This window comes from Diplotaxodon limnothrissa, linkage group LG14, assembly GCF_057381915.1.
Source record: "Diplotaxodon limnothrissa isolate DT_005_m linkage group LG14, D_limnothrissa_male_GT1.1, whole genome shotgun sequence".
Classification (NCBI taxonomy): Eukaryota; Metazoa; Chordata; class Actinopteri; order Cichliformes; family Cichlidae; genus Diplotaxodon; species Diplotaxodon limnothrissa.
The window spans coordinates 263236-374132 of record NC_140609.1 but is presented as its reverse complement, the minus strand read 5'-3'; the positions used below and the strand labels follow the sequence as shown (position 1 = coordinate 374132).

The following is a 110897-nucleotide window of genomic DNA, read 5'->3' as shown; positions in this document are numbered from 1 at the left end:
TCACTCCAGCTGTTACTACAGGGTAGAAAGAGGGCAGACGGCAAAGACGAGCAGCTGCAGAAATCCTGATGAAAATGTAGAGACAGAAAGAACTCTTAAACAAAACAGAGGTTTGTTAAAATGTCATGCATTTATTCACTGTTGATTGACAACACAATGTCTGATTTTGGTGTAAAGGTGAGATAGGTCAGGATATTGTTCGACTCGGTCTGGTTGGGTGAGGGTTAAACTCCACACAAAAAGAAGCAATTTTTACCCTCAGTAAATATGAAGCAACTATTTTGAGTCATGAAACTGAAAAATATCACATCAAATTTTTTTTAGTTCAAATCCTTCATCTTTAATGAAATTGTAACAGTTAAGCCTTAATCTGAACATACTACATAGTACGTGGAAAATTCACATGTGGTTAAAGTTTTAGTACGAGTGGAATGTGGTCAAACTGACTCCCCGCGCCCCTGCTCTCCTTTGGGAAAACCTCACTTATCATACTCACACTCTCTGCTTATTCCTGGTGATAACGAAGAGGAGGCACTTGTGAAATGAGCATTTGGACAACAATCCAGGTGTGTTTCTATGCCTGTGAGAGCTGTGGCGACAGGATGAAATTAGCTACAGGTGCCTCCATCACTGGCAGGGAGCACGTCTGCTTGCACAGGTTCAGCTCTCAGCCTGACTATTAAGACATAACCAATAATATATGACAATTAACACCTGACTATTAGGTATGTCAGTGAAGAAGAAAGGAATGAGAGTGGAAACAGGAAAACACAAAAGCTGAGGCATCTGCCCCCCTAATGTACAGACCTATACACATTGCACTGTCTGTATTTGATTTTTGCACGTGTAGCTTTGGGAGATTAAAGACTTGAGCACTTTGACATTTCCTCCTTCTCCTCCCGAGACTTGCCGTTGGTCACGTCAGCAGACGTGCTTTGGTGCATCGGTGACGTGCTCTTCTGGTGGCCTCACAGCTTGGAGATAGGTGGTCTCATTCTGGCTGCTGCTCAAGCTGCTGTTCCTGAAGGTGGCCATAGGGGGGGCTACCTTCACACCTTTCAGAGTCATTGAGCCATCTATGGCTTTACGGAGCTAGATGAAGAAAGAAGGCAGGAATTGTTCAATTCCAGGTGAGTAACATCCCAATAAAGTTGTTTGAGCCATGCAAACACAAACATAACTCAAGGCTTTAAGCTCATAACAAATTTCCCACGTGTGGGACTAATAAAGGTTATCTTATCTTATTATTTTGGATTGCAGTTTAATTTATATGGTGCCAGATCACCACCATAGTCATATAGCATTAAAGGGAGAAAGAGGTGGTGACAGTAGAGAGAAAGAAACAACGTAGTAGTAGTGCCAGTTGCACGACCTGCTTTTTAAGGCTCAGAGTTTCTCATGCCTGAAGACTTTATATGTACAGCACATAAAAATTCATATCTAATAAAAGCAATGATGTATACATTTTATGTGCATATTAATCTATTATCCCCGCATTAAAGGAACATATGTAATGTGTTGTTCTGTCAGTACATAATAAGAATGCTTTTTTTTCAGCTGTATAATTTCTTTATTAAAAAGGGTGTACCTCAATGTTTTGGTCTTTCAGAGCTTTTCCTTTAATTGGCTTCTTTTAAATATGGGATGTTTTGGCTGTTGTGAGTAAAAGTGCTGCAGATCCTGTCAATGTGCTCTGAGAGTTTAGCCGTCCGTCGATCAGAGATGTGACAGTGTCTGTGTGAGAGACGGGCAGACTGGGAGAGGATGTGTTTATCTGCCCTGACTGGGTTTGTGTTTTTTCTTGCTGTTGGACAGAGGTGGGACATAATTCTCTCACCCCAACCGGTCGCAGCAGATGGCCCCGCCCCTCCCTGAGCCTGTTCTGCCGGAGGTTTCTTCCTGTTAAAAGGGCGTTTTTCCTTCCCACTGTAGCCAAAGTTCTTCCTCATAGGGGGTCATATGATTGTTTTTCTCTGTATCTACTGTACAATATAAAGCGCATTGAGGTGACTTTTGTTGTGATTTGGCGCTGTATAAATAAAATTGAATTGAATTGAATTGAACAAAGTACAAATACTTTGTTACTATACTTTAGTACAATTTTTAGGTATCTGTACTTTACCAGAGGACTTAATTTTCTGACTTCTTTTTACTTTTACTCCCTACATATTTAAACACAAATCTGTTCTTCTTACATTTTCAAAACAGGCTCATTGCTTTTGCTGTAACAGATATGAGTTATTATTTCACATCACTGCAAGCCTCCAAACACCAAACTGGTGTGAGTCTAAACAGAAACACATGAAAGGATGTCTGTTTGTTTATTAATCACAAGGAAATGTCATAGAGAAGTCAGGGCTTAAAAGTGGGACGGTGGTGAGTTTTTGGTTTGTTTTTTCCTTTCAACATCGGAACGACTGCAGGTCCATAATTTGCGGTTGTGATACTTTGGCATCTAGCTAGCCCTACAGAAGAGGAGTGAGCATAAGCTTTTTTTTTAAATTGTGAAGTTATTGTGACTTTTCAACTCAGCAAACACACAAACTGTGTGCTGTTTGTCTCACAGTGTGTTTCAGCTAAAGTGCAGCTGCTGGATTTCACAGGGAGAGAAAAGAAAGAGCGCTAGCTTCACTCAGAGATGGAGAAAGATGAGAACGACGGGCAGACTAACTGCTGTCACTCACAGGTCAGTGCAGGATAAACAGGTTAGTTTGCTGCACTGTGATTGGTTTAAAGTAAAGAACAGTGACTGCTGCACAGTGGCTGTGTTTCGTGGTCACAGTTAGCTCACAGTGTAGCACAGATTCATTCACTGAATTCCACCTTCACACCAACTTCATCCAGTCTAACGTAAAGGCGGCATAAACAGTGTAGAGTCAGTGCAGGAAACATCTGGTTGAATCCAGGTGTGTTAGCAGCTCCGCTGATCACAGCCTGTACACTAAGAAAATCTACTGGAAATGAATGTGAGTTTGATTCTTTTCCCCACACTGAACCATTACAACCAGTTTAGTTTAGTTTAGTTTCCCCCACTTTAACCTCTGACGGTGCACATTTCCCTGTTTACAGTCCCCAACTATAATGTAGGCATAAGAAAATAGAGCTGCTTTCTATTTACTTCTGATTCAAGATGAGAATATTTAGAGTTTAATAAAGTTTGTATTAAAATCTACTGATATTATTTTAATATTATGCTAATATAGCACAAGGTTCAGTTAGCTTTGCACAGAAACAGAAACATCCTCCAAAGAGCTTTTCAGAGCCTGTACGTTTTTACTTTTACTGGAGTAAAGAAGTTGATTCTGTACTTCAACTTTTACAGTAATATTTTTTAATAGTAGTATTTGTACTTCTGCTTGAGTACAGAATGTCTGTACTTTTACCAACTCTGCTGGTGGAGCGCAGCTGATTAAGTGATCAAACCCATACACCCCAAAAGTCCTGTAAAGAGAGACTATTACTTCTTTGATGGAAACCACCCCGATGAGGCGTCCGATCCTGGTGACGTAGGCGTGGTCGAGGCCCAGCAGAGAGAAGATGGTGTAGGTCTGTAGGAAAACAGCAGAGGTCTGTAGGTAAAAACTTTCTTCTTACCTAAAGTCCAGTTTGGAAAATGCACCACTGATCTTAATTATCCAAACTTCACCAATATCTAATCACATTTGAGTCATTCAACCTGTCACATTTTCAGCTAAATGGGATTTTTTTTTTCCACTGTGGGAAATTTGCGAGGGGGAACCGACATGCTTAACAAAGCCGTGTACACCTGTGGACAGAAGACTCTCTATTAACTCGACTTGATGGCTTTAAGAAATGTTTGAAGCTAATCAAAACACATTTGTTTAATCTGCACATGTGACCTGCACACAGGATTTTATTGGGTGTATTATGTGTGTTACGGAAGTAATATAGGCTACTATTTTGTTAAGTTTAGTGAGGCAGTAATATGGGCTGCGGTTAGCATACATACAACTGTGGTCAGTAGTTTACAACACTCATCATGAGCATGAATATCATGGGGGCTTTTAATGGTTTCTTTGAACTGTTGAATGATTGAGCAGCATCTTTAAAAAGCAGGAACTGGGTGCACAAGTTCAGATCTGTTTAGGATTTTCTCCACACGTGTTCAAAAGTATACACCGACTTAAATCTTTAAATAAGTGGTGCTGAAAGTTGGATGATGTCTTTCAACTTTAAAAGGCAGAATCTGTTGACTTCTCAGTCGTGGTCACGTTTGTCTATAACCGAGGGCTGTTAGCAGACAGTTAAAGTGGCAGCTCGATGAGGACCATTAGCACACATCTGTGAAGGCACTAATATTGGTTAATGACACATGCTGGTTTTGGAGTTAGTAGTTTTCATAAGGACCTTCCTTTTTCAGCAAAACAATAGTTATTCTTTTTCCTTTTCTTTGCAGTTGATCTGTATCTGAGATGTATTTGTTTTTCCTTTGTTTTTTCACTTTGCTCTTATAACATCAAATCTTTGTTTTTCTCTAATTGATCATTGTTAGGACAACGTTGAGCCATCACGCAGTCGGCAAAAAACATTTGCCACAATTGCTTTGTTATGGAATACACTTATTTTGAAAGTAACAGAAATGGTGCAGTTTGAAATTGCAGTGTGTATATGTAGACATGATGTAATATTATATATGTATTATAATATTATATATAGGATGTAATATATACATTTTGTTCTGCCAAACTGTTTGTGGATCTTTTCATTTTAGGTCACCTTGCATTAATTTATCATTTTAAATCATACGTACGTTCTTTAAAGGATCAAATACAAGTCAACCGTTGTCCCCTAACCCTAAAACACTGGAAAATACTGCTGTCACTGTGACAGACACATACAGACTGACTGTCGCAGTATTCAGAATTCAAACCTTATGCAGTGATGTACACTCCAGCAGCTGGATCAGGGCAGGGTTAATCTTGCAGTTGTTGAAGTTGACCCTCTCATCAAGTTGCCTTGCCTCCCAGTCTGTAATCTGCAAGTCAACAAGAGTGAAACTCCTTTTCAGCATCCCGTGTTGGATTGATCACTTCATAGCAGTTAGTGATCTACATTATTTTCCCTTAAGATGACTTTAGTTTGTAATAAATGATTCGCTTACAGTAATACAACCTGTCATTCTTGGCCTAAAGTGTATTTTTTGAATAATTAGGCCTCATCTTATCTTAAACACCAACAGAGCAATTTGCTGTCACACTGCTGGCTAAGACTCGCCTCTGTCAGTGCGCCCCAGGGTGGCTGTGGCTACAATGTAGCTGCCATCACCAGTGTGTGAATGTGTGGATGACTGGATGTGTAAAGCGCTTTGGGGTCCTTAGAGACTAGAAAAGCGCTATACAAATACAGGCCATTTACCATTTAAGACAATCTGAAAACAGTTCCATCACCTTCTTTTCAAACTCTTGTTTTTGAAGATGTTTCGCCTCTTATCCAAGAGAATTCCTCATTTCTAAATCTGAACAGGGGGCTGGGTGGAAACCTTTGTAGTCCCCCCATTTTCTCATGTCCCAGAGCAACGAACACTCTACTGCGACCGCTTGTGATCTGCTCATTGGTTGCTCTGTCTGTGTGGATTGTCTGAACATCTTACCTCACTAGTGGGATCTTGAACATCTCGATCATCTTGTACCTGAGAAGCAACAGAAAGCAACGATAGTCAGCGTGTACACTGAACCCAATAACACAACTCAGTGTGAATGCCACAAACACAGGTAAAGGCAAACAACAGCCCTCAGCAGGTTGTTACCTCCATAAACATTTAGCACTATGTCTGTGCACAGAAGATGGACAAAATGACATGAGTCACTGAATGAGTGACTACAAGGACATCAACATTGCAACTTAAAGCTGATGCTGTTTGATGATGACGTCCAGTGTCAAACTACCAACGCCGTGCTTTGCAGCAATCTGCCAAAATACTCCAGAGGTCTGAGTGAGACGGGCTATGTTAGGACACCTTTCTGCAGGGTGGAAGTGTGGGTGTGTGGGTGGGATGTCACTCTCTTACCTCTTCTGCATCTGAACTAGCACAGAAAATGCTTCTCAGTGTGACTCCTGATTCATCTCGTGAGCCTGCATCAGAGACAGAGACACAGACACACAGACCGCAACATAGTCAGGAGGTCCAGCTTAGTGAGCTCAGGGAGTGAAATTAGCTGGTTTGTCTTGTATTTTTAATCAGTGGCCACAAAGCAAACATTTAAAGTGTGAGCTAGAAAAACCAGTGTGTTTATACCTATTTAATTCAAACAGTTTCAGGAGCTGCTCGTCACATAAGGAACAGAGAGAGCAAAACCCACACTTCTATTGAATTTCTATTTCCTTTTGTTTCGAGCCACATCAATCTGGTCTTCTGAAACTCTGCTGTGTGCATGTATTTGCACAGGTAAGTGTAGTTCTTACTGTTGGAAAGCTCAGTGGGTCGCTCCACCACAGGCGGCGGGTTCAGCTCCTCATTAGTGACCTACACACACACACACAGACTGATTAAACAAAATCACAATCACGTGCACTACTGTGGGCTGATGCAACAGAAACACGAGCACACGAATGAAGAGAGCAAACCTGCAGCACCAGAGCTACACTAAGAATTCTCATATTAGTCTGGCCTCAAATGTATGACCTCAGTCAGTCCCCCTGCTGACTTTCCTTTCCCTGACAACATCTTCTCTACGTATACTGAGGATTTTTGAAAAGGCCAGAAAAAAAAATCATGTTTTGCCAAGAAAATATGCTTATCAACATATCAGACAATATCAAATCAAAAGCAGACAGTATCACAGCAGACTGCTCGACTTCCACATCCATGCCTGAGGACGTTCTGCTTAGCCACTCACTCATGTTAAGCAATGCAGTGCAGCAGCTGCAACAAAACATCTTTCATCTATAGACATCTATCTGCAACCTGTCTGCCAATTTCAGTTTATTTCCTCTGCAAACACAGAAATGACCTCGTGCATTCATTCAATTCAACACTTTGATACACAACAATTGCTATGAGCAAGCAATGGACCAGACGGGGTGTGGAGCGAGAGTGAGAACTGAGGAAAAAAACAATGAAGCATGAGCAGGTGAATGGGTGAACATAACAAACATGCAGATAAGTCTAAAGTTTCAGGTGAAAGAAAATGTTGAATCTGTCACTCATATTAGAGCTCCTTTCACAAAGCATGCGTCCTCCTGTGACCTCTCACCTGGATGTGGCCTTCCTCCGGGCCTGTCTGCAGGCTGCTGTTGTTATTGCTGGGTGGGTTCGACTCAGTGGAGAGGAGCTTCTTCGCCTCAGCGCCTCGTTCTTTGATGCACTGCAGACGTCTGGCACAGCTGAGCTGCTGCGAGAGCAGCGACTGGAGCTGGGTACGCTCAATGGAACCCAACAGGATCATTGACTCTGGGAGAGGAGGATAAAAAGGGGCGAAGGAGCAGGTTTTTATGTGAGATAAGGGAAGAGTGTGTAAACTTGTTTTAGAAATAAGGAGTGAGCTAACTGTGGCGATCCCAACCATGTCCTTGAGGCATGTCCTCTTTCTTAAGGTCACATATATATATTTTTTAGGCCTGCTTCTTTTTCTTTCGTCCTCCACTTGTACAGTTGCCTCTTACACTCAACAAAAATATAAACGCAACACCTTTGTTACTGCTCCCATTCCCCATGGGATGGACGTAGAGACCTAAAATTCATTCCAGATACACAATATAACCATCCCTCCCAAACAGTGGTCACAAATCAGTCCAAATGTGTGGTAGTGGGCACATCTGCTATATTGAGATAATCCATCCCACCTCACAGGTGTGCCACATCAGGATGCTGGTCTGACATCATGAGTAGTGCACAGGTGTACCTCAGACTGCCCACAACAAAAGGCCACCCTGGAATGTGCAGTTTTTTGCGCTATTGGGGGTCTGGGGACCCAGAACCGGTCAGTATCTGGTGTGACCACCATTTGCCTCATGCAGTGCAACACATCGTCGATTCTAATAGATAAAGTCATGTTAAAAACAGACGTATCTATTGTTCATGTATGTGTTTATTCATGGGGGTAGTGAGTTATTATATGAACATCACAGTGTGTAGCAGTGACTTACCAGCTGATTTGAGCAGGGGTAGAGCCTTTAGTCGACTTTTCATTAGGATGTTTAGCAAGTCTCTGTAGCTGCAGCTGAGTGTGATGTACTGCACGTCGCGCACCATAATGTCCTCCACACGAATGTTATACACCCTGAAATGAGAACGGAGAGGATTATTAATCTGCTGTAGATAGGAAGGACTCGCGAGAGTAGGAAAAACATGAGCATGCTTTTAGGGAAATAAATGGCAGCAACAAAGTTCTGTAGGAAGATTTTTTTTTTATAGATTCTTGTTTAATTCCATGCAGCTCCATTTTAATGGGAGGAGAATCGGGCCCAATGAGGAGCAGCCAACCGCTGTGACTGACCAGCTTCGACTTGAACATCGAAGAAGACAACTTTATGAAATTTGTATCATTTCAGTCACCAAATACCTGATCAGATATTAACTTAGTATTGTTTATGTACATTGATTTCAAGCATTTCCAAATGTTCTTAATTACCTACGTAATACGTTAGTTTTTTGTTTGTTTGTTTTTTTGGGGGGCAGTTATTATTAGCTTTTAATAATTAAACAGTTAAAATTATTCTTGTTTGATGTTTCCCACTTCTAGTTTTTCAAAAGGCCAAAACCTATTTATCATGACAGTTGTGTGCTTGTGTTTCTCCAGTGTATACATACTCGTGCTGACCCCAGCCCAGCTCTGGGAGATAGGGAAGCTTCTTTATCTTGATGATGGAGTCATAGATGGAGGGCTGCAGGGACTGGGCCACAAGGTTGGCCAGGACCACTGCTATCAGGGCCGGCAGAAGGTGGGAGATCTGTCCAGTCAACTCAAGCACCATGACCACGGTGGAAAATGAGTGGCTGACTGCTCCGGACAAAGCTGCAGCACCTTTTGTTGGGAAGAGGAACAGCGAGAGAAATTACTGCTTAAATGTTTGTGTGCTACAGTTGTGCCAAAAACCCAGTTGCAGCATGGCAGACCAACAACTAGCCTAGCCAGTTGAGGCACTAGTTCAAATGGTGACCATACAGCGTGACTTTCGTGGCCTTCTGCAGGACTAGTCCAAGTGCCAGATGGATGTGGTGGAGAGCCTAGCTGTAGGGTTGGCTCCTTGCTGGCACCACCACTACTCCCAATGTGGAGGTGACTCTATACCACATGGGAGAGGGTGCACTTAAGGAAGATTGGACACTGTGGCTGCTGCCTCTGCTGATGAGGAAGCTCAGCTGGCGGCTCTCAGCTCACCTGTGATGGCAAGGGGTTGTTTTGCAGATGGCCAATGGGAAAATGTTGACCAGCTGGAGCTCACACTGAAGGACCACCTCCAACGATTCACAGGAGACTTGACGGGGCATGAGGACCGGCCGTACTCTTATGCCAGACGCCTTGTTTGGCGCAGTTGCCAGGTGACTACCGCCCTATAGTTGTGGCCCGGCCCTGGCTCTGGTGGAGACGGGGGTACTCGAACACTTTGTGGAGGGGCTCCCCGTAGGGTTGGGCGATATATCGAGTTTTTTTAAAAATATCGATATATTTTCATACGAGATATAAGATGTGACAATATCGTTTATATTGATATAGTCTATGTTACGTTATAATTATACTTGTGGAGCTGCAGGTTTGCCTGTCTTTCGTCCACTTTTGTCTCTACGCAACGTTATTCGGCCTCGCCTCTCCTTCACTGAACACAACTCCCCCTCCCCCATAGCTTCACCTGCAGGCAATGACAAGATTCTCCAGCTGCCTCCCTCTTCCCGCTCCACCACAACCACCCACACATGCAGGGCCTTGGAGTAGGGGTATGTCACCAGGGTGCAGAGGAGGCTACCCCCCCCCCCCCCCCCCGCCCCCGTCCCCTTCTGGCTGCCTCTGCCTCAATTTTATCTCACAACTTAGACATTCACATTACTCACACTCTCATTACACATACATATAGAATCTTGGGGGTGGGCACGATACACGGAGTCCAAATTACCATCAGGGTGTACACCCCACCCCTGGCGTCGTTGCCCACCTCTCAAGGTTAAATACACGTAGACATTGAGGGCCAGCAGGAGGGACTATGCGCTTACCTGCTGCTCTCTGGCAGGTAGCTCCATGCCCTCCTGGGTTTTAAATGCACCTTAGAACACACATGCATCAACACTACAATGAGCGGGTGGAGGGAGGTTTGGAGTCTTCTCTCACCCCCATTCTCTGCGACCTGCTGGAGCGGGGGGGCCAGGAGGAGGAGTTGGCCGTCCGACTGCGGTCTGGAGTGTGGGGCCTCCCTGCTGCTGCGGAGTCGGGGCGGTCTGCCTCCCCCCACCGCAGGGAAAAGGATAACACCACCTGGGTCTGGGTGCAGTTCCCCCCTCCAGGGGCAAGGGTACCTATACCCGGGGCTTAGAGTACGCTTGGGGAGTGTGATCGTGTGTACAGCGTCTCTTTATGTCTGTCTCCACGTTGGTTGAGTGTGGAGTAAGTGCATATGAGAGCATGAGGGTGGGAATGGATGTTTGTATCTGTGTGTGCCTGTATGTCTGTGTCTATATGTCAGGTTGGGTGTCAGGTGCCACCTCTCTGGGGACATCTCAGGCCCTCCAAGGTTTGGAGGCCTATCTCCACCCACCACCACTTCCCCTGCCAGTGGCGGACTCCCTCAGACATCGGTGCGTTGGTGGTTCTTTGTGTCCGGGGATGGGCGTCCAGGTACACACCGGCTCACTCCTTGGCGGCCGCTTATTGGGGCCTGGAGCCTGGGGCTCGCTCGGGCCACTTCGGAGGTGGGGTGCCCTCGGCCTCTCAGCCTGGGGCTCGGTCACTCAGGCACAGCTGGCTGCCGGCGGAGCTCACGGGCGCGTCACTGCAACTCCCCCTGGCTTCTGCTCCGCGGCTGCTGAGTGAGCCCTCATCTGGGACTCTCCTCAGCTCTTTCTGGGACAGTGGCGCGGCTGCCCCTCTGTTGGTCTTCCTTGGTCTCTTGTGTTCTGGGGGCCTCTGGATGTCTGGAGTTTTGATCTCCTCCATACCTGCTTCATCATTGTGATGTTGTTTATTCTATGACTCTTGTTGTCTTCTGCTTGTTTTCTTTTTTCTTTCTCAACAGGTGATCCAGGTGATCGATATATTTTTTTTTCTGCCCGTTCTGTTGGTTTTTGGTTTTTGCCCTTCTCCCCCGTCCCTCTTCTCAGCTGTTTCTCTTTCCCTCTTTCTTTCTCCCCTTCTTTCCCCCAGTCAAGTCTGTCCCGTATTCAGCAAGTGAAAATAAAATTAACAATAAAAGGTGAATCAAATGGACCATTACGGCAAGGCTGGGATGGTCAATTTGGTAAAGTAAATCTGTTGGGCATCTTTCTTTGCCTTTAGACAACAATTCTGATGGCAAAAGAGCCAAACGGGACAGGCAAAAAAAAAGAAAAAAAAGACAAGATGAAAGCGGAAAATCAGTGCGCCTTATGTATGAATTCTGGTTGTGCTTACTGACCGCGAACCGATTTTATGTGGAACACAGCGCTCAGCAATCTGTCAAAAAATGTTTTAATATGACTTTGCTAAGCTACGGAGCTGCACCGCTTGATGGATTGTCGGAGGATTACGGCTACCGGGGAGGAGCCTCGCGGAGTGATACGTACTGTGTGTGTATAAGGACCACAAATGGCACCTGTTCAGAGACGTGGTGCAGCTGTGAAATCTGTCTTTGTTATTATGCTCAGCGTCTATCAGTTTACATTTTGACTGCACAATTGTGAGCTTTTTGTTATGCACAAAAACAACATTGTTTTCTTTTATTTATGGACCATGATTATTTAATAAATGCTGATAATTTATTTTTGAGTAATTTCTTCATGTACATCTACGCTGTATGTAAATAAAAGTGCCCGTGTGACAGCTGGGACACAGTGTGACTAAGAACTCTCTTTTTGTTCTTAACTTAAAACTTAAAACTTAAAAAAAAAAAATCGAGATATATATCTTATATCGCCATCCAGCTAAAAAATATCGAGATATGAATTTTGGGTCACATCGCCCAGCCCTAGCTCCCCGCTCGAACGTTGGAGTGGGCCTGAAGCCAATATTTCCATTTGGACAGCTACAGACCAGATCAGTTTTCGGCGGAGCATATGCAATGGAAGTCCATGGTCCTGGAGTGCCTGAGGCAGGTGGGGCTCTTAGCCAACCCAAAGAAGTGTACAGTTGGACAGAGGTACAGTATCTATCTGCAGGCAACCTTCAGATAGAGAAAACGACAGCCATCGTATCTTGCCCATGTTGCACGACCAGAGAGGAGGTGAGGTGGTGCTTGGGAGATGGAAGCATGTAAATATAAAAATAACCACTGCAGCCAAAAAGAGTGCCTGACGAGCCCAGTAAGCTATTAAGACTCGACTGTACACTGTGTTCGTGTTTTCCTCCGAAACAATAAAGTTCTGCTGGAGCAGCCTTTCAACGCTTCTTTCTCTCGCTAGCAAAGTAAAGCTAGTTACTGGCCTGGCCGAGGTAACAAGAGAGTGCAAACATGTTGAGGGCTGTGTTAGTTCAGTGAGAGATTTATTTGGAAGGAAAATTTTCACTTGTAGTCGAAAACTAATGTGTATGCTTATGCCTGCATTTTTATTTTGTTAAATACAAACAAAATAGCAAAAGTGCTGCCACGTGTCTGGCCAGAAAGAGCTGTTTATTTGAAACTACTGTACTATACTGTGCTATACTGCTGGGTGACTGTCTTCTACTCGTCAAATACATTTCATTGCAATGCTGACCCTGTGCTAACTTGCATATGACAAATGAAACTGAAAGGATTCAGATAGTTAAGAGTGAGAAAAAAATTGTTTTCATGTTTGCAATTTTGTCTTGTTACACAATATTTGGAATTAAATAAAACAAACAACACACTACATTTTAGGAAATATTAGTGGGTGTTTTTGTTTTTTTGTACTACTTGGACACTTAAGTGGCCCTCCAATGAGATGACGGTGCCAGAAGTGGCCCGCGGCTCATTTGAGTTTGAGACCCCTGCCTGTTTAAGGCCTTCCAAGTTGGGGCAGCTTTGTCCCAGCAGGTGAGGGGGTTTGACTGTCTGGTCATTTATATAAGCCAGAAGCTATCTGAGCGGGAAGGTAGATACAGCTCTGTGGACGAGCAGTATCTGGCAATACAGTGGTTGGTTGACCTTCTTCATTACTACCTCCTGGGCGACTCTTTTATCCTCTGTTCAGATCATGCGCCACTACAGTGTCTCCACTGGAAAGCAAAAGTGCTGAAACATTCACGAAACTCCCGAGGTGTGTGCATAGGGTTCTTTGTGAGCTACAAGGGTCTCCAAAATGTTAAGAATGTTATTTTATTTACTTTGTACCAAAGAAAGTATTTGTCATTTTAAGTAGAATGTAGTCAGGAGAGAGTCGCTAACTTACCCACCACAGCGTAGCCTCCTGGCACTATGGGATAGATAGCATGACCTGCATGAATGCCTTCCGGGAACCAGTATGCCATGCATTCTCCAACCAGACGCCCCAAGCCGGCCCCTGAAATGTGGAAGGAGATAGAGATTCACAATCAGTATGTGGCTGTTTATCAAAATCAGCAGTTCTTAGACTTGCAAGAATTTTCAAACATGTGCACAGAAAACTGAAATCGCTGTGGCTTGAGCACCATCAGCCTGACAAAAATAAATTGCTAAGTCAAAATATAAAATTTATCTAAAACAAAAAAAGTATTGAGTTTTGAAATCATTATTGAATCAGTCACTACAGTAATCTAAAATAGGGTTGTCAAACTTTGGTTCAGGGGCCAAAATGAACCTTGCAAAGACTCCAATGTGGTCCACTGGAGAACTCTGGAAAATGAAGGAGTTCACAGATTTTAGTCTTGGAAAAGGCCGACTGGGGAACCAAGAACTTAGTCTCTACAGGACTGGAAACAGTGCGTTAAGTGTCACCGGGCTGGTGAACAGAAAACCCAGTGATATATTCTGCTGACTCAAAGACCTAAACGTCACCTTGAACATTGTCCAATTCTGAGACAATAATTTCACTTACTTTGCTGTCAGCTTCACAAACACCAAAATCATTGAAATAATCTCAGCTCAAAAACATTCTTGCACCCATTTCTGTTATTCAGGCGGGGACAGCTGACGCCCAGCTGTTGCCAGTGCTTGTCCTGTCTTCCAATGTGAGGGCAGCCTACTCCTGCACCCGCACCTACTCGGGTGGGATTGCCATTCAGTCTGCTCCAGTACCCATGCTGGTCCCCAGGGTGAGGCCAGCCAAGACACGGTTGCCTATGGCTTGCCCATCAGCTTGAAATGACGAAATGCAATATCCCAGAATCCATTTCGCCCAAAACTCAAACGAGGCAGTGGCGGAGGAACACAGAGTGGCAGAGTTTGAAAGATTACTCTGTCTGGGTCACAAAATAAACTTTTAAGATATTTTCATGCGAGAATGGTGCTGTGTAAACTTCAAATATCTGCTCGATTTATCAAGACATCACATATTTGCAAAAGTGCTCTAACGTTCTCGGAGATGCCTGTTGAAGGAGTATTGAAGGTCTCTGTTTTGAGGTTTCTTACCACTCTACAGTTTCAGTGCTCCTCGATGGGTAGTTGGCAAATGTTTGTAGGCAAGTCAATTTCTTCTTGACTATCATTACTGCAAACTACTGTCAACCCCAGCAATCTGCTAGTAACCAAATCATTCACAATGTTTTCTGTAGTATTGGCGTAAAAACCTCTCTGTTACCATTTTTGCATAATGACAGCAAGCAAGCAACTTCACACAACCACTAGCTAAACCCTTCAAGAATACTTCTTTTGTCCACTGGTGATTACTCACAGCTAGGCATGCATGACATTACTTGAACTTCCAGTAACACAGTGAGGAATCTGACTCAATGCACATGTTAAACAAAATATAGGTCTGCCTTTATTCACTTTTTAAACATGCTACACAAATATTTTGTCTGAGTGATGTTGAAAAACAAATTCATGGATGTGTTACTTCTAGGCTGGAATGCTGTCAGTCGTTATTATCTGGATGTCCTAAAAACTCCCTGATAAGCATTCAGTTAGTCATCTCTACTTTCAAGATTAGGCTTCAAACTTTCCTTTTTGCCAAAGCATATCATTAGGGCTGGTGACCCTGAATCCTTCCTTAGTTATGCTGCCTTAGGTCTAGCCTGCTGGGGGAGTCTTTCCTTTTTCCCATTTCTTTTCATTCTGTGTGTATATATACAACTACAATTTTTATTTATTAATCTCTGGCTGTCTTCAACTGTGCCTTTATCCTGTTTCTCTCCCCTCACAGTCATGGCAAATGACTGTTCACCCCTGAGCCTTGTGTTAACGCCTTCAAATGTGTTTCATCTGTTCTTCTTCACAGAAAAACACACATCTTACCAATGACAAGTACTGGCATGAAGGCTCCATAGGGCACTGGCATGGTGATGGCCAAGGCACACATCCAGAACTAAAAGAAGAAGAAGACATCAACAGAAAGAATAGGGTGACATTCCAGGAGCTGCATGGTATTATCTGGTGTGTTTCTAGATTCCAGCTCACCACAAGGCAGACCGCAGTCTAAACCCAGATGCTACTTTATACAGACCTTGACCTATTTGGTTTCAATGCGCGATTTCTGTTTTACTCTGCTCAAAGTTTTTTAGATTTACTGTAGGGTTATTTTAATTTGCACAGCTCTTTTCTATAGGCTTATTGTAGCCAGTGTGTGCACACAGGATAGGGCTGGGCGATATGACCCAAAATTCATATCTCGATATTTTTTACCTGGATGGCGATATAAGATATATATCTTGATTTTTTTTTAAAGCCATAAGTTAAGAACAAAAAGAGAGTTCTTAGTCACACTGTGTCCCAGCTGTCACACGGGCACTTTTATTTACATACAGCGTAGATGTACATGAAGAAATTACTCAAAAATAAATTATCAGTATTTATTAAATAATCATGGTCCATAAATAAAAGAAAACAATGTTGTTTTTGTGCATAACAAAAAGCTCACAATTATGCAGTCAAAATGTAAACTAATAGACGCTGAGCATAATAACAAAGAGACAGATTTCACAGCTGCACCACATCTCTGAACAGGTGCCATTTGTGGTCCTTATACACACACAGTACGTATCACTCCGCGAGGCTCCTCCCCGGTAGCCGTAATCCTCCGACAATCCATCAAGCGGTGCAGCTCCGTAGCTTAGCAAAGTCATATTAAAACATTTTTTGACAGATTGCTGAGCGCTGTGTTCCACATAAAATCGGTTCGCGGTCAGTAAGCACAACCAGAATTCATACATAAGGCGCGCTGTCGATTTTTGAGAAAATGAAAGGATTTTAGGCCGTGCAGCCCCTGTGGGCTGCATGTCGTTAGCGCGGTTAGCTCGTTAGCGCGGTTAGCTCGCTAACACGTTGACGCCGTCCAGCCCAATGCACGGGGCGATCCGCGGTAACTCGCTAACGGAGATTTTCCACTTTCATCTTGTCATTGCCTGCAGGTGAAGCTATGGGGGAGGGGGAGTTGTGTTTAGTGAAGGAGAGGCGAGGCCGAGTAACGCAGCGTAGAGACAAAAGTGGACGAAAGAGGCAAACCTGCGGCTCCACAAGTATAATTATAACGTAACATAGACTATATCGATATAAACGATATTGTCACATCTTATATCTCGCATGAAAATAAATCGATATTTTTAAAAAACTCGATATATCGCCCAGCCCTAACACAGGAGATGCACAAATTGGTCACATGCATTGTAGCTTGCATAGTAAATTGACTGAGGAAGTTTTCTCTGACCAGACATCCTTAAATTTCAGTTGAATACCCTTGGTCTAAATCACGGGTCGGCAACCGTTCTGATAATGCTACTCATTATCAGAACGTTTCCTCAGAAGTCAATGTGCCATATCAACCATTGCATTAGCAATCATGCTCAACAGTTCCACGCTATATAGAATAATTTTAAAGAACTATATTTGTTCGCCGATGTTGGCAAAGTGCAGATCAGCTGTTTTAAACAAAAAGCAAATAAAAAAAAACACTTTTTATCCAAAACAAGAACTCTATAACAGCAAAGGAACTGTACGACAGAAAATACAAATGCTATTTATGGTCTACTCACAAAAGTGATAAGGAAAAATACTAAGGCATGTTTGTTAATACATGTTATTGTGGTCTATGGTCTCCCACTCAGAGACACAGGTCTCCAAGTGTCCGGCAGTCAGACGGCTATGGGAGGTGCTGAGAACATTATTTGTGTGATAGAAAGTCTGCTCACACAGATATGTGGAGCCAAACACTGTCAATAAGGCCTGTGCAATGCTCTGAAGACAGTTACACTTGTCAGGTAGTGATGTCCAGCAGGTGAAAATGCACGAGACAAATCCAGCTGCCCATTAAAGCTTTCTGGTTTAATCAGAAAAGAAAGCATTGGTCCAAACACCTGCATTGTGAATTCGTGGTGCTGATGCTGCGCTGAGCAGACAGCTCTTGAACGTTTGAAGTGTTGGAATGTGGAAGTGGCACAACTAATGTAAGCTAATTAGTGATGTGCACCAGTGGCCCGTCCATAGATTATTATTTTTTAATGCACCTTCTCAGATTAATTCACTGTGTGCCGTGCCATCATTTAACCCTTTGCGTGCCAGCTGTGGCACGCATGCCCAGGGTTGCCGACCCCTTTAGAGTCAAAATGATAGCCTAGCTGGATCATCTTCTTATGTTAAGATGTTTGGAACCATTAACCATAAAATAATCATTCAAAGTTTCTTATTCAAAGACAAGAATGCAGCTTATACGTTTAACATTGACATCAGCTCACTAGCAAGATCGGTGTGACAGAGCCAATATCAGTGTGCACCTGACACTCCTACACCATGATAGAAAATCATGTCCTACCGTCAGTGTTCTTTAAATGCATGTGTGCTGCACACGCAGCTTTCAGACCAACCTAGTATCAAAGCAAAGCATGTAATACATAGAGTAGTCCACTGTTTCCATTTCACACTTTGCCTCTCCAAAGCATGAAATGGACATGCATGCACTAGTTGCACTCGCAGTAAGCTGCAGCACCAGCAGAGGGACATATTTTCTTTCCAGCAAATAAAATTAACATGGGAAAGCTTTTTAAAAGACATTAATAACACATTCACATGTAAGTAAATGTGGACCTCTGGATTAAAAAGGGGGGATAGCACCCTGTGTATGTATAATAAATCCTGTCAGGAATTGTGCATGAATTTAACATACTTTACATAGAATGACAAATTCATTTTATACATTATGAAAACTTGCAGACAGACACATTTACTAGCATAAATCAAACCTACAGCTTTGTACACATATTTTCACCTTACTCTCATTATGGTGAAAAGGGCCAGTGTGCCGAAGACGGTGACTTGTGGGTGCATCCAGACTCGTGCGTTTCCAATGTAGTCAAACTCTTCAGCGATGCCGTCTTTAGTCCATGTGCGGTTGTCCAGTAATGTGACCAAAGCCTCGTTCTGTGTCAGCTGGAAAATTTGGAAAATTAAACAAATAAAAAAAATACAATTACTACGACTGTGACTGAGTCGGAGCTCTTTCACAGATAATAGAAACAGAAACACATGACAGATAGTTGGTGTCCATGTAGAGGAATGCTCAGACCTCTACATCGGAGAGACCAAACAGCCACTTCACAAGCGCATGGCACAACACAGAAGAGCCACCTCCACAGGACAAGACTCAGCAGTCCATCTGCATCTTAAGGATAAAGGTCACTCTTTGAGGATGCCAACGTTCACATTTTGGACAGAGAGGACAGATGGTTTGAAAGAGGAGTGAAAGAAGCCATCTATGTCCACTGTGAGCGACCATCTTTGAACAGAGGCGGGGTTTACGACACCAACTCTCTGCCATTTATAATCCAGTTTTGAGATCCTTCCCAGACGCCTTAACGCCCACTCACATCCTGGGCCATCTGACCTCAGGAATTCGCATGATAAGGTGGGGCCAGGTTTCACAATGAGCTCACCCGAAACTCTGGCTGATTGGGACCCACACCCAGTTTCACACCTTGGCTCAGGCGATTAGAGGATCATCAGGGGGTCCTTTTGTCCCTCTGTGGGGGGAAACTCCCACTAGGTTTATATCTGGGACTCTCCACCATTTGACCTTAGAACTGAAGAAGCTTCTTGGGTGAGAGGTGAAACGTCTTCAAGCAACTTAAAGAAGTCCAGACGCTTTTCTATGCAAGCTCCTTTGACTACGATGACCTGGATGACTGAGAACCTTCACAGACATATTTCATTCAAAATTCAGTGTTTGGCTTGAAACCCTAGAAGATAATTTCTAATGGTTTCAATATTATCCTTTTATTTAACATTAGCATTTCCATGATGTGTAATCCACAGAAAATTTTTTCATTTTTTTGAGTTAGTTGATGATGTATTTTATTATATAATGAATGACTTCAATTTAACAAGAACAGGCTGAATTTTAAGTCTTATTGATATATCAATAATTTGGTATATCAATAATTAAATGATTTAAGATGGATAAAGACTGTTTTCAAACCATACAACATGTATGATATGTAAACCATCTTTAGATACATTTCAAAATTAGCTTAATTAGAATAAAGAGAAAAAGCCCTGCATATTTTTTTTAAAGAATTCTTTGATGTCTACTGTAATAACTGTAGAGTGATGAGTATATGTAATAAAAATAATATATGGTTCATGGGCTTTGTGAACCTACCTCTCCAGCCATAAACTGTCCAAAACCAGAAGGAAACAATAGTGACGAAATGAGGAAAGAGACCATCACTGGATACACAAGACATCTAAGAACATAGATATATAACAGAAAGAACAAGTAAGCAAGGGTAAAACAATGAAATGCTTTAAAACAATAACATAAAACAATAAACAGGGAATAATGCATGTCTAACAGTTACTGAGAAAACCATAGTTATTCACGCATGGGTGAAAAAGCAACGTGAAGCCAATCACTATATTATATTTATTTTTATAGGTACATTTTTTCCTTTATTTACTCAAGTTTGTTTAACTTAAAATAATACACTTACAGGCCACCTTGCTGGGTATACCTATGAAAATTATTTTTAAGGCAAATCTCAAATTATCCAATCACATGTCAGCAGCTCAATGTATTTATGCATGTGGAGTTTAGAGCTTTACCATATCATTCTGTCAATCTATGATTTGTCATTTATTCCTTTTAAATGAATATAAGAAACTGGAATTTTGTGCACAGGTTTGAATGTGTTTGGGGTTTTCTCTAATACACATAGGATCGAAAGTATGCAGAGACACAAATATACATATGCCCCTATTAATATTTGGTCGAATGTGTTTTAACAGTTGAACTTCGACTAGACTCTTGGTAGCTTAACTGAAATCTATAGCTTGACCACATGGACAAGCCAAAAGCCTTATGGAGAAAAGTATTAATTTCTGATGACCAAACATCGAACTGGCTGGCTATAATGACGAGCGGTATGTTTGAAGGAGTTAATGTGAACTGCACCAACTGTCAAACATGCCCTGGGTCTGTTTTGTACGGAGCCCCTCTGATGACATGGTCCAAAAAGTAAATAAATTGTGGCCACAAAATACTACTTTATGCCCTCGAAATAGTATAACGTGCCCGCGAAATACTTATTTGTGGCCACGCAATACTATTTCGAGGGCACGAAGTAGTATTATAGGTATTTAGTAGTAGTATTATAGGCATAACGTGCGCACGAAATGCTAATTTGTGGGCATGAATTGGGTATAACGTGGCAACGAATTACGCATTTGTGGCAACGAAATAGATAACGTGCGCACATCATATTGATACAATTCCTGGACAGCTGCGTAGAGACATAAGCATAAGAGTAGGCTAAACCTATGCACTGTGGACAGTATGATTGAGTTTTATTTTAGGCTGGGGATGAGCTACAAATGCATTTTGAAAAGCCTGGCAATGCAAGGAACCATTATTATGGAGAGACATTTAAACAGGATATTGAAGGCCCAGTTGCTTTACATAGATTTTATTGTCAACCAACTGCAAGGGCCTGGGAAGGATCACGGTTATCAGTCACGTGTTTCGTGGCCACAAATAAGTATTTCGTGGGCATGTTATACCCATTTCGTGCCCACGAAGTAGTATTTTGCGGCCACAAGATATTTATTTTTTGGACCATGTCATCAGAGGGGCTCTGTACAGTAGTTTTGCTGCCAGTGGTACTGGTACATTATACAAAGTGAGTGGAATAATGAAGGAGGAGGACTACCTCCATATTCTTGAACTTCTTGAAATCAATAGCCAGATGTATGAAGTTATGAATGACATTCTTGTTGCTACTGATCGTGGTAAATATGCTGTGCTTGTGTTATTGGATATGACAGCTGCATTTGACACAGTGGACCACGACCTGCTGATCTCCCGCTTACATCACTGTGTGGGAATTTGTGATCTGGCATTGTCATGGATAAAATCATATCTTTCCGAAAGGAGTTTTTGTGTCAAGCTGGGGCTGGCCGCTTCCTCTGTGGCCCCTCTGCTTTGGGGTGTGCCCCAGGGATCTATCCTTGGGCCATTACTTTTCTCGCTGTATTTACTCCCCCTTGGTGCGATTTTTCGTAAACACGGAGTGTCATTTCATTTGTATGCCGATGACTGTCAGCTTTACTTACCTTTTAGTCATTTGGATACCTCCCCATGTCAATCACTGCTTGACTGTCTTAGCGATATTAAATTATGGATGGCAAATAATTTTTTGAATTTTAATGGTCGCAAAACGGAAGTAATTTTATATGGCCCGCATCGTTCTACTGATTCTCCAGATGTTGATTTTGATGATTTGACCTCTCATCTGAAAAGTTCAATCACTAATCTTGGTGTTAAACTTGATTCTGCGCTTACTTTTGAAGGTCATGTAAGTGGGGTGGTGAAATCAGCTTTTTATCACCTCAGACGCCTGTCGAAGGTCAAGCCTTTCCTTTCCAAACCCAATTTGGAAACTCTTATTCATGCTTTTATCACCTCACGTCTGGACTATTGTAATTCCCTTTTAATAGGGGTTGGGTCGGGCACCTTGTCACGCCTGCAGTTAGTTCAAAATGCGGCGGCGCGATTTTTAACCGGTAGTAGGAAATTCGATCACATCACTCCGGTTCTGGCTTCCTTGCATTGGCTTCCTATTGAATTTAGGGTTCGTTTTAAAGTCCTTTTATTGGCTTTTAAATCTTTAAATGGTCTGGCTCCTGTCTATTTATCTGATTTGCTGAAGCCACATGTTCCTCCCCGCTCGCTCCGTTCAGCTGAGCAGCTGCTGCTGTCGGTCCCTAAGTCGCGGCTGAAATGCAGAGGAGACCGAGCCTTTTCAATTGCGGCTCCGATGCTCTGGAATAACCTTCCCCTCCAAATTAGACAAGCGTCATCAGTGCAGGGCCCTATTTCAGGAAGCCGGTTTAGAAAACTCAGAGTGAAAAACGATACTCAGGGTTGAGTAACCCCGAACTGTCCAACTCGGAATATTCGGTTTCAGAAAGGCTGATAAGAATTAGTTCAATCAACGCGGAGTTGCTTTAACCCCAAGTTAAGCGCGCACACGAGGATACATAAAGCCCTGATTAGTGGAGTACAGATTAAGCGAGTCACCATGGAGATGGAGGGAAAGAAGGCGCGGTCACTGTATTTTACAGCGCTTGAGGCCGAAATTCTGATGGCAGTATAGGGCTTTGGAGCGTGATGTCACGGGGGTGGGCGATAACATGCAAATTTTGCGGAAAAAAAGTAACACAGCCTCAGCTGCAAAAGAAAGGGAGCATGCATGGCAAAACATGGCCGACAGAGTCAATGCGTGAGTGTTAATTTAAACATTGATCTAGGGATTTCCACCCATTTAACACGTTATTTTATTTTATTTTATTTTATTTTTTATTTCATACATTTGATTTTGTGATGTGATGTGAGCGCAGGTGCAACCCAACAGGCCCCAAACGTTCCTGGCAGCAAGTAAAAATGAAATATAAAAATATAGTCCAAACAGGTGGTGTAATTGTATTATGAGCCATAGTGCTTGGTCTGTTTGTCCCATGTAAATCAATTGCAGTTAGAGGCTACATTAATTTCCCCTCTGTAAGCACTTATTGAAATTATCTGAGCACATTACAAGTACATATTTGCTTACTCTGTATGCTCAAATGTGACCCGTTATAGCCAACAGAAAAAAAGCGGAGGCCTGAAAAACAGGTGGGGGTCCTCCACCACCACCACTCACAGAGGCTGAGCAGTTGGCTTCCACATTTGTGATAATGTTGGCAGCATCACATATGATCTTCACAGTGCAGAGAACACAAATTAGCATCCATTACTATGATGAAATAATTTGTTAGTTTGAAATGCTACAGGGAACTATGTACCTGTACATTAATGCTGTGGAAAGACTTCCTGTTCACATAGTCTCCTTCATTTACTGAAGGAGCAATGATTGGAATGTGAGTGCCATCTATACAGCCAATCACGCCTGGGAACCGTGAGAATAAATGTAAAATTTAAGTAGTAGTTCAAGTATCACCACATCATACATTAAGTTTTGGTCATCCTGCTACCTGCAATTTTGTGGCATCCCTCTTTGATAAATCTTGTGGGTCTGTGACCGGGGAACACCACAGACGAGTACAGGAGACGTTTCAGTGCAACTGTAACATTCCTGACTGCCCGACAGACGGTAGCCTTGGAAACGTGCTCAGCGTCACCAATATTATACAGAAAGCTCCCGTTTGCAAAAAACTGAAGTGCAATACAAATAATATGTACAGAACTGAGAGGATGTCCGCGATGTGTCACATGAGCAATATTAGGCCTGAGGATGTTATTCAAATCAATTATAGATTGTGCTGAAAAACGGTAACGTTCACACAGGAAATCATCAGGAAATGATAAAATGTCCAAATGCGCTCTAATCACTCTCTCCCGGCGGAGAGCTCTGCGGAGAATTTGGGCTTCAACATCTACTGGCTCTTCAAGGAAGGGGCACGCCATGTCTGACACTTCCTACAGTCAGGTTTCTGACAAAGAGGCGGAGAAGGTCAGGGTTAGTTGAAGTAAACCTGCTAGGGGGCAGGTTAGCTTCACGGAGTGTGTCGTCATAGTAACTCACTCAGAATTAATCTAAACTCGCTTTGTGAAACCGAAAACCCAGAGTTTTCGTTAACTCAGGGTATACTTACTCAGATTTTGCTCTAAACCGGCTTCCTGAAATAGGGCCCAGGTCTTTAAGTCCAGATTGAAAACCTATTTTTATTCCCTGGCTTTTAACTCTGTAGGAAACTGACACCTTCTTATTTATTTTATTGTATGTAATGATTTTATGGTATTTTTAATTTGGTTGTTGTTTTGATCTGTGTTGTTCAGCACTTTGGTCTGCCTGGTGTGTTCTTAAAGTGCTATACAAATAAACGATGATGATGATGATGATGAAACCTGGATATAGCCCGGTGAACACACATCAACACTAGTTTTGGAATGGGTAAAGTGGGCTAACATTAGGAGGCTTCAGGAAATGCTTTCCTAAAGTCTCAGCCTATGCTTCAACGTTGGGTCCCTTTTATTATGTCTGACTGTGCTGTGCAGGCTTCTAGAGTTACGTAGTTAAATTAAGAGTAAATTACAAGTGAAACTATAAAATGCATTTTCTTATCAAATGGAAGTGTGGATGCTGATAGCTGAATGTTAAGTTAAAAATGTTAAATGAGCTGGAAAATACAGAATTTTTCACCTGAAAACAAAAGTGCAGAACTGTTGAAAGCTGACATTTACACAGAAGAAGTTGAAAAGTACAGGGTGGGCCATTTATATGGATACACCGTAATAACATGGGAATGGTTGGTGATATTAAAGTCCTGTTTGTGGCACATTAGTATCCACGCCTCCCGCTGAACGCGTAGCGCTACTTTGAAGTTTGTTTTTCGCGCTACTTCGTACGGCACTACGTTGCCTGGCGGACGGACATGTGACCAACATACCACTCTTGAACCCCGATCCTTCCGCCAGGCAATGTAGTGCCGTACAACAGCGGAACAAACAAAACAAATCGTCTTACGATATCACAAAAATCATAGACAATCCATAGAAAAGCCGCACCTGACTAAAAGCCGCAGGGTTCAAAGCTTGTGCAAAAAGTAGCGGCTTATAGCCCGACAATTACGGTAAATGAATACTGAATTTATTTATTTTTTAATTCCTTAAAAAAATTTGACTGGCATAGTCTGAGTGTTTCAGAAACTGCTGACGTAATAGAACTAAACCACACAAACATCTGTGGGGTTCAAAGAGAATGGTATGAAAAAGAGAAAGGTCTACAGAAAAACATGTCTGAATGCACAACATGTTGACTGCAGACTGAAGCAGATGGGCTGCATCAGTTTTCCTGACAAGTTAACATGCTTGTCATAAATTTGCAACAATGCTTTGCATTCACTGCCTCATATTAAAAAAATCCCAACTTACTTTTTCATGAGGAATGTGTTGAAGAGCTTCTGTTTCTTGATGAACAGGGCAATCCGTCGGTTTAGGTAGACAAACAAAGCCCCACCAAAACCACTGATAATACTGCAGAAAAAGAGAAAGAAGTTAATGCCTTGAAGACATTAAGAAATATGATTTTTATATTGAGGGACTAAATCTTGTTCTGCGGTTTTGCAGAACCTCTGCCCATCTTCACATCAGAGAAACTGCCTGGATGAGATCTTTTAATTCTTAATCTAAACTAATCACTTGTTTTTCCAACCACGGGAATTGAGAATTATAGCTGCTATCAACTTCAACATAAGCTATTGCTTAGCTACTCCATAACCAATGGCTAAACAACACACCAATAAACACATCAAATGCCATTCTGAGTTTGTTCTATTAATTTAACCATTACACTGTCCAAACCATGAATCAGTACATGGGATACAAAACACACAAATGCACAGACTGCACAAACATACCAAACTACAAACCAACAGAATGCTGCACCAATTATCACACCAAATTGCGACATCAACCCACTGAATCAAACTGCAGTCAGCAGAAGGTTTCACCCCATGCTCACCCTATCCTTTTCCTCATCAAACACCAGGCGAGGTGAACAGGTGAGTGCACCCACATGTACTGCGTAATACCCACCCATGAGTCATGCCTCACAACAGTTTACCCATACAGTGACACCCAAAAACCAACCACCCAAAAAAGAAACATGTTTCATGAAATATTAACATATATACATATAACATTTGATAACTTTCAATGTTATATTGTGAATAAAATATTGATTTGAGATTTGCTAATAATTGTATTTCATTTTCATGTGTATTATACACAATTCACAATTTGAAAAGTGTCTATTAGAAAATGTAAGTTTTTAAAATTCAGTTTATATATTTTTGGAAAAACTAATACGTTGTGTGATTTTTTTTTTCTTCATATGGGTTCAAATTCAGGTCATAAATATTTTGTACCTGTAAATCAGACTGTGCACTTATGAACTGAAATGTAAAACAAAATATCTAAAAGTTTTATCTTTGTGCATAACACTTCACGTTTTATGCACAAGTTCCTGACTTGACTGTGTTTGGCCTTACTGAGCTTCAGACAGCAACAGTGCTTCCTGGGCACAGATAAGCATTACTTTATGGTTTGGGAATCAACTGATTTTTTTGTAACCGGTTAAAACTGTTATAAATAGATATTAACCACATTGAAATCCATGTTAAAATGTAAAACAGTAATGGTTAAAGTATTTAGAAAGAATCTGTAATTATTGCCAAAGGAGTACAATGTGTTTAATACATTTAAAAGTGCATTTGCTTTATGTGTGGTTCATTTTTAATTTAGTAAGGTTGTTATCGTGTTTTATTGTGAAGAACTGTGTAATAGGAAGCGAGTATGTTTGTGATGGAAGTAGGACTGAGAGAAGTTGTGACAGAAAGTACAAGAAGTTTGCAAGTGTATATATAACCTTGACTATCTGATTGACGGTCTTTGTTGATGTGCACATTTGTAAACTGGCTGTAAGAAGCTGGGGATGTTTCTGCTCCTAATCCACCACGCAGCTGCACACTTCCTTCCTTCCTTTTTCTTTCCTGCCCTGTTTGTTTCTTTAGCTGTCAGAATATTTGTGTGAAGGCCAAGAAAGATACCAAACGGATTTACTTTACCAAGTGGATCATCACAGCCTTGCTGTATTGGTCCATTTCAACATTTGTTATTATTATTTTATTTTATTGTATTTTATTAAGTTATTACAGATGGGACAGACATGACCGGGGAATAGGACAGGGAGAGAGAAAGAGAGGGAGGCTAAGGAAAAAACAGAGGGGAAGAGGGACAGTGAGAGAGGACACTTTAAAAAAATCACCCGGATCACCGGTTGAGAGAAAAAAAATGAAAAAAGAGAAACAAACAAAAAGAGAGCAACATATTAAACACAACACTACTGCAACCCACTTAGCACTTAACCTAGCTAAGCGTAAATAACAGTAAATACTGAATTTTCAAAGTTTTTTGTGCAGCAGTCAAGACGGACAGCTCACAGTGTGCTGTGAGGCAGCAGCCAAGAAAGATGTAGTTTGTGTCTGTGAACACCTGTGTGGATCAGCACGGTTGTATTCAAAAAGTTTCTCCATGTAACGATGTGCTAGTGGGGAGCCATAGCCCTGTCCCCCAGGGCATGAAACAGGCATGGAGGAGATCCAGGCCCCAGACATCCAGAGGCCCCCGAGTGTGGGAGCCCAAGGAGGAGCTGAGGAGGGACATCTGTGCCAGCCTCCTGGGAAGAGCTTAGGAGAGCCTCAGACGAGGGGTCACTCAGCAGCCACGGAGCAGAGGCCAGAGGGGGTTGCAGTGGCCTGCCCGCGGGATCCACCGGCAGCCAGCTGTGCCAGAGTGGACTGAGCCCCCCACCCCCGGTTGGAGCCTGACCGAGCCACGGGCGCCAGGCCGGGAGTGTGCCCCCATACCTTGGAGAGTCTGAGGTGTTGCCAGAGGGGCGGAGTCTAAGACCCGACCTGACATATAGACACAGACACAAACTTGCATGCACACATATACAATTACTCAGCACTCACCCAACGTAAAGACAAATGGACATTGTCACACAATCACACTCCACAAACAGCCTCTATACAAGGTACCCTCGCCCCTAGAAGGGGAATCCACACCTAGACCCAGGAGATGTTACCCTTTTGTCACAGTCCAGAGTTTCTGGTGCGAGAGAAGAATGGATGACTGGTGAGACGCCAAGAGAGACTGAAGAGGAGTGATAGTGATCCCCTGCTTTTCACTGTGGATTCCCTGGAGCCCTAATCCCTGCACGCTTGTATATAGCACTTAGTCACTGTCACACACTTCACCTGGTGTTTGTGAATAAAACCCTCTGTTCTTCCTTTGAGCAAGTAGTCCTGCGTTTGAGTCCCCCCAATGACCGTAACACCTTTTCCCTGCGGTGGAGACATTGGACATGGCAAGTAGCCCCTCCCTGTATGCTGTATCACTGTATGCTGATCACTCTGCATTCAACACATAACTGTTTCCCTACAGAAAACATGCCTCTGAAAACATGTGACTACAGAGCCTATGCATGCAGGAATATTAAACGTCTAAAATTAGTCTTAGTTTTGAGTTGAAAAGATCCACAGGAACCACATTTGGACTATAAATAGCCCGTATACTGAGGTCTTACTGATGTCACACTAAACGTATAAATATAAAGTGTCAGGGATCCTGGGTCGCTCAGACCCAGGATCCCTGAGCAGTTATGGACTAATATTATAATATATATTTTGTATTGCCGTCCCTCGTTATCCCTGCTTGTATGTGTGTGTATGTGTTTCTGCGGGCGCCTTCAGGCCTGGTGGGTGTGGCCCTGCTGGCGGACTGGCCATACCCGAAGCCACACACCTGCTGCTGATCAGGCCTCGTCGGGGGAGCTACTTAAGAGAGTCTTGGAGCTCCCACCGACACGGGATCATTTCGTGAGACTTCCCGTCAGTTCTTCAGCTGGTCTGTTTGTGAGTGTGAGCTTGCCAAGTGAACTGAGGGTGCTAACTACTGCCTCTATTTTCCCAGGACGGATTGCTGGATGAGAGGGCAGCAGTCACAGAGTGCACTGGCACGAGGGAGCAGACACATGAGCACAAACACTGGGAGAAGACACGGAGTGGAAGTCGGGAGCACACGGGGATGTGTTATTGTTGTGTATCAGTTCCATCACTGTAAATAAACGCACTGCTTGTACATAGAGCACCGCGCCTGGGTCCTCCTTCCCCACACCCCCCACGGTTTGCCATGCCAAACTGTGACATAAAGTATAATAGACATGAAAAAAGGTCAAAGCCTGGCATTACAAAACAAAGCCTTCAGTCCAAATTTACTTATAAAAGATGTCACTTCAACATCACTTTACGCTCTCCCCTCACCCCCAAAGAGTCAGCAGGAAATGGCTGCCCTCTCTGAGACTTGTTCTTCAGAAGGTTTCTTCCTGTTAAAAGGACGTTTTTTCTTCCCACTCTTGCCAAGCACTTGCTCGCAGCAGGTCATCTGATTGCTGGGGTTTTCTCTCTGTTAATGTAGGGTCTCTACCTCATAATATAAAGCACTTTGAGGTGACTGTTGTTGTGAATACATAAATAAAACTGAATCAAACCTACTTAAGTAGTGCTCCTTAATAATATCAGAATATATGCGGCAATCATAATATGTTGGAATATCTTTCAGAACAAATGGCTTTTAAATGACTGCTAAAAACCTCAGTCAACAAAAAGTATTTCATATGCACATCTTTTTCCTGATGCTTAGCTGATGAGTTGGAACTAGTGGGTATTTTTCAATTTTACTATTTTTAAAGCAAATTTTTGCATTTCAAGTTTAGAGATGGAAACTTACCCAAGCAAAGCGAAGGCAGGCATCTCCTTGAGGTCAAAGGGAAAGTCTACCTGGAAATGGGTTCTAAAAAGGGCTGTGACGGTCTCTGGTGCAAGAGAAAGCAAAACCAAGAGGACAAGCTAGTGTATCACTGAATAGTCATCAAAACTTCGAGGTGCAAGTATCCAAACTTTAGCAATAACATTAGGTATTACAGATGTTGAATAACTGATGGAAAATGGAGAGTAAAGCTAGTTTCAGGCTGAGCATTGTGAACAGCTCTTTCTGATGCAACAGGCATGTGGTGTATGTCTTGTCCCAAAAACAAATTAGGTAATCTATCATTTGTTAGGTGAATGCATAAAAAATGATCCTGCTGAAGTTTATTGAGAAAGTACTGAGCAAACCTCAAAACCTAGCCATGTTTGATCATACTACACAAATAATGGGGGAAGAACACTAGAAACTGAAACTTGCAGCTCCACTGTGATTCATTTTGCTGCGTTTACTTTGACTTGTCTCTTAAATATACCATCAATATACAAATCACAGCTACATGTATTAGTAACGTGGAGACACATCTTCATTTGTTTATGCGTTCTGTGTTCAGGGTCTGGTGATTTACTTTTTAAATTGACATTTTTAAAGAGACTACATCTGTCAAATTAGGAATTCATAAGTCCCAACAAGCTTTGAGTCCACATTTTCCTGAATTCATAACTGCAAACAGCCTGCAATTTCATTCAACATAAATTAGCGCTGTTGTATCTATGAAAGCAGTAAGGTTTCATTTAATGATCAATGCTGTTTTTAGTATTAAAAGGTGTGACATTGTGAATTCCTTAAAACACCTGGTAAAAACATCTGGCCACACAGTCATACCTTCGTCTTTGTACCACACAGCCAATACCCTGAAAAAGAAGGCAGCGATGGTGACGGAAAAAAACCCTCTCCAATAGCTCCTCACAGCAAAGAATGTGAATGTTACTTCAATACTGAAGAGCACACCTGAAACACACAAACAACGCAAGGCATGAGCATTGGAACTGACTTTTAAAATATTCTGAAACTTACACTGACTTTTCAAAAACCCGTCTTGCACTTGTGCTGAAGAACAATATTTTCTTTTGTCTGTTGAATTTGCTAGCCAGCATCTTCACTCAGATCTCAGTGTCATTTACTTCCAGCTCATCTTGGATAGATTTGCTCATGGCGAGCTGTATATATACATGACTTAACAAGAGAGGCTCAAAAAAATCTTGAACTTGAAGAAATTGGCACTGATACATAGGCGTGAAAAAAGAAACCCTCAATTACAAGATAGCTTGTGAAACATTACTGAAACTGCTCCACAGATTTCAGCAACATAAAGCTTATCATATTACATGTTATATATTACACTGCTCAACTTAAAGCCTTAACAGTGTTTGCAGATTTAGCTTACTTCGGAGTGTTACCACGTCACATTTGATGAACCTCACCTCCTACGGGCGCAGCAAGAACGCAGCCTACTCCCACAGCACAGGCTGCTGCTAGCATCTCTCTGTACCTGGACTCATTCTGAAATCACACGGAAGTGATTACATTTCAGCTTTAGAATAAATAGATGTGGAATACAGAAATAAATAACCTACTCACCATTTAGGCAATATTGGATAGATTAGACTACATTAAATTAGCTACAATTACAATGTAACCGTAAGAAGGTGGAAGACCATTTTAAGTGTTTACTATGAATAGCGGTAATTCTCTGCTCAAAGATATGCTGTATGAAATTGTATCTTCTTTCGCTTTGAAGGTAAAAAGGTTCGAAAAATAAAATTGTAAAATATGATAATACTAATAATAATTCTTTATTTAAAAGGGACAATGGAGTGTAACATAGTCCAAGTATAAAACATGAAACTGATGCACACAAGTTTATAGCCATAGTATGTTATACTTTCTTACCCCCACACAATGAAGCTTTTTTGGCACATCTGTTTGTCATGATCCTGGCTTTTCTCCCAGCTATTTTGAAATTGCTCTTGTTTTTAGTCTGGATATACTTTTGCCTAGTTTATGTTTTCATTTTGATATTGTTAGTTATCAACTTTTTCTTGTCCTCCTATTTCTCTCAGGTCTAGTCTGTGTTTGTGTTTTCTCCTGTGTTTAGTCAGTTTTGTCATTGTGGTTTTACTAAATTTGTCAGAATCTCGTGGTGTTCCAGAGAAGGCATTGGAGCTGATCAACACTGGTAGATTCATTTATTCTTCAAAGAGCATGCAAATTATAGCTAAAATCTTCACCAAACCATAGATTGCTTCTGAATCAGTTTTCAGCTTATACACAGACTATGTTTCCTCAATCATCATCAGAAATTCATCACGACTTTGGAAGCTACACTTCTGCTTGTATTCTTTGATATTGTGCGCACAGTATGAAATAGATATGAAATGCTTTTGTATTTAGCCACTGTATACACTGACCGATGAATCAAGTCAAGTCAAAGTATATTTACATACCATGTTTTTAAACAACAAAAGGTTACACAAAGTATTCTTTAAATAGAAACAGTCACTAAAGCCAGTCTACGGAGGCCAGCATAGCTGCAATATGATCACACTGCTTATTTCCCGTGAAAAAGCGAGCTTCTGCATTTTGATCGACTTGGAGGTGATGAGGTAAAGATTGAGCAGAGCCAGCATGTAAAGAATTACAATCATCGAGATGAGAGCAAATGAAAGTCTGAATTACTGTCTCTAAGCCGTGTGGTTGGAGGCAGGCCTTCACCCTGCTGAGGAGACTCAGTTGAAAGAAACTTGTCTTAACAACAGAGCTGATCTGTTTATTAAATTTTAAAGCACAGTCAAAAGTCACACCAAGCACTGTCATACCCGTCAAATGGGTTGGGATGCCCAAATAAAATAATTTCTCTCCATAAGTTTCTCTCCAACCATAATTGTACATCTCTGAGACAGTTCACTAGTGCCTGAATAGAAATATGACTGTTGGTATTTTATAGGCAAAAATATGTGTAGGACATTTGCAAAGCATTAAAAAAAAATAAAATCAACAGTGGATGAATTCAATAAAACATGAGAAAGAAAAAGATGTAAGACTCACCTCATAGATTCCTCGAAACACAGGCAACTTGCAGAGGAGAGCGCCACACAAGCTGGCGATGTGTACAAAGGGAGCCTGACAGAAGGAAAAAATAAAGGCATAAAACAGGTTCTCTAGCTGCTGTTTGACGGTCTGTCAACAGTTACACATACACATGTTGCGGTTTTTATGCCAGTTGCAGAATATGAGAAGTGATCTCAGGTGAAAATCTAATTTAAATTTAAATTTCATATAAGCACAATGGTGTTCCAGCACTTTGCTTCGATTTACTCTGTGTGGGTTTCTGAGGACCAGATGTGGTCCGAGTGTAAGCCTGTCTTCTGAGGGATCTTTACTCTTTATTTGGATATCTTAAAGCTGTCATTCCATATTAAAAGGGCTGTCTCTTCGTGGTGGTGTCTTAATGCTGTGACTCACTGAAAACGTGCAAGTCAGCAACAGTAGAATGTGGATCAAAACGTCAATTTTTTTTTCTTTTTGCCTGTCCCGTTTGGTTCTTTTGCATCAGAATTATTGTCTAAAGGCGAAGAAAGATGCCCAATGGATTTACTTTACCAAATGGACCCTCCCAGCCTTGCCGTAATGGTCCATTTGATTCACCTTTTATGGTTTATTTTATAAATTTTTTTTTTCACTTGCTAGATACGGGACAGACTTGAATGAGGAAAAGAAAAGGGAGAAAGGAAGAGGGGGAAAAACAGCGGGGAAGAGGGACGGGGATAAAGGGCAAAAAACAAAAACTAAATAAGCAGACAAAAAAAAATCCATCTATCAATCACCTGGATCACCTGTTGAGAAAGAAAAAGAAAACAAGCAGAAGAAAACGAGAGCAATACAATGAACAACATCACGATGATCTATGGGAATATGACAGTAAATACTAAATATTAAACATTATTGTGCAGCACATAAGATCAACAGAACACAGTGTGCTTTGAGGTAGGAGCCAAAAAGGGTGTAGTTTGTGGGTGTGATCACCCGTGTGTACACCTGTGAGCATGGACGCGCTTGTTTTTTTAAAAGGTTCCTTCATGTAACGATCTGCTAGAGGGTGTGGAGGGGCCACAGCCCCGTCCTCCAGGACATGAAGCAGGTATGGAGGAGATCAAAACTCCAGACATCCAGAGGCCCCCAGAACACAAGAGACCAAGGAAGACCAACAGAGGGGCAGCTGCACCACTGTCCCAGAAAGAGCTGAGGAGAGTCCCAGATGAGGGCTCACTCAGCAGCCGCGAAGCAGAAGCCAGGGGGAGTTGCAGTGACGCGCCCGTGAGCTCCGCCGGCAGCCAGCCGTGCCTGAGTGACCGAGCCCCAGGCCGAGAGGCCGGGGGCACCCCACCTCCGAAGTGGCCCGAGCGAGCCCCAGGCTCCAGGCCCCGATAAGCAGCCACCAAGGAGTGAGCCGGTGTGTACCCGGACGCCCACCCCCAGACACAAAGAACCACCAACGCACCGATGTCTGAGGGCGTCTGCCACTGGCAGGGGAAGTGGTGGTGGGTGGAGATAGGCCTCCAAACCTTGGAGGGCCTGAGATGTCCCCAGAGAGGTGGCACCTGACACCCAACCTGACATATAGACACAGACATACAGGCACACACAGACACAAACATCCATTCCTCCCTCATGCTCTCATATGCACTTACTCCACACTCAACCAACGTGGAGACAGACATAAAGAGACGCTGTACACACGATCACACTCCCCAAGCGTACTCTACGAACCGGGTCTAGGTACCCTTGCCCCTGGAGGGGGAACTGCACCCAGACCCAGGTGGTGTTACCCTTTTCCCTGCGGTGGGGGGAGGCAGACCGCCCTGACTCCGCAGCAGCAGGGAGGCCCCACACTCCAGACTGCAGTCGGACGGCCAACTCCTCCTCCTAGCCCCCCCGCTCCAGCAGGTCGCAGAGAATGGGGGTGAGAGAAGACTCCAAACCTCCCTCCACCCGCTCATTGTAGTGTTGATGCATGTGTGTTCTAAGGTGCATTTAAAACCCAGGAGGGCATGGAGCTACCTGCCAGAGAGCAGCAGGTAAGCGCATGGTCCCTCCTGCTAGCCCTCAATGTCTACGTGTATTTAACCTTGAGAGGTGGGCAACGACGCCAGGGGTGGGGTGTACACCCTGATGGTAATTTGGACTCCGTGTATCGTGCCCACCCCCAAGATCCTATATGTATGTGTAATGAGAGTGTGAGTAATGTGAATGTCTAAGTTGTGGGATAACATTGAGACAGAGGCAGCCAGAAGGGGACGGGGGGGGGGGGGGGGGGGGGGATGCCTCCCCTGCACCGTGGTGACACACCTTTACTCCAAGGCCTGCATGTGTGGGTGATTGTCGTGGAGCGGGAAGAGGGAGGCAGCTGGAGATGGGGAGGGAAGGAAGGGAGGGGCAAGTGACCCCTCCCTGGGGCCAGCTTCAATTTTGTTGAAAATCATAAATAAATGGGATTTTGCCCCTCAAAAACTCACTGATAAAGACATGTAGCTCTTAGAATGTTAGATCCTTCAAACTACTGAGTAATTATTCCCAATTTGATGGTTTGGATGGTGACTGCAGACAGACACAGAAAATGGACGCCTACCCACAGCAACATACAACAGTACATGAAGACATTTAAAGAGTGTGCAGCTGATTTGTGTGTATGCATCTATTTTACCTCTTTGCCAAGGGGCATACCACTACCCAAGGCAAAAGCGAGACTGATGACTTTAGCCACGAAGGTCCTGAAGGTGAGATATTCTTTCAGTAATACTCCTCGTAGAATGGTCTTCATTTCCGAAATCCCTGAACCTGTAGGGGACAACAACGGACTCTTACAGCTGGCTGATTGTCAAAACTTTCTGTTAGACCCCAAAAGATTATTGTTTACATTACAATGAACAACAATGGACAAGATTTATAGATGTTATTTTAATGGAAAAAGTACTAGACATCACACATGATGCCAGGTGTCTCTTGAAAATGAATCTCAATGAGATTTTTACTTGAATAAAAAATGTATGTGTGCAGTTTGTCGCACAATGAGTTGCTAGCTAGTCTTTTAGCTAGATTTAGGTTACATCAAGTATAGCAGAGATGAATTTGAATTTAAGGTGATGATGCTTAGAGTCACTGAAATCCAACTTTATACCAAACCATATGTCTTGTATAAAAATAGTGGAAGCAGTACAGTGTCAGTGTAGGGGAAGGACATGAGCCAAGATCCTGTTGAATTCAATTGTGTACATCCACAAAAAGCAGCAGTTCAGCTGTACACTAATACAATCTGAAGCTTACATTAGAAATTATTGACAATTGTGATTCCTTTTCATATGCCGAGACACTACATAGATCCCAGTGTGCCTGCACCTGTTGAATCCCACTTTAACCACTGAATTTTCTTATTTTGTTGTGCAGGTGTGGAGGCAAAGTTACCCGCCACCATGTGGCCAACTGAAAATTATTTTTTTATTTCTTACATATCAAACTAACCACAGTCAATGGAAGTAGAATTTAGCTTTGAATAGTATTTGTATTCTTATATAGTAGTATTGTTTCATCAGTATATTAATATAGCACAAGGTTCAGTTACCTTGTACAAAAATGGTTAGTAGAATTATCCTTCAAAGAGATACTTTTACTTTTTTCCTTTGAGTACATTTGAGATCAAGTACTCTTTCACTTTTACTTGAGAAATGAACTTTTTTCAGTAGTTGAGTATTTTTTTTTTACATTTTGGTGTCTGTGCTTCTGCATAAGTAAAGAAAGTGTGTACTTTTGCCACATCTGTTTACATACCAGCAGCCTGTGGGGAGACGATCTGGGTGAAGCCGGCAGAAAACACGATGAGAGCAACAGAATAGCCGACCCAGCCCAGGTACTGCAGGAACCCATTACTGTCCAGTCTGCCATATACCCACTTCTGTCCTGTGGACACACAAACCACACAGACCAGGCCCAATGTGTAAAACCATCCTCACAGATTTACAGTGCAGTTACAGACCTATACAACAAAACAGGAACTGGCAGGTCGAGGTTAGTTTCCCTTTCTGAAAGTATAAAACACGCAGCCGGAGAAATGTGTTTGAATTTCTCAACCTGTGAGATTTGACATTTCTGATGAATTTCAAAGGTTCAGGTGTCTAATTTCAACTTTCTGGTTTGCACAGTTTGCTTACTTATTTTTCCTCCTCCCTGGTCCCCTTTGCTCTCATTACTTACTTACTTCTTTACACCAAACTTTTTTTTCCCTTTTTACACTGTTAAATACCTCTTTCATTCCTGTCTACTGTACCTTCTAGTTTTTATCCCTTGGAGAACCTTTAACACACAAAAAAGAGTTACTGAGCTTGATTTGCTTTTTTGAATAAAACACACTGGTAACTTTCTTAAACTGAGTTCTAATAACACCGTGAGAAAAATTGAGTTCAGTTTACTTAATATAGATTACCATACTAGATTTTACAGCCGAACTATAGTCTGTATTTCAGTCAATTTTGTTGGCTATGAATCTAATGTGGACAGGAAACAGTGTTTTTTTTCTTTAGCTGTGCTAGTGGGCCTGCCCTGCAGCCTCGCTTTTGCCTCCTTTGTTTACATATTTATGTAGAACTGCATCTACATGTATGTCAGACATAGATTTTGTATGGTTGGGTAGTCTAGGTATAATAATAATGGATTGCATTTATGTAGCACTTTTCAAGAAACCTCAAAGCACTTTACAATTCCACTATTCATTCACTCTCACATTCACACACTGGTAGCCACAGCTGTAGCCACAGCTGCCCTGGGGCAGACTGACAGAGGCGAGGCTGCCATATCGCGCCATCGGCCCCTCTGGCCAACACCAGTAGGCGGTAGGTGAAGTGTCTTGCCCAAGGACACAACGACCAAGACTGTCCGAACCGGCAACCTTCTGATTACAAGACGAACACCCAACTCTTGAGCCACAATCGCCCCACGTATCATAACATACATCTGCCCAACAAAATTGGGGGGCTCAGACAAAGCCCCCCCTTGGACTGCTGAGTTTCTGCATTTTGATCGACTATGCCCCTCCAATGTGTGCTCTGATGTACAGAGAGAAAAAAGGAAATGCAGAAATGTATATGTCTTTTTTTTTTTTTTTTTTTTTTGGCCTGTCCCGTTTGGCTCTTTTGCCATCAGAATTGTTGTCTAAAGGCAAAGAAAGATGCCCAACGGATTTACTTTACCAAACTGACCATCCCAGCCTTGCCATAATGGTCCATTTGATTCACCTTTTATTGTTTATTTTATTTTCACTTACTGAATACGGGACAGACTTGACTGGGGGAAAGAAGGGGAGAAAGAAAGAGGGAAAGAGAAACAGCTGAGAAGAGGGACGGGGGAGAAGGGCAAAAGACAAAAACCAACAGAACGGGCAGAGAAAAAAAATGCATATATCAATCACCTGGATCACCTGCTGAGAAAGAAAAAAGAAAGCAAGCAGAAGAGAACAAGAGTAATAGAATAAACAACATCACAATGATATATGGGAATATGACAGTAAATACTAAATGTTAAACATTATTGTGCAGCACATAAGATCAACAGAACACAGTGTGCTTTGAGGTAGGAGCCAAAAAGGGTGTAGATTGTGGGTGTGATCACCCGTGTGTACACCTGTGAGCATGGACGCGCTTGTTTTTTGTTTTTTTTAAAAGGTTCCTTCATGTAATAATCTGCTAGAGGGTGTGGGGGGGCCACAGCCCCGTCCTCCAGGGCGTGAAGCAGGTGTGGAGGAGATCAAAACTCCAGACATCCAGAGGCCCCCAGAACACAAGAGACCAAGGAAGACCAACAGAGGGGCAGCTGCGCCACTGTCCCGGAAAGAGCTGAGGAGAGTCCCAGATGAGGGCTCACTCAGCAGCCGCGGAGCAGAAGCCAGGGGGAGTTGCAGTGACGCGCCCGTGAGCTCCGCCGGCAGCCAGCTGCGCCTGAGTGACCAAGCCCCAGGCCGAGAGGCCGGGGGCACCCCACCTCCGAAGTGGCCCGAGCGAGCCCCAGGCTCCAGGCCCCGATAAGCGGCCGCCAAGGAGTGAGCCGGTGTGTACCTGGACGCCCATCCCCGGACACAAAGAACCACCAACGCACCGATGTCTGAGGGGGTCCGCCACTGGCAGGGGAAGTGGTGGTAGGGGGAGATAGGCCTCCAAACCTTGGAGGGCCTGAGATGTCCCCAGAGAGGTGGCGCCTGACACCCAACCTGACATATAGACACAGACATACAGGCACACACAGATACAAACATCCATTCCCACCCTCATGCTCTCATATGCACTTACTCCACACTCAACCAACGTGGAGACAGACATAAAGAGACGTTGTACACACGATCACACTCCCCAAGCGTACTCTACAAACCGGGTCTAGGTGCCCCCGCCCCTGGAGGGGGGAACTGCACCCAGACCCAGGTGGTGTTTCCCTTTTCCCTGCGGTGGGGGAGGCAGACCGCCCCGACTCCGCAGCAGCAGGAAGGCTCCACACTCCAGACCGCAGTCGGACGGCCAACTCCTCCTCCTAGTCCTAGCCCCCCTGCTCCAGCAGGTCGCAGAGAACGGGGGTGAGAGAAGACTCCGAACCTCCCTCCACCCGCTCATTGTAATGTTGATGCATGTGTGTTCTAAGGTGCATTTAAAACCCAGGAGGGCATGGAGCTACCTGCCAGAGAGCAGCAGGTAAGCGCATGGTCCCTCCTGCTAGCCCTCAATGTCTACGTGTATTTAAAATTGAGAGGTGGGCAACGATGCCAGGGGTGGGGTGTACACCCTGATGGTAATTTGGAGTCCGTGTATCGTGCCCACCCCCAAGATCCTATATGTATGTGTAATGAGAGTGTGAGTAATGTGAATGTCTAAGTTGTGGGATAAAATTGAGGCAGAGGCAGCCAGAAGGGGACGGGGGGGGGGGGGGGGGGGTAGCCTCCTCTGCACCCTGGTGACATACCCCTACTCCAAGGCCCTGCATGTGTGGGTGGTTGTGGTGGAGCGGGAAGAGGGAGGCAGCTGGAGATGGGGAGGGAAGGAAGGGAGGGGCAAGTGACCCCTCCCTGGGGCCAGCTCCCCCGCTGACCCCAGTAGGCACCCCCATACTCCGCGACCCGCCAGGGAAAGGGGGCCCAGGCCCATCCAGACCGGGCCCAGTGCAGCATCGCCGCCCGGCCCCACAGAGCCCGGGACAGTCCACCCAACCCCACCACAGAGAAAACTGCACCCACCCCACCATCCACTCATCTTCCAGACTACATAAGACAATAAACACCCAGGCTGAGATCTTCCTCCACCTCTCCTGTATCTCCCCCTCCTGCAGAGGCAGCTCCTGAGGAGAGGAAAGCTCCTGCAAGATGTGACAATCTCCCCCACCAGTTGAAGAGCCCCCCAGGTGGCTCGACGCACCGGCGGCACCCTGCTCCAGGGCTGGGCCCCCATGCACCCACCCGCCCACAACCCCGGCAACACACCAACCAGGACCCAAGCCCCCGAGGCCCGGTCCGGGTCCCAGCCCAGAGACGGAGCGCCCCCAGAACCTCACGCCCATCCCGGACCCACCCAGGGGCAGCCAGGCTACCAGGTCAGTAACCCACGTCCGTCAGCACAGACCCTCCCCTAGCCCCGCTGCACGCAGCCGCGAGGAAACAGTCACCTGAGAGCCAACAGAGCCCCTAACCGGACATGACCGCTACCCCGGGTTGAGCCCCCCAAGGAAGATGCCTCCGGGGAACCCCCCGACGCCCTAAGCCTGTCCCTACCCCCACACCAATCACAACAGTGAAGGCGGGACCAAACTATGACCCCCCACCCCCACTAGGTGATGGAGCTGATCAAAGGAGCCCAGAGCAATTGATCTGATGTGGTGGCAGAGGCTGTATCAAGACTAATGTAATCTAATAGATAATTTCTATATTGGTTAGAATTAAGATTATTTTTATTTTTCCAGTTCATGAGGACTGTTTTCTTGGCTATGCATAGGGCAGTGAAAACCATATGGGCGATATTCTTTTCTGAAGTGACATTATCTAAGCTGCCCAACAAACACACTAAGGGGGAAGTTGGAATGTTACATTTCAGACACTTCGATAAGTCTTCACATATCTCGCGCCAAAACTTCTGAACTGGTGGACAGAACCAAAGAGCGTGGATATAATTGTCCGGTGAATTGGTTTGGCAGTGTGAGCAGTTGTTGGTAGACGTAAAGCCCATCTTGAACATCCGATGACCTGTATAGTGCACTCTATGTAATATTTTGTATTGAATTAATTGAAGACTGGGATTTCTAATTAGATGAAAGGTTTTTAAGCAAATCTGAGACCAGAAGTTTAGGTCTAAGTTAACTGATAAATCCGCTTCCCATTTTGCAATAGGAAGTGATATTGATTTATCTGTTTTAGAAAGCATTCTGTATATTTTGGATAGTAATTTGGGGGGTTTAAGAGTAAGAAATTGAACCACACTTGGTGGTGTTTGTAGTTCAACTTGACCCGGTTTAAATTTCTTTTTTACTATGGATTTAATTTGTTGATATTCTAAAAATCTTTTCTTGTTGATCCCATATTGTGTAACTAGTCCGTCAAATGAAATAAATTCTGTTCCTTCTAGTATATGTTCTAAATATTTGATTCCTTTATCACTCCAATCTGAAAAGTTTATCATATTATTGTTTTGTAATATGTCAGGGTTGTTCCAGACAGGTGTACGTTTGCATGGGATTAATGAAGACGCCGTCAATTTTAGAAACTCCCACCATGCTGTCAGAGAAGAGCTGATGTTGATGCTTTTAAAGCATTCATGTCGTTGGATGTTTGAGCTGATAAATGGTAGGTCTGAGATCTCTAGATTATTGCAGAGTGCTTGTTCTACATCTAGCCAAGGTTCATCTAAGAGGGTGTGTTTTAGCCATCCTGAGATAAACTGAAGCCTGTTGGCTAAGAAGTAGTGCTGAAAGTTAGGCAGTTCTAGTCCTCCTTTATCCTTGGTCTTTTGTAGTGTTTTTAAGCTTACACGTGGGGGTTTATTTTTCCAAAGGAATTTGGACATACATGAATCTAGAGATCTGAACCAATCTTGTGGCGGTTTAGTTGGGATCATTGAGAATAAATAATTTATTTTTGGTAAGACCATCATATGTCTTACCATATGTGTATATGTCAAAAAACTTGAGAGGAGATTTGGCTGAAGTGATGGGGAAAACGAAGGTCGTTACATTATGCGTGCAGGAAACCAGATTGAAGGCCAGGCCAGGTACACTGGAGGTGGAGTCAAGCTGCTCTGCCATGGCATTGGATGGTAAGGAATTGTAATACTAGAGGAATGTGATACTGAACCCCAAATTGCTCCTTTGATGCATTTGTCTGAGTGTGAGTGTTACACATAGATAGAAAGAACTTACGTGTAGGAAAAGAAGCGTGTGTGAAACATGTTGTTTAAGGTGCTATGAGTGCTAAAGCTATATAAGAACAAAGCTTTTTACCATTTATTTGTGGTTTCTAGTTTCTCTCAAATGCTTACCCAGTCTGGCTTTGCCCTATCACAGAGCTTTTTTCCCAATGCATCTACTTGAACACAAAGTTTCCTGCCAGGCATTTGTCAAATTCCAAATTTTTTTTTATGTCAACTTGGTTTAAGATTGGTCTCCATCACTAAGAAGTAAATCTAAAACCTTTCCAATATGTGCCACATCTAATGGTTTGCTCCAGTGTCTAATTCCATTGTATATTTTTCTTAATTTATTTTGTGTTTTCACTGTCCGATTTTAAAATTCTGAATAGATTTGTATACATTTGCATACATGTGATACATGTCTATTTGATGTGAACTAGAATGTGAAAGACTTCAAATAAATTCAGCCCTTTTCCATCCTTTGACCTCACCCTTCACCACTACCTCCATCCTATCAACTCATCTTTTCCTCTCACCATCAGTTTCCTGTAGTTGTTAGATATTACCAGTGTTGGTCAAGTTACTTGAAAAAAGTAATCAGTAACTAATTACTGATTACTTCCCCCAAAAACTAATCCCATTACTTTACTGATTATTTTTAAAAGTAATTCATTACTTAGTTACTTAGTTACTTTTTAAAAACACGATTTACAACCTGAAGAGGTGATAAAGTGATAGATCTTTCAGCCCAATTCTACTTTTTCTACATAATCCATCATACAAAATGTAATCAAATGGAAAAGTCTCTTTTTAAAACTTGTTTTATCAGTTTTAATCTTTTAACTTTATGCATCAAGCAAAAATTTAATTATATGCAACATTCTCTGACTGGAAGAAATTTGTTTAACATTTAAACCTATTTTCTGCACATTCCAGCACATAATTTTTTTTAATTTTGCGTTTACACTCAGTCTTTCAAATAGATGCAAGTAAAACACAGCAGAAAATAAATAAAGTCAAAGACTCAGCGGTCCTGTTGCTCTATTTTCACCTGTAAAGCAGGAGTGGGGCAGGCGGAGGTTTACCCTGGTGCAGGTGTGCCGCGGTCAGTGGAAGAATCCGCGAGTTTCTCTGTGAGTTTCCCATTACGTCGTAGCTACTCGGTGCTTGTTGGAAGTTTAGGGGTTTTTTCGCTGTAAAAAGAAGTTTTCTTCCCACGCACAGCGGACACTAATGTTTTTGTCACTTTTTATGGAATCAAACTCAAAGTAAGGTCAGTACTTGCACGCTTTAAACGCTGCACGCTCATACTCTCTCTGCACTCGATATGTGATCCATTGTTGATCTGCACACAGCTGTTGTCACTAACGTCACACTCGCTTACGTCACTGTCGTGAGACATTCTCGCAAAAAATCACGGTTTTAGTAACGCAGTAACGCAGTAACGCAGCGTTCCTATGGGAAAGTAACGGTAATCTAATTACCGTTTTTGCAATAGTAATCCCTTACTTTACTCGTTACTTGAAAAAAGTAATTGGATTACAGTAACGCATTACAAATAACGCGTTACTGCCCATCTCTGGATATTACTTACCTCCTTCCTTCCCAAAATGTGTTATTGTGTTAGTGTGTAGTGATGCTGCATTTTTAAAAACAAACAAACAAAACCAACCCAGTCTCTCTGTCACCTTTTAGGAGCATGTTGATGCCCAGTTCCATTGCCCAGCTGGCTAGGCCCATGAGGATCCCCAACAGGAAGAAGAAGATCCAGTCCTCCCCGATCAATGAGATCAGGAACCTCAGCCAGCGAAATGGGCCGACTAATGGGATATCAAGAACACAGCATAATACATTAGGACTACAGCACCCAGAGATTAGTACGGGTCACTTTATTCTACATTTTCCAATAACAGCTGTGTTTCATCACAATAGCTTTTGAAATATTGAACAGCAATAAACATGTTGTTAGCCCAAAAGACCACTGCTCTGTACTCTATAGCATTTTACAAGTTAGTAAACCAGAGATGCAAAAGTTTGTAATTTATCCCACATTTCTTATCTTTGGCCCAAATATAAACAGATCCATGCCCAATAACAAAGAAGCAGATCAGATAAATCTTTAATAATTTCTCAGGTGCGTTCCTCTGGGAAATTCAGTAATTATGAATTTGTTTTGGGGCATTTTTTGTAAAAAATAAAGAAGACATTTTCAGAAGTTTATATTCCTGGTGAAAACCATTTCTCTTTATTTCTTTCTTCCCACCCTTATCGTACTTGCAGGAAAAAGACGATTGTGTGCAGTAGGGATGGGTACCGGTTCTGACAAACGGTAGTAACCAGACCGAAAAGCAGCGCACATTTCGGTGCTTTATTTCGGTGCTTTTTTTTCCTGAGCTGTGATACACTTTAGATTCTAGCCAATAATTTTACGTTTCCGAGGATAGTAGGCGGGGCTAGGTACGTACGTTCTTTTAGAGCAGAGCTACAGATTAAAAATGTCCAAGGCGAAGCCGTCAAAAGTCTGGCTGTACTTCACAGCAAAAGATGCAAACTCAGCAGCAACAAGTGCTTTAAGCTGATACTGTGATACTGTCAAAGGAGGTAACACCTCGAATCCGATGAAACACCTGGCGACGCATAGCGTTTTTTTTAAAAGCCCAGAAATGCGCCGTATTTGATAGCTTGCTGCGAGACCTCACACCGAGCACATCTACTGCGGGTGGGTTGCCTGTTATCGGACCCGGAGCAACATCCCCCAAAAACCCGAAGAGGAGAGTCCTGGCCCCTAGCCCTGCCAGTGTAGCAGAAATGATGAGGATGATGATGCAGCAGCAGCCGTTCTTCTCTGCGTGAGTAGCTTAATGTTGTTCGTGTGTAATTTACGTTGAGTAGGCTAACCACGTTATTACATTAATGCATGTAAGGTGAACTAGCAAACATCATCATAGCTACATGTGGCTGTCTTCTTGTTTGATGGCAGATACTCCCTTCACCCTGGCCAAAAAGGCTAAAATGACCAAAGAAAAAGTGGAAAACAGTTAAACATGAGAGGTTTAGGACAAAGTTTGTGTTCTCCATTCTTTAAGCACCGGTTTGAGCACCGTTTGAGCACCGGCACCGTTTCAAAAGTACCGATTTGGCACCGGTATCAGATAAAACCTAAACGATACCTATCCCTAGTGTGCAGTCACTTACTTTGCTTTCATCTCCCTGCTTCCTTTTTACACTTGAGCTTGTAGAACAAATGCCGATGTTTTAATACGCCAAATAATTGTGCTGTGGCTGACTTTTATGGCATTCAGCCTTTTCATTTAAGCATATCCAAGAATTCCCTGTCAAACATTTATTTCAAAACCTAACTTATTAGGTCCTTCATTTGCTTTTCGAAAACTGCCCTGCATCAGCTGCCGGTAATCAGAATCACAGCTACTCCCAACACTGCAAACATATTGTTCTTTCATCAAATCAAGAACTGAAGGTAATAATATGTGTGTATGTGTGTGTGTATGCTGGCTTAGTGCATTTAAATGGAAGAGCAGTCCATTAACTGTACAAGTTACTTATTTGTTAAATGTAGTCCACACCGAAGTAAAGGGCATCTTGTATCACAATCCAATTGCCCACTCTCTGGTACGTTGCCTTGATGATATTTGAGACTTTTAAAATAACTAAAACGGGGACACTGTGACAATGTCAAAGATGCAGGACACGTTAGAGGGGAAAGCTGCAGTTAAATATGTTCAGGTAAAGGGTCATTGTGAACCACACTGCACACACTGTTATCACTTTGATGTGTTTATGCCTCTGCGTGCTCTCTGAAACCTTTCCCCACTACGGAGCCCCGCAAGGGACATGGGAGAAAAGAATTACGATGAACTTTTGCGAGATCTCGCAAAAGTTGAATTCCCACAATGGCGGCTGCTACTTAGTTGCAATATTACTCTTTCTGGGTCACAAAATAAACTTTCAAGATATTTTGAGGCGTGAATGTAGCTGTGTAAACATCAAATATCTGCTCGGTTTACAAGACATCATATATTTGCAAAAGTGCTACGACGTTTTCACAAAACTTTTGCGAGATCCCAAGTTTGTTTTGCGAGGTCTTGCGGGGCTCCATACCCCACACACTGATTCTATATTATTTATCCACTATGTTACATGTTGCTTCTCAAAATTGCAGAGAAATGTAGCTCTGGTCACCTTTTTGGGCACAGCTGCATATTCTGAGTTTGCATAAATGTCTGTGTGAGTGTTGGGAGTTTGTGATATCAGCAGTGAGAGAAAGAGACAGGAGAATTGAAGACCAACTGGTTTCATAGACTGACACATGGCTACAAAGATGGAGACAATGGAAGTGAAGTGAAGAGAACACAAGTGATGAGGAGGTGCTGGGTGGGTGTCCACTGCCATATACAGGAGGGAGAATTTTGCAATAAGTGTGGAGGAGTGGAGGAAGGTGGATTAAGATGTTTGTATACAACATTATGATCTAGTGAGAGTTGGGTGCAAGTGAATAGTGAAGCTTTAAGCATTAGAAAAAGAGAAAGTAGATGACTTTGAATACCTGGGTTAAACATCCAAAGCAATGAACAATGTGGTGGCGATAAGTGAGAGAACAAAAGTGGAAAGAGTGAAGATGAAGCACTAACTAAAAGACAGGAGTCCAAGCTGAAGATGCTTAGATTCTCTTTGGGAGTGAGCAGGATGGATAGAATTAGAATTAACTACAACAGAGAGACTGCTCAGGTTGAGCAGTTTGGAGACAAGGTTAGAGACTCTAGGCTGAGATGGTCGGGCCATGCTTACAGGAAGGATAAAGGAAATATTGGACAAACATGGAGTTGCCATGCAGTAGGACGGGAGCAAGATCACAGAGGAGGTTCATAGATGCTCTGAAGGAGGACACGGATAGGGTTGGTGTGAATAGGGGCGTGGCGTGGCGTGGTTCTTAGTTGGAGCCACCTAGTCAGGGGCTCTTCGTATGGATTTTGCATGTTCTCCCCGTGTTTGCGTTGGTTCCCTTCAAGTACTCCGGCTTCCTCCCACAGTAATTGGTAATAAATGCTAATTCCTAATTGCCCCTAGGTGTGAATGGTTAGTCTGCCTGTCTATGTTTGGCCTGCGACAGACTCAGGGTACAGCCTGTCCAGGGTATACACTGCCTCTCGTCCTATGACAGCTGGGATAGGCTCCAGCCCCCCTGCGACCTTCACAAGTATAAGTGGAAGAGAATGGATGAATGGACAAGTGGAAAAATGATCACTGACAGAAATTTATCCTGAGTTCAAACTCATCTGTAGGTGACTCAGATGAATTGGGCGTGAAATCCAACTCAATCCAGGCATACTGGATTTAGACAACATCTGTATCACTAAAGCTTCACCATGATTAGGACTGTCACAGCTGTCGACTCTCAGACTAAAACTGACAGTCTATGTGTGCCTTGGAGATTCCACTTGAACATCAGAGACTTTCCAACTTGTGTTTGTTTTATGCTTCAATGCATCCCATTTAGTCCTACATAATCTCGTTACTGTAGCTACCTGACAACACCAACAGTACGGTAAGAAAGGCAGTGGATCATTTGTATGAAATGCTGCAAGGAATGCTTTTGCCATGATTGCCTGACACTGCAGATATTGTTTAGCTTCTTTATCTAACTGTTCAGTAGGATCAATGCTTCCCAAGCAACACCTAAGGCACAGGGTTTAGTTTAGAGACATCAAAGTGATTGTAGTATTACATTTTTAACGGAAAGCTAATGTTCAAACAATTTCTCTCAAGGCTTGGATTCTGAGCAATTCACGGAGTACTCTTTGTATTTTTTCTCTGAACTGGACTCACAACAAAAAGAAATGATTGCCCTGAGCTGTGCCATCGCCAAAGACTGGTTAATAATCCTTTATGTTTTTCTACCACTTAAAATCCCATATGACCATGTAATGCATATTTGATAACAATGGAATTGTTCCATACTAGAGCTGTCAGTGGGGGTTTTGGTTCAGTCTGAGCGCCATCCAGTCAGTGTGCAAATGGCCAAACTACAGTAAAACATGACCATGTTCAATGATGTTTTCAGGACTACAGGAGGCTTAGTTCAATGGTCAAAAAGCAAACCTGAACAGTTAAGTCTTGAGCCTCATTCAGTGGCAATGCCAATATTCAAATGGCAAGATACACGGTGTGGATTTCTACCATATACAAATTGCTATGGTGACTCTGCTCTCTACCGCTACAGGAATTTAGACTGTGTGAACACTTTTGTGAAAGATGAAAAGGTCCCAATTTTAATAGGGTTTAGAAAATCTGTATCACGGCACTTCTTTTCTTTAAACTAATTTTGTTCATTGTGGTGTGACTAGGCATTTGTCCATCACATGGTTAGAAATGGTAAGAAGGTTTTCTATAAAATAACGAAACGAGCACTAATTTCAGAAACAGGAATAATAACACTTGCTGCTTGTCCTTCATATTCCATGCTGGCTGTGTGGTTTGACTCTTACACTTGGCACAGCGTCCATTGTCGTGTTCCAGTGTCCGGCTTCGCTGACTGACCTTCTCCCCACTTTCCTTCAGCCGAGTAGCCTCCTCTTTGGCATACACCCCGAGCTCCTGGGTGTAGCGCCCATACATCTGCGAAAAAACACCGGCATCCATTTAGCTTTCAAAAAACAAACACATTAAACATGTCCCAAAAATGGGCGGTGTGATGTAAATCAGAATTGTGTCTTTCTTCTGACTTCTTGTCTGAATTCATTTCCATCTGCAAAAATCCATATTTGGCCCCCGTGCATAGGGGCAGTGGCGGTTTTTGATATGGGCGACATAAGCCGTTGCCCGGGGCGGTATCATGGTGGGGCGGCATCATGGGCATCGGCAAAAAAAAGTTGCTCGCACCCATGTTGCCCTGACATCATGCCAAAGCATTTTGAGCACTGCATAGGCACCGAACCGTTTTCTTTTGCGGAGAGTAAAGGCACCCTCTGTTTGCGAGGTGCCCCTGCTGCTTGCCACACAGGAAGGAGAGAGCGGGGCGGCATTCTCTGGCTGGAGCGGCATCTAATAACCAGCTCACAAAACTAAACTAAAATAAACCAACAAACTAGGGCTGTCAACATTAATGCTGTCATCATGTCATCATCAAAGTGAGATCTCGAGGGAGAACAAAGGGAAGCGGCGGCGGCCTAGAGGGAAGCGAGCCGGCGTCAGGAACAGGCTGAGAGCTCGTGCACACCGCACACCTCTGCCTAGCATCCTGCTCGCCAACGTCCAGTCACTGGAGAACAAGCTTGACGACCTCAGGGCCAGGATAAAGTTCCAGAGAGACATTCGGGACTGCAATCTCCTCTGCTTCACCGAGACATGGCTGAACCCAGCGGTGCCGGACCACGCCATCCAGCCGGCCGAGTTCTTCTCGGTTCACCGCATGGACAGGACACGGGACTCGGGGAAGTCAAGGGGAGGCGGCGTGTGTTTAATGGTGAACAACAACTGGTGCAACAGTGCGAACGTTGTTCCTCTCACACGCTCCTGCACACCAAATCTGGAACTACTGTCCATCATGTGTCGTCCTTTTTATCTACCTCGGGAATTTACATCGGTCATTGTAAGTGCCGTTTATATTCCACCACAAGCGGACACGGTCACCGCCTTATGCGAGCTGCATGAGGCACTCACACAGCACCAGACACAACACCGGGACGCTGCGCTTATTGTGACGGGGGACTTTAATAGCGCCAACCTCAAACGCGCAGCGCCGAACTTTTATCAACACATCACCTGCCCCACCAGGGGTGAAAGGACACTGGACCACTGCTACACTACGGTCAAGGACGGCTACAAGGCACAATCCCGCCCCCCGTTTGGCAAATCTGATCACGCCGCCATCTTCCTCATGCCAAAATACAAACAAAGGCTGAAACAGGAAGTTCCGGTTCAGAGGAAGGTCGCGCGCTGGACGGATCAATCGGTGGCCGCGTTACAGGACGCACTCGATGACGCAGACTGGGGCATGTTCAGAAACAGCTCCGACGATGACGTCAACGTGTTTACGGAAGCGGTTGTGGGATTCATCGGGAAACTAGCGGATGATACCGTGGAGACAAAGACTATCACAACGTTTCCCAACCAGAAGCCGTGGGTGGATAAAACCATCCGCGACGCTCTGAGATCCCGCACCGCTGCCTACAACACGGGACTCACGACGGGGGACATGGACCCGTACAAAGCCACGTCATATAACGTGCGGAGGGCGGTGAAAGAGGCGAAGCAGCGCTACGGGAGGAAACTAGAGTCACAACTCCAACAGAGTGACTCTAGGAGCCTGTGGCGGGGACTAAGGACAATAACGGACTATAAAGCACCAACAACCGGTATGACGAACGCGGCCGTGACTCTGGCAGACGAGCTGAACACTTTCTATGCTCGCTTCGAGGCTGCAGCTAAGGACTCCAACAATGCTAGTGTTAGCGGCGCTAACGGCTGCAGACAGGAAGATACTGCCAGCACCGGAAACGTGCTCGTCATCTCCGAGCATGAAGTAAGGAGAGCCTTCAAGAGAGTGAACACCAGGAAAGCAGCAGGACCAGACGGCATCCCAGGTCGTATCCTCAGAGACTGCGCATACCAGCTAGCTCCTGTGTTCACTGAGATATTCAACATCTCTTTATCTCAGTCGGTGATCCCCACATGCTTCAAAGAGTCCATCATTGTTCCTGTCCCGAAGAAACCCCACCCTGCTTCTCTCAATGACTATCGCCCTGTAGCCCTCACCTCAGTAGTGATGAAGTGCTTTGAACGCCTGGTCAGAGACTTCATCATTTCTTCACTACCAGACACACTGGACCCACTACAGTTCGCTTACCGTCCAAATCGTTCCACAGACGATGCCATCTCTCATCTCCTCCACACATCACTCACTCACTTGGACACTAGAAGGGGGAATTATGTTAAAATGCTCTTCATAGACTACAGCTCTGCATTTAATACCATAATTCCCTCCACACTCACCACCAAGCTGGAGCATCTGGGACTCAGCTCATCTATGTGTCAGTGGATCTCCAACTTCCTAACTGGCAGACCACAGGCAGTAAGGATGGGCGGACATGTCTCAGCCTCCACCACTCTCAGCACTGGAGCCCCCCAGGGGTGTGTTCTGAGCCCCCTGCTGTACTCTTTGTACACATATGACTGTGTGGCCACTACCAGCTCCACCACCATCATCAAGTTTGCTGACGACACCGTCGTGGTGGGCCTGATCTCTGATAACAACGAGACGGCCTACGTGAAGGAGATTAGGAATCTGGAGAACTGGTGCCAGAGGAACAACCTCCTTCTAAACGTCAGTAAGACAAAGGAGCTGATAGTGGACTTCAGCACTAAGCAGGAGAGGAACTACCAGACCCCCGTCATCAACGAGTGCCCAGTGGAGAGAGTGGACAGCTTCAAATACCTCGGAGTTCACATCACGCAGGACCTGTCATGGTCCTGTCACATCAACACCGTGGTGAAAAAGGCCCGACAGCGTCTCTACCACCTCAGACGCTTGAGAGACTTCCAACTGCCCTCCAAGGTGCTCAGGAACTTTTACTCGTGCACCATAGAGAGCATCCTGGCGGGAAACATCTTAACCTGGTTTGGGAACAGCACCATGCAGGACAGACGAGCTCTACAGAGGGTTGTGCGGTCAGCTGAGCGCACCATCCGCTCCGAGCTCCCTGACCTGCACTCAATCTACAGCAGGCGGTGCTGGACCAAGGCCAGGAAGATCGTGAAGGACCTCAGCCATCCCAACAACAGACTGTTCTCTCTGTTGAGGTCAGGAAAGCGATTCCGCTCCCTGAAGACCAACACAGAGAGACTGAGGAGGAGCTTCTTCCCGCAGGCGATACGGTCTCTCAATCACACCACCACACAGTACTGACCCACACATATGGTTCTTACACACACACTGGACTTTCTGGACTTTGGTTTTGCACAACACTGGTCACTATATTCTTCATTTCCGGTTAATACTTGTACAGCTGCTGTTATTGTGTATATATTTATTTATATTTAGATTGCACAGTACTTTATATTGCAGCTCACTCATTGTCCTGACAATACAGATCTGACTTATGTTCAAATTTGTCTATAATGCTCAAACCAGGGTTGCCTGAAATTTATAATGACAATTCAGGTAATTTAGTCAAAACTTAATAGATTTAAGTTTCACAAGTGTGTAAAACTCACTACAACCCTGTTTGTGAGTGGTTGTGCATGGGAACATTGAATATGAAACAAAGTATTGGCTGGTGTGGCAAAAGGATATATAGAACTTTCCCATTTACTCTGTGGCTGTCATGGTTGCATTGTGTGTTAGTTTGGCTTGTTTCAACAACTGAATGCAGAGATTTAAAGTACTTAGAATCTATACTTCGGACAGAAACGAAGTACTGTACCTGTTAAGCAGGTTACACATTTTTGGAAAGTGGGTTCTGCTCCTTCACAGAGAGGTTTCCCTTGATAACATACAGGACACAGCATGCACGTTAAATAACACACACACAAAGTTGTGTTTTCATATCTTGTTGGGGACATCTAATTCACATAATGCTTTCCTTACCCACCTACCTTAACCCTAACCATCAACAATGAATGCCTAACCCTAACCTAACTGTAGCCCTGACACTAAAACCACATAGTCCCCACAGATATATAAACATGGTACACACACACACACACACTCATCCATGAGTGTGTTTTAACCACAAACACACTCAGGTCATTTAGTTCAAAGAAGCTTTGAGTCACATTTGTTTGTTGACTCAGGTCCCATTGTGTCTATTGTTACATTCGTGTCAGGAAAAAAGTTGACTCCTGCTTTTTCTCCTCACTACAAGCTGAGAAGTCTTGTGCAAGTCCTGTTTATATCAAGGTTAGCCGCTATTGCCACATAGGTTTTGTCACTAAGTTCAGTAAAATTCCAGGAGGCTCAGTCATGTATGAAAAATGAGTGCCAATTGCAACTTGATTCAATGGATTTGGAATTGTGTAGACATGACCGATTTAGAGTATAAACCATTTCTTAATGTCCTATCTTATACCTGGAAATGTCTGTGTAAGGCATCAGACCAATGGCTCGATGCAGTTTTTGCTGTGGGTCACATTCACTGAGCTAGAAAGATGGGAACTGTAGATTTTGTTCTGAGCTGATATTAATTCTGCAGTGCGATCTCTGCATTATAAAGTGGTGCTTTTAATTACAAAGAAAAGGTGAACTACTAACTGGGAATTGCGTAATTGGAAACCCATCTGCAGAAGAAGCTTATAACAGATATCGACTTGCACTTGGGGACTTCAGTGTGTCACAGAGTGATAAAAGAGCAGGAGAGGTGAAGAATAGGCCAACATTTAAAAGACAAGACAGAGTTGACACAATTTGAAAGGGATTTGGCTTCTAGCTAAGAGTCTTTTCTTTTCTTTTCTTTTTTTTACTATTATGTGGTTACATATTTACATTGTTCATTTGAAGTCTATAATTTTTCTATAAACATACTGCAGCAGTAATAAATACTCCAACAGTAGCACATTGATTCCTAAGTGGTTTTTGAAGAAAGAAATAATCTAGGAAAATAAATTCATGTTAACATTGTATCTGTTTTGTTTATTTATAAGTGAGCAGCAGAGCACATGATGTACTGAACATAAAACGCATATTATTAGCTAAACAGGTCCAGATTTGTGCCCAGCAGTGTTGGGACTAACGCGTTATTAAGTAACGCGTTACAGTGACTATGTTATTATTGTGGTAACGAGCACGGTAACTAGTTATTATGCCAAAACCAGGAACGTGTTACTCGTTACTGGGATTTAGATAGGCTCGTTACTCGTTACTTCGTGTGGTGGCTATCGCGGAGCTTCCACAGATTCAATAACATTAGCAAGTGGTGGAGGCCAGCAGGTGGATGAAGGAAAAGGGAGGCAAGAGGAGAGACCCGAAGCAGCCACTGGTCCGAGAGTGTCAGGTGAACTGAACTCCAGGTAAGAAGTTATGACCTGCAGTGTATCTGAGTCACATATAAATCAAGTTTAGGGCGAGTTTATTTTCGTTATGCTGACTTTTTCGTACTGCGTGCTAGCTAGCATGACGGAGTTTCTATACAGCTGGGTGGTGCTATGTTACTGATGTTGAACTTTATTTTGTTCGTAGGTTAATTATTAGAGTTGCCAACCGTCCCGTAAAAAACAGAATCGTCTGGTATTCAGAGAAAATATTACGCGTTTCTTATTGAGGTGAAAAGGAACATTTTGTCCCGGACTTCAGCTACAATGAAAAAGACACAAAGCTGCCTCTTCTCCTCTCATTCTCTCCCCTCCCTCCCTCTCCTGTTTCTACTTCAGTCATGAAACTGATCAATGATCAGCTGATCGTCTCTCTTGTTTGTTTATCGCCCACTTTGCTCCAGAAAGAGGAAACCAGCGGATGTCGCGCTAAACAACAGCAGCACGTTTAAGCTTGATCAGCTGTTGTTAGAATTTATTTAATATTAATTTCTAGTATCAGCTGATGTTGGCTGGAGCCACAGCTGTAAAGCTGCTGGTCATGATGTCGGTTTGGTTATCTGGTGAGAGGGAAACATGAAGATGAAACCAGGAGATGTCCTTACTGAACCATCAGAGCTGAGCAGGTGATGGAGAAACAGGTTTACCTTTTAGGTGACATGAATGAGTTGAAGTTATGAACTGTTTCTGAGAGACAAATAACACCAGGATCCTTTTCTAAGTAGCTGACAGCTGGTAACTGTGCAGGGGCGGGTCTAGCAAAGTGTTGCCAGGGGTCCATGTAGGGCATTAACAGGGAGAGGGGGGCACAAAGACATACTTTTCTTTCTTATTCTCATTTAAAATGTCTCACTTTTAAAAAATAATTATCTGAATCTTAGAACAAACAATTGATAGATTGATGCATATATACCATCAGAACAGTGTACATCACTGTCACAGGCTTTATGATTTTTCCTATAATGGTGGGCCGGTCTCTAGTCAAAACGCCTGGGACGATTTTCTGTCCCAGTCCAGCCCTGTATGCAGCTCATCTGCAGTCTGGTGTTACCTACATCTTCCTATTCAGAAGGCAGAATTTCCGAGTTCTGAGTACCATCGAAAGCACCACGACTGCAGTTTTTGTGTTGGATGTAAAAAGCTAGGATAGAATCATGGCAGCGGTCAACGACGGTCCAGGCGTGGGATTTCTCTCGTGGAAGTGTGCACATTATTTTTTTTCTTTCTATTGGTAGGTGGCACAGTGCACTTGTGGCAAGTAGGCAAGCTAGAAGCCTGGCAGTCTGGCTGGGTATCCAGTAGGGCTGGGCTATATCATACCGTTTACGGTAATACCGGTATAATTTTGGGCAACAATAGGAAAATGACATATCGCGATAGAATATGGGTAAAATGCGCATGCGCAGTGCCTTTGTTTACATACGCACATGGCGGCGACGCAGAATGAGAAGAGCGAAAGTGGATCGATGAATGAAACGGATGAACCAGAACTGGTTCGTAAAAATGCTGCAACTTCACTGGTGTGGAACTGGTTTAGCTTTCGTCCGTCAGATACACAACAAAGCACTATTTTTGGTAGCGCATGCTAGCGGGCCGTCGTTATTACTGTGTTGTTTGGAAAATACGGGGCACTTAAAATCAATCCTTTGATTTCTCTGAAAGTCGACAGAGCCCCTTATAATCCCGTGTGCCTTATGTATGAACTCTGGTTGTGTTTACTGACCTCGAAACGATTTTATGTGCACGGCGCTCGAAAATCTGTCAGATGTTTCAGTACGACTTTGCTAAGCTACGAAGCCGCACCGCTTGATAGATTGTCGGAGCATTACGGCTATTGTAGGCGGAGCCTCGCGGAGTGATACGTACTGTGCTTCAACATAATATTACCGTATTGTGTGTGTATAACCTCTTTTTAAGTTCTGTGGATATTATACATGGTTATGCTGAGGATATGTCGGCCAGTTTCCACTGGAAATGCCTTTTGGTTAAACTGTCAGCAGGGAATTAGCACTGTTACATTTTTATATAACTTTTATGCACATAAAAAACAGCTGCTTGTTTAAGTGAAAATACATTGATGGGTTTTTTTCACTAATAAAGTTGTGGAGTTGTAAAGTATTTTGTCTAGTGTCAATTATATCGTTATCGCAAATTTTCAAATGTATATCGTGATAAATATTTTTGGTCATATCGCCCTGCTCTAGTATCCAGTTACGGAAGCAACACATTAACAAGAGAATTCTGAGTAAAACCAAAGTTACTTTCCCTAGTAACTAGTTACTCTGAAAGTAACGAGTAACTTGAAGTAACTGAGTTACTTTTGATAGAAGTAACTAGTAATGTAACTAAGTTACTACTTTAAAGTAACTTACCCAACACTGGTGCCCAGTGAGTACACAGCAGCACTAATGGACCAGCATCCAGCCCCTTTGAGTGCAGATAATATAAATTGTATGACAATCTTCAAATTACATAACAGTGTGTGTGAACAGTGTTAGTGTCATCAAAAACATTTTGCAAAGATTTAATTAGCTTTGGTGAAATTATGAGCGGGCATTGGTGCTGTAGCTGCAGTCTCAGCTATATAACTTGAAATTTCTTTAAAGAAAATATGTTCACAATGTTTTTTTCTTCTGTTTTTCAGCTCCTGAAAAGCAAGTCCACAGTAAAAACTCTGTGACATAACTGTCTCTGGGGCCCGGGCAGATATTTTTTGGGGCCCCTCTCTGCCACATTGTACAGGAGCAATCACACCATCTTACATTCTCTCTCTCATTCTCTGTCTCACTTACATTCACACTGTAAGAGCATAAATAAGATATAGCAGTTGTCATCATTCATGCTTTTTATCAGCACCTCAGTCAGAGGTTGCGTGAACGGACACCTTTAGTTACTCTTATGCTCTTAAACTCACACAGTCTTCTTCAAATAGGCTACCACACGCCTAAAACAGGTTGAGTCTTGCTAACAAACTGATTTCTAGAATTCCTCATTCAACAGTCATTTCCAATTTACCAACTTGTCGACATATCGCATGCATGTAATAAAATACGAGTGCATATTTTCAACATGAACGGTGCAACGTTTTAGTCCTTTACAAAAACACAAAGTTTGCTACTGCTTGCCAATCAGAACTTTGTAACTTTGGGCCTTGCAACACTGCTCAGATCCGTACACCTGGTGGTATCTTCATCCTGCTCTCTTGTCTCTTTACATTTTTGAGAACCACTTTTTTGCTTTGGTTTGCTAAAAATAATTTTTAATGTCACCGCACCAACAACGTAGGCTGTGAGACACTTGCTGGAAATGAAATTGCTGCATAGTTGATGTCAACAGGTTCATGTGTATTTTGCAAGAATGGCAAGTACTGTATTTCCATGGCGTACCCAGTTCTAGACAACTTTTTAGAAACATTACCTATTTCAATCAAATTATTTAGATAATCTATTAAAGTAAAAATGAATAAAGGAATATTTGCAGGGCTAAAACTGATTTCATAAGAAAAATATATGCTGCTTAAACAAAGTTGGGCTTTTGGTTCAGAAGATAGAACCTAGCCCTAAAGATATTAATGTCCATTTTAAGGTATGGATATATGCATACTCTCTAATGTAGAAGGACTCTTGTTTCTTCTGGCTCCTGTGCCATTTTGGATGTTATGCCTTTGATCCATTTCACTCTCACTAGTTAATCAAAGACCAGTTAATCTGAAAAAATGGACAAAATGGCTCCACAGACGTTTTACTCGAAAGCCAGAGGTGGGGCATCATTTAAAACTTATATTTTCTCAAACATACAATCACCCAGAAAAGTTGTCAGAATCACACAGACAAAAAGTACATGCATATACTTATTTTTCACAAGTTACGCATCACAATTCACTCATTACATCTCTAGTCCAGCTTTGATCACACTTTACTCACGTTTCACTCATAAGTGGATGCACTGTGGGAAAAGTGCACAAAGTTCATATGGTGACAAGTGAAAACTTACAAGACTTTGTTCATACTGCAGCACCCGATGATCTGACCGGTCTCCTGCCATGGTTCTGCTCGAGATTTACAGGTCGCAAGTTAGAGAAAAGCTCAACAATGCTTTCGAATGAAACAATGCTGTGTTCTCAATAATTAAAGCATTAAGCTAACTTTACTTGTAAAGGAGATCACCAAGCAAACTTAAAGAGTGTGCGCTTGTTACAGTTTGATCCTTCTTTTTATAGCCTGAAGTTAGCCTCAAGATATAAAGACTGAGGCGGAGCTTTTTGGTTCGGTAGCTCAGGTGGGTGTGTCAGGCAAGCCATATGAATGGCTTACTTGTCATGGCTTTTTACTCACATTTCTTTTACATTTATCTTTAATTCTTCATTGTATTCACTTAAAAAAAATGTTATTTTGATATCTAGATTAATGTTTTTGTTCTACATACAATCACAAATTCATCCAAGGTCAAACAATATGAAAACATTTCATATTTAACCCTTCTGAGCTCTTTAATTACTTTTTTCTTTTACAGTTGTACGTGACGTATCTTCTTTGTCTTCTAGAATTATGCAACCAATATTTCTGTTGTTCTAGCTTATGTAAGAAATGGGAACAATATATGGGGAACTACAAGATGTCTACCACCAATGTTTTTTTGTTTGGTTTTTTTTTTGCTTGTTTTTTAAAATGTTTCTCAATCAAAAGTCACAAAAATGAATATGAAGTGGTATGAGTCTACATACTGTGGCTCAGTTGAAAAAGAACAAATATAGTCTATACTCGAGTGCCACTGTCTCTACATAGATTTTTTATTGTGAGCACATAATGAACAAATGACTGATAAATGATCAGCCTCAGGTCAATCAGGTCCCACACTTGCAGACCCACTAACAGCTGCTGCTCCATTCACACTGTTAACAAATACTACCCCCCTCACCCACCTTGCTCACCTATCTGACCCATGGTCTGAGTAACCATCATCACTGAGGCCACTCACACACAGACTCAGACCAAGTCCTTTTGCACTGCTTCCAAGGACTTTCTAACCTGTTCTTCTAATGTGTGCCCTTGTCTTGTTTTGTTTATATTCCTCCTGTCTGTATATATCTATTTTGTTTATATTTATATATATATATCTCCTGTTTGATATTTATTCCTGCTATCTTACTATTTATATTTTATAGCTGCACAGTTGGTGTGGAGCACGCACAATAAGCAGGCATTCTATTTTATTCTATTCTATTTTTCCTCTTTTATTATTTTGTTCATTCACTCAGTAAAAAAAGTCAGTTGAAATGTAACCAGGTTAAAAACATGTTTCTCTTGGTGGCTTTAGGACATTCTTAACTCTATCCTAAAACAAATAAAAATTAAATAAATACATAAAATAAAATACATAAACAGAAGCTGAAATAGTGTGGTGACTCAAAAAGTAGACAATTAAATAAAACTAAAATAAACTAAAACAAAAATAAAATTACAAAAAAAATGGGGGGAAGTTGTGCTTCTTCCCTTAAGGCAAACACAGTTCAGGTTTGAGGAGACAGATGATTGGAAATGTAAACAGTGGGGAAAATAAAGGATAAAGCAGCAAAAGTGAGAGCAAGTTAGATAAATATGGATGAGCACATGTAATTAGAAAAAGCTGAAAAACATGAGCAAGCTAAAATAGAGAGAAAAATCTATGTGAGGCTGCAAGATGATTACTCAAGCCCCCCCAGGCCTAAGTCTACATCTTGCCCCATACTGTTGCAGAGAACCGCCATCAGCAACCCTCTTAAAAACAGAGGAACAAACACCTGTCATGGAGCCGACCATGACAGCGCATACGTTTAAGTGAATACTGAGATCCGAATGCAGACACGGTAGGAGATGGAACTAAGATTAAACAAAAGGCGAGCCGTTTATTTGGCTTGACAAAATGTGAACACAAAAACAAACCAAGAGCGAACTGGGCAAAACCTAACTTGACACCTAAACTGGGAGATAACTAAATACTAGGGGTGCAACGATACACAAAAATCACGGTTCAGTTTGATACTTTGGTTGGTTGGATTGATATTTTTTCGATACAAAAAAATGTTCATGCCTTTTTAATTTGTCATTTATTAAAATTATAAATATATATGTTAACTCAAAAGTACAGTTTTTAAATTTAATGTTGCTGAAACAACAAAGTCATAAAAAATAAATCTATCTGATGGAGAAATCCCTCATCTTTGGAAAAGAGAGTTTATTACAGAGAAATGGCTCTTTCAAAATAAAAGCTCTACTATACGCTTCTTCTGGGCTATATTCTCAGCAGCATATTAAACATATCAGGTCCCCATAAGGAGAATCCTGTGCTAACGGCTGTCTAAATCACTCGGGTAAAGTTTGTAGCATGCCTGCTTGTTGTTTTTGTCTGCTTCCACTTGTCTTTGCACGAGGATGCTGTCGGAGTAAATGTGCAGTCATATTCGTTGTGTTCCCACTAGTGCTGTCAGCACTAATCTCATAAAATGACATTAACGCCATAACACGGCAAATCTCCGTTAACGAGCTACCGCGGATCGCCCAGTGCGTGAGGCTGGACGGCGTCAACACGTTAACAAGCTAACTGCGCTGACGCAGTAGTTCCCACCAATTGAGCATTGCGTGGCACATCCGACATACTGTTTTACTTTTGTTCATGACGCGCTTACCATCAGGGTCATACGTCACATGAAAACCAAAATAGTTCCAAACGCCAGATCTGAATGAGGGTGGGGGAGGTTCAGTTTGGGGTAGCGTTGAGGAAGTTGCCATGTTGCAACGAGCTTAGCTTCTGTCTTGCTAGCTTGTGCTGCGCTCAGTGGATCTGCACTCGACAGTGCAGCCTAGGCGGAGTAGTCGAGCGCATGTATCGGTATTGAACCGTTTGATACAGTGCTTTCGGTTCGGTACGCATATGTATCGAACAATACAAAATTTTTAAATTTATTTTATCAACTTTTCTTCTGACGATGCTGTCTGTGTTGAGTGCTCAGTGGATCTGTTTTGTTGCACCCCTACTAAATAAATATGAAAACTGCAACAAAAGACATGGACATGGAACTGAACAGGAACATGAACCTGAACCTGATTAGTAAGAACTCTGAGACCAGCTGACTGGAATGACATCATGACACCATAGGGAAAAGTAACACCAAGCACGATGAACATAGAAACATAACTTTCAAAGTAAAATAGGAACAATGGAATACAGGCATGACATGAGCTTGACAACACAGGACACGCAGACATGACACGTGACAGGTTAGAGGAGACTTAACCACGGTGGTGATGAAATAAAGGGATCTTATAAACAAAGAACTATAACTGAACAACGGAGCTTAAGATGACTAAAGGAACTTAAACATAAACAATGAATATCTAAATACAGGGAAACTCAAAACACTGGGTCACATGACCCAGGACCGTGACAACACCTATTTCCCCATTGCATCTATTTCTTCCACAACAATCTCTACTCCTAGCAGTAAGTTGTCTGCTGTCGATATAGCCACCATCCCACATCCCGCAATACAGACCACTTTGCCAAGACAACTATTTCATTTCTACCGGGCGTAGAGGCAGGCCTGGTCAAACCAAGGACAGGGCTGGAAGCTGCTACAACTGCGGCAGACGTGGACACGGGGCAGGGGACTGCGCAGAAAGGAAAAAGGGCATGAGGGATGATGACCATCCGAAGTGTTGTATGTGCAAAATGTACGTGACAACAAAAACAGTGTATATAGACCCACACAACGTCCTGAAGGATTCATTACCGAGTATTTCTCTGTAAATATCTGATTAGGCATGTAGGCAGTGTAGGAAGGAGCGCTACCGCAGGCCATTCTTACCAGCAGCTGTCAGACTCTGTAACACATGGTTATCTCACTCATCACTCACTCACTCAGCTTGTTTGTTCACTGTACATTTCACCAGAATCATTCACTCCACCCCCCACACACACTTATGTGCACAACTCTGTACTATTTTTATACATATTTCTGTACATTGTTATATGCATATATGAATTTCAGTTGCTTATGTAAATAGGACCACCTTGTTTCTTCCTTCTACATTTTATATTCCACTTGCTACAAGAGCTGTGTAACACCCACATTTCTCATTCGTGGGATAATAAAGGTTTATTCTATTCTATTCTATTCTATTCTATCAGTAATGGGCAAAGCAGGGCTTTGTGAAACACGTAAACATTCAATGCTTTTGTGTAAAATTCTAATTCTGTTTTGGTCATCTTATTCACAATAAATCAATTTATATTCTTTGTGGTGGTGAATTATGTAACGGTTTTAACTGTTGAACACGAGGAAAGAAAACTAGAAAGCAGACCGCGTCAGAGCTGAAAACTACACTATAAGTTTACAGCACAGTATTGGCCTGCCTCTCTCTGCTCAGATGAGTCAGTGGAGCTCATTCTGTGTTTTATCCTCACTTTCTCTCATCTATATGACAGCAATCATTCAAATAAGATATTTGTGCATTGTTTATATAATAATTAAATAAAAACATAAATAATATACAATATTCATTTTTTACACTTGGAATTATGGCGATTAAGTTATTGTTAAAATGTGTGTAATGAATAGAAGCACAGGTATCAAACATTCATTCAGTAATTAAAGGGCCCAGCACAAATGACTCTGCTTGTATATTATATAATTCCCTGCTCTCCCCTGCAGGCGGTCTGTCCTCCAAGTTCAGGTCCTCTAACAGAGGCCTGGGAGCTTAAGTCCTGTGTAGTATCTTAGCTGTTCCTAGGATTGCTCTTGTGGACAGAGATCTCCAATGTTGGATCTGCTGGAGCCACTCGCCCAGCTTGGGTGTCACTGCACCAAGTGCTCCGATTACCACTGGGACCACTGTTAACTTCACCCTCCACATGTTCTTGAGCTTTGCTCTGAGCCCTTGGTATTTCTCCAGCTTCTCGTGTTCCTTCTTCCTGATGTTGCTGTCATTTGGAACCGCTACATCGATCACTACGGCCGTCTTCTTCTGTTTGTCTACCACCACTATGTCCGGTTGGTTAGCCACCACCATTTTGTCCGTCTGTATCTGGAAGTCCCACAGGATGCAATGTTGCCTTCTGGTAGTTTGATCCCCTCAGTTCTGACTACCTTCTCTCTGTTTGTTATTATCCGACTACATTTCTATTCAATTCAATTCAATTCAATTTCATTTATATAGCGCCAAATCACAACAAAAGTCGCCTCAAGGCGCTTCATAGATATAGCTCCATGTCATTGCTGTATATCCTGGTGTTTTGGATCAGTGAATCGATGTCTCATTCACTTCTGGCATACAGCTTGATGCCATCCATGTACAGGGGGTGGCTGACAATTGCTCCATTCAGTAGTCAGTATCTGTAGCCAGTCTTGTCAATGATCTCACTGAGGGGGTTCAGGCCTATGCGGTGTGGGGCATTGAGTCACAGGCCTTCTTGTTGGTCACCCTAGTCTTGCAGTCTCAGGGGACTGCTTTGTCTACCAGGAGCTGGTGTTTTGTGTCTCTGGTGATCTTGCCAATGCCTTTCTGTGCCCCGCTTATGTATTGAGTCATGTTCCTGTTCATCTTTGCTACTAGTTGTTTTGCCGTCAGTGTGGATGTTGGATATCGAAGATTCCATAGGTCACTCATCATATTCATGTAACCCCTTCTGCTGGGGTTACTACTTGTGTAGCGCACTCCAACAGCGCCCAATTTTTGTCTCTTGCCCACTGATGCCTTCTTGTTCCAGTAGCCCACTTCTCATCAGTCAGTCATTTTTTGGTGGCTGACAATTTAAAAGAAAAAAATTGTAGATTAGATTAATTTTCTTTGTTATAATCAATAGAGATTGCTGAATCACCCTCGGGATCTAGTGAAGGGGCTCTCTGAACAACTACATGCAACTACATGCATATATCAAGATGGCGCCGAGTATGGCAGCCTCGTCGCGAGCTCCCCCAAGCAACGGCTTTCTTCTGTGTTTAATTTTACTTTTCCTTTATTTTTTCACGAGCAGCACTTGTCTCCTTGTGTACGACCGACAAACCTTACTGGACATAAAAGACGGTCTTTCTTATAACTTTCCGGAGTTCAAGTTTTGCAACACGGACGCTCCGTTTGCAGACCCCCCATTCATCTCACCTGAGACGCCTTTGTTCTCTGGCCCTGGAGGCCGCAAACGCCGACGCAGAGGGAGAAGATCTGGCGTTCTGGTTCGACTGAGACGGCGCACGTACAGACCACCGTTACCCAGTTTATTACTGGCTAATATGCAGTCTCTGGAGAACAAGCTGTGCGAGCTTCGGGCACGGATCTCATTCCAGCGAGAGATGCGGGACTGCTGCGTGATCTGCCTCACAGAAACCTGGCTATCGGACAAAGTACCGGACTCCGCAATACAACTGCCGGGGTTCTCTGTGCACCGCGCGGACAGGTCACAGGATCTTACTGGGAAAAGCAGAGGCGGTGGTGTGTGTTTCATGATCAACAACAGCTGGTGTGATTATGCGAACGTGCACCCGGTCAAATCCTTCTGCTCACCGGACCTGGAGTACCTGATGATTAAGTGCCGGCCATTCTGGCTGCCGAGGGAATTTACAGCAGTGATTATTACGGCTGTTTACATTCCCCCACAAGCCGACACTGACCGTGCACTCAGGGAACTGTACAGCGCGATCAGCAGCGAGGAAACCGCACACCCAGAGGCAGCGTTTATCACAGCCGGAGACTTTAATAAGGGAAACCTGAAGAAAGTCTCACCAAAACTCCATCAACACATCCTTTTCAACACACGTGGAGACCGGCTACTCGACCACTGTTACACCTCTTTCCGGGATGCGTACAAAGCCCTCCCCCGCGCCCCATTCGGCCAATCAGATCACTGCTCCATCCTGCTCCTGCCCGCCTACAGGCAGAAGCTGAAACAGGAAGCTCCAACCCGGAGGGCGGTGCACTGTTGGACGGACCAATCGGAGTCTGCGCTGCGGGACTGTTTTGATCACGCGGACTGGGAAATGTTTCACGTGGCCGCCAGAGACATTGATGAATACACAGACTCAGTCTGTGGATTTATCAGGAAATGCGTGGAAGATGTCGTCCCATCCAGAACAGTCAAATCCTTCCCAAATCAAAAACCCTGGATTAACGGAGATGTTCGCGCGGCACTGGCGGCACGGAGCACCGCCTTTGCCTCCGCGAACACATCGGACTACAAACACGCACATTACCAACTCCGGAAGACGATCAAAGCAGCCAAACGTGAGTACAGGGACAGGGTGGAGCAACAGTTTGACAACCCTCGGAGTATGTGGCAGGGACTAAACACGATCACAGACTTTAGAGGGAAAACCAGCACACCGCAGACCACGGCCTCTCTGTGTGAGGATCTAAACGTATTCTACACTAGATTCGACACAGCGAACACCATGAGACCGGACAGTGTGCGCACCGCGGATGACGTCAGTGCGCACACTGTGTCTGAGGAGGATGTGCGGAAGTGCTTCAGGAAGGTGAACGCACGCAAAGCTACTGGTCCGGACGGGATTCCCGGCCGCGTCCTCAGGTCATGCGCGGCTCAGCTGGCTGGAGTGTTCACGCACATCTTCAACCTTTCCCTCTCTCTGTCTGTAGTCCCAGCCTGCTTCAAAATGGCCACCGTCGTCCCTGTACCCAAATCCTCCACCATCTCCTCATTGAACGACTGGCGACCTGTAGCCCTGACCCCCATCGTAAGCAAATGCTTCGAGAAGCTGGTCAGGGACTTCATCTGCTCTGCACTACCCGACTCACTGGACCCTCTACAGTTTGCATACCGCCACAACAGGTCCACTGATGATGCCATAGCCCTGACACTACACACTGCCCTGTCACACCTGGAGAAGAGCGACACGTATGTGAGGATGCTGTTTGTAGATTACAGCTCAACATTCAATACCATCGTTCCCTCGAAGCTGGACAGGAAACTGCAGGATCTAGGACTGAGCAGCTCCCTCTGCAGCTGGATCCTTAGCTTCCTGTCTGACAGACGCCAGGTGGTCAGACTGGGCAGCATCACCTCATCCCCCATCACACTGAACACTGGTGCTCCACAGGGGTGTGTACTGAGCCCTCTCCTGTACTCACTCTACACCTACGACTGCACAGCCACTAACAGCTCCAACATCATTGTGAAGTTTGCGGACGACACTACAGTGGTGGGTCTTATCACCAACGGTGATGAGACGGCTTACAGGGAGGAGGTCAGCGCCCTGACCCACTGGTGTCAAGACAACCATCTCACCCTCAACGTCGCAAAGACAAAGGAGTTGATAGTGGACTTCCGGAGGTGCAGAGAAGTACACACCCCCATCACCATCAACGGCGCTGCTGTGGAGAGAGTGAGCAGCTTCCGGTTCCTTGGCGTACACCTGGCTGAGGATCTTACGTGGTCAGTACACACAAACAAAACAGTGAAGAAGGCCCAGCAGCGCCTCTTCTTTCTCAGGAGACTGAAAAGATTCGGCATGAGCCCCCGCATCCTCAGGACCTTCTATCACTGTGCCATTGAGAGCATCCTCACTGGATGCATCACCACCTGGTATGGCAACAGCACCGCCTACAACTGCAAAGCTCTCCAGCGAGTAGTGCGGTGCTCTGAACGGATAATTGGAGGTGAGCTTCCCTCCCTCCAAGACATCTACAGGAAGCGGTGCCTGAGGAAAGCGGGGAGGATCATCAAGGACTCCAGTCACCCCAGCCATAAACTGTTCAGACTGCTTCCATCAGGAAGGAGGTTCTGCAGCATCCGGTCCCGTACCAGCAGACTGAGAGACAGCTTCTTCCATCAGGCCATCAGACTGCTGAACACTTCATAGACACCTCAGCTTCACTACTGGAACTTCAACATTATGCACTCCACACTGTATATAAATGCCACTTGTTTTGCACATATTCAACTCTGTATATTTTATATATTTTATTATTATTATTATTATTATTTTATTTTATTTTTTTACTATTTAATTTGTAAAAATGTGTATACACACACACACACACACACAGGAAAATATTTAGTATACGCATCCAGAAATGCATACACTATTATATATTGTACATATATTTATTAGTTTCAGGTTGGCCATTCTTGTATTTTGCTCGTTTGTGTTGTTGTGTTTGCACATCTCTGTTGCTTGTGGGGCTCGCACACAAGAATTTCACTCGCATGTGCTGTGCCAGTGTGCCTGCACATGTGATGTGACAATAAAAAGTGATTTGATTTGATTTGATTTGAGATGACTTACCAGAATAGAATGGCATTAGATAAAGGGTGGCTGATGATGAATTTACTGAGCACTCAAGGCTAAGTGACCCACTCAAAACTTATATGGAACAGTTGGTGGAGTGGCTTTGTGTCTTCGGGACATGATAGAAAAATTAATACAATTATGCATCACGGTCCAAATTAAAGCTATACAACAATTTACAGCAAGCTGAAGAAATATAACCATCATCACTGAGGCCACTCACACACGGTCTCTACACTCAGACCAAGTCCTTTTGCACTTATTCCAAGGACTTTCTAACCTGTTCTTCTAATGTGCGCCTTTGTCTTCTTTTGTTTATACTTCTCTTATTTTGTATATATTCCTATTCTTATGTTTATATTTTTTATGTATATATCCTGTTTAATATTATTCCTGCTATCTTACTATTTATATTTTATAGCCACACAGCTGGTGTGGAGCACCTGAAATTCCTTCGTACAATGACAATAACCAACTATTCTATTCTATTGCTACTGTAGAACACATTGCAAATTTTCTACAATTGGAACAATAATGTACTTAATGATATCACTGGCTCAGGCAGCTCAAATACATTACTCCAAATTTTTTATGTTGATCACAATTTTACATTCACTAGACTGTGGTTGTTATCAGTGAAAAAGTACAAGTAAATAAATACAAGTTATATACATACAAGTTAAAATACTTTCTAATTACTTTCTATTTACTATAGCAAGATGTGTGCCTGTAAAAAGGGCCAATGGTGGGAAATAATCAAGTTGAGTATATGATTGAGAATAACACATCAGAAAAGAGGAAAATAGATCAGGTGGTAATCACAGTTTTTACTGGCATAATTTACCTTCAGCCCAAAGATTGAAGCAGTGCAACTATGGAGAGATCTGGGAGAGAAGACCCGGACTACGATAAGGGAGAGGAGACGTGCCCTGATGGCTTGCCTGTTTAACTCAGTACATTTTTCTAATTTATGGACTGACGTTTAGGCCAGCACGGTGGAATAATGGTTAACCCTAACCTCACAACTTTGCCTCACAGTAAAGAGGCTCCCATTGGCCACCCACCACTTTCTCCAGGTTACTCCCACAATCCAAAGACAGGAACTTAGTAGGGTTAGGTTGATTGGTGAGCCTAAATGCCTGTAGGCATGAATGTTAGTGTGAATGGTTCTCTGTCTCTCTGTGTCAGCCCTGTGAAATTTTTTTTTACTTTATTGATAGGGACAGTGAAGAACTGACAGGAAAGCAGAGGAAGACAGAAGAGAAGACATGGCAAAGGGCCGTGGGTCGAACTCAAGCCTGGGGGTGCTGCGCCCACATGCTTGCTCAACACAGTGAGCTAAACCAGCGTCCAGTCCTGTGGCAGACGGGGTCCACAGCATACCTTCTGTCTTGTCCAGTGGTAGCTGGGAAAGACTCTAACCACCTGCAAGCACCTGTGAGTCACATATACAGGTTTGACATGTAATTCTGTGCTGAGACAATACTTTTAAAATCAGTCCTGCTTCCTTATTATTAGCAGAGGTGGGAAGTAAGAAAGAACAAATACTTTGTTACTGTACTTAAGTACAATTTTGAGATATCTGTACTTTACTTTTTACTTTAGTACCTACATTTTTAAACAGACATCTGTACTTTCTACTCCGTACATTTTCAAAATAGGCTCATTACATTTGGTTTAAAGGCATTTGAGGAGACTTACTTATTTGTCACTCTGGGTATTCAAACATCAAACTGATTTGAATGTAAACAATAATGCATGAAAGACAATACTGTAAGAACATTAATCGCCAAGAGGTGTCACATAAAGAGAGATAAAGGAGGCAAGACTGTTTGCCATAGTCACAGGTTACAGTGGGATGGTGTTTTTTTGATGTTGAGGTCACTAGTCCTACAGAAGAAGGGTGAATATAAAGTGAACAATATTTTTTGTGAGCAATATTTCTACCAGCTCAACAAACACACAAACTGTTGCTATGGAGTTTGTCGCACTGTGTATCTGCTAGCGAAAGGTTCAGCTACTGTATTTTACATGGAGAGAAAGGAAAGAGAGCAAAGTTCACTAAGTTCTAAGTTCAGTATGTGTGACATTGTTTTTTTTATACCGTTAAACATTCTGCAAACCAAACTGAGGCAGTAACTGTGCAGCTCTGCAGTTTAGTGCAGGATAAACAGGTTAAACTTTATGTAACCTGTTTATGCTGTCTTTATATTAGACATGCAGTTGGTGGATTTCAGTGAATAAATCTCAGCATCATCAGCTTAACTTTAAATTCATCTCTGCTACCCTTTACATTGCCTAACTCTGAACATTTGTGTGTGCTTGTGTGACAGACTGTACAAAGAGGAGTGTGTGCGTGTAACCCCCCAGCCCTGCAACGCTCCGCTTGATCACTGTTTATATGTATATCTAACGCGATGTTGTAAATAAATTCCCTTTTTGATTGCACAGCTCTGAGTCGTGCCAAATCCTGCATGACTTGAGGGTTTAAGGTAGTTTCTGAGGTGGCTTTCGGCTCGACTTTGTCAAACTCAACATTTTTCCACAGTTTTCGTGTGCTCAAACTGTGAAATGTACACATTTAATTTTGATTCACAACTTTTGGCACTTAAATTCACCCCATCACAGAACAGAAAGCAACAAAAGAAACAGCCAGGTGTTTCGTTTAACCAATATGTAATCTCTATAGCAGTAGTTCCCAAACTAGCGTATGCGTACCCTACATTTTGCATTTTTCTTATGTTAGTTATGTTATTTCTTAGTTTCTTTGCAACCTGTGATGCTTTTATCACCTACAGAAGACAAACTCTCCTGGACATTCGACAAAACTCACAATCCGGACCTTCACAAACCAACTTTTTTGTGAATGGTGGTGACTCACCTTGGCTACCTGGGCAGAAGTAACGCTGGAGAAAAAGGGGAAAAAGAGCCGGGATTCTGGTCAGGCTGAGGAAAAGACAACATACACCCTGCTTCCCAGCATTCTTCTAGCGAACGTCCAGTCCTTGGAAAACAAACTGGATGAACTAAGGGCCAGGATAACTTTCCAAAGGGACATTAAGAACTGCAACGTCTTTGTTTTCAAAGAAACATGGCTAGACCCCTCCGTCCCTGACATGGCCATTGTCCTTGAGGAGCTCTCCACTCACCGCCCGGACAGAACAAGGGACTCGGGAAAATGTAGGGGAGGTGGTGTGTGCGTAATGACCAACAAATGGTGGTGTACTGATGTACAGATAGTTTCGTCGGGGTGCTCTCCTGACCTTGGACACCTTATGATCAGATGCAGAACCTTTTATCTGCCCAGGGAGTTTACAGCACTATTCTGTACCGTTGTTTACATTCCCCCCCACGCTGAAACCACACAGGCACTGGAGCTGTCTTAACATTTGCATGATGAAGAGTACCTTACGTGCCTGGCTTATCTGTGTGATATATTTTCTTGTCTGAATGAGCTCAATCTCGGATTGCAAGGCATTTCTGCAACTATATTCAATGTTCAAGACAAAGTTTAGGCCATGATAAAGAAGTTAAACCTTTGGAAGGTTTTGGACACAAACAACACAGAAGTCTTTCTGTCTTTTCTTGCTGCACACTTTTCTGTTTAGTGTGATCTCACACTGTCAAGACTCTGATGCTTTTCACCACCACATACTTGTGCAAAAGGGAATTTTCCTCTGTGTGCTAGTGTATTGCTTCCCAGTGTAGTTTCTTATCAGTTTGTTTCGCCGTTTCCCTCCAGCAATAAAGCTGTGTTTTGAGTTCATTCCTGCCTCTGTGAGCTTGCGTTTGGGTCCACTTCCTGCCTGCCACACAGCCGAATCATGACAGAAGAATGTGACCACGACCTGGACCCAGCAGTTCACGGTCCCTCTGCTGAGCTCCGGGTGGATTTAATCTACACTGTCAGGAGTGGGTAGCGCTGCCAGGGGAAGAGTATCGGGAGATCGTAGCCATCCGGTTACAGAGGATGGTTTCCGGACTCCCATGGCTATTCGGCGCGCTACACCCCCACATCCAGGACTTCCTCGTCTCCACCGTACGCATTCGCCCGGAGCTGCGTCTCCAGTATGAAGAGTCGGAGGATGTTCAGCCCGGTCTGCTGGAGGATTCGCGGCCCGGTTCATCTCCTCCCCCTTCTCGGCAAAAACGCCGTTCACGCCGCTGTCGCTCCAGTACAGCTGAGCAGACTGCACCCGTTGGTGAGAGTGACTGTTGTTACGTTCTTTGTCTAGGCGTGTATTGAACGCAACAAGAAACTGGCCCCACTTGCGCACCACCCAGGAAAGAACACAAACAGTCGTATCTTTTAAAGTGCTAAGCAGCCATTTATTTGCTTCAGCAGTGAGCAGTACCAAAAATAACAAACAAAACTCCCTAATGGTCCCTACGCTTTCCTACACAAAAATGAAAACCAAACAAAAGACAATTCACTTACCTAACTTTCTAAATGAAAAACAGGAGAAAACTTAATCAACAAAAATGGCTTCTCACGCCTACTAGGCTGCTGCAGTGAAGAATATATACAAGGTGAACAATATACACAATTGCTACTTTACAAATCTATTTACAGCTATTTACAAAATTAAGATACTAACACCAGACACACACACAGGGTTATACTTGCAAATCACTGGGCACAGACACCCTACACAGCAACGACTCAAAAACACATGCTCTTTGTTGGATGGTGGAGGCTAGTAGAGAGGGGACCAGGTGGTTGTCATCCGGTAGTTAAGTACTGGAGGTGATTAGCCAATTATCCAATCCAAGGACAGGAAGAGACTCCACCCAACTACTCAGCAGGCACGCCCAGGTCTGTCCACCTCCTAAGAGAGAGAGGAAAAAACCCACATCCATCCTCTGGTGGGAGGAGTCACACATAAAACAAACACTGACAACATTGGATCATAACACTGTCTTTTTCTCGTTCCGCTCGAACATTCAGATCCTAGACATCATGATAACATACCCATCGAGAGTAAAGCCATGTTTTCCTCTGTGGATTACAATCTGCCCTCAGCTCAGCCATTAGCTTCGCCAGCCCAGTCAGTTAACTCTCCTACTGTTCAGCTTCTAGTCCAGTCAGTTCACTCGCTTGCTGTTCAGTTTGCAGTCCAGTCTCCAGTCCTCCAGTCCCCTGTGATTCAGTCTCCTGTTCTCCAGTCCCCTGTAGCTCCGTCGCCTTCAGTTCAGTGTGCCACTCCGTCGCCCATAGCCCAGTCTCCTCCCGTCCGGTCAGCACAGTCTCCTCCTCTACCACCAACTCCACTCTCACCACCACTAGCTCAGTTTCCTGTGTCCCAGCTCCCTGTAGCACAGCTGTTTGCTCCATCAGCAGCAACTAAGTTTGCAACAGAACCATTAGCTCAGTTTCCTGTGCAGTCACCTCTAGTTCAATCTCCTGTGCAGTCACCTACTCCACTCTCACCACAACCGTTGCTACAGCCATCAGTGCAGCCCCCTGTGCCAGTGCAGACTTCAGTGAAGCCCCTTGTAGTAGTTCAGCGCCGCAGTACAGCTGAGCTGGCTGCACCCGTGGGAGAGAGTGACTGTGAGTCACACACCCAGCCCAAGTTTTCTGATCCCGGACCCCATGACTGTTCCATCACTGTGAGTAACTCTGTTTTGCCTGCCATTGTGTTGCCTGACTTGGATAACTCCGCCACTGTGTGTTTGGACTCTAAAGACGTTATTCCGTGTGACACCTCGGTGCCAAGTTATTCACTGACCGTCCTACCTAGCGATCTTTGTGTTCCTGAGCAATCAGATTCTTGTAACGCTCGCAGCATTTCCTCTAAGTTAGCCAGTATGAATGTTTCACCCGTAGAGTTAGCGGAACCAAAGACTGTTTTTCTACACCAGACTCACCGACATACTGCTACACTGTAAAATCTAATTAGTTCCCAGAACTGAAAAAAATTGAGGAAACTCGTTGCCTCAAAAAAATTGAGTAAAGCTTAGCTAAAAATCAAATCAAATCAAATCATTTTTATTGTCACATCACATGTGCAGGTACATTGGTACAGCACATGTGAGTGAAATTCTTGTGTGCGAGCTTCACAAGCAACAGAGCTGTGCAAATACAATAATGTAAACAAGCAAAATACAAGAATGGCTACATCTGAAACTAATAAATATATGTACAATATATAATAGTATATGCATTTCTGGATGTGTATACTAAATATTTTTCTACGTGTGTGTGTGTGTGTGTGTACACATATTTTACAAATTAAATAGAGTAAACAATAAATAGAATATATAAAATAAATAAAATAAAATATACAGAGTTGAGACATGTGCAAAACAGTGGCATTACTGTACAGTATGGAGTGCATAATGTTAAAGTTCCAGTAGTGGAGGTGAGGTGTCTATGACGTGTTCAGCAGTCTGATGGCCTGGTGGAAGAAGCTGTCTCTCAGTCTGCTGGTACGGGACCGGATGCTGCAGAACCTCCTTCCTGATGGAAGCAGTCTGAACAGTTTATGGCTGGGGTGACTGGAGTCCTTGATGATCCTCCCCGCTTTCCTCAGGCACCGCTTCCTGTAGATGTCTTGGAGGGAGGGAAGCTCACCTCCAATTATCCGTTCAGAGCACCGCACTACTCGCTGGAGAGCTTTGCAGTTGTAGGCGGTGCTGTTGCCATACCAGGTGGTGATGCATCCAGTGAGGATGCTCTCAATGGCACAGTGATAGAAGGTCCTGAGGATGCGGGGGCTCATGCCGAATCTTTTCAGTCTCCTGAGAAAGAAGAGGCGCTGCTGCTCCAAAATGACTAAATTAGGACAACTTATTTATTTTGAGTACTCTGTACAAGCTCATTTGTTCCCAGAACTCAAAAAAATTGGATCAAGTTTACGTAAGATGACCAAGTTAGGGCAACTTACTCATTTTGAGTACACTGTACAGCCTTGTTAGTTCCCAGAACTCAAAAAAATTGAGGAAACTCGTTGCCTCAAAAAAACTAAGTAAAGCTTACTTAAGATGACTGTTAGGACAACTTACACATTGCAAGTCTGCAGTATTAAGAATAAATTGATATTTCTGACTGTACAACTTTAATTGTTTACCTACTGACAAACATTTCAAGTTCAACTAAAAGAAAAAACTGTGTGGTAACCTGAATATGATTAAATATAATTAACAACACTTTTTGTAATTATGTTAAAATCAGCCCAACTTTTATTTTCAAACACAACAAAGTATAACAGCCAACATACTGGACACTGTTCTGCTGAACAACAAACAGTTAGATTGCCATCACTGTTATAATCTTACAATGAAACAAAGTCTCAGATTTAATTATTAAGAAAATAAGTTTAGGCCTACCACAAGTTTGTTTTGTACTTGCATTACTTATATAATCAAAATAAAATATTTGTTGTTCTGTCACAAGTGCAGTCTCTGATTTAAACAACACATTTGTTTTTCATTCCAACACAGGAGCTGGAATGTTGTAATATTTTAAGGATGGCTTGTTTCCAGTCCAGGCATTACTGCCTGAATGACTGTCATGGATCGAGGTGATCCAAATAGGTGCAGAAGAAAGTCTTTAACTTCCCTTAAGTACAGTGGCAGTGGATGTGGGTTGGAGATGCAATGAGCTTGAACCTGCAGCATCTGTGACGGAGGACTCATCTCTCCTGGTGTCCTGCAAGCAAACAATCATATTTTTTGGAAGTAACAAAGAGGCGACTGGATTGCAGCCATTCAAAGACCAAATATAACGTCCCAAAACACTCCAGCTCACAGGTTAGTCTGCTCCAAGCATTTCCACAAAGGTCAGTCTGCTGTTGTAGTTAATACGTCATTTTTCATAACATAATTGGTGATATAGGTTGTGTGCAAGTCTGGCGCTGAACAGAAATTGTCGCGCTATGCTCCTTTGTTTATTGTGCATAAACAGTGAATTGTCCTGACACAATATTGCGTTTCGCTTCTGTTATTATGGTACACTGACAAAAACATATACTTTTATTCACAGGATAAAACAGTTGTTTTGTATCACTAATTGTCCAGTGCGATTACAGCATACAATATTATTGTCACTGCTACATTTCTGTGATGCTACCAGAAATTATTTCCACTACTAATTAATTACCGTTGAGCTCAAAAGGTCCTATTAATAAACGGTTAACGAATGTGTATTTATGACGACGATTTGTGAGACTGGTAAACTTATGATACGTATGATGGTCTTTACTTTCTACACGGTGCATTTCAAGGTCCTGCACCCATCCGTCGGTAAACTCTACCTGGGCTTGTTGCAGTGACCTGAAGTTACTAAACTTCATGAGTGTATGCACTCACTCCAAGAACCGTATAATTATAAATCTGATCGTGGTGAAGTTGGGCAGCACGCTGACGTATTTTGTCCCTCTGTGTGCTCGTAAGGGTCTAAACCTTTCACTCCTTTGATTTTGTCCTCGTATATTTTCTTTGACTTTTTATCAAGTCTGTCTTTGTACGGACCGGCATTGTTCTTGTCATGGTGCTGGGTCGTTGGCCCAGCGTTTTAGGATTATGTCCCTCTGTTCTAGTTATTCTGTGTCCTCCCTCCTTGTGTCCGGTTCGGGTTCTAGATTTCCTGTATTGTTCTGAAAGTCTGTGTCTGTTGTCATGGTGTTCAGCTTGTCTCCTCCGGTCATCATGTGTATTAGGTTCAGCTGTTCTTCCCTCCTGTGTGTGATTACCCGATTACCTTGTGTGTGTATATTTAGTGGGTGTCGGTCTGTGTTCGTTGTCGGCTCGTCTGCATTCATCCATGTATCTCTGCGTTCTATGGTGTTCCGTTCCTGTCTCTACGTCTCTCTGCTCCGTTATGATTTCAGGTTTGCTCTTTAGTGTTTCCCAGTTTAGGTTTCCATTAGTAATTTCTCATGCTTCGTTGCCTGTTTCTGCCACTACCACTTTGTAAATAAACATCACTCGTATCATCAGTCACTGCTGCATTTTGGGTCCTCCTTTTCCTCCACACCACACGGCTCACCCCGCCAGCCGTGACAGTTCTCCTTCGTTTTGTACATAACTTTTTTGGGGGGCAAAGAAAAACCAAGAAGGTATTGGAACCGGAGAATGAACGTTTTGTGGTGCTGCAATTGCTTGCATTTGATCCGGTACTTGGATTGTTTTGGCACGAGTTCCCGGCATGCAATGCGTGAAAGTCTCGTGGTCTGTCAATCTCTATAACAGAAGTTTGACTTGATTGACGCGGGAATGTTCCCAGGTAGCCTAGCGTTCAGCAAGGAGGCTACAGCGCTGCATTATGGAATCTGTAGTTTGTATATTATTAGCGCCTCATATCGCCGGGCCATGCATAACAATAATAGTACATCTATATAAAATGATCTCGCAGGCAGGATATAAATGTACACCGGGCCGGATGCGGCCCGCGGGCCTTGACTTTGACACGTGATTTAAATGATACTGATGTAATTTGTAGGCAGGATTCAATCAAATTGTTTTTTCTTAAGTTGGTGGGCCAGGCCATGGTCGATCCAGACCACTCACCACTGAGACAGTGTTATCAGATGAGGATGTAAGAGCAGCTATTGCTCTTTTGAGACACTCTGCTGATGAAGACATCCGTGAAAAGAAAGCTACCTTCATTTAATGGTCAGCAATGAAAAGAATCCAGCAGGTGTCTTCATAGGCCTGATGTGGTTTCTGGACACACCAGGACTGGTAAGACATCTTCATTTGTTGAATCACTGAAATATTCCATGAAGCTTGCAGTGTCACTCATTGCACCTCTCTATGTTCTGTATTTTTGCAATACAGATAGAACAAGATTTCTGACTCCTGTTTTGTGAGGTCACTGCCAGCAAATTCTTGGAGAGGTGGCCCATCAATCTCAAAGCAAAGGTTGTAAAGAAAAGTCATGGACTTGTTCCCACCTCAGAGCTCTTGGAGTTAATGTGCAATGCTGAGTCAGGTACTGAAGTTGAGAATGGTATGATTGTGACTGTTTTTATTTGTCATTGTTGGTTATATAGGTAATTCTGTCAATTGAATGCATTTTTGGAATAATTCTTTGTTTATTCGTCTGTAGTCTGGGACAGTGACATGTCTACTATCTTGCTGCTGCTACATCTGCTACCACCATCTGCACAAAGGCGAAAGAGACCAGGAAAGGTGTCTGCATCTCAAGCTGTCGATAACCTCATCAAATTCCCAAAGGTGCGTTGTTTAAAATATACGTTCCATCACCTCTATTTTCATGGACAGTGAGGTGAGCTAATCTACTGTCAGAGGATAGTCACTTAATACTGTTGTTTAATGTGTTGTTGTAGGCTGGAACCAGTGTACAGCAGCATCTAGACAACATCATCAGCCCTACCTTCTTGGTCAGGGATCCACAAGAAGCACCATTCACACCTTGTGATTGACAAGCTTGCACTTCCATGTAAAGTGCCAGGTTCAGTAGGAGCCCTTGATGAACTTGTTGGGCCCATGTCTGTGGTACATCATACAGTTCATCCCTGACCAACTTTTTCACTTTTCTGCAAACAACTATGACATTGGAGAAACGTCATATTGCTTTCTCTAGTGAGCACCATAGAACTGTATGCTAATGTGAATTGTAAGGGTTTGTTAAGGTAATTAAATAACACTGAAATGAGAAACATAATAAATGGTAAATGGCCTGCATTTGTATAGCGCTTTTCTCAGTCCCTAAGGACCCCAAAGCGCAGCTACGTTGTAGCCACAGCTACCCTGGGGCGCACTGACAGAGGCGAGGCTGCCGGACACTGGCGCCACCGGGCCCTCTGACCACCACCAGTAGGCAAACACGGGGTTAGTATCTTGCCCAAGGATATTTGGCATGCAGCCAGGAGGCAGCCTGGGATCGAACCACCGACCTTCTGATTAGTGGCTGACCTGCTCTGCCACCTGAGCTACAGCCACCCCCAGAATAAATGCTGTTACTTTAACCTGTATGTTTGTTGTTATTTCCATAATATAGCATAGATCACAGTTTAGTAATATAGCATCATAAGATGAATATGAAAAAATAAAACTACAGAGAAATAAAAATGATATATTATTACACATCAGTGTTATTATTAAACTAAATTTGGAGGAAAAATAGCTCTATAAAGTGTAATTACTCTGAACAGTGTGAATAACCCTCAGTGTTAAATATAAAAATAAATAATGTTTTGTTGTTAATTTTGACACTAAATTGAGTACAATTAACACTGAAAAGTTAACACTGGCCATTTAACTCTAATTTTGAGTGGGACCAAATGTTATCTGAAGAAGAGTTAAAATCAACTCTAAGTGTAAAATTGACACTTGGTTTTTTTCTGTGTAGTGTCAAGGTACTTTTTAAGAAGTAACATTGCACTATTGATAATCACATCCAGGTGGCATAAACTAAATATTCAGACATGCTACCAACAAAAGCATTAACAAAAGCAGACTGTTTAGGCTGTTGTGTTTGTAATGACATCCATAAATGAAGGTTTGCCATTAATTTATTTTCACAGATCTACTGTAGATGATCACATCTGTCTTTGTCATTTAAATTAGGTCGACTTGCAAACTTTGCACTTTGTTTGTGTAAATTGCTGTCCACTACCCTGCATATACACAGAATGTGCACAGTATTTCAGATCTAAAAAAGCCTTACAAGTTAATTTATGAGATCATGGGGTCATAGAAGGAGTATGTAATGGACTTGCTGGCTTTAATGTAAAAAGTCTGTTGTGTAACTTTAATGAGGCAGTTGGACTAAAGCAGTATATTGCTCATCAAGGTAAACATCTGAGGAATAAGGAAATTGTTACTTGTCCTTTTACTCAGTGTTCTTTTACATCGCAGATTTACTAAAGTTTTACATCACATAAGTCATTTTCACAATCATTCTACTTTAAAAGATTTCAAGACAGAGCTTATTGTTCTCTGAACTTCCTTGTTCGCTGAACGGCAGGTAAAGGGCATCTTTTTGCTTGTTTACTTTTGTGTGTTTGTGTTTTCTCTAAGGGTCCTCAGATGACGGTTTGCTTAAATTTGGGTCTGAAAGCATTTTTTTTTTTAAATTTTGCCTATACTCACCACCCCTCTTCTTCTGTTGCTCAGGTTGAAGCAGAATTTGCCCGTCTTACATCTGTTGACCTGAAATGGTTCCTTTTTTGCTGTGCTTGACCAATATGGAGAGGTTCATGGAGCTGTACAAATTCAAGAGTGGCATAGGAGGGCTGACTAGGCTCATAAAATCTTCGATGATGATGTAAGTCTTCAACTGCGACATGTTCTCCTTTGTTTAAGTTTGAGGTTATCCAGTTCAACTGATGAACTCATTGAAAGAAAGCTGATAAGTAAAGTCTGTCATCATATTTCACAACTGGACATTTAGTGTGTTAACTTTTACAGAATCTGTGTATATTGGTGGTAGGTGGATATCATATTCTACTTGAATGTCCTGATAAGCCAGATTCAAATGAAAAGATATTAAAACATTGAAAGACAGGTGTAAGTGGCCCAGTTATCTCCAATGATAATCATATATTGATGGTATTATATAGGAAAAAGCTGTGAATTTGGAGCTGCTTCATAAACACTATTTAAAAGTGTTTTTGTTTTCTTTTTGACTTCTTTGACCAGAGCCCTACACAAAGGAAGAGGGCAGAGGACCTCATTTTCTCAAGGAACATCCCTCACACACTCTCAAGACTGTGAAAGTTAGCATTTTTTCTTTTAGTAAATTTAATAATTACAGCACCGCTGTGGATTTTAAATGAAACAATCAAATAGTGATTGAAGTGCAGACTTTCAGCTTTAACTCAAAGGGTTAATTCCCTGCTCCCTGTAGTAACCACATGATAACATGTGTACCCTTCCTCACCAAATGTATTATTACAAGATCTTTGACACTGGAGATGGTCTGGGTTTCAGAGAAACTAACTGGCAAGCTAGCTTTGATATTGTTAGTTTCCTGTGTTTATTCATGTCTTCACCAGGGTCTTTGACATTTCGCTGCTGTACTGTTCACTACAGCTTTGTGTTTGATTTCTTACATTGTATATTGTAATGGCAGAGATATTAGAATATTTAAGGGGCTGCAGTGACTACTACAGCTGTGTGTGTGTGTGTGTGTGTGTGTGTGTGTGTGTGTGTGTGTGTGTGTGTGTGTGTGTGTGTGTGTGTGGGGGGGGGGCGGGGGGGGGGGGGGGGGGGGGCGGCGGCAATACTTTGGTGAAATGTCCTGGACCCTGGAAATAAAGTTACCTTGAAAATTACCTTGAAGAGACTGTAGACTGGGTAAGCAAATAAAGGTCACTGGCCCAGAGTCATATGTTGATATTCAGTGCCAGTTATGCAACCGTTCCAGCCATGTCTATATGCTCTTTATTTCATGCTGTTAATATAAGGGGAAAAAATAAACTCTTACTGATTAAAGAAGCATTGTCTGTGGAGCCACAGTCTGATCCTGTAGTGTAGCTCCAGTTTGCACATTTATTCTCAGCCACATTTGGGTTATAGCGCAGCCAATATTTAGCATAAGTAAATTTTGATTAAAATTTGTGTTTGCATTCTGCAATTGAAGACATGCTCAGTTATTTATGAACATGGTCTTTGACAAGAAATGGACTTGTAACATGGGGGTACATATCTCATTCTGAAAAAACTTTAACAACTAATAAGCGTTACCCAAAGCCAATCAGCGTCATCCAAGGGATCAGTATGGCCAGTAGCGGTTTTTGATATGGGCGATACGGGCATCTGCAAAAAAAATAAAAAAAATTTAAAAAATTGCTCGTACTCACAGGGTACAGGGAGGAGAGGGCGGGGCGGCAGTGGATTCACTGACCGGCTGGAGCAGCATCTAATAACCAACTCGCAAAATAAAACAAAATAAAAACAAAACAACAAACACGAAAACACCAGACATCATGATACAGACTTATAATTTGCACCGATGTTTTTTCGAAATTCTACACGAAAAGTGAGCGCGAGAGCCCTCGGTGCGCCTGCTCGCTGCTGAAGTCAAAGTAAACTTTATTGTCATCTCCGCTACAGACAGTCCAGCATATAGAGACGAGACAACGAGGCTCCAGTTACAGCAGTGCAAGTAAACAAACAATAAATATAAGAAGAGTAAGAAAATAAATACACACTTTAGGACCAGGAGTAAAGGATCAATAACAATTTAAAATTTATAATTTACAGTTTGATGATTTAAAGTCACACACAACCCGTCGAAAGGGGGGGAGGGGCTGCTGCCAAATAGAGCACATTTCATTCATAATGATGTAAATCCAAGCCCATTATGTGTTCATGATTTGAATCCTGGGTTGTGCAAAATCTCAGAAATAAACCTTAGACAAAGCGAATCTGTGAACTAAGGTGTAGGTCTGTTAGGTTATGTTGTGGTGATTCTCGGGGATTGGGGGATTTGTGTTCATACTGGAGTGCAAAATTCAAACCAATGGAAGATGGACAAGAAAAGTTCAAAGCCATCAGGTGCTCAGTTTAGAAAAAAGAGAAAAGAAGAGGAGGAGAAATGAGCAAAAGATACAGGTAAGCAGATGTGTCTAGAGATGGACCGATCCGATATTACTATCGCTATCAGTCCGATACTGACCTAAATTACTGGATCGGAAATCGGAGAGAAATAAAAAATGTAATCCGATCCATTAAATATCAAAAAAGCACCTCACAAAACTTGCGACATGGCGTAACTTGGCTCATAACCATAGCACGTCGGAGCAGTATGCGTCACGTGATAGAGCGGCTGTGGGGTGCGAGACCTGTTGGCGGTCTGGTTGAGTATTTGTAGCCTCGCTACCAACCCAGCATTTCATCTCCGAGGAAGTGATCCCAGAGAGAAGAAAGCAAGTGTGTAAGTCCATCTCTGAATGTTTGTGAAGCGTTCCAGCGTTAAGCTTAACAACCGATATATGGAGCGACTGCCTCTCTCTCTCTCTCTCTCCTGCTGCTACTTCAACCCTGAAACTGATTAATGATCAGCTGATCGGCTTTTCTGTCCGTCTCTCCTGTTTGTTTTTGGCCCACTTCGTGCCAGAAAGCAGCGGCTGAACAACATCAGCACGTTTAAGCTTGAATTTATTTAATATTACTTTCTACACCAGGATCTTTTTCTACGCAGCTGACGTAACTGTGCAGGGGCGGATCTAGCAAAGTTTGGCCAGGGGGGTCGATAGGGCAGGGAAGGGAGGAACAGGGAAAAGGGGGCACAAAGACATACTTTTCTTTCTTATTCTCATTTAAAATGTCTGGCTGTTATTAAATAATTATCTGAATCTTGCACCCAAAGTTTTAATCTGATGTAAAAAGTATAGAAGTCCATTACTATATATAGTAACTGTTAAGTCTAATATACCAGCTATAGTACTTTTTCCTTTGGGAAGGTACCATCTGTGCAGTTCTGTTGAAGAAAGATGTTGAATCTATTTAATTATTCTTGAAAAATAAATAAATGATTTCTGTGCATTTTTTTCACACTGTATCAAATTAAAGTTGATTACATAGATTAAGCATCATGAGGTGGGGGGTGGTTCCCTATTTTTTTTTTTTGCTGGGAGTTTATTAGTTAGGTCGCGTACTCTTTAAAATACCAGAATAGGGAGGATGGAGCAGGTTTAAATTTATTAGATTGATCAGTTTTGCTGAACTATGAAATATTTTGGGTGCAGTGTATTTTTTGCATACAGGTATAACAGAATAGCTTTAGTGTTTTTTTTTTAAACTTATACAAAATGTAGCAAGATATTATAAAAACAGTTTTATTGATTAAAAACCACACTATATCGGATTCATATCGGTATCGGCCGATATCCAAATTTATGATATCGGTATCGGACATAAAAAAGTTGTATCGTGCCATCTCTACTACAAAGTAAAAAAAGAAAAAAAACACATGCACACACTAAAATAGACAACAAGAGCCCGGCTAATATGTACAAATAGAACAGATAAAATACAAATAGTATAAATAAATGAAGGCAAAATTTCAGAGTGAGGTAGATGTATGTATGTGTGGCGGAGGTGTGGTCCGGGGCGCGGCTGCAGGGGAGGAGTGGTGCAGTGAGCTCGACGGGGCGGTGCTGGTAAGAACAGCTGATGGCGATTTTGGACTGATGGTGGTTTTCCTTCCTTTTATATAGTGAGGCGGAGAGGAGTGGAAGAGCGCTAAGGGAAAAGAGACACACATCAAGCTGGGATCGAGAGCTGTCAGTCTGTGCGTCATATTGTCTGCTGTGTAAACATCAATAAATGTGGTCCTTGGCAATACGGATCTGCGTGTGTGTGTGCTTGGGCCTGGTATACTCCACAAGTGGTGCCGAAACCCAGGAGCCTGCCGGTGTGGGGATGTCCGACCCGCAGGCTGCGCCGCCCGCCCAGCCTTTGCAGTATTTGGCGCAGATGCTGGCGGAGATGGCAAAGATGAGCCACGACCAGGCAGCGGCCCAGCGGGCCCACCTGGCTGCGCTGCAGGAGCAGACGGACCGGCAGACTCTGGTTCTGGAGCGACTGGTTGCCGCCGCTGCCCCGCCGAAGCCCCCACCACTGTCGGTGGCGGTGCCCCGGATGGGGGACGGGGACGACCCCCAGGTTTTTCTGGAGACTTTTCGTGCCACGGCGGAGGCCTGCCAGTGGCCGCAGGCGGAGTGGGCTCCGCGTTTGCTTCCTCTGTTGTCAGGGGAGGCTCGGACGGCGGCCCTGGGTCTGCCGCCGGCTTCGAGGGGCAGCTTCCAGGACATGAGCCGGGCGGTGGTGGACAGGTTGGGGCTCACCGCTGAAGATCATCGCCGGCGATTCCGGGCCTGTCGGCTGGCCGTGGCGGATCGGCCGTTTGCTTGGGCCCGGAAGCTGCATGACGCGGCCGTACGCTGGCTGCAGCCGGGATCGTCAGAAGGCGAGACGCTGCTGGTGGGCAAAGTGGTGCTGGAGCAGTTCGTGGAGGGGCTGCCTGCAGAGACGGCGAGATGGGTCAGGTGCCACCGTCCCGCGAGTCTGGAGGTGGCGGTGACGTTGGCGGAGGACCACCTTGCCGCTAGAGCGGGGGAGCCCGGGGACAGCGGCCGGAGGCCGAACAGACAAGCCCTGGTGCCGGCACCGAGGCGCTGGATGCCTGTGCCAGGGCAGGCAGAGCGGACGCTGGCGTTGAGCCCCACTAATCCTTTTGCTGCGTTTGTGCCTTCCCAGGGACCGGACCTAAGCAGCGCTGCCCCTGAGCCACGGAGAGCAGCACAGACGCCGGGGCAGGAGTGCTGGAAGTGCGGACAGCCGGGACACCTGAGGAGGGACTGTCCTCTGATGAAGGTGGGGCAGGTGTTCCGCGTTGCCGGTGCCCCAGCGCCCTCTCCCGGTCCGGGAGGGACATACAGCATTCCGGTAAGGACTCAAGGGGGTATACGCCATGCTTTGGTGGACACGGGCTGCATGCAGACCCTCGTGCACCAAAGTTTGGTTCGCCCCGGGGCATTGCTGGAGGCAGAATGGGTGGAGGTGAGGTGTGTGCATGGTGATGTTCACAGGTATCCCATAGTGCCGCTGTTATTGAAGTATAAGGGTAAAACGCATAGAATAACGGCTGCGGTTAGCCCGCACCTGTCGCATCCCCTAATTCTGGGCACGAATTGGCCGGGGTTTTGTCATCTATTGGGACAGTACGCGGGGGTGCGGTCACGACCGCTAGTAGCATGTAGTGTCTGCGCGGCGCTCAGTGGTGACGCGGGGTCGTCCGACACTGACTCTGGGGAGGGGGAGACGGCGGGTCCTTCACAGGTAGTCCCGCCGGCTCCAGAAGTTCCCCCCACGGGTGATTTCCCACTGGAGCAGTCTCGTGACGATACCCTACGCTCAGCCTTTGACCAAGTGATTGAGATTGATGGTCACGTGGTGCGCCCTGAAGCCGTGCGGACCTACCCACGCTTCATTTTGTCGAAAGATAGGTTATACCGTGTGAGTCGTGACGCTCGCACGGAGGTGATGCACACCCAGCTGTTGGTGCCGCAGGGCCGCCGGGAAACAATTTTCCAGGCGGCTCATTATAACCCTATGGCAGGGCATATGGGATACGAAAAAACTCTGGAGCGAATAACGGCCCGATTTTATTGGCCGGGCATCCGAGCGGATGTGCGCCGCTGGTGCGCGTCCTGCCCGGACTGCCAACTTGTTAATCTGCCGGCCATACCAAAAGCGCCTTTGCGTCCGCTTCCACTCATAGAGGTCCCGTTCGAACGCATTGGCATGGACCTCATCGGGCCGTTTCACCGGAGTGCACGCGGCTACCGCTTTGTGTTAGTCCTGGTGGATTATGCAACGCGGTACCCGGAAGCAGTCCCGCTGCGCACCATCTCTGCAAAGAGTGTGGCGCAGGCACTGTTTCAGGTCATCTCCCGAGTCGGAATCCCGAAAGAGATACTGACTGACCAGGGCACGTCGTTTATGTCTCGTACACTGCGGGAACTGTACGAATTACTGGGCATTAAATCTATTCGGACCAACGTCTACCACCCTCAGACGGACGGGTTGGTGGAGCGGCTGAATAAGACCTTAAAGTCCATGATTCGTAAGTTCATTAACGAGGATGAACGCAATTGGGATCACTGGCTAGACCCTCTGTTATTCGCAGTGCGGGAGGTGCCCCAGGCCTCCACGGGATTTTCTCCCTTTGAACTGCTGTTCGGCAGGAGGCCACGCGGGGTGCTCGACCTGATTAAAGAAAGCTGGGAGGACGGTCCGAGCCCCGCCAAGAATGAGATTCAGTACGTGTTGGACCTGAGAGCTAAACTCCACACTTTGGGGAGGTTGTCACGGGAGAATTTGCTCCAGGCTCAGCAGCGTCAGCAACGCCTGTATGACCGAGGGGCTAGACTCGGGCAATTTTCACCGGGAGACAAAGTGCTTGTATTACTCCCTTCTTCCAGCTCGAAATTGCTCGCCAAGTGGCAAGGACCCTTTGTGGTCACACGGCGAGTCGGGGACGTTGACTATGAGGTCGCTCGGTCGGACAGGGGAGGGGCCACGCAGATTTATCACCTCAATCTCCTTAAAGCGTGGAGAGAGGTTGAAACCGCTTCTCTGGTAAGCCTGGTTAAGGAGAGAGATGAGTTGGGGCCGGAGGTGCCAAATTCCATCATCCCCGCCTCCCTCCCTTGTGATGACCATCTCACACAGGCCCAGAGAGCGGACGTTGTCGTGTTACAACAGCGTTTTGCTGACGTGTTCTCCCCCCTGCCCGGCCGGACGTCTCTCATTGAGCATCATTTTGTAACGCAGCCTGGCGTGACGGTGCGTTCACGGCCCTACAGGCTTCCTGAGCACAAACAGCAAATCGTGCAGAGGGAATTGGCTGATATGCTGAGGATGGGAGTGATAGAAGAGTCGCACAGCGCATGGTGTAGCCCCATCGTTCTGGTGGTGAAGAAGGATGGGTCTATACGGTTCTGTGTCGACTATCGCAGGGTGAATGCAGTGTCACGTTTTGATGCTTATCCCATGCCCCGGGTCGACGAGCTCCTGGATCGGCTGGGCAAGGCCCGTTTTTTCACAACCCTGGATTTAACCAAGGGCTATTGGCAGATTCCCTTGTCTGCCGAGTCCAAGGAGAAAACGGCCTTCTCCACTCCGTACGGTTTGTACCAATTCGTTACGCTTCCGTTCGGCTTGTTCGTGGCCCCTGCCACCTTCCAGCGCCTCATGGACCGGGTGCTGCGCCCGCACGCTGCGTATGCTGCTGCCTACTTGGATGACGTGATCATCCACAGCGACACCTGGGCGGAGCACGTGCAGCGGGTGGCCGCGGTCCTGGAGTCCCTGAGGCAGGCGGGGCTCACGGCCAACCCGAAGAAGTGTGCGGTTGGACGGAGGGAGGTGCAGTATCTGGGGTACCACTTGGGGGGCGGGCAGGTGCGTCCACAGGTGGAGAAGACGGCAGCGATCGCATCCTGCCCGCGCCCCAAGACTAAAAAGGAGGTGAGACGGTTTCTGGGGCTGGCGGGTTACTATCGCCGGTTCGTGCCAGGGTTTGCGCAGCTGACCAGCCCCTTAACCGATCTTACCCGGAAGGGTGCTCCAGATCTGGTCCAGTGGACGGGGCCATGCCAGACGGCGTTTGTGCAGGTGAAAAAGGCTCTCTGTGGGGAGCCGCTGCTTCACACTCCTGACTTTTCCCTCCCTTTTGTTCTGCAGACTGACGCCTCGAACAGAGGGCTGGGGGCCGTTTTGTCCCAGCAGGTGAGGGGGGCCGACCGTCCCGTTCTTCACATCAGCCGGAAGCTGGCGGAACGCGAGAGACGGTACAGCACCGTGGAGAAGGAGTGCTTGGCTATCCGGTGGGCGGTCGACTCCCTTCGCTATTACCTCCTGAGGCGCTCATTCACCCTCTGCTCGGACCACGCCCCGCTACAGTGGCTCCACCGCATGAAGGATGCCAACGCCCGGATCACCCGGTGGTATCTGGCTTTGCAGCCTTTTAAGTTCAAGGTGGTCCATAGGCCGGGGGCGCAGATGGCAGTGGCCGATTTCCTCTCTCGCTCGCGGGGGGGGGGGGGGGGGAGTAGGTTCGGCCGGTGGGCTTCCCGGCCTCAGTCGGGCGGTGGGGGTGTGTGGCGGAGGTGTGGTCCGGGGCGCGGCTGCAGGGGAGGAGGCGATTTTGGACTGATGGTGGTTTTCCTTCCCTTTATATAGTGAGGCGGAGAGGAGTGGAAGAGCGCTAAGGGAAAAGAGACACACATCAGCTGGGATCGAGAGCTGTCAGTCTGTGCGTCATATTGTCTGCTGTGTAAACATCAATAAATGTGGTCCTTGGCAATACGGATCTGCGTGTGTGTGTGCTTGGGCCTGGTATACTCCACAGTATGCAAAAGAGCTATGAGCTTAATATGTAAGATGATGCGATATGCAAAAATTATTACTGTTAAAAATTATCACTGTTAGAATAGGACAGCTGTTTAGGAGTCTGACAGCAGTGGGGAAGAAGGAGTTGTTGAGTCGAGATGTTCTGGATTTCACACTTCTAAACCTTCATCCCGAGGGCAGAAGTGTGAACAGTCCATGCTGTGGGTGTGTGGGGTCTTTGAGGATGGAGGCAGCTCTCCTCCAGAGTCTGTGATGGTAGCTGCTCTGCAGAGAGGGCAGCGGGGTCCTGATGATCTTCTCCACAGGTGTTATCACTCTCTGCAGGCGTTTGCGGTCCACAGAGGTAGTGCTGCTGTATCATGCAGTGATGCAGCTGGTCAGTGTGCTCTCCACATTGCAGCTGTAGAAGCTGCTGAGGATCTTGGCCGACATACCAAATTTCCTCAGCCTCCTCAGGAAATACAGCAGCTGCTGAGCCTTCTTGACCAGCTGTGTGGTGTTCAGTGTCCAGGTGAGGTCCTCAGAGATGTAGATGCCCAGGTACCTAAAGCTGCTCACCCTCTCCACTTCAAGCCCCTGGATAAACAGCTGCTGGTGAGGCCTCTTTTTCTTCCTCATGTCCACTATCATCTCCTTATCAGTGTTGAGGGTGAGGTTGTTGTCCTCACGCCATGACACCAGACCGGCTATCTCTCCTATAAGCCGCTTTGTCCCCTCCAGTGATGTGACCAATCACTGCAGTGTCATCCGTGAACTTCAGTATGGTGTTCTCTTTGTTGGAGGTGACACAGTTGTGGGTGAACAGGGTGTAAAGGATTGGGCTGAGGATACAACCCTGTGGGACGTCAGTGTTTGTGATAATGCTGCCTGAAGTCCTGTTGCTGATCCTGGTGGACTGAGGCTTGCCAATCAAAACTGATAGCAGAGCAAGCAAATACGTCTGCCTGGAGGGCCATGATGTTGTGACCATGCAGTTACAGTGGGGCAAAAAAGTATTTAGTCAGCCACCGATTGTGCAAGTTCCCCCACCTAAAATGATGACAGAGGTCAGTAATTTGCACCAGAGGTACACTTCAACTGTGAGAGACAGAATGTGAAAAAAAAAAAATCCATGAATCCACATGGTAGGATTTGTAAAGAATTTATTCGTAAATTAGGGTGGAAAATAAGTATTTGGTCAATAACAAAAATACAACTCAATACTTTGTAACATAACCTTTGTTGGCAATAACAGAGGTCAAACGTTTACTATAGGTCTTTACCAGGTTTGCACACACAGTAGCTGGTATTTTGGCCCATTCCTCCAAGCAGATCTTCTCGAGAGCAGTGATGTTTTGGGGCTGTCGCCGAGCAACACGGACTTTCAACTCCCGCCACAGATTTTCTATGGGGTTGAAGTCTGGAGACTGGCTAGGCCACTCCAGGACTTTCAAATGCTTCTTACGGAGCCACTCCTTTGTTGCCCGGCCGGTGTGTTTTGGATCATTGTCATGTTGGAAGACCCAGCCTCGTTTCATCTTCAAAGTTCTCACTGATGGAAGGAGGTTTTGGCTCAAAATCTCACGATACATGGCCCCATTCATTCTGTCCTTAATACGGATCAGTCGTCCTGTCCCCTTGGCAGAAAAACAGCCCCATAGCATGATGTTTCCACCCCCATGCTTCACAGTAGGTATGGTGTTCTTGGGATGCAACTCAGTATTCTTCGTCCTCCAAACACGACGAGTTGAGTTTATACCAAAAAGTTCTACTTTGGTTTCATCTGACCACATGACATTCTCCCAATCCTCTGCTGTATCATCCATGTGCTCTCTGGCAAACTTCAGACGGGCCTGGACATGCACTGGCTTCAACAGCGGAACACGTCTGGCACTGCGGGATTTGATTCCCTGCCGTTGTAGTGTGTTACTGATGGTGACCTTTGTTACTTTGGTCCCAGCTCTCTGCAGGTCATTCACCAGGTCCCCCCGTGTGGTTCTGGGATCTTTGCTCACCGTTCTCATGATCATTTTGACCCCACGGGATGAGATCTTGCGTGGAGCCCCAGATCGAGGGAGATTATCAGTGGTCTTGTATGTCTTCCATTTTCTGATGATTGCTCCCACAGTTGATTTTTTCACACCAAGCTGATTGCCTATTGTAGATTCACTCTTCCCAGTCTGGTGCAGGTCTACAATACTTTTCCTGGTGTCCTTCGAAAGCTCTTTGGTCTTGGCCATGGCGGCGTTTGGAGTCTGACTGTTTGAGGCTGTGGACAGGTGTCTTTTATACAGATGATGAGTTCAAACAGGTGCCATTCATACAGGTAACGAGTGGGGGACAGAAAAGCTTCTTACAGAAGACGTTACAGGTCTGTGAGAGCCAGAGATTTTCCATGTTTGAGGTGACCAAATACTTATTTTCCACCCTAATTTACGAATAAATTCTTTACAAATCCTACCATGTGAATTCATGGATTTTTTTTTCACATTCTGTCTCTCACAGTTGAAGTGTACCTCTGGTGCAAATTACTGACCTCTGTCATCATTTTAAGTGGGGGAACTTGCACAATCGGTGGCTGACTAAATACTTTTTTGCCCCACTGTAGTTCATTCAACAAGCGTCACACTTGTTAAACAAAGTACATAATATTTGATATAAAAAGGCAAACTTTGATTGCTCTGAAGTGTTGGGTTAATGCTGATTACATTAACACAAATGCAAAATTTAATTTAATATTTGTCATTCAGCTCACAAATCTATGTCCTCGTCATATAAGATAAATTAGGAAAAAAATCTGTAGTAATAATTTCCACATAATAACTAATTGTCTCCCTGTGCTCTATTTTCCCCCTTTTTTCTTCTCTTCTCATCAGCCCTAACCAGTCACACCATTCAGATCGTTGCTCCTTGATTTCACTTCCTCAAACGTTTAAATTTGCTTAGGTTATCAGTTCTACTTGCCAGAATAGGAATGGTATTGCTTTCTGTGGTCAATAATGCCTTTGACTAAAATTGTCTTCAGAAAACTGATACTGAGAAACTCAGGTGTTTGATGTTGTTTTGCAGTATTGTGAAATAAATACTGGGTACTTATTCATAGCTGTTTGGATAATGGCAAGAGGTGTGCGATAAGCAGAAATGCTCATGACTAACAATAGTCATATATTTATTTTCCGGATCTGGGTTGTGATTGCACAAAACATTTCTTATGAGATCTATCTTCCTTATGACATCCTCCATTTCTTATTGGAGTGTCCTGAGGTATTCTAAGCCAGCGGTCTCCAACCTTTTTTGTGCCACGGACCGGTTTATGCCTGACAATATTTTCACGGACCGGCCTTTAAGGTGTCGTGGATAAATACAACAAAATAAAACTAGTACCGGTACCGAAAAAAGAAGATTTATTCATAACACACGTGAAAAGACTCAGGAAAACCGAGTTAACGATAAAAACGATAACAAAATAACGCTGGAAACCGATAAAAACCCTGCAAACCATACATTTCACACCTGAGCCTCAACACTCGCGGCCCGGTACCAAACGACTCACGGACCGAGGCCCGGGGGTTGGGGACCGCTGTTCTAAGCCATCTTAGAACACCTCAGGAATACAATACCTTTGTGCGCTCACACAAAAACTGTAGAAAATTTTATATAGCTGATCACTGTACTTATTCATAAAAAGCCTGCAAATAAAGAATCTTATCATTAATGAAAACTATAGTTCTCTCCCACTATCCATAGTCTGGATATTATACATATCTATTTTCAATAGTTGCACATGAACCATGCTATATCTTATCAAAGCGTCAACAGTCGACATTCAAGGGGTACTTAGATCAAAGCATGAGCAACGGAAAACTACCTGATGATAGACGAGCACCTTGAATATTGATGTGTGATACTCCGCTTCCCATTTTATTTAATGCACAAAAACGTTTTTACAGAATTAGCATGTATGCCTCTAGCATACATTTTTTTTAAAATCATAGAGCACAAATAAAGCTTACAACGGTATGAAAAAAAACTCAGCATTTCAGAGTCTAATGGTTCAATCAATCAAGCAGTGAATGTGTTTTTGTGATATAACAGAGCTGGCAAGTTCCTGGAATAGTAATTAGGGAATGGAGCTCAGTGAGGGAGGGAGAGCCCCGAGCAGTCACTAAAAAACATTTTACATATGTGAGACTCAGGTCGGTGAGCACCTTTGTGACAGGAGCTGCTCAGCTGTGACTTTTCTGCCTTTAGTCAGATTTCTCCTTTTCACATTGATAGGAAAATTATTAAAGCTATACGACACACTTTTTGATAAGCTGAAAGGTTGAATCTCTCTCTCAATCTGTCCTCTTTTCAGGCCTTGTTGTGGCTCCTCTGCTATCTCTTATCCACAGTACAATTCAATTCATGTACTAGTACACCATGTATCTGTAAAAGTGTCACACACGCATATCTGTTCCAAGGGAAACATTAAAAGAACTGTATAAATGAAATTCATGGGATTTCCCAGGCAAGCAATTGGATAGACATTCAAAGTGTGTGCTTTTGCTTCCTTGCAAGTAAAATAAATGTGTTGGCGCTCACTACTCTGTGTGTTTCACTTTATAAGAGAATGTTTCTAACAGTTTGATCCTTCGAGCCGAATTTCAACATCAGTCCCATTAATTTTTTGCCAAAGTTGACAGACGACGATCAAGTGGGAATCTTCGACTCTTGTAAGACCTCTGTCCCTTCACTCATGAAGTTTGGTCCGTTTGGGAAGGTAAGGCCAGCTGTTTGACCCACATAGCAAAACTGGTATGGCCCAGATCTGGCCCACACAATGTGCTTACACATCTACACGTAATCTGGCCCACATACCGCAAAGAATGATGGCCCTCAGGTGGCTCAGATTATGTTTGCCAGAGGTGGTCCACTGCTGGCCCACAACACTCTTAGCTCTGGCCCCAGATGTCAGCCTGTGTGTGTGTGTGTGGGGTGGGGGGGTAAAAAAAACAACTCTTGGACACTGCTAGCATAATAGACAGGTTTTTTTGACGTGGCTCCCAAATGCAAAGCAGTACATGAAGCATTGGTTTCCAAACCAATTTTCTTCCAAGCCAAAGACTAGAAAATATGGTGAAGCATATCTTCCATTTGGCTTCACCTGCACAAGATCCAAGGTAGGTCTCCCTGCAGAATTAGTTTTCCCTGTTGGGAGCACGCGATGGGCTCTCCAAATCACGGACAAACAGTATCCCACATTCTAGATTTTTAGTGCACAAACACTTCTTGTAATGACTAACTACTCCTGATATTTTGGGGATGTTAGCTCTTTATACAGTAAAGTTATAGTGGGATACAGATAATATCAGGCTGATCCTGCCTCGATTTGTTCCCCCGGTCCAAACTATGGACAAACAGGACCCCACAGTTATATATTATGATTTTGAACCCATTTTGCACACAGACACATTTGAAAAAAAAAGGTATCGATAGCAATGTTGAATATTATTACACAGGAGAAAACAACTGCAAGTAAAATAATTACACCATGACGCCTCTGCCTTTCAAAATGGAAGGACAGTAACTCCATGTGTAGTCTATATGTAAGCATGTAAAAACTGAAGATATTAAGATTAACAGTAACAGTATTTTGTCTCTGCCATTCTGCAATTCATCTCATGTAAACAATAACAAACAGTAAAAACTTAAAAACTTTAAAAAAGCCACGTACCTGTGATGTTGCTTGACGAACTCTGTATTCCTCGTCCACACGTCCTCAGTTTTGGGTGATTGGAAACACCGTTTACGTGTGGACAAAAGGCCCAAACGCATAGAAACAGCTGTGTTTTCAAAAATGCTGTTAAAGAATAAATATATGTTCTCAGTGGTTATTTTCTGATTATATTGTTTTATGTATTTTAATAATAAAGGCCTGTATAAAAGAAGGCCAGCTTTGACCCACAAACCAAGTGCTCAGCCAGACTGAGAAACAGGAAGTTTAGTGCAGAGATGCAGAGGCATATTACAGTTTTTCTCGATTGCTAAAGCACATTTCTTGAAACTACGCCTCCTATCCTCACAACAGTAAACACAAATTCATAACATCTCACTCAATTTCCCAGACATCCTATTTCCAGGTCAAAATGAAGCTCTACACCCAAAACTATTCACTCCTGCTGAAAAACCAAACTTTGCCCTCAGACATCAAACACAAGCCCTCAAAAACACACACACTACAACAGAGTTTTGCACACTGGTACAATTAATTCAAAACAATAGTTCCAAAACAAATAGGTTGCTTATGGTTCTCCCCTTCAAAACCCTTGTCACATGATAAACACAAAAGACGCAACCAATGTATGTACAGTGGCACATTGTCATTCATGTACTATACAGTACAACACACACCAGAAACATTATCCCACCTCAGCATCTTGTCTGTGGTCTGGGTCAGGCCAGAGAATCTCATCCACATCACAGGCTATATTGGCCCCAGCCAGGCAGCGGGGGTAAAATCCTCTTGCATGCCTGATCCACCCCTGGCATGCATCTACTGATATGTCTAGGCAGGCCTCTTCCATGGCCTGAAGGAGGTGAACACGGACATAAGGTTCTCGGTCATACACTTTCCACCGCCATGCCGAAAATAACTCCTCTATCGGGTTTAGAAAGGGAGAGTATGCAGGCAGAAAGATATTAGAAAACCTTGGGTTTTTGGTAAACCAGTCACGAACCAGAGCAGCGCGATGGAAGCTGACGTTATCCCACACAACAACGTAGTGAGGCTGCTCTGGCTGTGCTGGTTCCCTGTAGTCCAGCTGGAACATATGTTGTCTTAAACCATCAAGAAAAGCAAGGAGAAGCATAGTGTTATAGGGTCCTAGTACGGCATGGCGGTGGAGTACCCCTCGTTGGCTGATGGCTGCGCACATAGTGACATTCCCCCCACGCTGACCAGGGACATTTACAATAGCCCGATGGCCAATTATGTTCCTCCCCCTTTTCCTTCTTTTGGTCAGGTTAAAACCTGCCTCATCCACAAAGATTATTTCATGGGGAACAGGCCGTCCTTCAATGTCAAAGATTCTCTGCAAAACACATAACACAGTAGAGTCAATCGGTACCCTGAACCACAGTTCAAGAGTGCTGAAATGGCAGCATAAACTGCCATGCTGTGATGGTACACAATACTTTATACAGTATCAAAACTCATACCTGAACATATTCCACACGTTGGTTTTTCACTCTGTCAGAGTTTCGTTCGAAAGGGACTCGGTATGCCTGTTTCATCCGGAATTGATTCTTTCGGAGGATGCGGTCAATTGTGGAGAGGCTGATGGCATTTATGCCTCGAAAAAGATGATCATCCTCAATCACTCTCCTTTGAATCTCTTGCAGGCGGATTACATTATTTGCAATTACCATGTTTACAAGTTCCCTCTCTTGCTCCTCCGACAAAAGCCTTAACCTGCCTCCACCAGGTGTTCGTCTCTGTGTCCTACAAAAATAGAAGCACTCATTACTGTGACTGTCACACATTCATTTTACAGGCAAATAATGGAAACATACTGAAACTCAAGACACATAAGTTCAGTTGATAGGTTTGTAGCATAAACCTATTCGCTGGAACGTTAAGGACAATCTGCTACACAGCAAAAAACAAGACTCAAGGCACCAAAGTTCTCTGGTTACTCATGCATGAGGGAGACCTGGCTGGAGCCAAGCGTCGTTCCACCACGTGTGTGTGTGTGGGGTCAAAAGGGTCATATAACATGAAAGCATCAAACATCCTTGGTCAGGAAGAGGGTAGACTAGACCCCCCCGGTAAGGAAGTCCAGCAGTTCATCTTGTCATGGTTCGGCTGTGTGGCAGGCAGGAGAGGACCCAAACGCAAACTCACAGAGACAAAAGGTAAACTCAAAAAACACAGCTTTATTGCTGGCGTGGAGTGGGACACGAAAAACAATACAAAATAAACTAAACTGGAAAAACTAAAGCACAAGGAGCCACAGGGAAAAATCACACAGCTATGATGGAGACTACGACACTGACAAAGAGAAACACAGGGCTTAAATACACAGAGGGATAACGAGGGAATGAGACACAGAAGGAGGGCACAGCTGGGAGAAATCAGGACTGGACGAGACAGAGACGCAAAACTAGAAACACTCACATGAGGCATGGACCTTCAAAGTAAAACAGGAAGTATCACACAGAGACGCGAACTAGACACAGTGGAGACAGCAACTAAGAAACAGAGACAAACCATAAGGCAGAGGTCTAAGAACCAAAATACACAGAGGGAAATACTCAGCTTTGAACACAAGAGACTAGACTAGAGGGAGTAACAAAAGACCAACCATGAGAACATAATGCACAATGCAGGGTGACAGAAAACAAGAAACTCAAACATGCAAAGACACACCATAAACAGAACAGAGGGGGCACAGAGAGACATGAAGGGCAGGGGAGACTTAACATGGGTTGAAACACAAGGGGGAACTAATAAGCAAATCAACATAGGAGGCCTAATGAGCTAAACATACTATAAACATCAAAATGAACTAAAACTCAAAACACTGGGTCCTAAGACCCAGGATCGTGACACATCTAAACAGAAAAGCACTCAGACTAGAACAGACGTAGCTACGTTAATCCTACCATAAAACAATAAGACAAGATGAGAACTTTTCCCATGCCCCCAAGATGCAGGTGTGCATTCCAGTGTGGAATACACACCAAGCCTCTGTAGCCTGTTAAAGATCACACAACTTATCACTACACAATTGATTATACACCTCTAAGCATATATGGTTAAATGTTTCCTAATACAAATGACAATAATAAAATCTAAACCCAACATCACCACCCTGTATTGTCATTTTTTAAGGCTATACGGCGTATATATATCTTCAGCTCTACAGCACTTGTCAACATTTTCAGTGCAGGCTTCATTTCATACACACATATCAGCCTTAGTATCCATGTCACTCTGCTGCAACAGTATGTAATTGGTAAAGGTGTTAGCAATCATTCTATTCACCATCGATCTTACACATGGCAAAATGCAACCTGTAAACAAGCAAAGCAATGCCAATAATGTAAGAATGGGAGTCAAAAACCGTAAGAACATATTCCACCATGGTCCAGATGTCAACCAGGCTATCTAGCCTTGTGACGCGTCTCCTCCTGATGTGTGGTCTGCCACATATTTCTGCAGAGCAGTTAAGTTCTGCAGTGCCTCATAGATGTCTCCTCCAGTCGTATATCCATCCGGGATAAACGTACAACACGTCTCTCCAATCAGCTTACACACTCCTCCTTGTGATGCTGTTATCAAGTCTAGGGTCAGCCTGTTCTGCAGTACCATCGTTCTGATGGCCTGTTGCTCCTCCGCTAAGACTGTTCCCAGAGTCTTAGTGAGATTAATGTGTCGCAGTAAGGCATACCGGTTGATCTCCACATGATCCCGCACCTCTGCAACTCCGATGTTTGGGATCAGACTTTGTAAGAATTTAGCTCCTCCACTCCAAATGCGAAATTCTCGTGGCACTCCAGTGTCTACTGTCACTCCAAAAGAGTTAGGTGAGGCTATATTCACCTCACGCTTCCGTCGGTTGCTAGGGTGATGTTCAACTCTGTCCATGAAGAAGACATGATCTGATAACTTCACCACGGCACACAATCCTCCCCATCCTTCAGGGAGTGATAGATAGGCTTTATGTCCACACAGGAAATACCAATCAGCCAAAACTCTTGTTCCTTTGCTGCTCGGCACCGTCCTTGAACATCCTGTCCACTTCTGACTCTTTGCCTTTACTGGTATCCTGTAAGCCCGGTTGGACTTGCATTCAGTCCTCCTTAATGTCAAGTTCTCAGCGCACTTTGCATTGGTCAAGCATTTCATACACCTGCTCTCATCCTCTGGAGGGCAGTAGGTGTATATGTATCCACATAAGCGAAGCGGCAACTCCCCCACTGACAGTGATCCATTGTTCATCACACACAACGGCAATTGGGCTGTATTCAGCTTGTTCAGCAATATTATGTCTGGCAGTGGGTCTGACACTTGAGGCCAGGCCAATAAGTCAGTTTGCTCAGAACAATTCATGTTTAGAAGTGGCGACTTACTCCAGGTGATGTTCAGAGGTGTACTGTAATTGGCCTGGGACCAGAGGACTCTGTTGCCAGGATGAGTTGCTAAGCCCAACAGACACCAACTCCTGTCCTCTGGTATGCTGTACGGCCACAGTCCAGATGTATATGCGGATAACGGCATATGAGCACACACATAGCAGTCCGTCCTATTGTTCAAGTGAGCAGTTGTATTCATAAACTGCCACCAAAAGTTTGTAGAATAGCCATGAGGGTATTGGGTGTGGTTTCCTTGGACATACAGGGTCTCCACAGCTGACCATGATGACATCAAAGCCATTACACCCAGCAGGGTAGACAACACTTTACCAGCCATTCTGATGAGTACCTGTGGCTCAGTTGGTTTCTTCACCGGATTGAGACGAGGGGCCCTGGAGGCTTTCCCCCCCCTTTGTACCCGGTCTTCCTGCCACTTACTCCGAGCTGGCCTGGATGTGTGTCACCTTCTTGCAGTGGCTTTGGTGTACCCAGGTGGGTCGTTCTGCAATTTTCACAGCTGTTGGTGTTGTCAGCAGAGCCTGGTATGGTCCGTCCCACCGTGGCTTTGACCAGCACTTCCTCTTTATGACCTTTATCAGCACCCAGTCCCCTGGCTTCAGACGTTCTTCCTGTACAGAAACAGAATCATCTGGCAGATTATTTGCACTCATGACTTCTTTGCTTTTCAGCATTTTAATCATCCAGTCTGCTAGTGTGTTTTCTTCTTCTGCTTTATCATTATCATTACAGAACACTGGGACTCTAAATGGCCTGCCATATATTATTTCAAAAGGCGTTAGGCCATTATCAGTTGGTGTGATTCTCATATACATTTTCACTAGCTCAATGCAGTCTACCCATGTTCTGCCTGTTTCCTCCATTGTTTTCCTGAGTCTCAGCTTTACTGTGCCATTAGTCCTTTCAACCAGCCCCGCACTCTGTGGGTGATATGAGCAGTGCGTTTTCAGCGTTATCCCCAGATGTTGTGACATTTTCTCAATTACTTCATTCACAAAATGAGGACCATTGTCACTGTAAATAGTCTGGGGGATCCCATGCTCTGGGATCACGTTTTTGCATATTACTTTAGCCACTGAAATAGCATCTGCTTTCTTAGTGGGGACAACTTCTACCCACTTTGAGAACGGGCACACAATTACCAGGCAGTACCTGTAGGTGTTACAGTTAGACAACTCAATGAAATCCATATGGATTACTTCAAATGGGTAGCTGGGTCTGGGAAACCTTCCTCTTTTAGGTCTGAGGTTCCCCTGAGCATTATGTTTACAACATATTAAACATGCTTTACAAAAATGTTTTGAATAAGCATTGAATCCCAATGTGAAAAACTGCTGTTCAACTGCTGCTACCATTCCAGCTGTCGAAATGTGGCAGAGTCCATGACTCAAAATTGCAGCAGTCCTATATAGGTTCTTAGGCAATATAGGTTTATCACAAAGAAAGTAGACATCACCTCGCAGGCTTGCTCCTTTAGTGAGCCACAGCTGTTTCTCAGCTGGAGGTGAGTGTGACTGCATGTCTGCTAACACATCATGTGTGATGGGCATATTTTGCTCCTGTGCCCCCAGAATATGAACCCCATGTGTTCCAAGGGCCGCTTCCTTTGCAATTTTGTCTGCAAAGGCGTTGCCCAGTACAATGGGGTCAGTGCCACGTGTGTGTGCTGCACATTTGTAAACTGCAACTTTACTAGGCAGCAAGACTGCTTTCAACAGGGCCTGCAACAATGTCGCATGCTCCACAGGTTTCCCTGTTGAAGTTGTCATGCTTCGTCTTGACCACTGAGCGGCAAAGAAATGAAGTGTAGCATATGCATACTGTCTGTATATATAGTCACTGCCTGCCCTTCAGCTGCTTTGCAGGCTTCCGTCAGAGCCACTATCTCAGCTGCTTGGGCAGACATGGAATGTGATAACTGCCCAGCACGAATGACCTGCACATCATCCACAACAGCAAAGCCTGTTTTAGTCTTTCCCTCTGCTGTTTTAAAACTGGAACCATCAACAAACCAAATCTTGCCCTCAGTGAGTGGTATGTCCGTTAAATCACTTCTAGGTTTACACTGTGTTTCCACATGCTCACTACACACATGTGGTGTACCCTCCTCCTCCGTGGGCAACAATGTAGAGGGATTCAAAGTTGTACACCGCTTAATAGTTATGTGTGGCTGGGAGAGCAACAGTGACATTAAAGACAAGTGTCTGGCAGGTGACAAGAATGTCATTTTAGTCTGCAGCAATAAAACATCAACCTCATGTGGAACCAGCAGGGTCAAAGGGTGAAACAAAACAATTTCACCAGAACACTTTACGGCTTCAGCGGCTGCACACACAGATCGCACACAGTGAGGTAGGGCACAAGCCACAGGATCCAGCCTCTTAGAATAATAAGCTACTGGCTTCATTCCACCTCCACATTTTTGTGCTAACATGGATGTCATAAAATGCCCTTTACAGTCAACAGTTTGAACAAAAGGCTTGTTATAATCTGGAAGCCCTAGAACCGATGCTCCTGTCAGCATCTGTTTCAGCGTGCACAAAGCTTGCTCCCCCTCAGGGGTCCAACTTAAACTTTCTGACATAGCCAAAGGCTTACTGTACATCATATCTAATAATGGCTGCGCAATTTCAGAGTAATGGGGCATCCACGATCGACAGAAATTTAGCAACCCTAGGAATTGCATCATGTGTTTCTTTGTCACTGGCCTAGGCGCTGCCAAGATAGCTGTTTTCCTCTCTGGATGTATGCTTTTCCCTGCTGCACTAAGCAGATGTCCTAAAAATTTCACTTCTGTCTTTACCCACTGTAGCTTTGAAAGTGAGGCCTTGTTACCTGTCTCAGCTAAGTGAGTCAGCAATGCCAATGATATGTCTTTGCAGTTCTTCTCTGAATTGGATGCAATTAAAATGTCATCGACATATACCAACATCTGTGAATGTGATGGAATCACAAAATCAGACAGACAATTTGTAATATTCTGTGTGAAAATTGTAGGACTATCACAAAAACCTTGCGGCAGTCTGGTGTATGTGTATTTTTTGCCTTGATACGTGAAACCAAACCAGCCTTGTGAATTCTCATGTACTGGTATGGAAAAGAAAGCATTACTTAAATCTACCACTGTGAAGTGTGTCATGTCTGGCTTAAGCTGATTTAACAAGGTGTGGGGGTCGGGGACGCATGGAGCGATGCTCTCCACTGCCTGATTTACAGCTCTTAAATCTTGAATCATGCGCCACGACTGTGAATCAGCCTTTCTAACTGGGAAGATGGGTGTGTTACATACTGCTTGTGGAGCTTCAACTAGTATCCCTGCCTTAATCATATCCTCTATTACTGGTTTAATGCCTTCTACTGCATCAGGCTTTAAAGGATATTGTTTCACTCTTGGCCTAAAAGACGTTTTGGGTTTTATTACTACTGGACTCGCTGTTGTTATTAACCCCACATCAGTCTTCCCAGTAGACCAGAGCTTCTCTGGGACCTGTTTAAGCTCCGGGTGATCTTTGACATCTACAACATATCATTCTGCTGTGTCATTCTCACTCCCCTTTAAATGTGTTTGTGGTGTAGTATGTGTCACCCATCCCAGCTTTTTACGAAAGATGCTGTGCTGCATGTCTGTCTCCCAACCCCCTCCAGCTTGCTGCCACATTCCAACACTCTCCCCCTGTCTCACCACAGATGCTAAGTCTGTCCACTCAGCTGTGCCACTCTTTGTCAGTGAAATATGTGGTGTTTGCCCTGTAAAAAGTTGTTGTGCAGCTTCAGAAAGGATCACACTACATCCAGCCATGGTTTCACCATCAGTATATATTGCTTTTATGGTGATTCTCTGTGGCCCTAATTTCAGCACTTTATCTGTGTAGGCCTCATCAGGCCCAGGCATGGTCTTAAATCTCAGTGTGACATGCAAATCATCTGGTGGCTGTATGTCATGGCTAGTTGTCAACATTTCCTCAGCTGCAGCTAACAGTTTACAGTTTATTTGATCAGGTCTGGAGGCCGACAGGTCAAGTGTCCAGTAATAATGCAAATCCCCACTGTCCTGATGAACCATTGTCTCAGCAGTTTCACCTTTTCCTGCAGCTATCATCCCAATGGATGTTGGAATTATTGAAATTCCAAGTTTCATCATCATATCTCTTCCCAAGAGGTTCACCGGACAAGTTGGGCATATTACAACTGAACTCTGAACTGCCTGTCCTGTGGTAGGATCTCTAATCCACACTGGTTTAGAGATTCTATGCTGATTTAACTGACCATTTGCAGACTTCACATAAATTGTGCCATTTGAAGGGTCAACTCCTGACACATGATCTTTTAAAACAGTTTTATCTGCACCTGAATCACACAGAAATTGAACAGTTTTGCCTTGCACAGTTAACGTGCGAACTGGTTTTACTTCTTTCCCTGACAGATTTAACAGTACTTCAGTCAAATCTAGAGTCTGAAACACAGGCTGTTGTAAATTCTGGCAAAGTAAGGGATCATTTGTACATGTATGTGTGTTAGCAGTGTCAACAGGTGCTAGTCATTTATTGTAATAAGGGTTTCTTGGATCAGGGCGTTTATACTCTTCAGGCATGCGATCAGGACACTCCCTTGCGTGATGGCCCATTTCCCCACATGCATAGCATCTATCATCTCTTTTCCCACGGTTCCTCCCAAATTGCCATGAGTCTCTATTTCTCCTATTCCTGCCTCTGTTTTGCTCTCTTCCAGCCTGTCCCTGAAACAAAATTTCACCTGCTAAAAAAGCAGCGGCCTCAGAACTTTGGGACTTCTTTTTTTTATTTTTAATGACTTCCTGTGCGTGGCGGGCCCAGTTCATGCATTCAACGGACCCGTCAGTGTTATGACTAACATTTTGTTTTCTGATGAAATCAGCAATGGGTGAATGAAAGCCATTCATCAAAGCATGTTTTAACTGCTGCTGATATGGACTGGCCTTCTCTGCACTCTCTTCAAGGCCACTATGTTCTTTGAAAACTTCCTCTAATCTTGCCCTGAACTCATGAACATCCTCTCCTTCCTTCTGAATGCATTGGGCAATTTTGTTGTAATCTACAGAAGCTTTAAAAGTATTTCTAAGACGCTCATAAACCCCATCAACTTGGCCTCTTAAATTTGCATGGCCATAGGCTAGGACTGTATCACCATCCCTCACTGTGTAGGTGCCTCGCACCCGAGCCCAGTTATAAGTGAGACACTTCCTAAAGGTGGCTTCTGTTTCCTGACCGTTTAAACGATACGAGGAGCAGAGTTGCTTGTGTCGGGCGATAAATTCATCAACATTAGTCAACGGGTTTCCTAAATCTTTACATGCCTCTGCACATTCAGATTCAGTCCATGGCCTGTAAACACAAATAACACGGCTTTGGTCATCTCCAACACCAAAGTGGGGATTTGCAACCTCCACCATGGGAAAGGTATCATGAAAAGAGTAGACAGGCATACCAGCTGCACTCGCCTCATGGCTTTTAGATTTGGATCTAGTGTTATAAGGACTTAAATATTCTGCTGCGGCATCCCCAAACTCCAGCCGTACTCTGTCCTCCTCCTCTCTCTCTCTCTTCTCCTGCTCCCGCTTTTCTTCCTCCTCTCTGACCTCTCTCTCTCTCTCTCTCTCTAATGCTGCTCTACGCTGTTGGTCCTTTAACGTCAGCACCACTGAAGTAGACCGCACCGTCTCATCTTCAGGTTTCACAGCTAATGCCTGCAAAGCTGCTCTCTTCGCATTCACTGCCTCCTGTCTTTTCAGCGCCTGCTCCAACCACAATTTAGCGGACGCCAGTTGTAACTCCTTCTCCTGTTTCAATTTTCCTTTCGCACAAGCTGCCTTTACTGTCAACTGATCTACTAACATTTGACATTGTCCTACAACCAATTTACCTTCAAAATCATATTTCTTGCGCCAATGTCCTAAATACTTTGCGCTACCGGGAGCGAATTTCATCATAAACTTCTCATCACCCTCTGACACACTCTTGGTTGCTTGGGAACCCATAATAACAACAACAACTGCTGATGTCACACACCACGCGTTCTGCTCCGCACACACTCACACTCAGCGAGGAACCTCTCGCTCCACAAAGCAGCGAGGAACCCAGTTATCGCTCCACAAAGCAGCGAAAAACTCACTTATTATTATAACTACTTATTATTATCACTTATTAAGTAACGAACTTCTCAACGCCTAACAAAATGGCGGAGACTGCACAACGACACGGTTATATAGTCAGCCTCTGTAAACTTACTTGGTGTTGCTCATTGCGTGTAGCATCAGTCCCGAATCCCGTCAATCGCCATCCATCAAGGAGAAAAACAGACGGCTAATCCACCGGCCCGATGACAAATTCTCACGCCTCGGGACTTTGTTGCAGGACCTCTATAAGTCCTGGCTGACGTCAGTCTTTCGGTGTGTCTCTTTTCCCCTCGGTGAACGTCGATTCCAGGAATCCGGCTCTCGAAGGACCAATTAATGATAGGTTTGTAGCATAAACCTATTCGCTGGAACGTTAAGGACAATCTGCTACACAGCAAAAAACAAGACTCAAGGCACCAAAGTTCTCTGGTTACTCATGCATGAGGGAGACCTGGCTGGAGCCAAGCGTCGTTCCACCACTTGACCACCATCAGACTCTCAGCCAGGTTTCCCCACAGCACTCCTTTTATTGTGGTTACATGAATATGCATAGGGTCATTAACATATAGCATCTCACATAGGTATACATGTGAACAAAGAATACTGTGTGTGTGTGTGTGTGTGTGTGTGTGTGTGTGTGTGTGTGTGTGTGTGTTCAAAAGGGTCATATAACATGAAAGCATCAAACATCCTTGGTCAGGAAGAGGGTAGACTAGACCCCCCCGGTAAGGAAGTCCAGCAGTTCATCTAAACAGAAAAGCACTCAGACTAGAACAGACGTAGCTACGTTAATCCTACCATAAAACAATAAGACAAGATGCGAACTTTTCCCATGCCCCCAAGATGCAGGTGTGCATTCCAGTGTGGAATACACACCAAGCCTCTGTAGCCTGTTATAGATCACACAACTTATCACTACACAATTGATTATACACCTCTAAGCATATATGGTTAAATGTTTCCTAATACAAATGACAATAATAAAATCTAAACCCAACATCAGTAACTTAAACGTTACTGTACAAAGCAGTCTTACTGCAAGTACACCTACCTGTTTTCCTCCCTGAAGGTTCTGATGATGGAGGCAACAATGAAGCGACTCAAATTTGGTTGTACTCGTTGCCCAGCCTCCCTCATAGTCATCCCATGGACAAGGACATGGTCAACTAAAGTGGCTCGAATTTCATCCGAGACTGACTGTCTTCTTGCCCTTGCTCTTCCCCTTCCTTGTCGCCGTCGTTCTCCACCTCCACCTCCTTCACCACGTCCTCCTCCTCCTCTCCCTCCTCCTCCACCACCTTCCTGTTGTCCTAGACCACCTCCTCCTCCTCTTCCACCACGTCCTCCTCTTTCACCATGTCCTCTTTCTCCACCACGTCCTCTTCCTTTGCATCTCTTTGGATCCATTGTTTCAAACCTGAATGAGCTGACTTTGGCCCTTTTATCTATCCATCGCAGGTTCTGATTGGTGTGTGCTAAATTTTGACTCCTAGTGTTTCCACCTGGTTAATTGTGTGCTAATTGAGCTCAAGCTATGCTGACTTAAGTTAACATTATTGCATGCTAGTGCTTTCTAAATGACTACATGCACTGTAAACCCCAACAGTCTACCTGACTTATAAAGTTTGTGGATATAACAATTAAAATTCCTCACAAAGTTGAAACAACTTAAAACTTTTCTGTTCGGTTAACGATTCAAACAGTTATAATTGTACATGGCTTAGAAGTTAAGAGTAAATACTGCTTTCTTAATTATGATTTTTGAGTAAATGTTTTTTTCCGAGCTCCGCATGTGGACGTCATGACGTCATGACGTCTTCTCTCTAACCTGAACGACGTTGACAGAAAATTCTGTTCAATATGGCTGCCCTTCTCGAGCGACTGGAGAACACATTTGGAGAAACTTGTAAGTAAAACGGAACCTTCGTTATGTTTATTTTTTCCGTAAAAAAGCAAGTATATTAATATGTTGCAGCCAATAACTTGTTTTCGAATGCGCTGTTGTGTTAAAAAGCACAGACCCAGGTGGTGAATAGTTGTTCGCGGTTGTTCGCGCTCTTTTTCAAACATAGATTATGTCGTCAGTTTTACAGTTTTAACCGATTAAAACACAGTTTTACGAAGAATCACACATAAAGAAAGGGTCTTAGTGATATTTTAACGACCCCTTGCCAACGCAAGAAAGTTGGCGTTTTTACGACAGCAGCCTCATTGTTCGGCAGGTTTTTTTTTTTTCTTCTCATTAGCATCATTCAAAAGTGACTTAGCTAGCAGTGGCAACTTCTATCTAAAACAATTGAAATATAGCAAGGTGTTGTATATTTAGTGTGCTGATAAGGTTTTCAATATTTTTATTTTTTCTTCCAAGGCTGAAGGCCAAAGACAAAAAGACAGAAGAAAAAAAAATTCAGACTGCAATTAATTTCAGGTGGAGACAGTAAACACAGGTGAGTTGAAAGATCTATTGAAGAAACCATTCATTAAGTCCCTTAAGGTGAAGATTTCATATATTGATAATGATAAAATTAACACAAATTAAAAGTTTCACTGATAAACACACAATTTTTCCTTGCTTTGAACCCCATGTTCTATATAGATCACAGCTCTGATCTGGAGAACACTATATTAAAATACTGTGTAGGGTTTTTGTCAAATGATTAAGAAACATACTCTCTGTCACAAGAGACAGAAAGGTTGTATCTTAAAAGAAAAGTCTCCAAAATTTAGTAGAGTCTGATGTCATGCAGTTTCATAAACATGTATTCTCCCCAAAGAATGACACCTGAAAACTTTGCGTTAAATGAACTTTTCTTTTCCCTTTTTAGGAGGCGCCTGATATCAACGTGAAACGCACTGCAGTACTTCGTGCCCTTCCTGTATACCTGCGGGAGGAGGACCCAGAATTCTTTTAGACATGTAATGTAAGTGTATTTTTGCATTACTTAAATTCTGCCAGTAAGATAAAATGCTATGGATTTTTTTAAATACAATTTAATACCCTAGCAGCTACCAAATTGTACAAACAAAATACCCTCTCTGTAGAAAACCCACACACACACAGGTCAGGAGCAGGGCACAGGCGTATCACAGCACTATGGCTATGCTGCAGGTGGCCCAAAAACCAGGCTGAAGTCAAGATTTAGTTTCTTTTTGAGATAAAGTCATGAAATAAAAAATTACTTTTTTTTTTTAGAAAAATAATAAAAATACAAATTATGTAATGCAAGAAGCTAACACGTTAATGTACATTTTTCAAAAAAAGTAGAGTACCCTAACTCGTTACAAAGTAACCCACTACACTGCTGAATGTTTTGCTAGATTACAGGTCATGCTTGTCACATTCTCTCAAACCAACCTTACTTATTTAATTGGGGCGATCGTGGCTCAAGAGTTGGGAGTTCGCCTTGTAATCAGAAGGTTGCCGGTTCGAGCCCTGGCTCCGACAGTCTTGGTCGTTGTGTCCTTGGGCAAGACACTTCACCCGTTGCCTACTGGTGGTGGTCAGAGGGCCTGCTGGTGCCAGTGTCCGGCAGCCTCGCCTCTGTCAGTGCGCCCCAGGGTGGCTGTGGCTACAATGTAGCTGCCATCACCAGTGTGTGAATGTGTGTGAATGTCTGGATGACTGAATGTGTAAAGCGCTATACAAATACAGGCCATTTACCAGGCGGACGCATTGGATGAGTCGACCCTCATTGACACTCCAGTTGCCCTTCTCCCAGTGGTTACCGACGGCGCTTCCCAGTCCAGTCCATTTTACTTCCTCAAGCATGGCTGTTTTGGTGAAAGGCGACTAGGTGATGCGTGATATTCCCAGATTTGCAAATGCATTTGCTTTATTGTTTGGCTTGATCTATGCTCTGCATTTAGACTACCCCAGGAAGCTGGTTCACACATTTGCCTTAGTCCAAAATATCTTCATGGGGCTTGATGACGGCAAACCCCTGAAACCCCTGCCTACATGCTCTTAAGGAATATAAGGCAATGTTTGTTAGGACACGCACTCTGTTACTGAGCACTTTGTTTGAAGCACTTTAAGCACTTTAAGTTTACTACAGGCTTTGGGTGGATTTAACTCCATCAGTTTACCTAATTTTCCTATACTTGACTGCCTTATCTGGTTATTTGGAAGCTGATCGTCTTTGTACCCATTTTAAAAAATTGTTTTTCATTTCTATTTAAAAAAAAAGTGATTAGTATTTGACTTTTTGTTTTGCATTTTTGTGTATTTTGAGAAAGATGCAATTAGGACTGATGTCGTCCTTTGTGAGTTTATAAAAAGATAAATGTTCTACACAGAATTTATAATGCTCACTTTATGGTGCCGATGTCCATGTTAGTTGTTTTATAAAAACATTTGTGATGTTTTTAAATTTTCATGAAAAAATGTTAAATAAACAAAATGTAAAGTAACTGAATTTCCGTACTTTTTTTTTTTTTAGTAGTCTACACTCACAACATAAATATCTTTTAATTAATAATCAGATCATTTGAGTTTAGGTTGTAATATAATTGCATTGTGTTGCATCAAAATAATAAACTACAAGAAACACAAAAATATTGAAATTAAAGTATACAGTCTTTGAGTAAAGCTCAATTAATAAAATATAAAATATAATTTAAATTTTTTAGGTTAACAACAAATACAAATTTTGAGTACCCCATACTTAGAAGATATGAGTTTTTGTACTTAAATCTTTTGAGGTAATCAGTTTCCACAAAAGTTTTAAGTTCAGTCAACTTGTTCGGGTTTACAGTGTGGTGTAAGCACTGTAAAATGTAGGGATTTGTGTGTAGAGTTTTGCAGTAACAGTTCACCAAATTTGAGTCATGTGTCAAAGCAGGGAATAGTGTTTATAGTTCAGGGAAATGGGTGAGCTTTTTGAACAATAGCGTTACGGTTTTGGAATTTTAGTTTAGAGGCCTGGTTATAGTGTTTAAGCAATCGAGAAAAACTGTAATCATAGAAACCACACCATATCACCTCTCCACATCCTCCTACTGTATGCCATACCTCCCTGTACCATCCATCTGACCGCCAATAAACTCCACCTGTGGTAATCTAATCCCTGGATGTCAGCCTCTCCTTCTGACCGAGGATAGTTACTATTGCAGCACCACCCAGCATTAAACTGACGTACACCATTCTGTACAATAGTATTTGTGCTAAAAAGTAGTATTTCTGCCAAATCATAGTATTACTGGTATTTCATACTATTTAAGTGAAATTACAGTGTTTCTGCAAAAACATTGCATTTCTGCTAAATCATAGTATTTCTGTAATCTTATAGTACTTGTACTCAATTATAGTATTTGTACCAAAACATAGTATTACTGGTAAATCATAGTATTTGAGCCAAAACATAATATTTCTTCCAAATCATAGTATTTGTGCCAAAGCATAGTATAACTGCACGATAAAGGTTCTTGAGCCACATCAGTGTTTGTGCTAAAACATAGTATTTGTGCTAAATCTTAGTATTTCTTCTAAATCCTAGTAATTCTGCTCAATGATAGAATTTCTGCTATGCTGTAGTACTTTTTTGCTAGATTGTAGTACTTCTGCTAAGTCAAAGTATTTCATGTAAATCATAGTATTTCTACCAATCCCAGTGTTTCTGCTAAATCATAAATAATGTTTTAGCACAAATTGTATGATTTGGCTCAAATACTATGATTTGGCAGAATTTTCTGTGTTTCAGCACAAATGCTATGATTTGGTAGGAAAAAAATATTATTTAGTATAAATACTAAGTTTTAGCAGAAATACTATGTTTAAACTTTAGCAGAAATAGCAGAATTTTTTAATGTGTGTTATGACTTTTGACCATTGAAATCAATGTGGTCACTGATTTTGCATGCCGGGTTGAGCTGTGTTTTAGCTCAGTGAGATGAGCAGCCGTTCTCGGAGTGGGAGGCCCGGGTTCAAATCCCGCTTGTGGCAACAATATTTTCAGTTCACAGTTGAACTTTAACTCTTTTCAATTTTTAGCTTCTTCACCCATT

The 110897-nt window shown here is 43.6% G+C and overlaps 1 protein-coding gene and 1 pseudogene across 1 annotated transcript; both read right to left on the bottom strand.

Moving 5' to 3' along the window:
- Nucleotides 1–921: 921 nt before the first annotated feature.
- On the bottom strand, nt 922–58557 carry LOC146618165 (chloride channel protein 2-like). Its single transcript, XM_085371702.1, has 23 exons — nt 58507–58557; nt 48975–49104; nt 44160–44291; nt 36875–37003; nt 35754–35887; nt 33098–33172; nt 31474–31552; nt 30875–31000; nt 30014–30098; nt 25595–25696; nt 19826–19910; nt 18442–18597; nt 15475–15544; nt 13493–13603; nt 8771–8984; nt 8107–8240; nt 7215–7411; nt 6424–6484; nt 6029–6093; nt 5612–5650; nt 4892–4996; nt 3462–3548; nt 922–1092 (listed from the first exon to the last, which is right to left on the bottom strand). The coding sequence occupies exons 1-23, from the start codon at nt 58555–58557 to the stop codon at nt 922–924; spliced, it is 2538 nt and encodes an 845-aa protein (XP_085227828.1).
- A 38990-nt stretch (nt 58558–97547) lies between these two features.
- On the bottom strand, nt 97548–99147 carry LOC146618164 (uncharacterized; annotated as a pseudogene).
- Between the last annotated feature and the right edge of the window lie 11750 nt (nt 99148–110897).

Bases quoted from the DNA above. Each gene is read 5' to 3' on its own strand.
- LOC146618165 (XM_085371702.1), bottom strand. From the start codon at position 58,557: ATGGCAGGAGACCGGTCAGATCATCGGGTGCTGCAGTATGAACAAAGT. The intron at 37,004-44,159 runs GTGACAGAGAGA...GTGTGTCCACAG, and splicing joins CATCAACATGCTCCTAAAAG to GACAGAAGTGGGTATATGGC. The intron at 15,545-18,441 runs GTAAGGTGAAAA...TTCTTCTTTTAG, and splicing joins CCCTTTTCACCATAATGAGA to TTCTGGATGTGTGCCTTGGC.